Source organism: Cricetulus griseus (assembly GCF_003668045.3).
Source record: "Cricetulus griseus strain 17A/GY chromosome 1 unlocalized genomic scaffold, alternate assembly CriGri-PICRH-1.0 chr1_1, whole genome shotgun sequence".
NCBI classification, from domain to species: Eukaryota; Metazoa; Chordata; class Mammalia; order Rodentia; family Cricetidae; genus Cricetulus; species Cricetulus griseus.
The window spans coordinates 209566124-209706382 of record NW_023276807.1 but is presented as its reverse complement, the minus strand read 5'-3'; the positions used below and the strand labels follow the sequence as shown (position 1 = coordinate 209706382).

Below are 140259 nucleotides of genomic sequence, written 5' to 3'. Positions count from 1 at the left end.
CAGTTGGCTGAAGTTACTGCAGAGCCATTAGGCACTTTTGTTTTTAGAGCAATGGGTAGATGGATGAGGACTGGAAAGGAGCCAGTCAGCACTGGGCTTAGAAAGGGGAAAGCATGACCTTGGAAATCAGACACTTGTCAAATGTTTGCCAGTGTTCTAGAAAGGATATGTCCCGGGCGGTGCTTAAGCATTCGGAAGCCTGGTTGTTTAGAATAAAGGGTGCTGGAGTTTAGACTCCTCTTCAACCTTACACTGAAGAAGTCAGTTCTTGTTGACTACAGGGCCATTCTGCAGGCACACGAACTACGTGTTTCAGGTTCCTCCTCTATCCCCAGTCTCTGACTATGCTCAAATCTTTCATTTGCCTCAGATTGCCCATCTGTAAAAGGGAATTATGGAGTGCCTATTTCCTAAATGTGTCCCGAGAACGAAGTGAGATGCTAAGCACAAAGACTTTAGAACTTGATAGTCTGTTACTGTCATCATTCCCACGCCTCTGGATGCCGACTCAGTTGATGGCCCACTGAACCTCATTCTCACTCCAGAAAATACTCAAAATACAAGGGGAGGGGCTGGAGATATGGCTCAGAGGTTAAGAGCACTGACTGCACTTCCAGAGGTCCTGAGTTCAATTCCCAGCAACCACATGGTGGCTTACAACCATCCGTAATGAGATCTGGTGCCCTCTTCTGGTGTGCAGATATACACGGAAGCAGAATGCTGTATACATAATAAATAAAATCTTTTAAAAAATATATGGGGAGAAGGGTGAGTGGGAAATAATGCAATTAATGAGTTCCTAGTTAAAGTCTCAAGTCCTGTATGTGTCCAGCTAGCCTAATTAATGGGAAAACAATCACACCTACCTGACCATTCTATGCCTGAAGCTCTGTACAGGCAGATCACAACGAAGATGGCTTTGAAAACTCACGGTGAGCCCCACCTAGGTATCTATCTAGTGTCTGTGCTTTGGTTGGTCTTGAAGGTAGAAAGACTGTTACAGCCCTTTTCCAGTAGCCTGTGCACCTTCCACAAACATACAGCACCTGCTTGTGGGTTCCCAGAGTCTGGTTCTCACCTGGCAAATTTCTTTCTAATAGGTATGTGTTTGTTTGCTTGTTTTTTTTTTTTTTTTTTTTTGAGACAGGGTTACAGGGTTTCTCTGTGTAATAGTCTTGGCTGTCCTGGAACTGACTCTGTAGATCAGGTTGGTCTCCAACTCAAGAGATCCTCCTACTTCTGCCTCTCAAGTGCTGGGATTAAAGGCATGTACCACCACTGCCCAGCCTAGTAAGTATTTTAAGTCAGCACAGGTCAGGTCCCTGGGCAGTGGTGGCGCATGCCTTTTATCCCAATATTCAGGAGACAGAAGCAAGAGGATCTTTGTGAGTTGGAGGCCAACCTGGTCTACAGAGTGAGTTCTAGGACTGCCAGGGATACACAGAGAAATCCTGTCTAAAGACAAGCTCTGATTTACAACACGAAACAGAATTTAGCCTTTTCCCTAAAACTTCCCCAAGCCACCAACCCCAGGACTGCGTTTGCCTGTGCATCCCACAGGAGGGTGTGCTGGGAAGCTCATTTGTATCTCCAGAGTAGTACTATACTTTGTGTTTAAAGATCTTTGCTTTTTTACTTGGCTTCTTATTTTTATTTTTTTAATTCTCCCAGTGCTGGGGTGGATTACATCCCTAGTCGTGTGTGTGTGTGTGTGTGTGTGTGTGTGTGTGTGTGTGTGTGTGTGTGTGTCCATATGTGCATGCCAAAGGTCAACCTCAGTTGTTGCTTCTCAGGGGCCTCCCATCTTGACCTTTGAGCAGGGCTGTTCACTGGCCTGGAGCTCACCAATAAGGCTGGCAGGCCAGGAAATCCCACAGATCTACCTGCCTCTGCCTCATTCCTCCCCACTCCAGCCTCCCAGCTGTCCTTGTTTTTATTCCTCATGACTTCCCTTCCAATAGGTCCCTTACCATCTTCATTTCATAACAGTGATATAGATAAAGTTCAGAAACGTAAAGAGGGTGGCATCCTGAGGGCTAACTGAAAAGCCTGCAAGACTAAACTGAATTCATATTCAAAGCTTGAGTTTTACAAAGCCAGCCAGCTATGGCTGCTGGACATCTGTATTCAAGTGCATGAAGTCAGGCTGATGGTATAGGCCCATAATTCCAGGGAGTGAAGTATGAGTCAGAATGTTTGCTAAGTCAGAGTTTGCCTGGGCTACAAGGTGAGTGAAAGGCCAGCCTGGGCAACTGAGGTGGAGCCAGTCTAAATTTCTTTTTGGAAAATTAAAAATAAAAATTTAGAAATGAAGACAACACATACGGGGCAGCCAGGTGGCCCAGCAGGTAAGGTATTTGCTACCAAGCCTGATGAACTGAGTGCCATCCTAGGGAAACATGTGGTAGACAGAGAAAACAGATTCCCACAAGTTATCCTCTGGCCTCCACATGTGTGCCATGCATTTTTGTATGCATACATACACACAGCCACAGACATGTAAATAAATGTAATAAAAATAAACTTTAAGCTGGGCATTGGTGGCGCATGTCTTCAATCCCAGCATTCAGGAGGCAGAGGCAGGTGGATCTCTTTGAGTTTGAGGCCAGCCTGGTCTACAGAGAGAGTTCCAGGACAGGCTCCAAAGCTACACAGAGAAACCCTGTCTTGAAAAACCAAAAACAACAACAGCAACAAAACTTTATTATTTACAGTTTTTTTTCTTTGTAACAAAAAGGGAAGTCCAGATTTGTGGCAGAGTGCTTGCCTAGCATGTCTCAGACCCTGTGTTCAAAAGAAAAACAGTCAAATAGATGGGCAGGACCTTGGGCGTCTCCATCAGTGAGCCAGGACCACAGGATTGGGAAGGAGGCTGCCCCTGTCTGCTTCTTAGACTTCTGGACAGCCCAGCATCACCATCTACCCCGATTTTATTGCATTCTACACAGGGACGAAGTGAGCTCCTCCATGCACTCTCTTGTGTTGTGTTTTTCCTAGACAGGGTTTCTCTGCGTAGCCCTGACTGTCCTGGAACTTACTATATAGACCAGGTTGACCTCGAAATCACAGAGATCTGTCTGCCTCTGCTTTCTGTGTGCTGGCATTAAAGGTGTGAGCCACCATGCCTGGCACTCTTATATTTTACAATGAATGTTTTTCTTTCTTTTGCCAGTCGTGTGTGTGTGTGTGTGTGTGTGTGTGTGTGTGTGTGTGTGTGTGTGTGTGTCTGTCTGTCTGTCTGTCTGTCTGTCTGTCTGTGTGTCTGTGTATGTGTTTCTGTGTGTGAGTGTTTGAGACAGGGTCTCACTATGTAGCCCTAGTTGTCCTGGCACTCAGTATGTAGACCCAATCCTGCATATCCTTTTAGGTCCAGTTCCTAATTCTAGAATACCTAGAGCACAAAACATAGCTCACAGGAGTGTGTTGTAGCGGCTGCAGCTTTTGACCTCTTTTAGCACTGTCGGCATCTTGCCCAAGTTTCCAGCTGTAACTGAGAGCTCCTTGAGGCCCTGAGATTGTGTCTTGCATGTGTCTGCCTTCCTAGCGTAGTGCATGGTGTATTGCATGTGCTTACTACACGAGGGGAACAAAATGTCTTCAAACATTTGTGGCTGAAACATTAAATTCTCAGAAAAATATACTTTAGATTGGTGTGGACTGAAACTGCTAGATTAACAAAGAAGATGTGTGGGCTTCCTGGGATTCCCAGAGGACTTCTCCCCACAATGCTAGCACCCTTTCAGAAAGGAGAGCCCCTCTTCAGAGCCGCATGTCACAACTGTAGCAAAAGGCTGAAATGGAAAAGAATCGCCCTCTTTCTTTGGCCAGTCAAAGGGAAGCACACAAGGTCTGGACACTGAGGAAGCCTTGTGGACAGAGCTACACGGATGGTAGGAGATAGTGGGGGAACATGGACTTCAAGACCTAACTACCGTGGTTAAGAGCTCTGAGGGCATCTGACTCCGCCACAGGCAACTTGGGCCCCAAGACTAGTTGCTGACAGCATCTCTATCCAGGCCAACAGCTCTACTTTGTGTTGGGCAGAGGGAAAATGGCTGGGCTCTGAGAGAAGACCTTACCTCTCCCAAGGCTGGTGGAAGCTTGGCTTTAGCTTCTGTCTGTTCTGAGCTCTTTCTCGTAGGCGTCTGGAGGGAACACACAGATGGGTCTGGCTGATGGGACTGGCTGAGTTGGAGGGAGGTTTGTGTTATGTGGCTCTCCTCCTGGGGGAGGTCCTGCCATCACTTTCAATATGCAATATTCATGCTTGAAGATCTCATGATACTGGACCTTTGTTGTTCCTTATCCTTTTTTTTTTTTTTTTTTTTTTTTTTTTTTTTTCTGAGACAGGGTCTCTCTGTGTAGCCCCTGCTGTCCCGGAACTCGCTCTGTAGACCAGGCTGGCCTTGAAATCACAGAGATCCACCTACTTCTGCCTCCCAGGTGCTGGCATCAAAGGCATGTGCCACCACCGCCTGGCTTTATTTGTTTATTCTTGAGACAGGGTCTTACTATGTAGCCCTAACTGACCTGGAATTCACTCTGTAGACCAGGCTAGCCTCAAGCTTACAGAGATCCATCTGCCTCTGCCTCCTGAAGGCTGGGATTAAAGCCAGGGGTTTGGTGAGGCAGCTCAGCAATTAAGAGCACTGGCGGCTCTTGCAGAGGACCTTGGTGCTGTCCGTAGCACCCACACGGTGGCTGGTAACTGTCTAACTCCAGCTCCAGGGCATCCAGTGCCCTCTTGTGGACTCCACAGGCATTGCATGCACACAAAGTACTGACATACATTTGGGCAAAACACCCATTCACAGAAAATAAGAATAAAATATTTTTTTAAATTTTTATTTATCTATTATGTATACAGTGTTCTATCTGCATGTATGCCTGTACACCAGAAGAGAGCACCAGATGTCATTATAGATGGTTGTGAGCCATCATGTGGTTGCTGGAAATTGAACTGAGGACCTCTAGAAGAGCTGCTAGTGCTCTTAACCTCTGAGCCCTCTCTCCAGCCCCAAGAATAAAATATTTTTTTAAAAAATTCAAAACTAGATGTGGTAGTTTATACTTGTTGTTCCATGAGGCTGAGACAAGAGGATTTCTGGAAGTACAGGGAAGCCTGGGGTGCAGTGGGAGACCCTGTCTCAAAACAAGACTAGGATCTGCTGAGATAGCTCAGTGAATAAAGGCACATGCCACAGCCTGATAGGCTGTGTTCAATCCCCAGGACCCTTATGGTGGAAGGAGAAAACCAGCTCCTACAAGCTGTTCACCACATGCATGCCATGGTTTGCTTATACCCCAGTACACAAGTAAATGAAATAATACATTTTATTAGTTTATTATTTTGTGTGTATAAGTGTTTGGCCTGCATGTATGTATGTACCATACCACTTACATACCTGGTCCCCACAGAGATCAGGCGAGGGTGTCAAATTCCTTGGAACTGAAGTTACAGGCGGCTGTGAGCTGCTGCCATGTGGGTGTTGGGAACTGAACCTGGGTCCTTTGGGAGAGCAGCTGGTACTCTTAACTACTGAGCCATTTCTCCAGTTCCAATTTTTAAAAAGTAAAAAATAAACCAAGGCTGGGAATGTAGTTGAGAGAATGTTTTCCTAGTATGCATGAAGCCTTAGGTTCAATCCACAGTGCCCAATAAAGCCAGGCATGGTAGTTGACATCTGTCATTGAAATCCTTGGAGGTAGAGGAGGAAGGTTGGGATACTAGACAGTCTTTGGCTCTGTGTGGCTCGGGCTTGGTTTAAACTCATATGATCCTCTTATTACCCTCCTGCTCAGTCTCCTGAGAGCTGGACTAAGTCCCATAATGTGTGGCCTGCCACCCCATGCTTGTGCTTTGCTACTGCCAGCGCCTAGGGTGGCCCAGATTACCTCCATGGGCATCACTGTTTCTAGCCCTGAAGTCAGTTCCACAGTTCTCACCACTCACTGCCCTCCCAGTCCGTGCACAACTCTCCAAGGGCCATTGCTAATATGTTACACATGCAAAGACCTTCAGTGACTCACTTCCTGCAGTTAGGCACAAGCTCTTTGCTGACATTTAAGGTCCTTTGTGGTCGGGCTCCAAATCTTTCCTGTGCTCATCTCTTACCCTCCTCTTCATGTCCCTGAGGTTTCAACCCAAATGCACAACCATCTGGTCCCTTTTTGGCCCTGTGTGTTTTCCTGCAGTTTAAAATCTGAACTCCAGAGTTCTTATTGCACTACGGCTATAGCCAGGTGATACCCCCGATTTTCAGTACGGCCACTACGTGGCTCGGCCTCTCCCTGTCCTTCTATCCCATCTGTGTAGAACCAGAGCAGCTAAAGGGTGGAGCCCCCGCCTTGCTATTTACTGGACAAGCTGCTGGAATGGGTTCTTCCACTGTAAAACAGACAGCAACCCCTTATAAGGTCTCTAAAGAATTAACAAATAATCTCTTCCTAAGGATAATTCTGTCATTTGCATTCTCACCTCACCCTCTGCTGGGCTGCCCTGCTCCTTAGCTACAAGGATTTACTTAGGAAGCCCCTCATTCTCCCAGGTTCTAGCATGCTGCATATGGTGGGTTGGGGGCCTGGCTTGCCAGCATTCAGGTAGCTGAACTAAATGTCTAGAGGTGAGGAGAGCTGCTGCCTCTGCTCTCTTTGTTCAAACTCATGGCTCTGGCAGCAGCAGGCGTGGGTGTCCCCAGAGGAGGCAGTGACAGCTTCAGTTCTCACACGGGCTTTGCAGGTGACAGCTGGAGCTGTGGGGCCCTGCCAGGGAAGGCACAAGCCCACCCTAACCTGCTCCAGCTAATGGGCATCCCTGAGGGACATAATCTCCACCTTGAGCCAACCCAAGTCAAAGCTGGGTGACTCTGGAGCTAAAGGTGGCCGCCCCAGCTGCTCCCTGTAGGATAAAGTAGGACAAAAGTTGGGACCCAGAACTGAAGCCTAGGACTCTGGTATCACTGAGTGTTTCTCTCCAGACCTGCTGTCTCATTGTTGAGGGCTTGCCCCAGGGCCAAGTCAGTTGTGGGTCTTTCCTAATGATGTCTCAGCCCCCCCCCCGAGTTTTCCTGCCTGTAACAGGAGCTTTCCCTCACAACTCTTTCTCTGGAACTACCAGAACAGAAAGCCAAGATGAACATAGTGAATAGAAAAAAAATTTTATTGGAAGGGGAAAGGAGGGTCCCTTGCTGGTGCCTCCTAGGCCCTGGCCAAAGGGGTTGCCAGCACTCAGCTCTACTTTAGGACATCTAAAAGGCAGAGAGTCTGCCCACACCTTAACTTCAATAACCTTAAAGGGAGGGAGCGTGCCATAGTAGAATGGTAAGTCAGAGTCCAATCTCAAGAATAACTTCCAGGCCCTTTCCTTTAAGAACTTCTTAAGGGCCAAGTGGGCCTGGGCGGCGGATCAGAGAACATTTTCAGTTATCTCTGGAAGAGTCATCTCTGGGTTTTTACCTTTAAAACTTGCTTAAAGGTAAGGCATGTTCAGAATACCAAGGAGGTCAACTCCATCCAGGAGGCTACAAAGCACTTTTCCGGTTCCAGTGTTTTTGGAGTCTCTTGCCAGGAGAGGTGGTCTCTTGTGAGTTAATGATAATAAAAAATACCTTGCAGCACGGATTTCTTCCCTGACTCGCAGGTCTTGAGGCGCTGTAGGTGGTCAGCAGTTCAGACCCGGCGTGGAGGCGGTGGACAGACCAGCCACCCGGCCCCGCCTCCCGCTCACACCAGGGCATCCTGGGAATTTTTGGTTTCCTAGACGGACAGGAGTAGGGCGAGGGGGCGAGCGGAGGGCACGGTGACCATGGCGACGGCAGTGGCCATGGCGACCGCGGCTCAGAGCACGGAAAGGTCGTGGCACGACCTGGAGCGTTGCTTGAAGAACTTGGCGTTGCGCGGCACCAGGTTGGCGAGGAAGCGTTTGGCCTTCTTGGTGAGGCTCTCGCGGCGCGTGGGCGGCGCGGGGCCGTCGGGGCTGCCAGGCTCGGGTCTCTGGCCCCCGGCACGGGCCCGGCCCCGCCGCAGCCGGATCTGGCGCACGGCGCCCTCGAAGAGCTCACGAGTGTTGTGGTGCAGTGCGGCCGACGTCTCGATGTGCTTGCAGCTCAGCGTCCCGGCCAGGTGGCGACCCTCTGCAGGAAGGAAGCGGCTCAGGCGCCCGCCCGCCTGCCCGATGGGCAGCTTTGCCCGTGGCTAGGGTGGGCCTGCACAGGTGGGGCGGGAGATAGGGGTGGGACCACCGAATCCCAACTCCCTACGACAGAGGTGCGAAAAGGGAGGACACCTAGCAGGAGCAATGAGGGCTAGTGAAGGACCCCAGCGGCTGGGTAGTGGGGCTGTTCCCTAACCCAGGGACTAAATGCATGCGATCGTACACCAGGGAGGAGTAAAAGGCCTCCCGGGGAGGAAGGGCCTGGAAAGTCATCTCTTGAGATTTCAAGTACACAATGGGTTCAGGATACACACCCTCCAGTGATACCTCCCGGGAGCGGGCTAGGTCACTCTTGTTTCCAACAAGGATGACAGGTAGGTCGTGGTGGGGCCTTCCAGCCCGGAGCCGAAGAAGGGTTTCAGGAACTTTGGAGAAGCTTCGTCGATCCGTGACTGAGAAGACGATGAGAAAGGCATCCCCCGTCTGAAGGCAGTGGTCCTGCAGCCATCCTCCTGCATCCCCCTGCAGAGGAGCAGAGAGCCATAAGATGCTAGAGCATAAGATGCTAGGCATAGAGACTGGAACCTGCGTCTCAGCGAAGAGGGATCCGAATGTGAGACAGGCCACTTGCTTAGAACGCAGGGCTAGTTAATGGCAGAATTTTGATACCCAGGGGCCTTGTGGAGGATGGAGAAGTTAGTGATGTGAGTCCCACGTGGGAGAACTAGGGAAATAGGATCTCATAGTAGGCTAACGGTCTACTTTCTTAGGCTTAAGCTCTTGATTTAGAAAAGATTGTTATTAAGGAATATGTGGAGGCTTGCGATATGGCACAACTGGTAAAGTGCTTGCCTAGTGTGCACAAAGTCTCGAGTTCGGTTCCCAGCATGTTGTAAACCTGTTATCCCCCACACAGCAGGCTGAGGCAAGAAGAGAGTTGTTCGATCCAGTCTAGTGTGGGCTACACTGTGAGACCCTGTTCCCCCAAATAAAGAGCTAGAAAACTTAAAAGTAACAGAACTTAGCCTGTTCTTCCTACACAGTAACATGATCAAGTATTCAGAAGCCCCCACATTCTCCTTTACATCAGACTTCCAGGCTGAAGAATTTACAAATGGGTCAGTTTCTGTGTTTCTACCCTGACTCCATGCTGAAGAGTTTGTCAAATTCACATTCTAACTTTTGTCTGAGCTCAAAGGTCCCAAAAAACTGTGGCTATCACGGCCATGAGCCATGATAGGCATACCAAGGTGGGCCTTTGCTCCTGGAGATACGACAGTGCCAAGTCATGTTCCAGCTCATGCTGGAGCCAGGATGGGGGCAATGTCAGCAGCCCCAGCCAGACTGCCCTTCCCCTGCTCACCGAGGGCCACATCTTAGTCCTCACCTGTTCCCAAATGTCATAAACAATTAAAGTCACTTCTTCTTTGTCCACCATGATTCGTCTCTCATAAGTGTCCTCTGTTGGGAAAGAGAATAAAACCTATGAGGAGATTCCCCAACACTTGTGAGACCTGGTAACCAGGAACACCTTAGCTCCCAACAGCAGGGAACCCCTCCCTGGGGAGACTACCACAGAAATCACTGGGGAAATTTCTTTTAGGTCCTGTCTTCGAATGTCTATTCACACCAGAAACACTTCCAGCTCTACAGGGCACCCCCAAATACCTGAGTTCTCCATCTCATGAGCACTGTCTCCCTGGAGACCTCCAAAAGTGCCTGCTAGCGTGCTCTTGCCCACGCCACTCTCCCCCAGGAGCATGACCTTAAAGACGCCATCCTTTTGGGTGGAGCCTGCGTCCCCTGAGCCCAAGGACTCAGAGGAGCCAGAGGATGAGGCCTGAGGTGGCCAGTCAAGTTCATCGACAGCTTGGCCCCGCCGCAGCTGGTGTTTGTAGGGTACAGGCATGCTTCCTCTTCGTCTGGGGGCCCCAGGGACAGGAGGTGGCCCACTCCGGTCCAACTCTGCCAACAGTTTCTCTGGCTTCTGTTTCAGAAGCGTGGTATCTGCTTCTAGAGAGGGAGAGAAAAGGAAGCTATAGTGTGATAGCTAGGTATCTGCCAAGGGGTCAGTTTAGGTTGCTTCTTCAGAGCAGATAAAGACCATGATCCCAAAAGAACTGAGAGTCATTAGTCCAGCCTCTTGTACTAAAATTACCCAGAAACCCAAAATGATGAACCCTCAAGGAGCTAGCATGATGGTTTCCCCCTTGTAGGATCCTGGCCACGACCTGTTCAAAATATGTGCTGTGTAGGACAGGCACTTGTGCACAGGGTCACACACCATTCACAGCGTACACTGACACAGGCACACCCCTAGACTAGGCCCCTGAACCAGGTGGAACTGGGAAGCAATTCATCTGTCCGCTAACGGGCCCTCCCTCCTATTGCTTCCTGCACCTCGGTCCTCAAACAGAGCTGTTGGCAGGTGTTGGCAGAATCAGAAACTTTCCAGGGGCCTTGTTCCCAGGTCTGGGGGCTGGAGAAGGGGAGTGTGCTGTTTCCTGTGTCCCCGCAGGTAGTGAGCAACACCCGCGCATGTTTGTGTGTGAGAGAGACGACTCCTGGATTTTTGCCTGTCCCAGTGAGTGGGAGAGGATATTGTGTTTGTGGGGAGGTAGAGGTGGAGAGTGTGTGTGTGAGGAAGATGACAATTCCAGGGTTGGGGTAACTAGAGGAACAACAACAGACACAACAAAGGGGGATGGAGCCAGGCTATAAATAGCACAGGATCAATATTTGGCTGGCAGCCAAAGATGGAGCCAGAAGAAACCCTTACAACAGGTCCCCAGGGAAGCCCCCTCAGCTGGTGATTCCTAGGTTTGCGGGCTGCCCCTTTCTTTCCCCCTTCCCTCCTGGCCGGCTCTGCTTATCAGGGATGAGGTTAACCTAGGGGCCAAGTACCAGTTTCTCTAGCAAAGCCCTGGGCGTGTTGGGGGAGGGGCACCTGGGCAGCTTTCCCCCTCCCCCTTGGCTGTCCAGACCTCAAAAGTGCAGGGGTCTCCTTGGCTGCATTTTCCCCCCCTTCTCAATGAACCCTGGCACTGACCTTCCCACAAAGCTTTAGCTCCCCACCCATGGCTTCAGCCCGCATCCTACTCCGTTTAGCGCTCACCTGGTGTGGGTGTCCCCGGTGGGGAGGCCTGGCGGCTGCTGGAAGAACAAAGTGCTGTGGTTTCTGTGTCCGTGTCCATGTTGGTGTCAAGGTCCGTGTGCACCGGCGTGCATGTGCGAGTGCAGCCCAGCGGCTCACAGCACCGGTTCCTCACTCAGCAGCACTGTCAGCTTTTCCCTTTAAATACTGCCCCCCCCACCCTGTTCTCTGCCCCCCCTCAGACACCTGGGGAAATTGTCCCGCCTCCTGATGAGGTCACATATGCTAATGAGCAGTGATGTAAGCGGGATTCCCTCCTTCTGTCCCCCTCCTTTTTCTTTGTGTCACTTCCCTCTGGGAGCATACTCACTGCACAGGCACAGCCTGATTAAGGCTGAACGGAGCAGTCATGAGGCAGAAGAGAAGGTTTCAGAGGGCAGTGTGGAGAAAGGGGCCTGTGGATAAAGGAGCTGAGGGTGTCAGGAGGCAGGGACCCTGGAAGCCAGAGGACTTTTGTTTCCAACCCCATCTCACTGTCCAGTTCAGGGTGGATGCTTAGTGGCTAAAAAGGTGACAGACTTTAGACTAACTTGACAAAGAAATGGACCGAGAGATGGGGAAGCTGGGGAATGGCTTCCCTGGTGCTGTCTACCTCCTTCACTCTGCCCCTTTTGGAGTAAGAACTACAAAAGACCTGGGGCAGAGGAGAGCTCTGAGGAAGCTCTTCCTGCAGCTTCATTTTGCCTTCACCTTCTCTCTCTGCTAGGTCCATGCAGCCAGTGTTAGGCAGCAGCAGCAAGCGGAGACAAAGCTGACTGATGGGCAGCATCTATGGGAAGCTAGAACCACAACTCCCCGACTAATCCTTGTCTGCCCAGCTCCCTTCCATCCGGGTTCTGCAGACCCTTAAGCACCCAATCACCCACCTCTCTGCTTCGCCCTATTTTGCCAAGTACTCTTCTGTGTTACCTCTCTTCCTTTTCATGCAAAGGTTTAGAGTGGTTGGTGGGTGGCCTGTCCCCAAAGCACCATGCAAGTGCCACTAGGATTCCCATCCTTATCTTCCCAATGCCAAGAAGCCTCCCCCCATTTCTACACAAAGCTGCTTGCCTTCTCTGAAATATCTGCAACCTTTTTAAATACTTTATTTTTATTTCATTTATTCATATTTCATATTTCACTCATGTCTTGCCTGCATGTATGTCTTTGTGAAGGTGTTGGAGTCCCTGAAACTGGAGTTACATTTATGAGCTGCCATGTGGGTGCTGGGAATTGAACCTGGGTCCTCTGGAAGGACAGTCAGTGCTCTTAATCATCTGAGCCATCTCTCCAACCCAAAAGCCTGCATTGTTGTTTTCCTTTTAATTTGGTTTTTATTTTATGTGCATTGGTGTTTTGCCGGCATGTATGTCTGGTGAGAGCGTCAGGTTCTCTGGAACTGGAGTTGCAGATAGCTGTGAGCCACCATGTGGTTGCTGGGAATTGAACCTGGGTCCTCTGGAAGGGCAGTCAGTGCTCTTAGACACTAAGTCATCTCTCCAACACCCCTTGCAACCTTCTTTTATTGGTGATATATCTTGCCACTCAGTGGACTTTTCCATAGAAGAAATGATTAGTAATCCTGGGAACATGTGTAACACCACTGATCAGCCCCAGGGCAGGATCAGAAGGAGCTAACACAACCCATCCCCTTAATTCCGTAGGGACCTTCAGTCTCCAATCAGCTATTGTTCTAGTTTCAGTTTTGACAACTGAAACTAATGTGAGTGACACTTGATCTACACTTCTGATATACGAAGTATATTCTGTGATAGAAGCACACTTGGAGCAGTGACCTTGGTAGCCATGGGTTTCTATGGGTGATTCTTAGCCTTCTGGAAAGTCTTACATTTCAGATGTGTGTATGAATGTGTGTGCCACATGTATGTAGGTGCCTGCAGGGGCCAGAAGAGGGTGTCAAATCCCCTGGAGCTCTTGTGACTGGAGATCAAATTCAGGACCTCTGGAAGACCAGCAAGTACTTTTAACCTCTGACCCATCTCTCCAGCATCACCCTCTGCTCGACCCTTTTCCCGAGTGTGTGTGTGAGTGTGTGTGTGTGTGTGTGTGTGTGTGTGTGTGTGTGTGTGTGTGTGTGTGTGTGTGTGTGTTGTGTGTTCTTGGATCTTACCTTGGCAGTTCTGGAACTGTTCCTCAAGCTGTCCTTTTGCTTCAGCCTCCCGAATGCTGCAGTTAGACACGTGTGCCACCATGCCTGGATTTTTTTTTTTCATTTTTGCACTTATTTTTTGTGTATGTCTAGGACAGGCGTACGCAGTTGCATTCATGTAGAGAGGTTAGAGGCCAACTTGGGAGCTATTCTCTACTCCCACTATGGGTTCTGGGTATTGAACTCAGGTTGTCAGGCTTGGTAGCAAGTGCTTTTACTCACTGAGTCATCTCACCAGCCTGTTTTATCTTTTATAGTTTTGTTTTTTCAGTTCTGGGGATCAAATGTAGGACGTCATATATGTAAGATAAGCCTGATACCACTGAGTTACGTCTCCAGCTTTGGTTTTAAGTTTTAAATAAGTAGTTGGGTATGGTCTCACATCTATAATTTTTCTTAGAACAGTGGTTCTCAACTTTCCTAATGCTGTGACCTTTTAATACATTTCCTCATGTTGTGGTGACCCCAACCATAAAATTATTTTTATTACTACTTCATAACTGTAATTTTGGTACTGTTATGAATCCTAATGTAAGTATCTGTGTTTTCCAATGGTCTCAGGTGACCTCTGTGAAAGGGTCATTCTACCCAAAGGGGTTATGATCCACAGGTTGAGAAACACCACTCTAGAGGCTAAGGCAGGATTATGGAGTTGGCTGGCTCTCCAGCAAGACTCAATACTAAACTCAGAAGACATCCTAAAGACCCAAGCTTTACTTACCTGCAGAATGCACTTGGGTGCTTGAATTCATTTCTTCGATACTATGTAAAAGTGAGTCAAAACTATAAATCCTGGCAGGTTTCTTACTGGATTCTGCCTCTTCATACCAGCCATGAATCGTGTGTGTGTGTGTGTGTGTGTGTGTGTGTGTGTGTGTGTGTGTGTCCAGCTGTAGGGCATTTTCCTTTCCTTTTTTGGGGAAGGGGAGGAATTGATATGGAGTTTCTCTGGGTAGCCTTGGCTGTCCTGGAGCTCACTCTACTGTAGACCAGGCTGGCCTCAAACTCACAGAGATCTGCCTGTCTCTGCCTCTTTAGTGCTGGGATTAAAGGTGTGTGCCACCAACGCCCAGCACAGGGTATTTTCTTAGTGATTGATGGGGGGAGGGCCCAGCCCATTGTGGGTGGTACCATCCCTGGGCAGGTTGGGTCCTGGGTTCTATAATAAAGTAGGTTGACCAAGCCATGAGGCACAAGCCAGTAAGCAGTTCCCAGTAGCCTCCCCCCCCCCACACACACAATGGCCTCTGCATCAGCTTCCAGGTTCTGCCCTGTTAAGAGTTCCTGTCCTGACTACTACTACTTCCCCTCCTCCTCCTCCTTCTTCTGCTCCCGCTCCCCCTCAAGTCTTTTGAGACAGGGTTCCTCCGTGTAGCCCTGGCTGTCCTGGAACTCACTCTGTAGACCAGGCCTCAACCTCACAAAGATCTGCCTGCCACTGCCTCCTGAGTGCTGGGATTTGTTGTTGTTGTTTTGTTTTTGAGACAGGGTTTCTCTGTGGCTTTGGAGCCTGTCCTGGAACTAGCTCTTACAGACCAGGCTGGTCTCGAACTCACAGAGATCCCCCTACCTCTGCCTCCTGAGTGCTAGGATTAAAGGCGTGCACCATCACCACCTGTCATCCTGACATCTTTCAATGAACAGTGATGTGGAAGTGTAAGCTGAATAAACCCTTTCTTCAACTTGCTTTTGGTCATGGTCTTTCATTATAGCAATAGTAACCATAACTAGGACAGCCTCCGAGGGGGATGTGGCACCCTGGCCTCTTCCTTGCCCCTACAGTTCACATTAGTGAGTGATTTTACTATGCCATGAGTCTCTGCCATGTGTGGTGCGCCCCTCATCAAACAGCACCACAGAGCAAAATCTCCAAAGATTACTGCAAACCAAAATAACTTTGTGAGAAGTATCTTGCTTTGTAGCTTAGGCTGGCATTGAACTCATGACAATCCTGCCTCAGCCTCCTTTGCATGAGCTAAGACTATGTGTGTACATTCTTACCTTCTTTTTTTGTAAACTGGTTGTCTCTGTTGTTTGCTACAGTAACACAACTTTCCCCCCAACCCCTTGGGCCTTGGTCAAAGTAAATTTGAGCTGTTGGTAGAGTGCGTGTCTAATGTATTAGTCAGGGTTCCCAGGAGGAACTAGTCCACAGCCCAGATTAACCATCAATCAGACCTAGCAGTTATGAAGCCCTGGCTTCAAGCCCCAGTACTGCATAAACCTGCTGTGGTTACATGCCTATAATTTCAGCACTTGGTAGGTCTGAGATAGTCTTTTTGTTTGTTTGTTTGTTTTTCAAAGACAATTAAAAAAAAAAGGCACAGGGGGATGGTGGCGGTTGCTGGAGAAATGGCTCAGTGGTTAAGAGCACTGGCTGAGGTCCTGAGTTCAATTCTCGGCAACCACATGGTAGGATCTGATAGAGGGATCTGATGCCCTCTTCTGGTATAGTCAACAGAGCACTCATATACATAAATGAACAGGATAAACTTCCAGGTACAATGATCTACAGACCTCCCTACTGAACTCTTACTTTCCAGTGTTCCAGCCAATGTGCTGATGCACCCCAACCAGGAGCCCTCACCTTAATCTCCTGCCATTCCAGAAAGGGAAATTTGGAGGGGTCCAGGGATTAAGGTCTCAGTCAGCAGGGTCTGAGGTGACCATGGGGAGACGCACTGGAGCTGGAGTACACCTCCAGCTTGACTACTTCCTTTTTTGAGACAGCATTTCTCTGTGTAGCCCTGGCTGTCCTGGGGCTCACTCCACAATGAAAGCTGGACTAGTGTGCAAGGATTATCTTTGTGGGAAGGAGTGCCCAGAGGGAGAAGTATAAGATCCCTACCTGACAGCCATCTCTGCTGAGGGTGAGGTCAGACCTTAGGGTATCCCTCATCTGAGTTGTTGAGGGCCCTAAGAAGGGAGAGGCTGGAGAAGCCAGTTTCTTGGGGACTTTGAAACTCTGAGGCAGTGTGCTCAATAGAGGTAGGGTTTCAACACTCCCCCATCTCATCTCCTCCCATGGCATCCCCTCATCTCCCATCCATAGAGCTTCTGCTGTGACCTCTGCTTGGGCTCCACTGAGGCTGGATCTGGCCTCCATGTTTTTTTTCTGCTTGTCCTGCCTAGAATTCAGCTTACTGCTGATAGCATGGCTGAGAACTCAGCTTGGACCCTCCTCCAGGAAGACCCCCTTGATCTGGTCTGTCATGCCAGCACTTTCACAATCTCAAACTTACTTTTCTTCAGCTTCTCTACCTGCTGTGAAGGGCCTAGGCCGAGAGTGCACCTCTCTTGCCTGGCTGCGGTGGAGAGTGAAGAGTGTCTCCTGGGGTTTTATCAGGGAACAGACTGCAGCTGTGATCTGTGCTCTGAAAGGATTCCATAAATGGACCCTTTCTTGACTTCAGGGCTCAGCTGGCTCCAGCTTCTGGCCTGCAGTGAGTTCGGGCTTGCTGCTGAGCCTCATACCAGTCAGTGTAAGGCTGGGCCAGAGAATGAAGATGGAGATGGTTAGTCCTCAGGGTTCCTTGAATTGTTCTGCCTCCTAAGTAGCATAAAGAGGGAAGGTAGGCAGTTGAAAAGTAAACAGGAAGAGTGCTAATAAAGGAGAAGGCTGATCCAAAGCCTCTGGAGGAGGAGCGAAGCGAGAGGAAGAGACGGGCGGAGAGGCAGGATGAAGCTCACGGCTAATTTACCAAGGGCTGAAATTTATTTTTTATTTTTTCCTTTATTTCCTAGGCAATGATGCAGCTAGGGGACAAAAGCACTTGTGTTCTCTAAGTGGGCCAGGCACCATAGAACTGGAAGCTGGCAAAACCATCACCCTGGCCAAATCCCCCACTTAGGGGATAGAAGATTTCTAGGCAACTGCAGTCTGGTACTTAAGGCCACTTTTGGGTGGGGAAGGATGGAGTGTCCAAGCCTATGATCTTTTGGGAACCTTTCTTAACACAGTCACCTGGACAGCAGGATGGGCAGACGGTGGTGGTTGAGCCTCTAGTCATACACAGAAGGGGCTCTCCCTGCCTGGAGGACACCTAACTTTCTGCACCAGATAGCACAGTGGAGAAGCCTAGCCACTTCCAAAGGATCATAGCATTGTGTCTGGAGCCCCACGGCTCCCTCAGGCCAGCAGGGGCTCATCCTCTGCCTCCACCACCCAGACCTCTGGCTCAGCCAGCGGCATTAACAACACATCATCCTCATCCTCTGGGGCCAGGACTGTTGTGTGATGTCCAGCTGGGGTCCAAGTGGGTCCTGGGGGCCACAGGCTGGGTAGCAGACGGCCTCGGAGGACCTGTACAACTCCAGACAGCAGTGAGGGTTCTAGAGGCACTGAGGGGAGAGGTCCTGGGGGCTCAGAGACAGTAGCAAGGGCTGGAAGTGTGCTTGGGGTTGGGATGGGGGGCTTGACGGGTAGTGGAGGAGCCTGCTCCCCATCCTGTCCTCCTACTGCTCCGCCCTCACAGCTTTGGCCTGTGCTGTCATCCAGGGCCTCAGAGGGAGCAGCAGATGCTGTGACCTGGGATCTGGTCTCAGGGGTCCGAGCTGGGGTATTGGTTCGAGGAAGTAGGCCCCAACGACGGAGACGGCGAACCAGACGACGCACCGAGCGGCCCCGCTGGCGACGGCGGCCCCCTGAATGACCTCCTGGAGTCATATCTTGGCGCAAGATCTGGAGCAGAGAACGCAGGTTCCCTAGCACAGAGTTCTGCAAGGAGAGGAGGCAGACATCAGAGTCAGGGGGTCAAATGGCTGGATGATGCATGGTACGGGGATGGGGCCATAGTAGGGTACAAGGCTGGCATATGAGATCCAAGGTTGGAAGAATGACTTACATCGTTAGGGTTCTCTGTAGGGAAGTCTTCTACAGGTGGGATGGCACCCTGGGCAATAAGTTGCCCGTAAGAAGGAGGTGCCTGCTGCTGCACGATCTCAGCCTCCATCCGGGAGAGGGGGGCAAATATGCTAGAAGAAGGAGGGCCTCTCAGTCACTAGTCACTCCCAGTGAGGGTAATGTACCTAAGCCTAGAAGGCCTCTCCCCTCCATACCCAGGCCAGGGCAGATGGAGTTATGCCATGGTTTGTCCAAAGTCAACTCCCTTCCTTCCTTGAGACTACTCTCACAAACTCATCGCAGGCCCTCAAAGGTGGGCCTGCTCAGTCTCCAGGAACAGCACTGGCCCCATCTGACCCTCAGTCCCCATTCCGCCACAGCCAGCCCCACTCCAACTGACCTGTATTCCTGGGTGCGAATGGCATAGAGTTTGCAGGTGCAGCCCAGAGCGATGACCAGCAACAGGCCACACACTAGGCTGCCAATAACTGCCGCTGTGATGACCTTTCGGGGCAGGGCGTAGGAGCAGTCCCACTCGTCACTGCCGTCAGTACAGTCTGGCTGTCCATCACACACCCATGTCTCATACACACACTTCTCATCCCGGCAGCGGAAGTTGCCTGGCTGGCAATGCCGGCAGCGCCTTTCATCTGCTCCATCAGCACAGAATGTCTGGTAGTTGCAGCGGTCGGCAGGCAGGTAGCAGGCTGTGGCACCAGGGGTGCCAGCAGCTCCACAGGGGTAATGCCCGGGTGGGCAGCCAGGGCAACCCTCCTCATCTGTGCCGTCAGCGCAGTCCCATGAGCCATCACAGCGCTGCGCCTCACTGTAACAGCGCTCACCTAGATTTTCACCAGCCCCCAGGCCTGAGCCCAAGCCACAGGGCCTATCCCAAGGTAAACAGTATCCCCGAACATGGTAGGTAGCATTAAAGCCCCGACCACTGCTCCAAGCAACTGTGTGGTAGGACACAACAGCCTGACCAGACAGGGTCTCCACAGTGACAGCCTTGCCATTGCTGAAGTGGGTGAGACTACGTAGCAGTCTCGGGGTGTCAGGTGGCCCAGCACCATCATATACATGCACGGCATCTCCATAACCCAAGTCCAGGGCTGTGAAGCGTACTGCAAGCCTCCTGCCATCGTGGGGGTCCAGCAGCCACAGGCAGGACTGGGGGTGGGAGACTGAGGCCAGGTGTGAATATCCAGGGGAGGAGAAGACCCCATAAAAGTCCTCCAAGGTGAGATTGCAGGGTGGAGTTGGGACAGGGGCTGGGTTCAGGTTAGGGAATGGATCTGAGCTGCAACCTGCCTCATCAGAGCCATCACCACAGGCATCGATCCCATCACAGCGCTGAGCAGCTGGTATACAGCGGTGGTTCAAGCACTGGAACTCTTCCTGCAGGCACAGGAGCCAATCTGCAGAGACATCAAAGAGATGGTGAAGCACCAGAACTCAGGGATCCTTGCCTCTTCCCTGGGATGTCCACTTCTAATGGTCCCAGGGCACTCCCCATTTAGCCTACCTTGACTATAAGACAGCAAGAAGCCCTGGCCCATGGGTGCTCTGGCCCCAGCATAGCTGTATGTGATGGTGGCATTGCCCCCTGGAAGTTGCAAAGGGCTGGCAGGAGCCTCACACAGGGAGACTGGTGGCTGGAGAGGGGAGCGCAGGAGTAAATGCTCTGAACCACAGGCCAGGTGCAGCTTCTGGAACCTGTAAGGAACAGAAGAGCAGGACATGAGATGTTCAAGATTTTTGCTAGCTCCCTCCACACCCCCCCTTTTTTTTTTTTTTTTGGTTTTTTGAGACAGGGTTTCTCTGTGGCTTTGGAGGCTGTCCTGGAACTCACTCTGTAGACCAGGCTGGCCTCAAACTCCCAGAGATCCACCTGCCTCTGCCTCCCCAGTGCTAGAATTAAAGGTGTGTGCCACCAACACCCTGGCGTTTCCCTCCCCTCTTGATGACAGGTCCCTGGTAGACTAAGAAGCACAAACTCCTGCTTATCTACGATTCAAAGATCCAAATGAAAACTCAGCCAATCCTTTGGCAGTAAATATAATCAATGGGAAAAGTTCCAACAGAGGCCAGTGGCACCATCAAACCACAGGATCACCCCCCCCCCATCCCTCTGGGAAAACTGACTGTGTTCAGGGACTGACCAGGCTTGTTAAAAGTCCTAAGTAGTAAGATCAGGGTTATTATTCTCCAGATGTTGCAATATCACTGTCCAAGTACGGTGCCCAGCAGTTAGTTGACAAAATGTACAGTAGTTCAGTTAACCACAACACACAACAGCTCAGCTCTACAACCTGAGGAGAGGTAAAATCTGAGACCTCCGTGGCTGTCCCCTGGGTCGCAACAGCCTCTTTAGATGGTTCTCTTCTTCATGCACCTTTTTGGATATGTTCTTTTTGGTTTTTGTTTTGTTTTGTTTTTCCCAACACAGGGTTTTTTCTCTGTGTTGCCCTGACTGTCCTGGAACTCGCTCTATAGACCAGGCTAGCCTGGAACTCACAGTGATCTACCTGCCTCTGACTCCTGAGTGCTGGGATTAAAAGCACAGGCCACCACTGTCTGGCTCTGGGTAAATTCTTATCAAGTGAAGTGTGTGAGGCAAGCTGCCAGTTGGCACGGGCTCCAATGATGAGACTTAGAACATTAGTAGATTTGGGGTAAAGGGCTGGGATTGCTCCTTAGAGATAGAATACTCACCCAGGATGTGTGAAACCCTGAGTTGTATCCTAGTACCGAAAGCAAAAATAAATGAAACAAAAACAACCAGAAAGGAAAAAAATACTGGGCATGGTGACTCCACCGGAAACCCCCAAACTTGGAAGGATGAGATGAAAGAAGCGTAGGCTACTCTGGGCTACGTAGTGACATTCTGTCTCAAAAACAAGCAACAGCAAGAAAGGAGAGCCAGGGGGAGGAGAGAAGAGAAGGAAAAGTAGGAGGGGTGAGGGAAGAAGATGGGAGGAGAGGGAGAGTACCGTTGGAGCACGAGCAATGCAGAAAGGCAGACCTGGGAAGGTTTGTTTTGGTAGGGGCTGAATCCAGACTTCTGCACACCCTACACAAGTGATCCACCAATGAGGTATTAATACAGTCCCAGTCCCAGTCCCAGCCCCTGAGGAAGGTTCTAAGCCAATGAACAATGAGGCTATGCTATGGGTTAGAGGATGCATCACAAGTCTAGTTGAGCCCAGAATAGTCTCTAGAGTCCTTTGGAGATGGCCAGTGCCCGTGCTAAACATCTCCACCACAGCCCAGCTTCAATTTGCTATCACTGATCTAGGAGCTAAGCTTTAGGAGCAGACCCTGTCAAACCAAATTCTATTCTCCTGTGGACAAGGATGGAAACACCATAGAGAAGCAATCTATGACTTTTCAGAGGGAGAGGGAAGGGACAGTACAGAGAAATGGGGACTTGCCTTGTCTCTCACCTGACAGTCACTGTCTGTTCCTTGCTGCCCAGGATAACCCAGGTGCAGTTGGCAGGAGAGCTTCGGCTGTCCCTGCCCAGAGGCCTCTGTAAAGTGCCCTGTACTTCCAAGAGCACTGCTGGGGGGCTCTCACAAGCTGGAGGAAGAAGGTTGGGATACTGGTAGAGCCCTTTAACACTCTGCCCCTCCCCAGGCTTGCTATCTCTGGATGCCTCAAGGAGGTACAGAGACCCCTGCCCACAAGTTCCAACCCTGGTAATCTCTCTCTTCCTCTCCATTCTTTATTTAAAGATAACATCATATATAGCCTAGTCTAGTCTCAAAGTTACCATGTGGCTGGGGCTGGCCTTGTACTAATCCTCCTGCCTCTGTCTCCAAGTGTCTCCTTTTCATATTTTTCATACTTTGCCTTAAATATCAATGCCGTAAGTAACACTGTAAGTAACGCTAAGGTAGGCTCTGTGTCAGCCATAGGGCCAGTAGGCAGAAGAAATACTGCTTCTACTTTTAGGAAAACCTTACCCTAACTAGGGAGACAAAACACGGAAATTACATGTAAAAACTGAGTTCATAACAACTACCGGGTGCATGCCAACGATGGGCCTCAGTTTCCTCTCTTGTAAAATAATGGATGGCTCCCCATTCTTATTTCAGAATTCAGGGGACAGTCTTTTCTCTTGGGTGCACCTTCGTTCTGTACTCACCAGGATTTGGGAAAGTGACCCGGTCTGGACGAGCCAGAGCACCTCCTAGAGGGGGAATCGAGAAAGGGCAGCAGAGTGAGTCACAAGTTTTCTTCACCTGGGCAACTCCAGGAGCAGGCCCATCTGAGACTTCCGGGTAGTTTATAGGAAGAGGTAGAGGAGCCGGAAGGAGGTGCATGACCTCGCTGAAAGGTCGCCTTCCTTGGCTGTGGGTGGGACAGACGAAGTGGGAAAACCCGAGAGGGGCCAAGGCTGGACGCGGCGGCGTTCGCAGCAGCCGGGGTCGCCCTGGAGGGCGCGGGACGGCGGGCAATGACAGCGGGGCAGGGACTCTTACCGAGGAGGAGGAGGAGGAGGAGAAGGGGGAGGGCCGGCAGCATCCTGAGCCGAGCAGAGGTGGCGGCAGGGTCCCGGGGCGCCGCTCGTCTACCTGGCAGGGAGCTCCGCGGGGCCGCCTGGCGGGGGCTGCATAGCCCCGGCGCGACCCAGGCTCGAGATGCCAGGGCTGGACGCGCGGCGGAGCGGAGCACGGGCGTCACCTCTTGCCAACTTCAGAGTTGATCGCTCCTCGCCGGTGCCCGGCCGTGCTCGCCCGCAAGGCCGCGAGCGCCCCGGCCAGGCCCGGCCGCACCTGCGGGGCTCGAAGCTGCGCCCTCCGCGGACCAAACTTTGTGGGCTGTCCGTCCCCGAGCCGGCGCGCTGCTTGGTTCCCGCGGCCCCCAGGGGAGCGGGAAGGCGGCTTTGCTCAGCTCACCAAGCCTAGCCGACCCCGGCCGAAGCCCAGCAGCCGGCGACGAGGGGCGCGGCCAGCCTGGCCCCACCCCTGCCAGTCACCGCGCGGCCCCGCCCACCCGCGCTCAGCCCCTTTCCGGGTTCCTTTTGCAGTCCCGCTCTGGTTAGCCTTTTGCCTGCGGCCGGGGTTATTTTCCAGATCGCGTCTTGTAACACGATGTCAAAGGAGACCTGCTTTACCCGCACCTCTTAAGTGTCTTTGGACACTTGAGTTCTCAGTACTTTTTCTTGACCCAGCGCTTGAGATTCCGTGGCCCTTCTGGTAGCAAGCCTGTACTGTAGCAATTACCAGGCGCTATTATAATTATCTCTTACAGTGTTTGTTTATCACTCCCGCCCCCGCCCCAGCTTTGGAAACTGACACTTCCTGTAGGCTGGAGCCTTGACTGTGTGCTTTCTTCCCAACAGTGAAGCTTACTCCCCTGCTGAGACTCCGTACGCAACAAATGGTAAATATGGCTTCAGCACTTGCTGGTTCCGTGAACTTGAGAAAATTACTCCTCCATTCAGCAGTCCTATAAAATTGAGGATCATGATAGTGCAGCTCCCTCCTATGGTACTTGTGAACATTTAGGGAAATAATATGTAATTGAGCCCTAAGCACATTGGCAGACAGGAAATGAAGTGCTCCTGTCCGAGAGCAGCTATTCTTCTCAGTCACAGGAGGTATTGTTAAATTTTGTGGGCTTAACCAGCCAAACAAACAAACAAACAAACAAAACCCAAGCCGGGCAGTGATGGCTCACACCTTTAATTTCAGCACTAGGGAGGCAGAGGAAGGCAGATCTGAGTTCAGGGTCAGCCTGGTCTACAGAGTGGAGTTCCAGGACAGTCAGGGCAGTTGCACAGACAAACCCTGTCTCGAAAAAAAAAAAAATTAAAAAAAAAAAAATAAAATAAATTGTGGGCTTAAGGTGGTCCCTGGTTCCCTGTGGCACAGGTGGGTAATATTTACAAAGAGTAACAAGTTGAGGTTTTCCCACATTTCAGGCTTATTCCTAAGTAAACGTTTAGTATACACATAGTAAATATTTAACAGGGAGATGTCTGCTCCTCCAGTCAGCAGTCCTGTGAGATAGATTCGGTGGTGACTTCCATCTTACAGATGAAGTGTAGGCATGGAGACGTTAAGTATTTTCCCCAAGATGAACATCCTAATCTGAAAATTCAAATCTGAAACACTCCCACAATTTTAAATCACTTGAGCACCAACATAGCACCACAGGTAAGAAATTACACTCAGTGAAACCTGTTTCACCTGCAGAATTGCTAAAAATATTGTTTAAACTTATCTCCAGGCTACTTGCAAGGTATATAGGAAGCATGAAGGAATTCCGTCTACCTGTGTGCTGTGGCATACATGGAACCACATACACTTACACATACATAATAATAAATGCCAACAAATATTTTCGTGCTTCTAGGGATTACTCACATATGCCAGGCATTGTTCATAGCACTTTACATATATTATCTCACTGAAAGGTGGCCACACCTCTGGGAAGCCAGTGTTGTTTTTATCCTCATTTTATAATTGAGGAAACTGAGTCACAAATAGTTGAGATAACTTGTTCTAAATCAAACTCTTAGCATGTAAAAGAGCTAGACTCAGCCAACAAGACTCAGTCCAGGTGCCTGGACCAGACTCAAACATGGCATGGTTGATTTTAGAATCTTCAGCTATCAGGGGGAAGATGGGGGGATGGGGGGGTTGCCTCGCAGGGAGGAGGAAGGAGGGCCCTAAAGCCCTGTTTCAGCTTTGGGTGCAGCAGGAGCTATCTGCCCTGGTTCTAGCTCTGGTTGGGCAGTTTAGCCTCTAACCACCCTGGTTTTACCACCTCCTTCCTTTGTTCCTCAGCTTCTCTGACTATCTCATATCTCCTTTCAGTGTCTTAGCAATTTAATTTTGTCTGTCCATGTTTCTCCCATACACTACCCATTTCTTTTTTTTATACCCAAGATTTATTTTTATTTATGTATGTGAGTATGAGTGTGTGAGTGTCCGAAGAGGCCAGAAGCAGGCATCAGATTCTCTGTGGCTGGAGTGACATACAATTGTAAGTTGCCAGATGTGGGTGCTGGGTACTGCCCTCTGGAAGAGCAGCAATCACTCTTATGTGCTGAGCCGCCTCTCCAGCTCCTCTTCTTAATGTTTTAAAGCAGAGTCTCATATAGCTGAGGATGGCCTTGAACTACTCACCTTCTGCCTCCTCCACCCCAGTGCCAAGAGTTGGTCTTCATGCTCACCTTGTTACAGTAGGCTTGCTGGCTGTGAGCTATCTGGGATTCTGCTTCTCAGGGCGGGGGTGGGGGTGGGGTGGAGATCCAGTCTCAGAAGTGAGTTCTTTACCCTGTGCTATGGTTAGATATGACTTTAGCACAGCAGTCTGAAGAGCACCTTCCAGTACTATAGAAGCTACCCAGTGGGCAGGAAGCTTCCTGGTCAGTGCCAACTTGATTTCTCCTTGTCTTGTGACCAAAGTGTGTGAGCCCAATTTTCTCCTCCTCTGTAGGGAGCCGTCCCTGCATTCTCCATTACAAGATGGCGCCTGCATCCGGCAGGCACCGAATGTAAACAAGATTATTGCGCAGGCGCTGGGTAAATTTCCATTCCTTGATCTCTGCCTATTCCGTGGCGTCATATGGCCGGATGAGCTGCAGCCAATCATGGGGTGACATGTCCAAGGCGGCGGTTGCCCTCCTTTATTAGGGGACGGGCTTCTTGGTTCAGGGTCTCCGCTCTGGTAAGCTTATGCTCTCCTCTCAAGACGCATTAAAGCTTTCCTGCAGAAGGATCCGAGTGTCCTGCGTATGATTTCTTGCTGGCGAGAAATACAGAGCGAGCGCGCGGGACATATGGTGCCGAAACCCGGGAACATGTGAACATTTCCAGCACCTCGGAGACCCCTCTAACGAGGCGGATTCAGAACTGCAGGGTGGTAAATTCGGAGAGGTATGATTTTTCTGGACTTTGGCTTGGGAATGTTGCTATTGTGGGAGGTTAATATAGAGGCTTCTATGCTTTTACTAGGAGCTATTTTGACTTTTCTCACTGTTACAGCAATCTTAAAGAAGTCCAGAATTACATATCAGAAACCGAATGTAATGAGAGATGGGGCGCGCCTAACAATAAAATATAAGAAAAAAGGACCTCCCGGGATGTCTAGTGACATGGGAGTGTATGTAAGAAGAAAAACTACAACGTATAAGAAAAAAAGACCTCCTGGAATGTCTACTGACAAGGGAGTGTATAAAGCTTTAAATCTTGATAGCTCTGATAACTCTAAAAGCTCAAGAGATAAAGTTTTAAAAGAAACAGCTCAGCTAGATGAGGGAGAGACAAAAAAGGAGGGAGAAAGAATGGGGAATGGCCGGTCACACCCCGGTAAATTTAGAAGCTGCCCTACAACGAAACTGGAAGCCTTGGAGCTGAGCAGCTCAGACTCTGAGATTTTAGACTCTAACAAGGAAGCAGAGCTAGAGAAAGAAGCAGCACGATACCACCCCGATAGATATCGGCTGCCAAAAATGCCAGCGGGTGTGCTTCCATCAGCACCCCCACTATTTGGAACCGACTCCTTCTTACCATCAGAGGAGCAAAGAAAATTACAGATGGCTTTCCCAGTCTTTGATAGGGGAAAAGGCCATGCCTGCTATTCAACACTTCTTAAAGGCCTGGAATGCCTGGGGCTTTAAAGCCTCATTTACATTAACGCTGGGGGCCATACCGAGGCCAAGCGTCTCACCTCAAAAACTAAAAGGCCAAAAGGAAATGGTAAAATGGAAAGATATCTTAACTGATTTTTGGAAAGGCCCGGATCCTATTCTCATAAGATCCAGGGGAGCGATATTGTGTTTTCTCACAGGATGAAGAGAATCCCCTATGGATCCCAAAAAGATTCAACCTAAAGAGCCTCTACAGACCTTCAAAAGTCGAAACTCCACCCTCTACCCCCGGGAGTTGAGAGCCTCTATTGTTATCCAGATTAACTCCTGTCCTTGGCGGAGCGATTGTCTCTACTTAAGGGGTGGGGGTAATTGTTCGATGCAGCCGTTTACAGATTGCTGTTATTTTTGGCTGGTCTGTGAGAAAAGGGGTGGGTATAATTGTTCGATACAGCCGTTTTTTGGCTGGCCTGTGAGAAAAGGGGTGGGTGTAATTGTTCGATACAGCCGCTTATGGATTGCTGTTACTTTTGACTGGCATGTAAGCTCCAGGGCTCAAACCAAGAGATCACCCAAGCGCTTATATTTTTGGCTACTAAGCGATAGGCCGCCGGCCAGACAGCTCTTGCACACCCGGAGCCTAGGCTCACTGCACAGGGTAGAGTGTCTGGTTTGTGCAGCCCCAAAAAGAGGGATGCTGAGCATAGGCATCGCACAGAGTTGCCTATTATACAGGCTTCTCTGGGAGGTACGTTGACCTGCATAAGGGTTACCTGCCTTGAGAATCCCCTTTCCCAGAAAAACGGCAGAGGACAGGTCGAGAGTGCTTCGGGTCAAGCTAACAGCCTAGTTGCGACTCCCGTACACAGTCTTAATGTTTGATTTTGGGAAGGTTCAACCTCTGCCTCTATCCCTCAACATATGGGTGACCTATTTGCTTGTAAAAATATAAAGCCTTATCATTAATTAATAAAAAAAGGGGGATCTGTAGGGAGCCGTCCCTGCATTCTCCATTACAAGATGGCGCCTGCATCCGGCAGGCACCGAATGTAAACAAGATTATTGCGCAGGCGCTGGGTAAATTTCCATTCCTTGATCTCTGCCTATTCCGTGGCGTCATATGGCCGGATGAGCTGCAGCCAATCATGGGGTGACATGTCCAAGGCGGCGGTTGCCCTCCTTTATTAGGGGACGGGCTTCTTGGTTCAGGGTCTCCGCTCTGGTAAGCTTATGCTCTCCTCTCAAGACGCATTAAAGCTTTCCTGCAGAAGGATCCGAGTGTCCTGCGTATGATTTCTTGCTGGCGAGAAATACAGAGCGAGCGCGCGGGACACTCCTCGACTATTTTGAATGGCTGTTTCTGTGACCAGTAGTGATCACTAGTATGTGGCATAGTTCACCAAAACTAGACACCTCATTCTCTTTTGGGGAGTATTACTTGGGTAGTATCATATATTTAGACTATCTGATTAGAGGCAATAGGAAGGAAGTTCAGACTGAATGATAGCACAAGTGTCGGTTTCAGGCTAAAGAATGTATGCAAAGTAAACACATTAGAATTGATGCCAGTTAGGAGAGCCCGTCAACATATAAACATTAGGGGCTGGAGAGACAGCTCAGAGGTTAAGAGCACTGGTTGCTCCTCCAGAGGACTTGGGTTCAATTTGAAACCCTGTCTCAAAAAAAAAAAAAAAGATTCTTTTTGGTTATGTATATGGTTATATGTATATAGATGTATGCGTGGCACTGTGTGAGTGTGGAGGTCAGAGACAGTCTCCTCCTGGGTTGGTCTTCATGCTCACCTTGTTACAGTAGGCTTGCTGGCTTCGAGCTTTCTGGGATTCTGCTTCTCAGGGGGGTTTGGAGATCCAGTCTCAGTAGTGAGTTCTTTACCCTGTGCTATGGTTAGTACTGTTGATAACTCTCGTGGAGTCACCTAGGAGATAGGCCTCCAGATATACCTGTGAGGGATGGTTTAGATTGTTAGCCTCTACCTAGGGCTGTAAAGGGATTATTTTTGTTAGATTAGTTGAGACAGGAAGACCCACATTGCCTGCAATTGAACCCTGGACTGCATAAGAAGAAAGCTCCCTGAGTGCCAGAAATCCTAGGTACCCTGCTTTCTGACTGTCATTTTATGTGGCCAGCTGCCTCAAGCTACTGCCACCAGGATTTGCTTGCCATCGTGGCCTGTACCCTTGCACTGTGAGCCAAAAGAAACCCTTTTCCCCTTAAGTTGCCTTTGTCGGTTTACTTTATCACAGCAACAGAAGATTTAGGAATACTCCCACTGGGCCATCTCTCCAACCCCAGGAAGGTGCAGAACCTGACAGCCTCAAATGACAGACCAAAGTGTTTACAATGCCAGAGAGACAAAAAGGCAAACTCCTGCACTTTGGTTAAAAAAATACCAGTTTACAGGCTGGGAAGATGGCCAAGTGGTTCAGAGCACCAGCTGCTCTTCCAGAGGATCTGGGTTCAATTCCCAGCACCCACATGGCAGCTCACTACTGTCTATAACTCCAGTTCCTGGAGACTGGACACCCTCACACAGACATACATGCAGGCAAAAACACCAGTGCACATCAAATAAAAATAATAAAAGTTATTAAAAAATACCAGTTTGTGAAAGGGCAGCTAAGGAGCTAGAGAGAAGAATTAGTGGTTAAGAGCAGCAACTCTTCTTCCTGAGGACCTGAATTTGGTTTCCAGCACCATATCAGGTGCTTTACAACCACCTGTCAATCTAGCTGCAGGGGATCTGACACCACATTCTGGGCTCATTTGGGATCTGCCATCATGTGTCCATTTATAAACACTCTCTGTCTGTCTCTCTTCCTCTCCCTCTCTAAAAAAATAGATAAAAGTTAAAAAAAATTAAGGTCAGATGGCTTTTTGTTTTTCAAGACAGGGTTTCTCTGTAGCTTTGGAGCCTGTCCTGGAACTCACTCTATAGACCAGGCTGGCCTCGAACTCACAGAGATCCACCTGCCTCTGCCAATCAAGCACTGGAAATAAAGGTGTTCGACACCAATGCCTGGCCAAGATCAGATGACTTAAGTGTTGTTTGTAGAAAGACAAGTTAGAAGCCGAGCAAAGTACTTGGGAGGCAGAGGCAAGTGTATCTCTGAGTTTGAGACTGGCAGTAGAGGAAGACGCACAAACTTCCAATCTGGCCACATGCACCACACACACAGGCATAGAAACATTGCATTGTCTTGGATGATAATGGCTCCCATAGGTTCCTATGTTTGAATATTTGGTCCCAAGTTGGTGGAACTGTTTGAGAAGGTGTGGCCTTGTTGGAGGGGGTGTGTGTCAATGGGCATAGGCTTTGAGGCTGTGTACACCTTTATTTCCAGCACTTCAGAGGCAAAAACTGGTGGATCTCAGATCTGTATGAATTCAAAGCTATCCTAGTGTACATAGTGAGCTCCAGGCTACCCAGGACTACATAGGAAGACCTTGTCTCAAAAAAAAGGAAAACTAACTAAATACCATACGTTGTCATTTCCACAGCATTCTTTAGTTACACAAGGGAGCCCTGTGCACTGTAGGAGACTACGTAAGAGTGGAGATGTTAAAAGATGCAGATCATTGGGTCCACCCTGAAGGATGCCTACCACAGTCTACTCTCTGTTCCCCACAGATCATGTCCCACATACGCAGATGAGCAGAACACTCCTGGGGCACTCAAAAGGTTCAAGCTATCATCATATCAATTTAAAGTCCATTGATTTGTTATTTAAAATAAGCCTAGGCACAGTGGGGGATCTTCTTAATTAGTGCCTTATGGACAGCTCCTTGGTTACAGACTGTGGTGATCTGAAGACCTATGAACACAGTAGAATCTTAATACTTCCTGTTCCCACCCATTACCAACACCTAATGGCAGGGTGTGAAACAAGACAAGCAGAGGAAAACTTCCATAGGTATTCCTATTCACAAAAGGGAATGAGGCATACAAAGTACTCACTAGTCCACAGATATCCCGAGGCCAGAAGGGGATGGCTTGGCCATTGGTATTAAAACTCAAGACCTGAGCATAATTTTTTAGAGTGCTTGGCTCCAATAGTGGGCTCTTCATTTTCTGTCTTCTGGGAGGTTTTTCAACCTCCCTTTTTGTTTTAGAATGTGGCAGTTCAAAGACTGCTTCTCATTTTGTATCATTTTTGCTTCTTTCAAGCTAAGCCAGCAGGGATTCTGCCAATATAATTCTTTTAAAGCTTTATGGATCTTTTATTGGTGAGATGGCCGAGCCTGACAACCTAAGTTCAATCCCTGAGACCTGCATGGTGGATGGAGAGAACTGAGTCTCTCCCACACACTGTGGCATGTGCACACACCCCACATATGAAAGAAATGAAATGATTTAAGTTTTTTCAAAGAAAACTTTGGTGGATTCCTGTGAATCATCCTGGGGCATTGTTAATAAAAGTTATGGGGCTGTGGGGACTGGAGAGATGGCTCAAAGGTTAAGAGCACTGACTGCTCTTTCAGAGGTCTTGAGTTCAATTCCCAGTAACCACATGGTGGCTCACAACCATCTATAATGAGATTTAATGCTGCCTTTTGGCATGCAGGAATACATGGAGGCAGAATGTTGTACACATAATAAATAAATCTTAAAAAAAAAGTTATGGGGCTGGAGAGATGGATCAGCAGGTAAGAGCACTGGATGCTCTTCCAGAAGACCCAGGTTCAAGTTCCAGCACCTACATGGCAGTCCACAGCTGTCTGTAACTTCTGTTTCAGGGGATCTGATGCCTTAATATAGACATACCTGCAGGCAAAACACCAATGCACATAAAGTAAAAATAAATTATTTTTAAAAATGAAAATTGTACCTGCAAATGTCCTTGGGATAATTTTCTTCTCTGAGACTGATAAAGAACAGCGGTGTTCAGATTTTTTTTTTTTTTTTATGGTTCTAAAAGTGGTGCTTGGGATGAAACTCAGGGCATCGTGCATGCGATGCCCACAATCTGCTTCTGAGCTACATCCGAAACCCTGTTCAGTTTCTTCTTTTTTAAAAGATTTATTTAAATTGTGTGTGTGTGTGTGTGTGTGTGTGTGTGTGTGTGTGCGCGCGCGCGTGCGTGCACACACTCATAGGTGCCTAAGGCTCCAATCTACCTAAAGCTGGAGTTATAGGTGGTTGTGAATCACCCAAAATGAGTGCTGGGAACAGAACTTGGGGCTAGCTAGAGGAGCAGAAAGTGCTCCTAACCACTGAGCTATCTCTCCAACACCTATTGTTTTGATTTTTTGGGGGGAGGTGGTGGTTCAAGACAGGGTTTCTCTGTGTAGCTTTGGAGCCTGTCCTGGAACTCGCTCTGTAGGCCAGGCCTGCTTCTGCCTCCCAAGTGCTGGGATCTAAGGCATATGCCATCACTGCCCAGCTTTTTTCTTGAATACAGGTTGGACTTAGTCACTCATTTCTACTAGAACCTAGCATGTAGCTCCAAGAGTAATGCAGAACAAATGACATTGGCCTTCCACTGTGCTGTCTTTGAGATTGTTCAGCTGAGGAAAGCTAGCTGCCCTGTTTTGGGACACTCAAGAAGCCCCACAGGCCTTCAGTTCAGGAACAGAAGCTCCCACTGCTTCCAGAGCAAATTTGCCATGCACAGAAGGAATGAGTCTTCTCGAGGCAAGCCTTCAGATGACTGTGCACCCAGCTAAGACCCAGACAACAGCCGAATGTGAGTCCCAGGCCCAGGACCACAGATGTCAGGCACAGATACCTTCAACACTCTACTTGAATTTTCCTCACTTTCATCAGCTATGTCCCCTACTTTGAACACAATTTCAGGCTAACCACCCTCATTAAACTCCAGTATAACAAGCATAGCCTTTCTCCCAGTTCAAAACATTCTCCCTTTCCTAGAAATCTTCACTCCTGCCTTTAAAATCACAAAAGATTTACCCATTTTTATTTTATGTGTGTACTTGAGTGCATGTATGTGCATCACATTCATGTAAGTGTCCTTGGAGGCCAGAAGAGGGTGCTGGATCCTTGGAGTTTATAGGCAGTTGTGAGCCACTTGATGAGAGTGCTGGAAATGAAACCCAGATTCTCTGCAAGAGCAGCAAGTGCTCTTAACCTTTGAGCTCTACCTCCCTAAAAGTCTTCATAAAAGGCCGTCATGTATCTAAAGCTACTCTGAGGCACTTAGGTTTTCATTAACACTGATCTCAGTCTTTCTAGCTTCTGAAGATGGGAATGTCAAAGAATTAAGTGTCTTGGCTTATAGAAAGCTTTATGTGGCAGTGGCAGTTGTTCTGACCAGACTGCGTTGAATTATTGAAATAATACTCTTTGCAATGTGCTGAAATGGCCTCTCTTTCCCTTCCTCTACTTCAAAGGCTTCTTTTTAGTCAGAATAAGCCTAAGTTTTTGTCATACATCGTAGAACTTGCCTGATTCCAACACTCAGGAGTCTGAGGCAGGAGAAATGGTTCAAAGTTAAACATTAACAAAGTGAGTTCAAGTCCAGCCTTGGCTACCTGAGACCCTATATCAACAAAACCAAATACCAACAACCAACCAAACAAACTAAAGCCAGATCTTTATAGTGACGTACAAGGCACTATGGTCTCTTGCACTGGTACCTGTCTGACTCCACCCTTCCAGTTCTCTTCCTTGCTCGTCCTGTCCAGCCGCACTGCCTAGTTCCCCATGGATTTCATGAGAGGCATGCTGTCATCTCAGGCTTTCGGCATCTGCTATTCCCTTTACTTGGAAGGTTCTTCCTGAGAACTAACTACATGGCTTGTTTGCTAATAGCCCAAGATCCCAGTGGGGCCTTCTCTAAAATCACATCGAAACAGTATCTCCCTCACCCATCTACAATTTCCCCTCAGTACGAGTTGCTATCCAATATACTATATATTATCCTAATTTATCACATTTGCTGTTCATTCTACTGACAAGAATAGATGTCCCAGGAGAACAGAGATCATTTGCTTTCTGTTATGTCTTTGGTACTACAAATGATGCATGTGTTGGTGTTCAGGGAATACTTGCTGACTGAATAAATGAAGGAATGAATTAATCAACAACTCAGTGACTTCTGGTCACAGTCATCTCTTAGATGACGACGCCTTTTCAGCTATTCGATCACCCCTTGTATTATTAGTTGCTCATTAAAGATGAGGTAGACAATCTGAGGGCCTATGTCGGTTAGGACGCCTGTCAGGGTCTTCGGTGCTCCTTCACCACTCTATGACTCACGGGTGGCAGGATAGCTAACTTCACAGGAGACAAGGGCAACGAGGAAGGACGTTTATGAAGCAATTTGTGCTAGATGCCAGAGAGGGTTCAGGAATACAGTCTGAGGTGGACTACTGACCCCAGGGTCCCGGGCACAGACGTCGAAGAATGATCAGAATCTAAGGAGCCCACAGGGGGGCAGTGTGACAGCTCGAAACTCTGAGGAGGGTGCAGAAGAGCCTCCTCCTGCGGACCGAAGCCCTCACCGCCTGCACTCTGTCTGTTCCGGAGTTAGTGAGGGCTGACCATCAACCCCCGCACCGGGACCCAGGACAGGACAATGACGGAAACTCTTTTTGCCCCCGTGGCTGCGAGGCTAAGAACAGCTGTGGGCCCCGTCTGGCCCTTAGTTCCACCCCTTTAAGTACAGGTGTCTAGAGAGGAAACGGAGAAAGTGGGAGGGAGGGTGGTGGTTTCCTTGACTCAGAACAGCTTTATCCTGGCTAGGTTCTAGGCTCCCCAGGGTCGACTTCCAGTCCTAACATCGAACACAAGGGGGCGATACCACCCTGCAAACCCTGCCCAGTTGGTTTCTGCTGTAGAGGTGGGCGGAGCCCCACAGAGTAGGATGGATGCTCTCTAGCTCCTGTCCCAGCTTCCCTTCTGGTAGAATTTACATGAAGTCTTGCCCAAGGTGGGTATGGGTTGGGTTGGCCTCTTTGGCACAGGACAGTATAGTGTAATGACACAGTTGGAGATGTCTGCTATACGGATTAGAAGGATGTGGGAAGGGAAACCCTGCTGGCCTCCAGGACTGGGTGAAGGCTGGGCTGGCCATGGCACTTGAATGCTTGAACTCTCAAGAACTGGGCCAACGGGGCCTAACTCAGATTAAGGACAGGCCAGGAGTGGATGGGGATATATCCTGGAGTGACAAAGTAGGGTATAAGAGTCTACCTGGATGTATTTCTTTCAGTAACCTTTTCTTTTTCCATACTAGGAACCCAACCCAAGAAGGCTCTTCCTTATGCTGGGCAAGGGCTCTACTACTGAGCTACACCCTCAGCTGCTCCATTATGTATGTGTGTGTATGTATGTATGTATGTATGTATGTATGTATATGCAGGAGCTCAGGTCATGAGAGCCATTCCTGGAGCTCCAGGTCAGATTCTATCTCAAGGGAACAGCAAATGGGTAGAATCAGAAGTTCATAGCCTGGCATTGGTGGCGCACGCCTTTAATCCCATCACTAGGGAGGCAGAGGCAGGCGGATCTCTGTGAGTTCAAGGCCAGCCTGGTCTCCAGAGTGAGTGCCAGGATAGGCTACAAAGCTACACAGAGAAACCCTGTCTCGAAAAACAAAACAAAACAAAACAAAATAAAACAGAACAACAACAACAAAAAAGAATCAGAAGTTCATGGCTATCCTTGGCTACTCAAGGAGTCAGAGCCAGCCTGGGCTACTTGAGATCCTGTCTAGATATGTAGGTAGTGGGTACATAGGTGATAGATAGATAAGAATCTGCTGCCATGTTTGAATATACTCACAGAGGCTTATTGTATCCAAGACATATCTTCATGCTGCTAGCACAAGACCAGGTACTGAGCAGATGCAGAAACCATTTTGGGGACTGAACTTGTCCTCTGGCCCACTGCTACATGTTACTGGGTGCTGAGTGAAGGGGAACTCTGATTGCAAAGGATCAAAGTGGCTGGAGCCTGGGGCGTGTAGACAAATCTTCTAAGTCTTCTGAGTGACCAGTCTTGTTTTTTGCTTTTTTTAACACTGAGAAAAGGATTTGCATTATATATATATATATATATATATATATATATATATGTATATATATATATATATATATATATATATATATGACAGATGAGATGGCTCAGCAGATAAAAGCATTTGCTATGTAAGCCTAGCTTCTGGAGTTCAATCCCCTGAACCCATGTAAAAGTGGAAGGAGAGAGCCATTTCCACTTGTGTGCTGTGCTTGCATGCCTACTCCCATTATGCTCTCGCATGTGCGCGCGCGTGCGCGCGCGCGCGCGCACACACACACACACTATTGTGTCCTCATGTAGCCAAAGATAGCCATGAACTTCTGATCCTCTTGCCTTTACCCCTCTTCTGTTCCTTTGAGACAGAAACTGACCTAGAGATCATTATATGAGATCTTACATTTAAATGAATGCACACATTATCGTGTGTGTGTGTGTGTGTGTGTGTGTGTGTGTGTGTGTGTGTTACACTCGAATGTGCAACAGTACATGCCTGTAATCCCAGCATTTAGAAGGTTGAGACAAGAGGATCAGGAGTTCTTGGACAGCTTAGGTTCATAGTGAGAACCTATCTCAACAAAACCAAACAAAAGCATGAATGAGCAAAAAAGATGCTCCACCTCATTAGGATCTATAGAAATACAAACTAAAATGACAGTGTGCTATCACTCCACTCCATTAAGATGACCAAGCCTGGTGAATCCACATACCAGTGAAATGTGAATCTATAAAACTGTGAGATATTTACACAAGGGGATCTGATACAGCAATTAAAGTGAAGCTTAAAGACAACAGGGAATGAGCAAGACGGCAGGGGAGCCCATTCAGAGAAACAGGAATGCCTCAGAGCTGGGGGGACGGTGCAGTGGTTAATGTTACTGGCTGCTCTCACAGAGGACCTGAGTTCAGCTTCCAGAGCACACATGGAGGCTCACAATTGTCTGTAACTCCAGTTCCAGGAAATTCCTTGTCCTCTTCTGGCTTCTGTGGGACCCAGGCCCACATGTGATGCACTTAAATCCAGGCAAAATACTCAGACACATAAAATAAAAATAAATCTTAAAAAGAAAGAAAAGCAAGGAAACACTACAGCATTTAAGTACTTGATACCTCTACTGGAGGGAATTTGGGGAACACACGGACCCTCTAAAAATATTGGCCCAATTTTTTTGTTTTGTTTTGTTTTTCAAGATGGGGTTTTTCTGTAGCTTTGGAGCCTGTCCTGGAACTCTCTCACCAGGTTGGCCTTGAACTCACAGAGATCCACCTGTCTCTGCCTCCCAAGTGTGGGATTAAAGGCACACGCCACCATTGCCTGGATTTTCTTTTTCTTTTTTTCTTTTTTGAGGGGGAGGGGGAGGTCTATTTTCTTAAGTGATGTCATAGAGACATTTCCATTAATTCTTCTTCTCTAACTTGCAAGGAACCAGTTTTTATTCCTCTTTTGTGGGCAGCCTGATGTTGCCCCACTGAAACCTATCCTTCCCGGAGTTAGGGAAGTGCCTGAGATGGGAAATCCAATGAGTGAACAGGATATGACCCATGCTGAGGCCCGTCTGGTCCCTGAGTCAGTGAGCTACTTGGGGCAGTCAGAGGATGCCCTTCCGACATCTACTACAGGACCACCTCTTCTGCTTGCTGTACTGTCATTTTCTACCCAGGAGTAGGTCTCTGCTTTTAGACAGTGTCTCATGTAATCCAGGATGGAACTTCTGATATTCCTACTTCTATCTCCAGAGTGCTAGGGTTACGGATGTGTGCCTTGTTTTGTGTGGTGTTGGGATCCAAAACTCAGGCTAGGTAAGTCCTCTACCCATTGAGGTACATCCCCAGCCAGAAATGGGTCTTTGTGAGCTGGAAGTATTGGATCTCTTTTAAGCCATGAAGGCCTCAATGACAGAGGATAAGCAGTTTGTAGGGGGACCCAGCCTCATCACGGAAGCAGAGCAAGCTGCCCACCGAGGGATGGGATGGCAACCCTGGTCTGAAGTATCTAATGGTCCTGTGTGGAGTTCCAGGACTAGTGGCAAGGGAGGACAGAATGGGGGTTGAGCCTGGCTGGGGAAGGCAGGCTTGGAAGGAACTAAGTTATTGGCGCTGGGCCAGTATGGAAAGTATGTGTGTGTGAGCTCATTGGGAAGCTGGTTTCTGTCCAATCAGGCTTGCTGCCTTCCAGGCCCTAGCTGTTTAGCCCCAATGCAGGCTGTCACTGGGTCTCCCCAACTCCCTAAGACTGAGGGGGGAAAAAAAAGCAGGAAGTCCTAGGGGCAGGGCTAGGTGTAGAAAATTAGTCTCCTAAAGGAGATGAACTTAAATTGGGGATGGGTACAAAGTGGGTACCGGGACTGTGGGACAACAGCCTGAGCTAAGGCTGGAGTTTTCTAGGGGTTTCTGGGAACGGCAGTCATTCCTCTGAAGGCTTTGGTGTTCCCTTGTTCTTTGCACAACTGTTCGTCAACACCTCCCACTGCTGTTGTATGCAAGTACTTTGTCCCCTCTAGTCTCTGAGTTTTTGTGGCACCTTCCTTCAGAACACCGGCAAAGTGGTAGGCTGCAAATTGGCTTCCTTTTCTGAGGAGCTTCCCCCATGCCCTCTTTTCCCCACTCTGGCTGCCTCCACAGATCTGTTGCCTGGCACATGGAGCAAACACAGATATCCTGACAGCTCCCCAGAGCACACTCCTGTGAAGTTACTAGCTGCATGAGTCCACACTGCAAGGGGTGCTCAAGAGGCCTTGTCAGAGTGTGCTTGAATAGGAAAACAACCCAGGGAGGCTTCGCTTTTTGTTTTGTTTTGCAGTGCTGAGAATCAAACTCAGTGCTGCTCATGTCAGGCAAATGTTCTACCACTGAGCCACAGCCCTAGTCCCTGATAGGGGGCTTAAATTTGGACTAAAGAACTGTGACTTGGGGGCTGGAGAGATTGCCCAGTGGTTAGAGCATTGGCTGCTTTTCCAGAAGACCGTGGTTCAATTCCCAGCACCCACAAGTTCAGCTCGCAACCATCTGTAACTCCAGTTCCAGGGGAACTGATACCCCACACAGACATACATGCAAACAAAATGAAATAAATAGTTAAAAAAACAACATCACAAAAAACAAGAACTGTGACTTGCACGGCTTAGTTCCTTTGTCTGTGAAAGGAGCCTGTGTTAGGGCCTCTGTTGATCTGTAGAGTGAAGGCTTCAGCAAGGGCAAGGAGGATGCAAGGGAGAAGGATGGCTGGGAAGTCTGTTAGATTGTGGGGGAAAGGTCCTGGGAGGGGGCAGGGAAGGACCAGCAGGGCTAACCAGATTGTAGTGAGCAGAGACATCCCTCTGCTCATACTCTCTTTCAGAGGGTGTGGCTCCTCTAAGGCCTTCCCTTCCCTAGCTTTGAACCAGCTGGGGGCAGGATCCCTGGAAAAGGAGAGTGATGAAAAGAGAGGACCCCCCCACTTCAGGTTGTGGGGTGTGTTGATGGGTAAAGAGCTGCTCCTTCTTGTCCTTTGTTCCCACTCCAGTATCTTCTTAGACCAGTGTCCCCAGGGCTGCCCGAACCTCCTCACATATTCCACTTGGCTCCTTCTGGCTGCCCCAACTCACAAGTGCTGCTTTCGAATAAAGGAACTTGGAACCATAGAAACTGGGTCAGGCCCAGCAGACAAATCAGCCAGGCCAGTGAAAACAGTTTGCAGGTCCTTGGGAGCCAGAGGGCCCTCTGCCTCCTGTCATCCTATCCTGACATGGTGGCTCACTCAAGTGGGGCCTTATGACCACTAAGGCATCTTCTGAGGTCACCGGGCAACCTCATGGAGTTCAGTGGGTGGGTCCAAGTACATCATCAGCACCAGGCCCTCCGCTTTTGCCCCACGGTCCTGTCTGTGCAGCATCAATCTTCTAGCTCATCCCCCCTTTGTCTCCAATTCTGCATTTCCATCTCTCCCCCTTGGCTTCAGAGAGCATCTTGTGATTCCAGAATCCTAGCCAAACAATTTCCTCGTGATGGGGAAACCGCACTCCAGCCCTAGGCTCCCCCTCCTCTTCCCTCTGGCAGTCTCCCCTCTTGGGCTCTTCCACTGGCTCCAGCTGTGTTTTGCAGAATTCCCTCTGGATAACATCTGTAATTGCCTCCATATGTGGACCGCAAAAACACAAAAGGGCCATGAGCTCATCTTCTGAGTTTTTTGTCACATGCATAGACTACCCCTAGATGCCCCTGACTTCCCCCAGGGCCACCTTCTCAGTCTAATCCCTTCTGGTGAGGGTGGTGGTGGGGGTTGTGCCTAACTTCACCGAGAGACACACAGGCTCTGCCAAACAGCTGTTGGCAGGAGAGGCACAGGTGACCATGCTTGGGGTCAGGGTTGCTGGCTGGCAGGAAGGTGGGGTACCCCATCTGCCAAAGCAATCATGCCAGCCACTCTGCAGAGCAGCTAGATAGAAGAGTGGCATAGGTGGGGCCAGGCTCTGAAAGCAGGCTGTGGAGGACCTGGGCATGAGCCCAGGGAAGATTGGGCTGAGGCAGGAAGGAAAGGCGGGAGAAGGGGACTGCTCTCCTCCAGCAGAGCTGACTCAGCAACTGAGCTGACCCCTCCCTTCAGGCTGGTTTTGGAGGAAGGGAGGGTCAACAGCCTGGGAACCCTGTCTAGAGCAGCAGTTTCTATGGACAATGGAAACAAAACCTTGTTATTCTACCCTTCTAACCCGAGGGTCCCAGGTCTTCTGGGCAACTGAGAAACACTGTTCTGCCAGGGGGTAAGACATGCCTAGTGGATGAGACCATAGGGCCACCTCCTTTTTTTTTTTTGGCCCCTTCCTGATCTCCTGATCCAACATCAGAGTCCCAGGCCTGTAAGAACCACCCCCTTTTCCTCCTTTTTTCTTTTTTAGGCAGGGTCTCACTGTGTAGCCCCAGCTGGCCTAGAACGGACTTCTGTAGACCAGGCTGGCCTTAAACTCCCAGAACTATGACTGCCTCTGTCTCCAGAGGGTTGAGGGTAAAGGTGTGCCCCGCCATGCTCAGATTTAGAAGCAGCTTCCCCAGGCCTGTCACTAAGCCTCCGTCCAATATGATCATGGGAATATCCGTGCTGCAGAGATAGATGTATGAGGAAACTCGAGTGTCTGTGGCCAGATCACACGGCAGAATAATGCAATTTAGGAAGATTTTCCAGATGGCCTCAGCGTGACCACTTCCTCCTATCTCTGGGAGCCTGGACTCTCAAAGGAAGCCTTTTAAGGATTCTGGGGAAGGAAGGTGGGTTCTGCCAATCACTCCTCTAACCTCTAGTGGGATATGCCTTGCTCCCCAACTCCAGCTCTTAAATCCCATCCATACACTGAGAATAAATATTTATGACAAATACCAAGCCCTCACATCATGGGAAACACTGTTCTCAATGTCTGCTCTTCCTCATCCTGCTTGGTCACACCGAATTCACCCCTACACCAAGCTATAGTCACACAAAGGATGTGAAACACAGTTTATTCTTCGTGGAAAGGTTGAACAAGGTCAAAAATGTCCTTAGAGGGCACTGGCCCAGCCCCGCCCTGCAGGTTTCTGGGGTCAGTTGCCTCTGCCCCCCTCCCCCACCCCTCCCTTTGCCCCTTGTTAACAAAAAGGAACGATTTGAATGGCATTCATATATAATAATTATAATAAAAATATACATTAAACAAAACAAAAAACCCAAACAAGACAGAAATTTAGCTGGGCTTCCAGCACCGTTCACCCCGTTTTCCCTAGCCCCAAACCCCACCCAGACACTCCTCTCCTCTCATGCCCTCCACAGGGTCTCACTCTCCCAAGCCCCCAGTACCATGACCACCTTCAGTGGCTGAAGGAGACTTCAAATGGGTCAGCTGGTTGGGGAAGAGGAAGGGCAGGACACAGGTAAAATGGGCTGAGGAGTGCCTGCATCAGAAAAGGGAGGGCCACCCTACCCAGGAGCACCCAGACACCTGCCTCACTAGGGCAGTGAGGCAGACTGAGCAAGGCTAGGCCACTGACAGCCTCCTCTGGTCTCTCTCGAGTCCCCAGTCCCTGTAACATATGCTCTTTTTACTCCTGTATTCACTCCTATCCTTCCCTTCCAGTCAGTGAGCAAGGAGTCAAAAAGAGGCCAGTGTGGCTTCCTTAAGACCCTCTCTGAGAGATCCAATAAAATGTGCCCACTCCTGGGTACCACAGTGTCCTGTGTGTGCCCTGCAGTCTGCCCAGGCTCCCAGGCACACACTGCCACCACGCCTCATTGCCTGCCCCCTTTGACTGCTGTCTTTGGGTCCTAGCCCCAGCTACTTGCATTTGGATAGGTCTTTTGAGCCACCAGGCTCATCCCCCATGCTCCATATCCTGCTGTCTCCCTGTGACCTCTCTGCACCTGGGGCGATTCCCCCTGCTTTCAGCTCTTGTGACCTTGAACTTGACATCCAAGGCTAACATTCAGGAGGGGCGAGCTTTGCCAACGGTTTCCTCAGACCCATTCAGTCCTAATGGCTCAGACTCCTTGGAGGTTCTCCAGGCTGGGATGGATAGAGGCAGATCTTTGTGGAGAGGAACTTGGTTGTCCAAGCCACCAAGACCCTCACTGAATGATTTTTTTTTTTTTTAAATTGAAGTCTTTAGAGTAGCTGAGCAATCTTTCCACCTCCAAACACACACTCTCAGATTCCTTCTAGTTAGAGTGGTGGGAGGGCTGCCAACTGGGTACACTTGGTACTTATAGGGCTCACATACCCAGAGCCTCCTGAGGTCAGAGTTCAGAGATTTAAGGTACATAGTCAGGGGATGGAAAAGAAGCAGATGACCCCACCTGGCCTTTGCCTGTGAGGTCAGGGGGTCTTGCCTTCAAGTGCAGAGCCCTGAAAACATTCAAACAGGGCTGGACACACACCAAGCTGTGAGGTTCCCTCGAGGGCCAGAGGCCAGAAGGGACCGCCTTCCTGCTCCGCCCTCAGGGGTCCCACCTATGGATGAAGCAATGCTGGGGTGAAGGTAGGAGAGGCCATTCAGGGACTGAGAAGTGAGGCTGGAGGGAGAGGGCTCAGGGTGGGTGTGAGTAGCCCACCTGCCACCACCTGCTGCCACTGGCCTTCAGGGGCAAAGTCCTTGTGGTAGAAGCGGGTGGGCCAGCGGTGGGGGTCAGACCTTGTCCAGCAGTGAACGCTGGCAGTAAAGCAGTCTCTTGGGGGTCCCGTGGCGTCTGAAGAAGAAAACTGCAAGGCCTACCACCAGCACCAGCACCAGCAGCAGCACGGGCAGTAGGACAGCGGCGGCATTCACAGCTCCGCCGCCCTCCTCGTCCACCTCGATAATGATCACCTCTGTTTCCTCCTCAGTCCCCTCATCAGGTCGGCCCCCTGAAGGGCAGCCCATCCAGTCCCGCAGAGCCGACTTGGGGTACCCGGGCTCTACTTTCAGCTTCTGGTTGTTGAATTTCCAGTATTTGTTCCCCTTGTAGAAGTATGTGAAGACTGAAGGGCACCGAGAGGATGGTGTAAGATGAGAAGAACCAAGACCCGGACAGAGTCCATAAAGGCCCCAAAGAGAGAAAAGAAGAAAGCAAGTTATTGTGATGGCCAGCTAAGCTTACTTCTCAATCTTCCTCAACATTTGCTTCCTCAAGTGGAAAAGGGAGTCCATCACAGCACCAGGCTGGAAGAGTGGGAAGATGGGGGGTACTACATATGAAAGCACTTGGCTAGTTCCTGGCAATCGACCATTGCTGGCTCCTGGCAATTGCTACCATCATCAATGGTAGTTCTGTCTTTCTGCTCTTCCTCATTCCCCATGCCCATCCTTCTCTGTACACGGTTTCACACTCACCTTCGTCACTACCCATGAACGACCCTCTGGGAGACTCAGGGATTCCTTCCCAGACTTTGATGTTTTTAGGGTACTCGCTGTCCACGGCCCTGAACTCCTCATTGAAACGGTAGTACCTGGGGGATGGGAGAGAAAGGGAAGTGGTTGGATACTGGGCTTGTCCTCAGAGGTCAGCAGACCCATGACAGAGTGCACCAGGAAACAAAGGCTAGCTATGGTCATGGTTAGGGACAGGGGTTTTGAGTAATGAGGACCTGCAGCTGAAAGAGGCGGAAGGAGGAGGTGGAGGGGAGGGTCTAGGCTGTAAGGAGCCACCAGCCACCCTTAATGACAGAGCCTGGTGGCTGGGGTGGAGACACAGTGCTGGGGGCAGGAGGCATGAAATGACCAGGTCTGAAATGATGACCGGGTCACATCCCACTCAGGCAGCACTAAGAAAAACTGCCTATTGCTAGGCAATGTAAAGACTTAGCTGGTTCCAGGGCAACACTTTGGGGAGAAAGTGGGCCTTTCTTCAGAATTTAGCGATGAGGATATTTGGAGTGGCAGTGGTAATAATAGTTTCTGAGTGGAGAGGCTTGGGGTTAAGGGTGCGAGGTCTTACTTATTTCCCCTGAAGAAATAGGTCTTTCCATTGGGCATCCAGAAGAGAGCTGCATCAATCTTGTCAGTAGGTAGTCCTCGGCCTAGCTCCTTAATGTGCTTGGGGTACCCAGGTTCCAGGGAAGCCTCGTCAAACACCCAGTGCTTGTCTCCTGGGATAAGAGAGAAGGGAAGAATCTGGGTTCAGCTTGACTCTGAAGTCTTTGGGACTGAAGTGGAATCAGCTCATCCAAGGAGACCCTCCCAATTTCCCCAGTCTAGGAAATGCCTGGTTACCTTTGAAGAATACAAATTTGCCATCCTTTCTCTCATAGGCAGTATTGATGGATGCTGGCAGGCCCCTCCAGAACTGGCCAATAGGCATCGGGTATCCATCCATCACTTGGTTATTTCTCACCCGCCAGAACCATCGCTCCTAGAAACCAGTAAAGATGGGGAGAGCACGTCATGTCTTGTACCTTGGTTGTCGTCTTCAGTCCCCAAGCTCCCCCACTGCCCTCAGTCCTATGGTTTTAGTTTTCAGTCCTTCTATTACTGCTTCCACCAGCTTCCTTGCTGAGACTCCTTCTGGCCCCTTCTTCTCTTTCTCTTCTTCTTCCTTTCCATTTATTCTCTTCCTCTCACCTTGAAGACAAACATCTCTCCTCGGAGCATGGCCACGGTGTCAAAGTTCCCATCACAGATGTTAGGCCCATAGGTGGGGTTTCTGGGCTTATCTGGGACAGAGGGCCAAGAGGTAGTTCTGGGCTGAGGGGGCATCTTGGTGGGTGACCCTGACTTACTCCCTGAGGAAGAGAACAACAGGGGTACTTCAGACTTTGGGGTAGAGAGGATGGAACGATAGATACATTAACAGACAGAGAGCATGAAGAGGGCTGAGGTGCTATAGAGATGGCTCAGCGGTTAAAGCACATGCTGTTCTTGCAGAGTATGTGAGTTTGGTTCCTAGCACTGACATCAGGTGGCTCACAATAGCCTTTAACCTCAATTCTAGGAAATCGGATGCCTCTGGCCTCTGTAGACACACACACACACCCACACACACACCCCCCCCCACACACCCCTCTAATAAAAACAAATGTATTTTTTAAAAAGTGTAAACAGGTTTTTGGAGAAGGTTCAAGTAGTTAGCTTGGGTATGTTCCTATGCTCAAAAGTGGGAGTTGGGAGGTGATAGGCTGACTCATTAGGAGCTGTTGCAGTTCCTGCAGAGGACCCAAGTTTGGTACCAGCACTCACATGCCAGTTTCAGGAGATCTAATGTTCTCTTCTGGCCTCCATGGGCACCAGGTATATACATGGTGTATATAACACATACACATGCAAACACACACACACACACACACACACACACACACACACACACACACACACACACCTCTAATAAAAACAAATGTATTTTTTAAAAAGTGTAAACAGGTTTTTGGAGAAGGTTCAAGTAGTTAGCTTGGGCATGTTCCTATGCTCAAAAGTGGGAGTTGGGAGGTGATAGGCTGACTCACTAGGAGCTGTTGCAATTCCTGCAGAGGACCCAAGTTTGGTACCAGCACTCACATGCCAGTTTCAGGAGTTCTAATGTTCTCTTCTGGCCTCCATGGGCACCAGGTATATACATGGTGTATGTACACACACACACACACACACACACACACACACACACACACAGAGAGAGAGAGAGAGAGAGAGAGAGAGAGAGAGAGAGAGAGGGAATAACACTTATACATATAAAAACAACTTTAAAAAAAATCGGAGCTAATAGAGGCAGTAAAATGTGGTGTGTAGACTTCACAGCACTTGGGAGGGAAAAATGCAGACCAGAGACAAAAAAGGGACAAGAGCAGTGACAGAGGAGCAGGTATGGGGATGGATAACTTGCCATAAAGTTGCTGGATGCCTCGGCGATCGTCGTCAGGTAGCACAAAGTTTTCTGTGTCCATCCATTGGTAAAAGGGCGCCATGATGGCAGAGGGATCGTTGGAATGCTCCAGGCCTAGAGCATGGCCCAACTCATGCACAGCTACCAGGAAGACATCATTTCCTGGAGGGATGGAGATGGTGAGAGCTTGGGTCCCTTCTTAGGCTCCCTGCTGCCCCACCAGAGACTTCAGTTTCACAGATAAGTCTGCTGGTCACGCTTTCCATCTAAAGTGATCAAATCTTGAGAGTCAGTTTCCTGTTTGGTTCAGAAAGCCTGAAGCCAGTGAATACCCTCCTCTGGGTGAAATGGGGTGATCTGGGGCAGGATTCCAATCTCAAGAAAACCTACACTGTGGGGCTCAGTTGCTCCCAGAAGGTAGGCATCATGTTTGCCTGCAAAAGTGGATGAGAAGGAAGCTTTTATGTCTGTGATTGGCAAGGCATTCGGATAGTGACAGCAGACCAAATATACAGATATAAATAGCTTAAAATATAATTCCTGCTTCCACTCTAGGTTTGTGTGGTTAGTACTTAGCTGTTTTATTTGTTTATTTTGAGACCGTCTTGGTATATAGTCTAGGTAGGCCTCAAACTCACAATCCTTCTGCCTCAGAACTTAGATTTGTTTTTTTCAATTTTATTGATTTATGAGACAGGGTCTCACTATTGTAGCCCTGGCTGGCTGGAACTTACTATGTAGATCAGGCTGGCTACTATTCCCTGCTAGCTTAGATTCTGGAAGGAGACCCCTCTATATACAAGTGACTGCACACTCTACCCAGGGTTCCCTTACTCACCATTTAGGTCCTCATTTTGGACAGTCCAGGGCTCAGCAGAATCGAAGTGGGTGTCCCCTCCAATATTGGGGCCTGGGAAATAGGCATGAGCCAGGAAGCCCCCTTCACCATCAAAGGGTGTACTGTCGCCGTGGAAACCCTCAGCAAACAAGATCATGATGTCAGCCTGCTTCTCGTGACCCTCTCGGATGTAGGCATAGGGCACTTCACGGAAGCGCAGTGGCGTTGCACTCTCCCATACTCGGAAGGCCTTTCTAATGGCCTCGAATGTGGCATACTCGCCTACCTTGGGGGTGTAATTCTGGATGCTGACATCCAGACACAAGGATAGAGAAGGGAAGTGTTAGGATAAAAGAGGAAAAGTTCCCTGCACTCTCCCAGAACTGACTGAACTACCCAGCCACCTTGCCAGACCTTCTTTCCCTGCTATTACATATTTGATTTCTCAGCTCCAAGAACCAAAGACTTGGGGGTGTTGGCACTAGGGTACATCCCCCAAATGGCTGTGCTTCTCTGCAAGATTAGAGCTATTTTCCTTCCTACTCCCTAAGAATGGAGGAGGCTTGTGCAGGCCATTTCTTTCTCTACATAATACAATAATAGGGAAGGGTAGCGGATGGGAGAAAAATCTCTAGGTTGTTGGACTCACCAGAAAGTGATCTCATTATGCTGCCATTTGAGGCCCTGGATGGCATAGCGCTTCCTCCGAACATTGGCCTTGATCTCAGTACCAAACTTGTCTGGAACACCACAACGAGGGCGCTTCATGGCCCTAGGGTGGAAACATTGGGGTCAGTATAATATATAAAATAAAAAGCCTTGAAGGGGAGAGAGTGGATGCTATAGTTGACCCAGGGTCCTGGCCTCTGGCCCCAGATCAGTGTTGGGCAAGGCTCTGTGTGTGTCAGTGAAGGGAAAGGCCAGGCAACGGTGTGCATGGAGGAGGGTTGGGATACAGGCACAGGGACAGGTTCAAGTGGCAGCATTTCTAGTACTCAGTGTGGTCAGTGGATGCCAGGCACTTACTTCATGGTGTCCAAATCAGCCTTGCCTGTCACTTGCAAACCATAGAACCTTTGCATGGCGGCAATGGCAGCTGAGAGTGACTGGGGTGATCGTTGTGTATGGGTACGCAGGTCTCCTGGAGGTAGGTAGCCATATTGCTGCAGCCAGGCCTGTAGGGAGAAGGGTGTGGGTTAGAGAATTTTCTACTTGGCCTAGGAAGCCTACCTTGCTTCTTCACAGTGTCTGGCAGATGTCCTTGGCTTAGTGAGAAATATGATAGACTCCAAGTCTGGTTCTGGCAGGAACTCTCAAGCTAACCGTTGACTTGAACTCTATAGCCCAGATCCCAGTATGACCTGTCCCCAGGGGTGATGGGGAACAGACAGGCGTAAGGGTGGAGAGCCATGGTCCTGGCTGGTTTTAGTACTCTTGTAAATGAGAGCACTGGTGGACTGAGAGAGTTTTAGGATGTTTTTGGTTTGTGCTTACATATATGTGGAAGCCAAAGGTTAATCTCTGGAGTGTTCCTTGGGAGCTGTCCCCCTTGTTTTTTAGGGATCTGTGGCTCATCTATTAGACCAGGCTATATGGCCAGCATGCCTCAGGGAACTGCCTGCCTCTGTCTCCCCGGCGCTGAGATTACAAGTGTGTGCCACCTCATCTGTTTTTTTACGTGGGTGTTAGGGTTTTATTTCAGGTCCTCAAGCTTGCAAAGCAAGCATTTTTCTAAGCCATCTCCACACTCTAGAATGTCTTTTTAGAGCTGGCATTTTCTCCAGCACTTCTCTCCTCTGTCAGTTCTTGCAAAGATGGCATGTCCCATTTGAAAAAGGGGCATGTCCATGATAGGTAGTATGGAAGAGTTGGGGTGAAGGAGTCTGAACAGGGCAAGCGAGCTCCCGGAACAGAGGTACCACACTTCTAGGACCCTCACAGCAGAGATCTTTTACAGAAGGAGTCTAGAAAAGGAGTTAGGGTTGAGGCTGGGTGCTGCTGGGGAAGCTGGGCTCTTTGGAGGTGGTAGCTAATCAGCCACAACCCTACATAAGTACTCTATGACCTAGCAATCTAGGCTTGGAAAGCCAAACAAGCCATGTTATGCATGGACTATGAAGATGCTTGGATTCTTCTATAGGGAGACATGACCCAGGTAGCTCTGGTCCTACACCACCTATTTAAGGAGTTCAGAGGGGGCTTCAAGTTGCCTTCGGTGGGCATTCGGAGGGGAAAGGGCAAAAGCTGCCTTGGGTGCTGCATCTCCTACCCATGGTCATTGGATGGCTTTATCTCCACATGATGCTTCCCCTTCAGGCCTAGGCATGGGTGGTGGAGAATTCTCTTGTGTGGGGTCTGGGGGTGATTCAGGAGCAGCTGACTTAGGACCTGAGCCCAACAGGGGCAGGAATTGCGACATAGTTCCAGGAAGTGATTCCCCTCAAGGCTGACATGAGTTAGGGCCTGAGCTGTAAACAACCCAGCCTTTCCCCCAGCCAATAAGCCTGGCCAAACAACCCTAGCATCACCTGTTTCTCAAAACCCTCCTCAAGGGCACATGAGTTTAACCTCTTGATTGTCAGAGGGGCCTAGCAGGGTGTATAAATCTAGAGCTGTTCCCTTGGATCTGAAGGCTTGCCCTGACCTGTGTTGGCTGATGCCACAGCCAGTGCCCTCCTGAGGCCTGCTGTGGCCTGTGCCAAGCATGTAGGAAACTCCCTTTGCTCCTAGCCTCACCTGTAAGCTCTGACTCCTGCCGGGGTAACAGCTGCAACAGGGCTTAAGGAAGGGTGGGAGTGGCCTGCCCCCTCCCCGCCACAGCTGGAAGACAGGAGGAGTGAGTTCCTCTTAGCCAAATTGAAGGCATGCTCCTAAGAGGAGGATGGAAAGGGGAGGCTGGCGGGGGAAGCATCACACACAGCCAGGAGCTCTGGGTAAATCCCTTCCCTGCCAGTCTTTCAAGAGATAGATAGGCAGGCCTAAATAAGCACACTCATAAACCCTGCCCTGTACCCTGTGGAGAAAAATGGATGCTTTGTCAGGAAAAGGACTCCCCGGAAGAGTGTCACAAAGCCAGGAAAGAAAACGTCCCCATCATTTTCTTCCTTTCCCGGACTGGGCAAGTTTCTTTCTCTGTCTCACAGAGCCAGGCTCTGAGCAAAGCAAGAACCACAGACTATGAGACTGGAACCACAGGAGAGGACTCTGGTGTCTGCGGCTGAGTGGGGGAAGGGTGAAACACCAGACACACACACTGTCCTGGAGCTAGTGTGGAGCCGAGAGGCCTGGGGAAAGGGACCTAGCTGTCTGAGGCTTAGGCTGCCTCTCCTCTCCTCTGCCTTCAGCTTGGCCTGGAGAAGGAGTAACTGTGTTGGGTAGTAGGTCCCAGGTGGCTGGCATTGTCTTGATCAGTAAGTGCAAGGTATTCCCTATGAGAAAGTCAAGGAACACCTCCCACTGTAGAAGGCCCAGAGAGCAGAGGGTGGGGGCTCTCCAGCTCTCCAGCAAGCCTTGGATCCTGGCCTCTCCTGGGTCCACCCCGCCCTCCCTCAACTTCCCACCCTACTGTGTTCCAGAAGCAAATGGTGGTTCTGGCTCTGGGACGACCATGACCCACTTAGAGCAGAGCCAGTGCTGCTGCCCCTCCCCTAGGGGACCTAGTGGAGGCTGGGGAGGGGAAGAAGTTGGCAGTGGGCAGTCTTCCAGAGGCTCCTTTTGTTAGGCGCTCTCTTTGGGGCTAAGATGGGAGCTTCAGGCCTGAGAAAGTCACCTCCTCTCTGTTTCTAGTTTCCATGCACAAGGGTGGTCCCAGTCCTAGGTCCACACTTGTCCCTTCAGCCCCAGGTCTCTTCAGGGGCACAGGCAGCTGTGCCTCGAGATGTTACCTCGAAGGGTGTGATCCAGCCGGGGCCTGGGACTAGAGCAGGGGGAGTCAAATGCAGACCATATTCTGCACTTTGGGCCCTTCCCAGCCCTTCCCTACCACACCCAGGTCCTCACCAGGATGAGTGGGTTGGATGGCCCAAAATAAGAAGCTGATTAAATCCATCTCCCACCTTCACCCCAAAATAAGTGAGGGAGGGAAAACTTCCTCAGACTACTCCCACGCTGCTTCCTTCGGGACTGCTTCCTTCGGCCCCGGGTGGGCTATGGTCATGGGAGGGATGGGGGTGGGAGCGCCCAAGTCAGTCTGGACGCTTGAGGGTGATCCAGGCCCGCCCTCAACTCACTCGCCCAGCAACTCTTCCCCAGTCTCTCCGCAATTAACGCAGAGAAACAATTAGCAACAAAAAGTCCCCCCCCCCCGCCCCACCAGGCGCCAGATTGGGGGTGAGGACGCGGGGAGGCGGTGGTCAGGCTGAGCCCCGCGGCTCACAAGAAGAGCTTTGTGAGCGCGGAAGTTCGGCCCGCCGCGATCCTCGACGCCCGGGCCCAGGGCCCGCACCGAGGGCGGTCCGGGGGAGGCGGGTAGCGCTCGGCCGCCCCCGACGCCCCACTTGGTACCGACGCGCTCGTGCAGGGCCGCGGGCACCTGAGCGCTGCCAAACTGAAGGAACAACTCGCATATGACACCGGCCCAGACGGCACGGGGTTGAAGCGGAGCCTAGTGTTTATGAGGTTCTTGCCTGGTGCCAGAGTGCGCGCAGAGCCCGGGAGAGCGAGGCCCGGGCCCCGCTGCAAAGTTCTTCCAGGGAAGGGAGGAATGGGAAAGAGTCGGCGGCGGCGGCGGAGGGGGTTGGTTGGAGGCAGGCAAAAGTTGGATCGACTTGCAAGTTTGCACATAAGGAGGGGAAAGAAAGGCCGGAGCAGCAGAGCCCCCCAGAGCCCTGCTTTCAGCGGGGGCTCTCCCCCTGGAGACCCCCGGGCTCGCCTACACGGCGGGCACAACTCCGGGAAGGGCCGGAGGAGCTCACTTACTTCGGGGCTGAAGTTGCTGCCTTGGGCCCAGGCGAGGGAGGCGAGCGCGGTGCCGAGCGTGAGCAGGGGGAGCAGGAAGCTGCGGGAGGGTCGAGGGGCGGGAGACATGGTCCGCGGCGTCGGGGCGCCGGGCGGTGCGGGCTCCGCGGTGGGGCCCACGCCCTGGGGTCGCGCCGCCGCTCTCTTTGGGCGCCTTTGTCTTCGGGAGGCACGGAATTTGGATTCCTAGAGCGCAGTCGGCTTGGAGGTGAGGGGATTGCTCCTGAAAGTGCCTGTTTGCTCTTCTCTTTTCCGTTTTTTGATCTTTCTTCTGCTTAGTCGGCGAACTGGGTTGGAAGCCCTCTGCTCTCTCCTTTGGTCCCTCCCTTCTCCCACAGCCTCTCCTCCGCCCCCGCCCCAATGCCCTCCTTTCCTGGTGGGGACGTGGTTGTTTCAGCCTGAAACCAATTACAGCCAAGAGCAGGAGAGAAGGAGAAAAAAAAAAAAAAGTTGTCTTTCTGCGGTGCAGGCTGCCATCTGCAGGGGTTGAGGCCACAGCCGACAACTGACTAGAAGCCTGGGTGTCCCGGGGGACGGGATGCGGAAGACTTTCTCTTCCTAAGCATTTTTTGGGTGGCCTGATTCCCGTAGTATTCAGCATGTCTCACTTCAGAGTGTTAAGTATTGGGAGGCCTGATGGCTAGTGATGGCGGTGACATGAAGCTTTCAGTGTCCCTGTGAGGAAGGGGTATTTACTAACAAGGAGGGTTGTGTGCTGAGACCTGTGGACAAGCCTCCTCTTGCCCCAAACTTACACTGTAACAGAAGCCACTGCCTAACAACAATCACAATTACTTTGAATTTGGGGGCCCGCACTTTTATTAATGGCTTTTGCAATCTAGCAGTTCCATTAAGTGTGAACTGCCAAGGTAGGGAAAGGGTTCAAGGTCACAGAACTGGGAAAGCCAAATAAAGGTCTGATTAAAATTGTTGGAAGAGGGAGGATTTGGAGTTAGGATTTGGGGTTTTGCTCAGTCCTTATACTGGAGACAGTTCTTAAGAGTACAGCTTCCGCAATGGCTGGGCTGTGAGAACAAAAGGAGAACAAAAGGTGTGCAGGGAAGGAGGTGGACAGGCTGAAGCTGGCAGTGAGAAAGGGAGAGAGATAAGAGGTTGAGAACTGGATCTGGAAAAACACCAAGCAGTGGGACAGAGGCAGGAAAAGTGTGGGAGACAGAAAACTCGACCATCAGCGAAATGTAAGATCCAAGAATTGCATTTGGTCAGCCAGAGGAAGGAGGTAGTGGGGAGAGGAAGGGAGGGAGAGCTAGTGAAGGGAAACAGTAGCGCAGAGGGGTTTCTACAAGGTCAGGTGGGACGCTCCCGACATCCAGAACTACCAACCAGGTTTGTGGTGGAAAGAAGCAACCCTGACATTCAGCACTGGAATGGGAGCAAAGGTCCTTGCCTTCAGAATCCAAGAGAGGGCTCATGATCAATAAAATGAATGGTTGCCAGGTTACTGGAAGTTCCCAGGAGGTGGACAGTGGGTTTTAGTGCCACATTGTGTAGGGTTCAGGAAGTACAGAACCCTCTTCAACCAACCTCTATAATTCAGTCAGAACATAACTCCTTCGGTGGAAGACTAAATACACAAGTTCAATTCTTCCTATGTCAGCTTTCCGGAGTGTGTGTCTCCTGGGCCATGTATCTGGACACTAGTTGCTTGTTAAGACAGAGGTGTCTGCCAGGTGTGGTGGCACATGGCTTTAAACCCAGAGGCAGGCTGATCTTTGTGAGTTCAAGATAGCTTGGTGTACATAGCCAGTTTTAGGCCAGCTAGAGCTACAGTGAAACCCTATCTCAAAAAGAAAAAGACCTCAGATGAAAAGCCCTGTTTTCTTTTTAAATTTACAGATTTCCTTTATTTTATGTGCGTTGGTGTTTTGCCATGAGTATCAAGTTTCCTGAAACTGAAATTAGTTGTGAACTACCATATGGGTGCTGGGAATTGAACCTGGGTCCCCTGGAAAAGCAGTCAGTGCTCTTAATTGATAAGCCATGTCTCTAGGCCCTGGGGAGCCCTTTTCATCAAAAACATTTATCAAATGCCAACTGAATACAACTGAGCTGTGTACAGGCTATGAGTGACTCAGGTATGTTGGTAAAAGCAGGGACAACGGTCCCGCCCCTTTTCTTCCTCCACAGAGCACCTGCTGCTTGGGTTGACCCTATGGCCAACATGGGGGAGGATTAAAATCCCAGAACAGGGCTACATGGTAGGTTGGTGGCGTGTTTAGCTTCTGCACAGCTCTTGGTTTGTTCTCTAGCATCAGGGGTAAAATAATAGCCCCAGAGCAAGATCTGGCTGAACTGGAATACAGTGAGGACTAAGGGCACTGGGCCAAGCCTCCCAGGCAGTGATTTTAAGTTCCTCTTGGTGACTGAGATCTTTTGCTGTCAATACAAATGGCAGTAAAAAAAAAGCTTCATTCTGCATGGGATAAATCATTCATTCAGGTGACAGAAAAGAAAGCCAGAGAGTCTGGGAAGGTGGGAACGGAGCTGCTTTTTATTGATGTGGAAGTGGGCTCAGTGAAATCCCTTTGGGTTTAAGAACATTTTCCTGCTTCCTTTCTTCTTCCAACTTCTGCTGCCTGAGCTTCCACGCCTGTAATCCAGCATCCATTTCTTGTGTCAGCAGTACAACTCGTCTCTGAAACAGACAGGAAAAGAATAAATAACATCTGGGGCTCAAGTGTACCATTAAGCAGATATCCTTTCTTCCCGGAAGTCGAAGGTTTTCCGCTGGATACTGATGCTGCTGACTGCCTTGGACCAGTCTTTGCATGACAGAAGGGAAGTAACAATGCGAAGGGGTAATGTCCAGTCTTCCCTTCCCACAGTGCCATTAAAACACTTGGCTTGGGTAGGTAGGGTGGTGTATCCTTTGACCCTAGCACTATGGAGGCAAAGGCAGGCCCATCTCTTGTGAGTTTGAGGTCAGCCTAGTCTATATAGTTTGCTTAAATAAATAATTAGCTGGAGATACAGCTGCTGGTGGTGTACTTGTCTAGCAGGCAGGAAGCCCTGAATTTGATCCCAAGCACTGCCAAACAGTAGCACAGGTGCAACACAAATTATAATTTATGGGGCTGGAGAAATGGGTCAGTGGTTAGGAGTACTTTCTGCTCTTGCATGGGACCCAGGTTCAACTACCAACACCCACATGACAGCTCACAACCATCTGTAATTCCAGTTTCAGGGAATCTAACACTCTCCACTGAACTCTACAGACACCAGGCACACATGTGGTGAACACACATTCATAGAGGCAAAACACATACATATAAACGTTAATCTTAAGAGAAAACAAGATAAATGATGATTTAAGTTTTCCTCCTTGGAAACATATTATAAACATAGCCTTGCTGGAGTTCCAACCACTCACTGCAAGCTTCTCCCGCTGAGCTTGTCTTCGAAGTTGGCCCTTCATTGGGGGAGCAGGACGGCCATCTACAGATAGAGGCAAGAAAAAGGCAAGTGTTAAATGTGGGCTGGTCATCTTGTCCAAACATTGGGATGTGATAGGAATTTGATAAGAGTCGGTCTCCAGCTCCCTTCTTCCAGTTCATACCCATCAGGGCTGGGCTGGGGGCTAGCATGTGTGAGGCCCAGGTTACATACAGTCCCAGCACTGCCCATCAAAAATAATACTGAAGAAACCAGTTCACAACTTAATTTTTCTAACATTCATGTAGCATCTTCAGTGGTGAGGTACAACAGAAGCACAAAAATGAGTTCCAAAGTATGTTCCTATTATTTCATTTAGCTGTGTCACTAGCATGGAATTAGCATCTGCAATGCTGATTTCACTGTTTTATCTTCAGAAACCCTTCAGTCAATGTGAGTCTTTGCTGAACCTCATCTCACTGTATAATGAAATGTAGGTTTGGGCTTTTTTTTTCTTTCAAGTCGGGGTTTCTCTGTGTATCCCTGGCTGTCCTGGAACTTGATGTGTAGGCCATGCTGGCCTTGAGCTCAGATCATATCATCCTGTTTCTGCCTTGGGAGTGCTGAGACTAAAGGTGTCCAACACCACCACCCAGCTCACTTTTGTTTTTCAAGACAGGGTTTCTCTGTGTAGCTTTGGAGCCTGTCCTGTTCCAGCTCTTGTAGACCAGGCTGGTCTCGAACTTACAGAGATCCGCCTGCCTATGCCACCAGAGTGTTGGCACGGTGTTCGTGCGCCACCACCTCTGGGCTCACTTTTGAATTTTGAGGCAAGGTCTCACTAGGTAGCCAAGGCTGTTGTTCCCTAGCTCTCAATCCTCCTGCCTCCTGGTTACATGTGTCATTACTCTTTTTTAATTTTATGTTCTTAAAGAATTTTTATTTTTATGTGAATGGGTGCCAGGCACAGGTGGAAGTGAGAAGATGGCATTGGATCCCCTGGAACTGGAGTTACAATTATGAGCCACCATGTGGGTATTGAGAATAGAAACCAAATTCCTTTTGAAGAAGTTCATGAACCAGAGGCATCTCTCCAGCCCCATAATCTTTTTTATTTTTTTAAGAGAAAAAAGACTTCTCTGAACTGAGTCTGTCATCTTCAGTCTTGCAGGGATCTTCGGTGTTCCTTTCCAAAGAATTCCTTGTGTATGTGGAGTCAAATTCTAATAATACACTCAGCCGGGTGTTGGTGGCACACGCCTTTAATCCCAGCACTTGGGAGGCAGAGGCAGGCAGATCTCTGTGAGTTCGAGGCCAGCCTGGTCTCCAGAGCGAGTGCCAGGATAGGCTCCAAAGCTACACAAAGAAACCCTGTCTCGAAAAATAAAAAAAATAAAAATAAAAATACACTCACCACACATACCCCCTTCTGAAAAGATAAAAGTCACGCACCCTTCCAGCCCCAGGACAGCCCAAGTTAGAATTATATCTACAAGCCATGATCCACTCACTACAGCTCACCTTCCTTAGCCAATTTACTATCTGTCTATTTATACACAGGGTCTCATTCAGGATAATCTGGGACTCCCTACGTAGTAGCACATACTTGCACTGACTTCACAGCGATCCCTCAGCTCCTCAAAGCGAAGATCTCAGGTGTGAGGGACCACACCCAGCTCTGGAGTCGGACAAAATTAGAGCTCCTTTCCGCAAACTCTTTTCCTAAGTAAAAGGTTCAATATTTTCCCAGACACGCCCCCAATCCCTACCGGGGCGGTCGGTCTCTCAGAGGAAAAAGGAGAAACCTGACATCAAGGCTCACCGGCGAAAGTCCAGTCAGGAAGCTCCGTGAGGGGCCCATAGCCAGAAGGGCTGGCAGCCAGTCCCTGCCTGGGTGGGGAAACACAGGGGTGAGGGCGCGGGCGGGCGGGCGGGCGGGCTTCCAGGTCCGCCGCGCCCCCGCCCGCCCGGGCCCCCGCCGCTGGCCGGCACTCACTGTAGTCGCCACTGGCTGCCGGCCCGAGCCGCGGCACTGCAGTGCAACCTCCGGACACCTACTGGAAGAGCAGGGAGTTAGAGGACAGGCCACCCCGCGGCCCCCGGGTCCCCAGCCCCACAGTCCGTCACTCACTGCACAGCCGAGTCCCCAGCGCCGCCATGCCGCAGCAAAGGGGCCGGAAGTGGGCGTGGCCCCGCCGGCCCCGCGCGACGCTGCCTGGAAAACCGGAAGCCGACATCTTGATTGTGGTTTCGACCGCGGGCCCCGCCATCTTGGGTCAGCGTACGGAAGCGCGGGCCGGCTGCGGGCTGGGGGAATTGTCCCGCGCAAGCGTCCCGCGTCGCCCGAGGCGGTCGGGAGGCCGGTGGCTGGCTCGTTCGCTGCGTTCCCAACACCTTTCGTAGGCAGTCTCCAGGCTTTGGAAATTTGGGATAACTCAGAAGAGTAGCATCCTGCGAACCTCGTCGTGCAGCAGTCTGCATGGTTTTAACGTCTGTTTTCTGACCAAGACATGATCACGCGTAGAACGAATCAGAAAAGTTTGGTTCTCATCCAGCAGAACCGAAGACGAGCGAGTGGGTTTGGGAAATTTTAAGGGTAGCTAAAACAGTTTATCAGATAGAGCGTGGGGTCTAGAGAAGACAAATGATCACAGACATGACTACACACAGCCCAGTGCTGGGAAGGGGAAGTGTATGTTATTTGTGAGAACATTTATGGAATACGATGCAGAGGACACTGTTAAACGCTTTTTTGAGGAAGTTGTACTGGTGCTAAAATTATTTTGTTATTTGAGACAGTCTCACTAGGTAACTATGGCTGTCTTGGAACTCAGTGTGTAGACTCAGAGAGATCCCCCTGCCTCTGCCTCCTGAATGCTGGGAAACATGACGGCAGCTCTGATTACTGCCCCCCCCCGCCCCCCAGACGGGGTTTCTCTGTGTGTAGAGGCAGAGATCCACCTGCCACCGCCTCCTGAGTGCTGGTTTTAAAGGTGTGCGCCACCACCTCCTGGCTCTGAGTCCCCTATTTATTTATTTAGGTTTTTTTGAGACAGGGTTTCTCTGTGGCTTTGGAGGCTGTCCTGGAACTAGCTCTGTAGACCAGGCTGGTCTCGAACTCACAGAGCTCCGCCTGCCTCTGTCTTCCAAGTTCTGGGATTAAAGATGTGCTCCACCACCACCCGGCTTGATTCCTCTTTTTAGAGTGTCCAGGACACATTTTCACCAGCTAAATACACTCTGAGTGGTCCAAACCTGAAAACTGAACTCTGAAGTGCTCCAAATATCAAACTTGTTAAATCCAAATAGGAAGCTGCAATGGAAAATTTAACACCTGGAGTCATGAAAGAACTTTAGTCAAAAACCAGCGAGGAAGAGGCAGGTGGATCTCTGTGAGTTTGAGTCCAGCTTGGTGTCTACAGTGTGAGTTCAAGGACAGACAGTCAGGGCTTGGTCTCGAAAAACCAAAAGAACTAAAAACATGTTTAACTTCCAGGCTTCTTTTCCTAGCCTGAGACAAAAGCCTGGCAGCTTACACCAAGGGCCTTATGGGCTCTTTCTCTTGTTAGTAGGCCTCCTGGTGATGGACTGGCTCCATGAATTCAAGGCTGGATAAGGACATGTTACAAAATAGTTGTGGGTCAATCATCCATCCTGTCTTCAAACTAACCAACCCCAAATTAGGGGAGGGAAACTCTTCAGAGACTTTGAAAAACAAACAAACAAAAAATAGTCCCGGAGAAAAGACTTGGGAGTTTGGCTTTTTGGATCCCCGACTCTACTTTCCAAAGGGTCTTTCCCCTGTGTCTCGAATGCAGATATATGTGTTTCCTCACCCCAATAAAAGCCCACCTTCAGTTGCTGATTCTGTCTGCTCCTGTTTGCTATGTTTGCGATTTCTCTGCTGCTACCTATTGCATCTGAAATTTTCCTGAGTTTTAATTCTTTAACTGGCAGTTGAAATAAAACTGATTAAGATCCCCAGATGTCTAGCCATGTGTGGTAGTGGCACACACCTTTAATCCCAGCACTCAGGAGGCGAATCTCTGTGAGTTCAAGGCCAGCCTGGTCTACAGAGTGAGTTCCAGGACAGGCTCCAAAGCTACAGAGAAACCCTGTCTCAAGGGAAAAGAAAGAAAAAATGGATCTTCTCACTTCAGATTAAAAACAAAAAAACGGGTCATTGAGATGGTCCAGGGGTTAAGAGCATGGGTTGCTCTCTCCCTGGTCCTGAGTTCAATTCCCAGCAACCACATGGTGGCTCACAACCATCTATAATGGGATCTGATGCCCTCTTCTGGCATGCAGGTATACATGCAGGCAAAACACTTATTTAAAAAAGAAAGGACAAAAAAGACTATTAGAGGCTAACAATACCAAGCATTTCAAATAAAGGAAACTCAACCTTTAAAGCTAGCTCTGCCTTACCTGCCCACCCCCCACCCCTTTGAGATAGGGTCTTGCTGTGGATGACACAGTACCTGCTAGGTAACCCTGGCTGCCCTCAGTGCTCCTCAGAGTACTGGGATTACAGGTTTGTACCACCATGATATTTCTGCCTTTGAAGGGGTCATTTCTCCTTCTTTTCCCTCTTTCTTTCTCTTTCCTCCCTCCTTCCTTCCTAACCTCTCCCACTCCCCTTTTGAGACAGAGTCTTGATATGTAACCCAGGCTGATCTAGAACTCTTGAGCTCTTGGTCCTCCTGACATTTTGAGGGTGATGATGTAAGTCAAAGTCCTTTATGGCGAAGCAACAAACGTGCCCGTTACTGGGTTGCAGATACAAATACATGCTGACAAGAACAAGAGAATACAAGAGAGTGGAGGAATGGTCTGTTTCCAGCAATCATCTCCTTCTGTAGAACTGGGAGGTCTTTACACTGGAGATGTTTCTCAGTTGTACTTTGAACTGAACTAAAAAGAGGGAATGGGAAGAAAAGAAAGTTATCTAGACACCTCAGATGGCCACTCTGCCCCCAAGCAAAACAAAATAAGACAAGGGAGAGCTGGGTGAGGTGACATTGCACTTGGCCGGTGCCAGTAGGACAAGGAGTTCAAGGCCAACAATGGTTCCTGAAACCATGTCTGAAGAATCAACACAAAACTCTATCACAAAATTAGAATAAAATAAGCCACAGACATAGAGGACTGCGGCTGCTACTTCATAAATCTTGTTTTGTTTTTTGAGACGGAGTCTCTGAAGCCTAGGCTGGCTTAGAGTTCGTTGTGTAGTCCAGGTTGGCTTCAACTGGGCAATGATATTCTAGCTCGAACCTCCTCCTGAGTCACTGCACTTGACTCCAGACTATTTTATTTTTAAGTTTGAGACAGAGTCTCACTTAATTTGCTCCAACTGGCCTTGAACTCTGAATCTCAAGAAAGCCTGCCTCAGTTTCCCAAATAACCAGGATTAGAGGCTTGGCTTCAGTGTACATTCATATAAGTTTTTTCTTTTGTAGTTTAGGGTCTTGACCATGCTAGGTGTGATCTCTACTCATTGATTAACTCCATACATCTATTTTTCTTTTCTTTTTTAAAAGATTTATTTTATGTATTTGGGTATTTTGCCTATATGTATGTCTGTGTACCATGTGCATGCCTAGTGCCCATGGAAGCCAGAAGAAGGCATGGGATCACTTGGAACTCTAGTGACAGATCATTGACAATCATCCTGTGGGTGTGAGGTGGTTTGAATGAAAATGGCCCCTAAAGGCTCAGAGAGTGGCACTATTAGGAGGTGTGGCCTTGTTGGAGTAGGTGTGGATCCAGATGTGGAACTCAGCTACCTGTCTAGCATCATATCTGCCTGCATGCCGCCATGTTGCCTGCTGTGATAATAATGGACTAAACATTGGAACTGTAAACCAGCCCCAATTAAAATGTTTTCCTTTAGAAGAGTTGCTGTGGTCATGGTGTCCTTCACAGCAATAGAAACCCTAACAAAGACAGGATGCTAGGAACTGAACCAATGTCTATATAGAAGAGCAGCCAGTGCTCTTGACCATTGAATCATTTCTCCAGCCCACTCCCTACCCTTACTTTTCAAAACCGTGTCTACCACCCTTGCAAAGGACCTGAGTACCTGAGTTTGAATCTCAGAACCCATATCAGGCACCTCAGAATCACTTGCAACTCTTGTTCTAGGGGATCTGACCCATGTGGCCTCTGAGGACACCTGCACTCAAGTGTACACACCCACACAGAGACACACACAGACACATAGTTAAAAATAAATCTTTCAAACAACTTCTACATAAATAACTTCATATGTTTTTCTCACTGATCCACAAAGGAGGATAGACAGTGCTGGAGCAACTTTTGTAGCTTTTCTTGATGTTGTCAAAAGACTTGGGAGATTCATGAAGATGGCTGTTAGAATTGTAGCCATTGGTAGACTGTGTGAAGCCCTGGTTTGATCTCTAGCAACACTTGAGCACACACACCTACAAAATGACCATGGGTTTACTTTTTTTATAAGTAGTGTCAGAATAGAGACTGAAAGACAATGTTCTTGAATTTGTGTTACTAAGCCTTTGATCCAGAGACATCACTGGAATCCCATAGTTTTCAGTTGAGGAAGCAAGTAGAAGCCAGAAGCTTGCAGAATAGGGTAAGCGCCCATGTTCTGCAGTAATAAGCAAGAAATGATAACTTCATACTATCACCTTTGGTAATAAGGGAACTGGACCAGCAGCTCTCCCATCTCTTAGTAGCTCACACAGAAGGAAGATACCATCAGTTGACAAAATCATTCAAAGTGTTAGAAATGCCTTTGCAGGGGGGGGGGGAACTGGAGAGATGGTTCAGAGGTTAAGAGCACTGACTGCTCTTCCAGAGGTCCTGAGTTCAATTCCCAGCAACCACATGGGGGCTCACAACCATCAGTTATGAGATCTGGTGCCCTCTTCTGGTGTGCAGATATACATGGAAGCAGAATGTTGTATACTTAATAAATAAATAAAACTTTAAAAAAAAGAAATGCCTTTTGGGGATAAAACATGGAAAAATGGGCATATGTGCCAGGTGTGACACACTTGCTTTGGATCCCAGCACTCGGGAGGCAGAGGCAGGCAGATCTCTGTGAGTTCAAGGCCAGCCTGGCCTACAGAGTGAGTTCCAGACCAGTCAAGACTGCATAGTGAGATCTTGTTAAACAAAACAACAAAAGCCATGTGTAGTCATTCAATAGAGTAAAAGCTAGAGGATTTAGAGGGCAGATAAGAAGTTTGACCAGAACTCCAAAATATGAAAGAGAAACTCTAGGAAAGAAATGAAAGTCCAGCTTTTGACATGGTTAGTTTGATATAACAAAGGTTATACATAGACTGCAGCCAGGAGGTGGTTACACAAGAAACCTGTCTTGAAAAACCAATAAATAAATAAACTGTTAACATTGCCACCATTTTTTTTTTTTTGAGACAGTTTCTCTGTGTAACAGCCCTGGTTGTCCTCCCAAGTCCTCCTGCTTCTGCCTCCCAAGTCCTGGAAATAAAGGTGTGTGCCACCTTTATTTATTTATTTAAATGCTGCCACCATTTAAAAAAATGTTTATTTATTTTTATGAATGTGTGTGTACCCGAGTGCATGTATGTATACCATGCGTGTTCAGGAGCCCTTGGAGGTCAGAAGAGGGCATCAGGTTCCCTATAACTGGAGTTCCAGGTGGTTGTGAGCTGCCTTGTGGGTGTTAGGAATTGAACCTGGGTCCTCTGTAAGAGCAGTGAGCACTCTTAACTGCTGAGCCGTCTCTCCAGTCCACTGGCGTTTGAACATTATGGGACAGTTGAGTCTGGCTCTGCAGTGTCCTCTCTAATGACTTATCCAGCCATGTCTACCACAGGAAAGTGGCTCTGTCTTGTCACACTGACTCTGCACTTCATCTGAGAACAGTAGAATCAAGCTCTATAGAAAATTGCATTTGAGATTCCTGTGTTTCCTCTCCTAGACTCCTTTGCCTTTCAAGTCAAGGACATCAAGTTCTAAATTTAGCTTTTGCATTTTGTTATGCACTCAACCCCCTAACCCCCACCCAATGTTATCCAAACATCTCTCTGTTCTGTGGGTCTGGACACTGTTACTTTCGCTCAAGTACATTGCTCTGGGAAATTAGATGCCCTTTTGCTACTTATTTTTTATTCATAATCAGAAATTTAACTTTGCCATCCGGTTAGACTCGGAGGAGGATATGAAACCCAAAGAATTGCAGTGAGGGCACAGGGCTCATAGGCTATTGTGAGCAGATGCTCTGGAGGGTGATCTCCAGAGCAATGGCCTGCTGGTTCAGACGCACACAGGCCAAAGGGTCAGAGCTGTTCACAGTGGACAATGGAGAGCTTCTTGCTGACCTTGCTGTTCCTGGTCTGAAAATCACCCCACGGCTTCTGCAATGCTCACACTGGTGGTCTTTCACCTTCCCAAACATTGTGTCCTTGCCATACAACCACTCAGGTACTCAGGAAGTGCAGATGAAAAACTGGGAAACATTTGTGTTTGGTTCAGCATTTTTGATGGACTAGATGCCAGGACCTGTATGTTGACATCATGGCACATGAACTCACAACGTTGGCTGGTGAATCCTGCACTGATTATTCTGTGAGAGTAGGCTGTGGAACTGAATCCTTTCCCTTCAATGCTCTCTAGCACCCACCTGAAAACCAGGACTGGCACAACAAGCCTATTATCTTAGTGTGGGGGAACAGAAATAGGCAGGTCCTGGGAGCTTGCTGGCCAGCTAGCAAAAATAGTGAACTTCAGGTCCAAGGAGAGACCCTGTCTCTCTATGGTACTCCTTTGGTCTCTGCATGTCTGAACACCCCCACCCAATCCTACACACAGGTATATATACATATGTCATTCAGCCGAGACTTTTTTCTCTCTCTTCTCTGACTGGGTTTCACTGTGTAGCCCTGGCTATCCTGGAACTTACCAGTTCTTGAACTCAGAGATCCACTCTGCCTCCGGAGTTCTAGGATTAAAGGTGTGCAGCAGCACCACCTGGCAACAGACACACATTTTATCAAGCCCTCTGCGAGTTGTTTTTTTTAGGAACGCATGTATACTAGGCAAGCACTCTCAATGAGCTGTATCTTTGGTTCTCCAACATCCTTTTTCTTTTTCTTTTCCTTTTTCTTTTTGAGACTGGTGGGCCCTAAACTTGCTATGTAGCGGAGGATGGCTTCGAACTTCTGATCCTCGTGGCTCCATCTCCTGAGTGTCGGAATTACAAGCGTTTGCCACCTAACCAGGTTCAGACTCCCCATCTGTCTCTGCCTGGGTCTGATGAAAGGTGCGGTGCACTAGGAAGTTCAGCCTTCGCGGCACCCCTGTCGCCTCTATTGTTGGTTAAGTGCTGCCTCCTGGCGACTACTCAGGTCACTTTCGGGGCAACCTGGTCACTTTAATTTGGAACCTTGAAGCTGATGCAACAGTTCCCCCGGGGGCGGAGAGTCTGAACACGAAGGCAGAGATAAAGTCCGGGAGACCCCTCCCATGGCTGCAAGCAGGCACCGCCCCTGTCCCTTGTTGCCCACGGGATTTCACGTCCAGGGTTCCTTTCGAGTTTCAGCCAGCTCCTTGGTTGAAGGCAGTCTGGGGTTGGGGTTTTTGCTCAGACCGCCGTCTGGTTGCCAGTTTCGGCTAGATTGGGAGGGGGGAAAGAGGAAGCTGAGTGTGCCTGGGGCAGAGGACACGTCTCAAAGGGTATCCGCGGTCATTTTCGCTCCCCGGGGACTCATCCTGCCGGCGCGGGGGCCAGGCTGGGGCGGGGGGGGGGTCGGCTTGCCGGGCCTTTGGGTTCTCAGACCTTTGCTTCCTTCCTCCTCATTCATCACAATTCCCTTTTCCGGAGATTCTTAGATACAAGGGACGCCTGCCCGTTCGAGGGCATCAGGGCATTGTGGCTAGGTCAGGTATTGAGCGGCCCAGATTTTAGCGCAGCAGAGGAAGAGCCAACTAAAGGGAGGTGCCCGCGGGGCCCCAGTGAAATCAGAGTGGCTGGGGAGGGAGCGGGGGGGGGGGGGAGAAAGAGGCAAAGGTGAGCCGGAGGCCGCATCTAGATGGGGGCCCAGGAAAGAACGTTAGGTATGGGCCTTTTAGTTTTTCCATTAGCTAAACAAAAGCCAGTTTCATTTCTGGTGTGCATGTTTGGTGAGTGTGGTGTATGAGTGCTTGTGCCAGTTTCAAAGGATGCAGGCTGTGCACACTCGATCACTCTACCGATTCCCTGAGACAAGGTCTCTCACCCTATCTGGAGCTAGGCTGGCAGCCAGCAAGACTCAGCAATCCTCCTGTCTCCACCCATAGTTATTATTATTATTTTTTAACCAGGTCATTGGGATTAGAACTCAGGCCCTGACCGTTTGGGCAAGCCATTCACTTAGCTACTTAGCCAACTAACCTACTGAACCATCTCTCCAGTCCTTCCTTCCTCTTCCCTCCTTTTTCTCTTTCCTTTGACCTCTCTCTCTCTCTCTCTCTCTCTCTCTCTCTCTCTCTCTTTCTCATCTTGCGGTCTAGGCTAGCCTATGAAGCTGGTCTTGAACTCCAGATCCTCCTGCCTCCACATCCCAAATGCTGGGTTTGAGCTACCACAAGTAGCCTTAAAATTCTCATACCCCCACCCCCACCGGCTGCTAGAGATGGCACGCAGGATCTTGTGCTTGCTAGGTAAGTGCTCTGCCACCAAGCCCTAAAAGTCAACTCCAAACTGTTTTAGGCCTATCAGTAGAAATGAAAACTACACTCCTTCCCTTAAAGCCATTAAGATGGAAAAGATTACGTATCTATGAACTCTCCTTACACTAAGTAACCTAAGTGTAGTCACACTAGGTGGCCTGGAGGGCAGAGTCAAGGACCCACCCAGGAGCTCAGCCAGCTGGGAAATCAGAGAAGAGTATTGTTCATCTTTTGACTTATTTACCCAGTAAACATCTATTGGTGGTTTGTGTTAGCCTCCTTCTTCCACAGGGTACAATGGTGAACAGAGCTCTTCTGATGCTTATCTGCTATTGACTGAGATGATGACCAACAAATAATAAATACTAGTAATGAGAAATGTCACAGAAAAGAATGTTCCTAGCAGGGAGAATGGTCAGACATTGCAAAAGCTCTGTGGTGGGAGTGAGGTTGTTGTGTGGTCCTAGGAGCGAGGCCAGACTTCTGTGATAAAAAGCAGGAGCAACTCTGTCTCTCTTCCTATGACCTCCCCTGCCTGCCCTGCCCCCCCCAACTTGATAACCTGGACCTGTCCCCAGAGTAAGATTAAAGGGCAGGTCAGCCAGGGAGCAGTCTGGATCTAAAATGTCATCACATTTTCCTTGGAATAATTCTGATCTGGTGCCAGTAAATTCTGGTTCCTGCCTTTTGGTAACATGTAACTTGGCAACTTGGCTCCTATCTAGTGATGCAGCCAGAATTAGTTTTAAATTTTATTTTATTACTTTTATGTGTATGTATGTGCTGTGCTTTGTACTGCACATGACTGCAAGTGCCTGCAGAGGGTGTCAAATGTCCTGGAGATACAGGCAATTGGGAGCTGCCTGATTGTGTGAGGTGATTCTGGAATAGCAGTACGTGCTCTCAACAGCATCATCTCTGTAGTCCCCAGTCAGAATTCTTGAGCCCTTACCTGGACCATATCGGGAGTAATTTGCAGAACACAGGTGCAAGCTGCAGGGTGTGGACTGGAGACCAGCAAACTGACGGCTGCACAAAGGCTGCAGTCACACCAGGCATTGTGCAAATGCTTCTTGTGCTGTCACGTGGCACTCCCCCTGACGGTGATTTATACTGTCTACACCAAGAGGTGTCTTCTGAAAATGACATCTCTAATATAAAGAGGCTCCTATGGTTTTTAAACATTTTTATTTTTTTTACTAGTGTATGTACCTGTGTGTGAATGTATGTGTGTATGGGTGCCACAATGCAAGTGTGCCAGAGACAGTTTTCTTTTTTGTTTTTGACAATGTATATATAGTCCAGCTGTCCTAGAACTCACTATATAGGCCAGTCTGGGTTCGAACTCACAGAGGTCTGCCTGCCTCTGTTTTCCAAGTGCTGGTATTAAAGGATTAAAGACCTGTACCGTAGCTGGGCATTGGCAGTGCACGCCTTTAGTCCCAGCACTCGGGAGGCAGAGGCAGGCTGATCTCTGTGAGTTTGAGGCCAGCCTGGTCTCCAGAGCAAGTGCCAGGATAGGCTCCAAAGCTACACAGAGAAACCCTGTCTCAAAAAAAAAAAAAAAAAAAAAAAAAAGACCTGTACCACCATGCCTGGCCAGAGGACAGCTTTTGGGAGTTGCTTTTTTCCTTCCGTCTGTGGGTCCCAGGGCTTGGATCAGCTTGTCAGGCTTTGAAGGCAAGCACTTTTACCTGCAGAAACATCTCTCAGTCCTCTCCTACTTTTTATTCCAAGATCACATTTCCCCCATTTCTGCAAAGCAAACATTCGACAGATATTTAAATAACCGTGGTTTGAAAGGCTGCCAAGTGAGGAATGTGCCCAGGGTGGCACAGGCCTGGTTGTTTTTTCACCTAGCAACTCGGACTCATTGTTAACAACTCCTCAGCCAATGAGGGATCTGAGCTGTGAGTGGGCTTGTTGATATCTGGGTACACACTTGGCTGTACCCACAGGTGGCCTTCATTGGTATGCATTGGCTTCCTTGGTTTGTTTTAGAGGCTGACATGGCACCAACTCTTGAGATAGGACTGCAGAATTTACTGGCCGGACAGTGGGAGCTTGAGGTGAAGAGCAGTAAGTACAGCCTGTAGGGTAGGAGAGTTAGGAAACAGAATGAAGGCGAGGAAGAGAGGGCGCTCAGGAGGGCACTTTACATTGTAGGGTACACTCAAGTGCTCAGAAAGCAAGGGCCACTCGGAGGACCAGGGGCTGATTCGAGGAGGAGGAGGAGCCCAGCGGAGGGGAAGATGCCTGGGTGCCAGCAGGCTCTGAGGTCCTCTCGGTCTGACCAGGCAGGCAGCCTCAGCTCCAGCCAGGCCTCTGGCCCCTCCCCACGGCCGGCCAGAGTCACACATGTGTTTTCCTGTTTTCCATTTCAGTCCCGTCACCCTCTGCCTTTTCTGCTTCTCAGAGTCAACAGCTGCTGAAGTCACACCCCTGGTTCTCTTAGCTACCACCCCTCACCCCAGTGGGCTCACAGCCCCCTCCTCCCTGCACTTGCCCAAAGGTCTCCAGACAGGTAAGAGGTGGGAGAGCACAGGAGGCTGGAGTACCTGGAGATTGGTCAAGGGGAGACGGAAGAACCTTATTTCTTGGCCCCTAGCCTTGGCCCTGTCTAGGTAGAGCCTTGTGTCCCGAGACTTCAGCTTTGGGTTAATGGGAAGTCCTGGGCAGAACAGTAAACAGTTTCTTTTTCTAATTCACTTTTTCTTTTTAAAGGGACGGTCTTAGTTATAGTGGAATAAAGAGAAACCAATAGAGAGCTGGAGAGGGAGGGGCTGAGCAGCTATTGTGGAGTGATGAAGAATCTATCTGCACTAGCACGTATCTGTTTTGTTTCTCTCGTTAAGGGGGGCACATGAACCTGCTGGATAGCGGAAAGTAAGCCCTAGGGTCTGTGGGGGGAGACAGTGTGTTCTCACAGTAGCTCATGGAGCTTGGCTAGGGAGTCAAGACTCTGAATTGTGTGCAGGTTCCTGGAGGAAGGGTGTTTCAGTGTTGCTGTTGGAGCATGGAGCATGGTAGCTCAACACTGGCTGGCTGCTCTGTGAGACACTCCATGCCTGGTGTCCTGTTGTCTGCTCCCTGGAAGCCCTGGATTGAAAACTTCTCTAGGTTGTAGAGTGAGTGTATGTTCTTCTGGAATGGCCATGATGTCCTCAGAGATGAGCACACTAAAGGAAAGGGGAAATGACAAGGGGCGTGAAGGCTTGCTTCTGGGAAACCTGCTTTGGCTGAGTTCCTTTAGGAGAGCTCCGGGGATGCTGCTTTACCAGGCCACCTGAACCCTGCAAGCGTCACTGTGAGAGCCAGGATCTCAGGGAGGAAAGTGAGCTGCCAGTGCTGGCGTCTTCTTGGCTTTGGTGCTAGACAGTGGTTGAGAAAAGAGGGACATTTCCATGAATGGCAGCCTCCTGTGCCTGACTGGCAGGGCTGGGAAGATAAATCCATTTGGAGTACTTCCTGGTGAGGCCACTAGGGCATGCTGTTTGCTGGGGTGTGGGTTCTGTCCTGGGTTGATCAGACTCAGTTCCTTGAGGATTTCACTTTTATGCCAGCCATGAATTCAACCTCGTGCACAACCCCTACTTCCCTTTTTCCTTTCTTCTTTTCTGGGTTTCACGTTTGAATTTGTACTCCATTGGTGCTGGTGTATTTTGATCCTAAAAGGGCAGGTGTCCTGATGTGTGTTTCTGTGTCTTTAGGAGTGGGCACACTAGATGTCACGGCTAATCCTCACCCAAAATGAGGAGCAGCCTGAAGGCAGTGACAGTGTCCCCTCCCGTCCCGTGTCTCCCCTTCCCTCCTTCCCCTCCCCCTCTGCCCCCGCCCATTGCCGCCTATAGACTGCAAGGGCTTTCCTTTTAATCAGATATCAAATCCCAGGCTCCTTCTAGGTAACTCATTAGGGAGCCACCTGGAGTGGTTTCCTGTCTGAAGGGAAGGCCAAGCGACCAGCAAGCTCTGGAGAGCCGGAAGTTGAGAAGATAGCATAGCTCTGTGATCTTTGTTGCCTGCCTGCCTCCCCTCTACGTTGGCACCCAGCAGAGTGTATGGTACCTGCCTCATGGGGCTCACAGTTCAGAGAGATAACGGACTGAAATGCGTAGCAGTATGTCTGGCCTGGACAAGAATTCAAGCAACACTAGCACTGCTTTTATGGAAGCCTTTTGGGGGATGCTGGGAGAAAAGGACAGCATCTTTCAGATGTATGTGGTACTGTCTTGTGAGAAACATGAGCTTCAATTTTTTTTTATTTTATTTTTATGTGTATGGGTGTTTTGCCTGCATGTGTCTGGGTGCCATTTATGTACAGTGCCCATGGACTCCAGAAGAAGGCCTCAGAACTGAAGTTGTGAGCCGACATGTGGTGTGCTGGGATTTGAACCTACGTCTTCTCAAGAACGGCCAGTGCTCTTAACTACTCTCTCCATCCTCAGGCAGGGTCTGTGCAAGGCCTAAGCCCACCATTCTATCTAGATTTAGTTAGAAATTTTAAGGGGCCAGAATGGGAAGGTGAGCTGTAGAGATTAACCTCCAGGGTACTTTAGAATAACCAGAAAGGGGTAGGAAGGATAGAAGAAAGGACAGAAAGTTCTGTTTCAGAACAGGTAGGTTGCCAAAAACGACTTGGAATACCAGATTTGAAGCAGACTATAAAGACAGAATAAACTATGATTTCCAAAATATGGAACCTTTTCTGTTTATTCCGGGCCTGCCTAGCATAGCTCAATGAAACCTTATTTCCACACTTATTTGTGTGTATAGGGTAGGTTAGCACTCTACCACTGAGTGACACTCCAGCCTTCCATATATATGTATATACTTTTTATTAACTTACTGCTTATTATTACCATTATTGAGACAGGGTTTCTCAGTGTAGCCTTGGCTGCCCTGAAACTCACTCTGTAGACCAGGATGCCCTTGAACTCAGAGATTTGCCTGCCTCTGCCTTCCACGTGCTGGGATTAAAGGCATGAGCCACCACCTCCCCTCATAGGAATTTTTGGATGCTACAGAGGTATATTTCCTTAAGGATGAAAGAGCACACTGGTGGGATGGAGTTGTTTGTACCCAGAAGTTTGATCTCATTTCTGGACCATATTTCTTTTGAAATAGCTTGAGGCTCAGCCTTCGGGGTGATGGCCTGAGTTTAGAGGCTGTCAGCTTCTCTCTGCATGGGGAAGTGTACAGAGCTCTTACTTAGGGCGCCCACACAGGGTGTCTGAACCTCTCTCACACTTCCTGTAATCTCAGCATGTGAACAATGTGTCACATTCTATAGCCTTCCTGCCTTTCTTGTTTGGGGTGAGAGAGGAATGAGGTTTGGGTGGGACATCAAGGACACTGGCGCAGGGGTCTGGGCCACCGCTCTGTCCTAGCTAACTTGCTAGACACTCCAGGGTTGCAGAGGACACACCCAGTTGCCCATCCCTTCCCCCTGGGCCTCCTGTCCTGGGGCAGAGCTGACAAAGGAGACTCCTGAGTGAGCTCCTTCTTATCACTGAAAATGCTGAGCCAAGAGCTCCTAGCTGCCCCTTTCGCAGATGTGAAAGGCCCGTGAACCTTGGACCCAGATGGTTGCTTAACACTCCTCTGCCTTTCCCTCACCCCTTCCTTTTCTAGCTCCCTCACCACCTCCTCCCTTCTTGACCTGTCTTAAATCGGGTAGGCATTTGTCTAGGCTTCCCTTTGACTGTTGGAGGAAGGAGGAGCAGGCCAGACCACTGTTCTTGCAGGGTGCCGTCTTTGTCTCTGTGACTGCTGCTGGCCATTGCTGTGGGAACCCTACTTACATCCAGAGCCAGGGAGTGAGTGTGCCCCACCCTGTCCCCTCGATAACCCCTCTCTGCTGTTCTGCATGTCCAGTCACTTCCTCAGCTCCCGAGCCTCTTGCTCTAATGTTTCCCCATTTGTCTGACTAAGCTTTCCTCGTTCGTGCAGCTGTCAATAGCTCTGTATTTCCAGGCATCTGCTGCCTGGCTTTAGCTCTTTCCTTTCCTTGGTTTGGTCTGGTATGTCTCCAGCAGTTCTGTGGTGGGTGGGCATCCACCACCACTGCCTCCAGTCACCTCTGGGTTCTGCTGTGTATTTCGGCCACCCTTCTGAAAGATCATCCCTACTTTTTGGCTGGTGTGAATGCGAGTGATTTGGTGGCAGGAGTCCTGGGATGATAGAGGCTGGGACAGGTATCTGGAAAAGGAAAAGCGATGTAAAGAGAATTGCCTGTCTCTTTATTCGAGATGGGTGGGGCTGCCTGGGCTTTGCCAGCATCGGAGATGCCAGATGACCGTTTGTTAATGGATGTTCCGGAGCAGGGAGGTGGCTGTATGTCCCTAGCAGGAACATTTTAAAAGCTTCGGGCTTGCATGCAGTGTCCTTAGGGGAGAGAGCAACATATCAGCAAAAAGAGGATCTAGCAAATTAGTTGCTTGCAGGGCTGGTTCCTCATGTAGACATCTCAGTATATCGACATTTGAAACTGAAATTGGAGGGAAGACAGGCTTTTTGGGGGCTATAGGGGGTGGAGAGGCAGGGGAAAAAAGGCTCAAGCCACTATGGTTATATGGAGAGCTACTAAACTGCCTTATGCCTGCCCTGTGTCACAGTAAGTCAGGATTTAGTTGGCAGGTAAATAAGGTATGTTACATCTGAAGGACGAAAGACTGGGGTGCTTTGCTTTTCTTCTTGGGGAAAAGCCAAGTTGGAGTCATTTGACAAGGCTTAGGAGAGGAGGTTTTTGGGAAGTCAGAAGTGAGAAAAGGTCTCTGAATTGTGGGTGCTGACTGTCTGGGTCCCTGTGGAGGGGGAGGGAGAGATGCCATGCGGTTACCAACCCATTCCTTCTTCCTTAGAGGGCAATGCAAGCAAGCTGGTGAAGACCTTTCTTCTCCCCACCATGGTCGACAGCACCAAGTATGAAGTGGCTGCCCAGCATGAGGAAAATGCCTCTGCTCTGGGAGACAGGGCCAGCCCGGTGGCCGAGCAGGTAAAACTGAAGAAGGAGATCTCACTACTAAATGGCGTGTGCCTCATAGTAGGGAACATGATTGGCTCCGGCATCTTTGTCTCCCCCAAGGGAGTACTCATGTACAGTGCCTCTTTTGGCCTCTCACTGGTCATCTGGGCTGTTGGGGGCATTTTCTCCGTCTTTGGGGCCCTTTGTTATGCCGAACTGGGTACGACCATTAAGAAATCTGGGGCCAGCTATGCTTATATCCTGGAGGCCTTCGGGGGATTTCTTGCCTTCATCCGCCTCTGGACTTCTCTGCTCATCATTGAACCCACGAGCCAGGCCGTCATTGCCATCACCTTTGCCAACTACATGGTGCAGCCTCTCTTCCCGAGCTGTGGTGCCCCCTATGCTGCTGGCCGCCTGCTGGCTGCTGCCTGCATCTGTAAGTAGAGATGGGGCAGGAATGGTGATGTAGAGGACTGGGCAGAAGGGGGGTGTCAGTCCAGTCAAGGAGGAGTTGGGGATGAATGCCTATGTCATTTTTTTAATTATAAAAATCAATGTATACTGTGGGAGCTTAACAAGCCCTCAAGTGGAGGCTCTGAGTTTAACCACCAGTACTACCCCTAAAAAGTTTTGTGTGAAAATTCAGTTCATCTTAGTTTAAGGGTTGGCAAGGTAAGCCCAGTTAAGAGAGAGTTTGCTCAGCATGCTTGAGACTGTGGGTGTGATCCCCAGCACCGAATAAACTGTGCATGGTGCTGCCTGTAACCCCACCATATGGGAGGTGGAGTCCTCTTAAGGGTCAGGAGTTCAAGGTCATTTATTCGTTTGGTGCTAGCCGTGCATACAAGAAACTCTGTCTCAAAAAGCAAACAAATAGGTTGAATGTGATGGATCGATCACACCTTTAATTCCAGAAGGCAGTTAGATAGGTTTCTGAGGCCAGCCTGGTCTACATAGTGAAACCCAGTCTCAAACAAACAAAGAATTCAATACAGTGTTAAAAAATAAAGAAAGAGCTGGGCAGTGGTGGCACATACCTTTAATCCCAGCATTTGGGAGGCAGAGGCAGGCAGATCTCTTTGAATTTGAGCCAACCTGGTCTGCGGAGCTAGTTCCAGGACTGTCAGTCAGGGCTACACAAAGAAATTCTGTCTCAAAAAACAAAACAAAACAAAAAAACAAAAAAGGAAGAAAGCAGCCCGTCCACCTCACCTTTCCCTAATTCTGGCTGCTTGTAGCAATTAGTATATTCTCATGTTCTTCCTAATTGTTCTCCTTTAAGAATAGTTTTGTTGTTGGTTTTTTTTTTCTTTAATGAAGTAAGACAAAACCATTGCTTGTAATTCTTAGCATTTATCAGATTATCTAGCTGCCGGTTCTGTTCATGGCTTTGAACAGTAGCTCCAGTTTCTCAGATTTGCAGGTGATTATGGGTAATGGTACAGTGCATTAGTTATCCATTTAATTTATGCACTTTTAGTTTTTTCCCTTCTTTCCTTTCCTCCTCCTCTTTTTTTTTTTTTTTTTTTTTTTTTTTTTCCTTCTGAGACAGAGCCTTGCTGTATAGCACATACTGACCTGGAACTTGGCATCTTCATGGCTCAGCCTCTGAAGTACTAGGACTGTAGGCGTGTGCCACTGTGCCTGGTTCATGAATGGTTTTTAACTATATATATATACTGACACACCGTCGCTGTATGTATTATGGGATACAGTGTGGTCTTTTAATCCATGTGCACAGCATGGATCATCAGCCATGTGGCTGGCTTTGCTGTCATTTCATAGGTGTGTCATCATTTCTTTGTGTTGGGAATGTTCAAAATCCTCTCAGCTATTCTGAAACGTTCAATACATTGTTGTCAACCACTCTCTGACCATGCTGTAGAATCTTAGTTGTTATTTGTCGTTTCCAGTTGTACCCTGTGCTGCCAATCATCCTATCCCCACCCCTTGGCTTCCTTTTCCCTTCCCAGGTTCTGGTAGCCCTTCTCCTCCCCCTCCTCCTTACCTGTTCTATTATCACTTTTTAAATTTTTTTATTATTTTTAAATTTTTATTATCTTATTATTTTTAAAAATTAAGACAGGCTCTCATTGTGTAACCTTCTCTGGCCTAGAACTTGCAGCATAGACTAGGCAGGCTTCAAACCTGGTTCTGTCTGTCAAGTTTCATTCATGTTCAGGATTGCTCTAGCTCTTAAGCACCCCAACCAAAAAACAAACAAACAAACAAACAAAAACAAAAACAAAAACAAAAGCAAAACTGGTGCACAAGCAGAAACCAGAGGAAGATGTCAGGAGTTCTGATCTCCCACTGTCTACCTCAGTCCACCGAGGTGCACTGAGACAGGGTGACTTTCTGAACCTGGACTGAAGCTGGTGGCCGGCAAGCCTGGTGATGCCTTTGTGTCTGCCACCGACAGTGTGACCCTGTCTAGACTTGGGTGTGGGTTCTGAGGATTTGAACTCGGATCCTTATGCTTAGCTGTGGAGCCATCTCCCTATTCGGTTGTGATTGTTTTTTCCTCTCTGTGAAGAATGTCATTGTGTATTCTGCACTGACACTGTAAGCTGCTTTGTGTAATATAGACATACATTTTAGCACTGTTCTTCAATCTGTGAACATTTTTCCTTTCTTTCTTTCTTTCTTTCTTTGTTTCCTTCCTTCCTTCCTTCCTTTGCTTCCTCCTCCTCCTCTTCTTTTTTTGTTTTGTAAGACAAGATCCCTCTATGTAGCCCTGTCTGCCTCAACTCACAGAAATCTATTTGCTAGGATCAAAGATCCTTCTCTCTCTCTCTCTCTCCCCTCTCTCTATGTGTGTTCTCTTTAGTTTTCATGTGTGTATATGTGTATCCTCTTTAGCTTTAAGTGTTATTTTGTGATTTTAATTGTAGAAATCAACAATTTCCTGTTTACATTTATTTCAGGGGCCTTGTTTCTGGAAGCTATTGTGAGAATGGGTCTTGATTTGTCTTCCAGAAGTTTCAGTATTAGTGTAGAAAAGAGCTAATTGCTAGCTTTATATTTTGCAACCTCACTGAATTTGTCATTTCTAACAGTTTTGGACTGGAGTCTTGAGTTTTTCCGTGTATAACGTAGTGTCATGTGCAGACAGGGATAGTCTGACTTCCTCTGCCCTGTTTCAGTCCTCCTCATTTCTTCACTCACTCTGCTTCTGTGGCAACACTTCTCATTCTGTACTCTGTAAGAGTCAAGCAGGCATGGTGGAGCATGCCTGGAATCAGTTCAAAGTCATTCATTTTTTTTTAAGATGAGGTCTGACTATGTAGTTGAGCCTGGCCTCAATTTGCTTTGTGACCGAGGCTGCAAGCACTGGAATATTTGCATTTATTTATCTTTGTGTGTGTGTGTACACCTTCACATGTGATGTGGGTATGTCAGTGCCACAGTTTGTGAGTGGAGTCAGAAGACAAATTAGGTGTTGGTTCTTGTCATCTGCTTGAGAAAATGTGTCGTTAAAATTGTTATTTTTTTAAAATAATTTCATACATTTATACAATGTATTTGGGTCATTTTCAATCCTTGTTACCCCCTCCCCTCCCCTTGTCTCCTCTCCTCTCCTCCTCTTATGAACCCACGTCTTTTTCTCAACAAGTCCCCCTCCCATTTCTTTTTTGTTGGTTTATTTGCTGAGTTTAATAAGGCTTGCTTGCCTGAACATTTGTGGGGAGTTATTTACTGGTGCATGGGCTAGACCATTGAAGAAAAGAAATAATTCCTCATCCTCCAGCAACCTTTAACACCGGAGGGTCCCCTGGGGACAGGAGCCCTCCCCAGTCCCTGATGCAGTGTTGACTGGCTCCACCTTGAGCAGCTTTGCTCCAAGAGTTCATGAGTGCAGTGACACGTGACGTCTAGAGGAGTTTCACAGCCCCTCGAGTTTCACAGCCCTTCCCCCATCCTCCAGCTCTTACTTTTTTTTTTTTTTTTTTTTTTCTCGAGACAGGGTTTCTCTGTGTAGCTTTGGAGCCTATCCTGGCACTGGCTCTGGAGACCAGGCTGGCCTCGAACTCACAGAGATCCAACTGCCTCTGCCTCCCGAGTACAGGATTAAGGGCATGCTCCACCAACACCCGGCTCTCTTACATTTTTTTTTTCTTTTTTTGCACCCTCTTTCCTGAGATGTCCCTTCAGCCTTGGAGCAGGTGACATAGGTGTCCTGTTTAGGGCTGAGCACTCACTTGTTCTCAACACGTTGACCAGCTAGGAGTCTCTGCAAAAGGAGCTTCTCCGACCAAGGCTGAGAGCAACACTAATCTGTGCTTATAAATATTGAGATTTAGAAGGCAGTTGGATACTATGTCCATTTAGCAACACAACACTAATAGGTTTTCCCCTATGGCCTATGACCTCCTGTACCATAGGCTTCAGACAAGGTTTACAGTACCAGGCGTGGATTCCCTCCTGTAGAGCTGGCCTCAAATCCAATCACAAAGTGTTTGGTTAACCACATAACAGTCACATCCTCTGTTGTGCCAAAGGGGACATCTTGCCTGGTAGGTGGGCATTGTAGCACACACAGTTCACAGCTGGGTAAGATCATGGATGACTTTTTCTTTCCTAGCCACAAACATTGCACCTTCTGGCACTGAGAAAGCTACCCAGCAGGGAGGAAGCTTCCAGATCAATTCTAGCCCGGTTTCTCTCACTATGCAGCCCTGGCTGTCCTAAATTGTGTGTGTGTGTGTGTGTGTGTGTGTGTGTGTGTGTGTGGTTTTTGGGTTTCATTCTTCAGGAGCTGTTTGCCTTTTTTTTTTTTTTTTTTTCTTTTTGAGACAGGGTTTCTCTGTGTAGCTTTGGAGCCTATCCTTGAACTCACTCTGTAGACCAGGTTGGTCTCGAACTCACAGAGATCCACCTGCCTCTGCCTCCCGAGTGCTGGGATTAAAGACATGCACCACCACTGCCTGGCTGTGCTGGAATGTGTTATGTTTGCTACTGGAGGAGAAAAATAATGGTCGGTATGAACTATGAACCTTGAGAACTACAGTAATAATCTGTCTAGCAAGATATGCCCACAGTTACAATAGTGGCATGAATGTGATAGGGATAACCAGCTACTTTCTGATGGGATTTAAGCCTGATCTACAGGACTTGAGAGATAGCTCATCAATACAGTGTATGTGCTGATTTTGTAGTGGACTCAGGCTTGATTCCCAGAACTCACTTGGGAGCTCAACAAACAACAGTCTGTAACTCTATTTCCAGGGGATCTGAGGCCTTCTTCTGACCTACATTGGCAGCAGGTATGCATATTGTACACAGACAAACATGTAGGCAAAACACTCATACACATAAAAAACAAACAAACAAAACTCAAAAAGCCTATTCCATGAGATGGAACCCATTCCTGGCATTATCATCAGGTCCATGACGTGTGGCTAGATAGGTCAGTGACCCTGGGGAGGCCCTACTATATTATTCTGCTAAATAAATATAGCAGTAAACTGACTCCTAATGACTTACTATAGATCAACAAGTTATATCAGCTGCTTTTCTGTTGTGTTGACAAAACACTGTGACCAAGGCAACATATAAATGCAAACATTTAATTGGACTTACGGTTTCAGAGGGTTAGAGTCCATGATGGCAGAGCAAAGGTGTGGGACCGCTGAGAGCTCACATTTTGATCTGAAAGCAAGAGGGAGAAAGTGCTAATTGGAAATTGCATCAGTCTTTTGAAACCCCAGAGCCCGCCCCTAGTGACATATTTCCTCCAATAAGGCCACACCTCCTAATCCTTCCTAAACAGTTCCAACTGGAGACCAAGCATTCAAACATATGAGTCCGTGAGGACATTCTCCTTCAGCCCAACAGACAAGTCTTTCAACCCTCATCCAAGAAGCTGCTTCTGGATCTTGTGGGAGATGACAGTTAACACAGAAACCCACAACTGGTCAAAGTGCAGAGAGCAAGATACTGAGGAGTTTTCAGCCCTGCCAGATGGGACATCTTATCAGACCCAACTTCCTTAAGGCGCAGGGACTTTTGTAGAACAAGGGGTGGAATGATCGTAAAAGCCAGGTAGTGTTTTGCCTATGTCTGTCATGTGCATGCAGTGCCCGAGGAAGCCACAAGAGGGCGTTGTATTCCCCCAAGAACTAGAGTTCCAGGTAGTTGTGAGCCACCATGTTACTGCTGGAAACAGAACCCAGGTCTTCTGCAAGAGCAGCCAGTGTCTTATCTGCTGGGTCATCTCTATAACCTCTATTATTTCTTCTTGTTGGATTGATCTTTTATCATTGTGACTTTAACTTTCTTTGACCCTGTGTGGTTTTTATCCTTAGAGTTTTTTTTGTTTTTGTTTTTGTTTTTTTGTTTTGAGACAGGGTTTCACTGTGGCTTTGGAGGCTGTCCTGGCACTCACTCTGTAGACCAGGCTGGCCTCGAACTCACAGAGATCCGCCTGCCTCTGCTGGGATTAGAGGTGTGCACCACCAACGTCCGGCAGAGTTTTTTTTTTTTTTTTAATTATTATGGTATTCTATAGTTCTTGAATTCTTGGGTTCATGTGATCCTCTTGCTTCAACTGGGAATACAAGTGTACCTCACTGCCCCATCTTTTTTGTAGGATTTTGTTTGTTTTTTGAGATAGGGTCTCAGTACTATTTTGTAGGCTAGCCTGGAACTCTCTCTGTATATTAGGCTGGCCTCCACCTCCTGAATGCTGGGATTAACACTGCACCACTACGACCATATACTTTATAGTTTTTTTTAACTGGAGTGTATTCTGTTTGATAAAAAGACAGCTACTTTGGTTCTCATTTCATGATACACCGTTTCCTTTCTTCATCTTAGTCTGTGTGAGTTTTATTGGTGAAGCAAGTTGCTTGGAGGCAGTTTGCATGACTATTTCCATGGGCTAGAGTTATAGCCTTTCCATTTTGATCCATCTTGACTTTTTCTTCTCTTAAAATCTGTACGAATAGAGCCACATTGGAAGTGGCTACTCTGTAGTCCAGTGGTTCTCAATCCATGGATCTCAACCACAGCTCACATATCAGATATCCTGCATATCAGATATTTACGTTACGATTCATAGCAGTAGCAAAATTACCGTTATGAAGTAGCAATGAAATAACTTTATGGTTGGGGTCACCACAACATGAGGAACTGCTTTAAAGGGCCTCGGCCTTAAGGAGGTTGAGAAACACTGCTTTAGACCCTTCTTTCCAGCTCCTGTTCTAGCCTGGATGATCGCAGGACCTTGGAAATTATCTGATCCCCCAGCTATGAAGTGTAGACATTCTTTCAGTTTATGGAGGAGGAGGAGGAGGAGGAGGAGGGGGAGGAGGAGGAGCAGCAGCAGCAGCAGCAGCAGCAGCAGCAGCAGCAGCAGCAGCAGCAGCAGCAGGGTGTGCAGGAATTTTACATCAGTTCCGTTTTCCACTGGACTCACTCCACTCCCCTATTTCCTATGCTCTTCTGCCTTCTTCATTGCTTTCTTTTCTCAGCTTCGTCCAGCCCCCTGCTTTACGGTTATGGAAACAGCCGACTGTTTCTTGTGATTTACTTACCCATGTTTGTGGCTGACACTGATCTCTGTGTGGGGGATGTTTGTCAGGCAAGGCAATGGTTAGGAAGGCCAGAAGGCACTCTTTGGGGACTACCGAAGCCTTTTCCCTGCGGTCTCAGATGTGATCTGTGATTTCTCTTGTGTCACTTTTGTGTGATCTGGTAGGTCACTCACTGGTGAAACCCCTTCTAGTATCTGTTAGTCTTGGACTCCTCCGATGTGGTATGAAGTAACGTGGCTTGTGTAGAGAAGGATTGCTCTCCTAAGTGATATTTTTAAGGCAACTGCATCCCTGTGAGCGCCAGGCCGCTATTATTTTAACCACTTTTGCTGACATCTCTTTAAAACCAGTGGTGCATTTCCTTGCCTTTTAATTTGACATTTCTTTTGATGACTCAGGGTTATTATTGCACAGCTCCTTTTTTTTTTCTTCCCTCCCTTCCTTTCAAGACAGGGTCTTGCTAAATAATGAAGGCTGGCCTTAAACATGTCTCGATTTTTTTTCTGTAACTGTGAGGTCTCCTCAGGCCCCTTAGTAAGGAAGAACAGTCGTTTCCTTCGCGGCTACCGACTGCTGGCTTGACTTTGGTTCCCTGGGTTTTACTCTTTCCTGATGTCTGTTTGTGCCACCTGTGACAGCTGCCTATCATTCCTTGATTCTGGCATTAATGCCCACCTACATCTGTCACTCCCCTCCAATTTGCTGTTTCTAATTTGGGAATAGAAATGTACGAAAACTCTTGAACACCCGAATACCTACACATGCACAAGGAAACATGCAAAGTAGCCACAGAATCTTAGGACTTCCCCAGTGAGTGAAAGGCACAGGGTTTTCATGTGGGTGCAGGACATACTTTTAAGACAGCCCTGGGAGAGTGAAGTGTGGGCTCCACATGTGTTTGAGGCTGAGCTCAACAGTTGTGCGCCTCTAGGTGTGAGGGGCAATGACCTTACCTCCAGTGTGAGGAGAGAATGAACTGACAGTCAGGGGATCTAGCTGCTGTGATGTAACTACTCCAGACGCAGACACAGGGTGGTTACTTGAACCCATGAGTTCTGCATATTTCAGAGATTTGGTGAAAAACAGCTGGGCGTGTGACACTTGTTTCCAATTCCAGCATTCAGAAGGTGAAAGTGTATGTATCATGAGTGCAAGGACAGCCTGGCCTATGTAGCAAGACCCTGTCTTATAAAAACAAAAACAAGTGGTGCACGCTTTCAGCCCCAGCACTTAAGAGACAGAGGCAAGTGAACTCTGTGAGTTCAAGGCTAGCCTGGTCTAAATCAGCCAAGGGTACATAGTGAGTGATATACTGTCTCAAAACAAACAAACAAACAGAACCCATATGCTAGAAAGATTTGGTGAAAACTATGCATGGAACTCAAGTGTAAGGTATTGATTATTATTTGATTGAAGTTACTGTCTTGTTGGGTATTTGTAGGCGTTTACTCTTCCCGCAGTTTGAGAGTGGTCACGTGTGTGAGATACAAATGGGAATACATACTATACATCTGGACTTTGTTCAGAGAGAGAGAGAGAGAGATTGGCAAGATGGTTCAGAAGGGCAGCCAAGATGCTAAGAATTTACTGACATGATTCATGGTTTCAGTTCTTCAGTCACTGTTTCGTAAGCTCGCCGTACAAGTCAGCTGCTGAGGCCTGGAAGGGCATTCTGATTAGCCTAATCGAGGACCCAGGCTAAATCTTCATGTGTAACAGGAGAACAGCTTTATTAACAGCTCTCACCCATTCTCTTCTTCAGGAAGCGTGATGTAGTCATACTATGTGTTGCAGTTTAAAAAGCGGTGCGTGAGAGAAAGACACCATGCCACAGAGCTCATGTGTTATGTGGAGGGGTTTTTTATTAGGGGAAAGGGAATGGAAAGGAGTGGGGAGAGACCAGCCTCTGGGGACAGGAGCAGTAGAAGAGAAAAGAGGTGTGTGTGTGTGTGTGTGTGTGTGTGTGTGTGTGACAGAGAGACAGGCAGAGAGAGAGAGAAAGAGAGAGAGGGAGGGAGAGAGAGAGACAGAGAGAGACACACAGAGAGAGACAGAGAGAGAGGGGTGGGGGAACAGACAGACAGAGAGAAAGAGAGATAGATGGGAGGTGGGCAGGGCCCTTTTTAAAGGTAGTGAATATGCATAGGAGGTGTTCTTAGTGGCTGCAGCTGAGGGTGTATCCTGTCAGAACCCCAAGGGCAGGCTGGTACAGATGCCTGAATACTAACATTAGGGTGCTAGATGTTTTCTTTCGTGCTGTTAAAGAATACTAATGTCCGTCCCTTTCCATTCAAGAACTCGTATGGCAAGAGGGAGACAGACATGCTATCACACAGTGCGCCGTGTCATGGAAGTGTGGCAGCAGGTGTGAGAGAAGCCACTAAGCAACTCTAGTTTTGCTTTTGGCTTGGAAATGGTTTCACTATGTAGTCCAGGCTGGCCTCCTGCCTCAGTCTCCTGATTGCTGGTTATTACAAGTGTTTCCCATCCTGGCAGAGTGTTTGTGAGAGGAGGACTTAGGAAGGCTCTACAGAGAGCCATCATACTCAGTTCAGGCGTGAGTCAGAGCTGAAGAGAGATACACAGCGATTTCTAGAACGCTTCTCAGAGAAAACCATATTTGCAGACTCAGCTGTGTGTGGAGTGTTCAAAGAGGTCTAGGTAGTTGTATGACTGGAATGTTGACTGGGCAAACAGATGGCCCATGGTGAAGATGGTTTTACACGGTGCCTGATATGGGCTCAATCTTGCAGATGAGGGAGCTGTTGGTTTCTCAGAGCAGGTGAAGTTGAAGGAGGTACTGAAATGAACAGTTGGTTCCAAGGAGAACTCTGGTGGCCACGTGGAGAGTGCTTTTGGAGAGAATGCGACACAGAAGATGGGGAGAAAGGGTTAGGAGCCCTGAGTCCTTGTGGGTCTTGAGAGTCTTAAAGGAGTGACCTTAGGGACAGAAGTGAGCAGTCGGGTAAAGAATTGCTAGGTGGGGCTGGAAATGGCTCAGCAGTTAAGAACACTGCCTGCTCTTCCAGAGGTCCTAAGTTCTATTCCCAGCAGCCACATGGTGACTCACAACCATCTGTAATGAGACCTGGTGCCTTCTTTTGGCCTACAGGGATACATGCAGGCAGACACTGTACTCATAATAAATACATCTTTTAAATAAATTGCTGGGACTTCTGTAACAGGAAGTGTGTGGAAGCTCTCAGAAGTGAACAGGTTAGCATGGTGGGACCACCGTTCCAAGTAAGGGAGATGGACTGAGTGATGAGGTAGAGGCTTCTGGGTTTGTTCTGGGCTCTTGCAGTCCTTCTGTCGACAACAGCAGGAATGAGAGACCCGGATCTACACTGCAGCTGGAGCAGCCTGAGGAATTCTTTTTGAAATTTTTAAAACTTATTTTAATTTTATTTGCATTGGTTTTTTCGCCTGCATGTATGTGTGAGGGTGACAGATCTTGGAGATACTGACAGTTGTGAATTGTCATGAAGGAGGGTGCTGGGAATTGAACCTGGGTCCTCTGGAAGAGCAGTCAATGCTCTTAACTACTGAGCCATCTCTCCAGCTCTGCCTGAGGAATTCTTTGTAGAGTTCCACTCAGATGAAGCCAGGAATCTCAGCCTCATTGTGGAAAGTAATTCCACTATGGGTCAATGTGAAACAAAGTTGGAGTTTCTCATATATATATATATGTAGAGAGACAGAGACAGAGACAGAGACAGAGAGACATGCAGACACAGACAGATTCACTATTTAGGACTGGCTGATCTGGCAGGTAGGCCAGCTTGGTGTCTGTCTCACAGAGATCTACCTGCCTCTGCATCCTGAGTGTTGAGATTAAGGATGTGGTGCCATGCTCAGGAGATAGAATTTTAAAAAATGTAGACCAGGCTCAAACAAACTCACAAAGATCCCCTGCCTCAGCCTCCTGAGTTCTGGGATTAAAGGTGTGAGCCACCACATTTGGCTCTTCTCTATATAATATGTTTTTAAAGATTTATTTTATTTTTAATTATGTGCATGTGGATGGATATACCTATGTGGATGGGTGCATGTGCGTGCAGGTACCCGGAGAGGCCAGAGGCAATGGATCCTTGTGGACCTGGAGTTATAGGTGGTGGTGAGTCACCTAAAGTAGATGCTGAGAGTAACACTTAGGTCTCTGCAAGACCAGTACACACTCTAGTTCCTGAGTCCTCTCCCCAGCTTGAAAGCTGGAGTTTCTTTTCCTTTTAAAGATTTATTTTATTTTATTTATGTGTGTGTGTGTGTGTGTGTGTGTGTGTGTGTGTGTGTGTGAATCTATGTACACAGATGTGTGTGCTGGTACCTATAGAAGCCAGAAGAAGGTGTCAGATACCTTGACGTTGGAGTTACAGTGTTTGTGAGCTAACTAATGTTGGTGCTGGGATATGAACTCTGGTCCTTATAATTGAACAGCAAGTGCTCTTAGCCACTGAGCTGTCTCTCCAGTCTAAATTTTTTTATTTTTTTATTTTATGTATATGAGTGTTTTGTCTGCATGTATGTAAAGTGCACCACTTGCTTACTTGGTCAAGAAGAGGCCATCAGATGACTTGAAAATATTTGAAGGTGGTTGTAGGCCACCATGTGGGTGCTGGGAATTGAACCTGGGTCCGCTGGAAGATCAGCCAGTGCTCTTAACAACTAAGCCATCTCTCCAGCTTCTCAAGTTTCTAAGCAAAAGGTTTTAAACTGGGTGGTGGTGGCGCATGCCTTTGATCCCAGCACTCTGGAGGCAGATCTCTATGAGTTTGAGGCCAACCTGGTCTACAAAGCTACACAGAGAAACCCTGTCTCAAAAAAAAAAAAAAAAAAAAAAAAAAGCATTTTAACATGGGTTTGATCATGACCATTGTGGGCAGGGAGAGGTGCTCAGGAAAAGAGACTATTTATCCAAACGTGGGGTGGACTGCTCCAGAAAAATTTGTTCTTGAGCTCAGGACAACATCCATTTATATAATTTGCATGGTTTCTGGAGTTCTGTGGCTCAAAGAGTAGCCAAGAACTCCCCACCTCTTCTTTTTGGTAAATGAGATCATAGGGTGGTTCATGATTTATAAGGGAGTTAAGAAATGTGTTTTGATTATAAATGAAGTCAATAGTCTTATTGGTGAGATCCTCAAAAAAATGGTAGGCTTGTATCTGGGGAAAGACTAAGGTTAAATGAAAAGGTCATGTAAGCACGGTCGATTTTCATTTTTTACTTTATTTGAATTGTTTCTATATGGGAGAAGGAATATTGTTCCTTTAGGTAATTTTTGTGGTCAATTTTCTCAGTTGTGTCAGAATTCTCAGCCTTTAGCCGGTGAGGGGTTTCAACTGGACTCTGTGGTCAGGGCTGCTTCAGTATCATTTCCCCTCCATTTTTCTGGACCTTTTATCCTGTTTTACTTCTATGAGCAATGCCTTCCGTGGGTCACTATGACCTAGAGTTGGGTCATTTTCTGGGGAGCTGAGTCATGTTTACTTTAAAAAGGAATTGACGTGCAAAGTGTTTGTGTGCAGTGGTGAGTGTGTGTATGTTAGTTAGGGTTCTATTGCTCTGAAGAGACACCAGGACTACAGCCTACAGCAACTCTTTTTTTTTTTTTTTTTTTTTTTTTTTTTTGGTTTTTCGAGACAAGTTTCTCTGTATTGTTTTGGAGGCTGTCCTGGAACTAGCTCTGTAGACCAGGCTGGCCTGGAACTCACAGAGATCCGCTTGCCTCTGCCTCCCGAGTGCTGGGATTAAAGGCGTGCGCCACCCATGCCCGGCTTACAGCAACTCTTATAAAGGAAAACATTTAATTGGGGCTGGCTTGTAGTTTCAGAGGTTTTAGTCCATTGTCAGCATGGCAGGAAGCATGGTGGCATGCAGGCAGACATGGTGCTGGAGAGGGAGCTGAGAGTTCTATATCTGGATCTACCGGCAGCAGGCAGAGACCTGGCTTGAGCTTCTGAGACCTCAGAGCCCACCCCCTAGTGACACACTGCCTCCAACAGGGTCACACCTAGTCACACAAGGCGACAGCTTCTAATAGTGCCACTCCCTATGGACCAAGTATTCACATACATAAGCCTATGGGGGCCATACCTGTTCAACCCACCCACAATGTTTCTGTTACTGCTAGTGATCAAATGTGTATGCTTACTATGAAGACATTCCCTTTCCTTAGCAGCGTTTATAGGGTGAGTTCCAGGACAGGCTCCAAAGGTACAGAGAAACCATGTCTCAAGGTGGGGAGCGGGGAGAAAGAAAGATGAAGGGGTCAGAGTTCTGCTGAAGCACTCAAATTCCTACCATGGCCTAAATGCTCTGCATTGACTGGATTCTCTGACTTTTCTTTGCCCTCTTGGCTTCATCCACATTTGCTTCTTGAGTTTCCTGAGTGCTGCCTAGTGTTTTTCTGCTTTGGGTTTGGTTCATTCCTTCTTCCAGGAAGCCTGTTTCCCCAGATGTTCACAGACCTACTCCGTGCACTTCTTTGTACAAATACCGCCTCACCAGAGACCTGTCAAAATGGTCTTTCTTGTGGGATCGGGGTAGCTCAGTGGTAGAGCATGTGTCTAGCATGTGTAATGCCCCAGGTTTGACCCTCAACACCAGAAACCAACCAGCCAACCACAACAAGAGTAACCTCTCCTCAACTTCTCTTCCTGTTTTTTTCCCTCTCTTTAAAACATTTTACAAAATATTTTTATTTTTGAGTGTGTGTGTGTGTGTGTGTGTGTGTGTGTGTGTGTGTATGAATGCCGAGTGTGTGCAGGTACACTCAGAGGGTACACCAAGGGGTATCAGACCTCTTGGGACTTGAATTACTGTTGTTGCTGGTTTTTCATTCTTTACTCTTTTGGGGGCCCACCACCCATCTCCCAAATAATGACACGGAGACTTATTCTTACTAAGAGTGTCCGGCCTTAACTGGGTTTATTTATAGCCAGCTTTTCTTAACTTAAATTATCCTGCCTACCTTTTGCCTCTGGGCTTTTTTCTTTCTCTATTTCTGTATATCGTTTCTTTACTTCTTACTCTGTGTCTGGCTGGCTGACTGGCCCCCTAGCATCCTCCTCTCCTTGTTCTCTTGCTCTTCTTTTTCCTCCAAGATTTCTCCTTCTATGTATTCTCTCTTCCTGCCAGCCTTGCCTATCCTTTCTTCTGCATAGCTATTTGCTGTTCAGCTCTTTATTAGACCATCAGGTGTTTTAGACAGGCAAAGAATCACAGCTTCACAGAGAGTTAAACAAATGCAGCATAAAAGAATGCAACACACTTTGCATCGTTAAAACAAATGTTCCACAGCATAAACAAATATAACACACTTAAAATAATATTCCACAATAAGTTACAGACTGCTATGAGCTGCGATGTGGGTGGGTCAGACTGAATGCCAGTCTGCAAGAGCACCAAGAGTGCTTAGCCACTGAACTCTCTCTCTAGGCCCTCCCTACACAAATTAAAGAATGCATTTATGATGTTGTGTGTGTGCACATACATGCTGTAGCGTTTATGTGTGGAGGTCAGAGAACAATGTGCAGGAATAAATTCTCTCTCTCCTTCCATCATGTGAATTCTGGGGATCAAACTCAGATCATTAGGCTTGGAGAGAGATGCCTTCAGCCACGGAGCCACCTCACTGGGTCCCTCTTTTCTTTCTCTGTTTCCTCCTCATCTTTTTGTTGTTTTGTTTTGCAGTGCTGGGATCCATGCCAGGCAAGCACTCTCCTACTGAGACACACCCCAGCTCTCTGTTTCATTTTTCTCCGTGGCACTCATTATCGCAGACATCAAAGATTTATTTGTTTATTGTCTGCCTTTTCCTCTAGAATGCAACCATTATGGGAATAAGAACTTTATATTGGTTATTGTTGACTCTCCAGTACCTACATCAGTGCCTTTCTTCTTCTAGGTACTCATTAAATCTTTTGAAGAAGGGGGGTGTGACTTTCTAGACACAGGGAAAGGCAATAGAAAGGCACACAGGTGAGAAAAAGTACAGGGTATGTGTGTTTACAGGAGACTGTGGAATATAGAGGAGAAAATGAAGCACAGGGCTAGAATTTGAATTGTACCTTCCTGAAGGCTCAGAGTTAACCTAAAAGCATGGCGATGGGCAAAGATTTTAAACAGGGGACCAATATAGCTGGATTGGAATAGGGCAAGGCCAATGGCAGACACACCATTAAGAAACTCTTTCAGGGGGCTGGAGAGATGGCTCAGTGCTTACCACTCTTGCAGAGGACTTGGGTTTGATTCTTAGCAAACCCAAAATATGGTGGCTCACAACTGCCTAACCTATTACTAGGGTATCTGAAGCCTTTTTTGACTTCCACAGGCACCAGGCATGCATGTGGTACACATATATACAAGCAGAAAAAAAAAAAACCACCCATACACATTTTTTAAAAAAAGAAGACATTTTTACAGTTGTCAATATGGGAAGCAAATGACAAAACCTGAACTAGGGAAATGGCACTTGGATGCACAGAAAATGATGGATCTGAGCACAGTTTAGAAGTTACAATTAGTGCAATCAATGACAGTTGCAATATATTTTATTAATTATTCTACAGTTTCATACATGCAAACAACTTATGCTTGTCTGCTTTTATTTTGGAGACAGGGTTTCACTGTGTAGCCCTGGCTGGCCTGGAACTCTCTAAGATCTGCCTGTCTCTGCATTTGGAGGGCTGAATTACCACAACCAGCTTGTTATTTTATTTTATTTTTTAGGGGTTAGCACTAACTACTGTGTACCTGGTGCCCAAGGAGGCCAGAAGAGAACATCATATCCTCTGGGAACTGGTGTTACAAATGGTTGTGAGCTGGCATGAGGGTACTAGGAATTGAACTTGGGTTTTCTGCACAAGCAACAAATGCTCTTAACCACTGAGCTATTTCTCACACAACCTTTGTTAGTGTTTTAAAATGGAATGTCTTTTATTAATTCCTTGACAGTTTCATGGGTGTAAACAATGTATCTTGATCCTATGTAACTCCAGCCCCCTCTCCCTCAGAAGCACCTGTCTTTGTCCTCACTTAATGTCCTCCCCTTCTTTTTCTTCTCTCTCTCTCTTTTGTAATCCAGGGAGTCCAGTTAGTGTTGTCTGGTGGGATGTTGATTGATCTTGTCCAGGTCATATCCAGAAGATAGACTTTCACGGTATTCTCTTCCGTTTTCCAACTCTTCTATTCTTTCTGCCCCCCTCTTCCTTGATGTTCTTCTGACCTTGGGGAGAGGGGCTGATGAAGCTAACTCATTTTTAAAAAAATGAATACTCACTAGTCACCTATCTTTCATCACTTTGACCATTTAGTAAGACAACAGTAGTAGGTTCCTCTTGGGGGCCTGTGACCACCTGAACCATTGGCTCTTGACTAGTTTCACAGTACCAGACAAGAAATTCTTACCATGGAGCAGGCCTCAGATCCAATCATAAAGCAGTTGGTTACCTTTATAACCTGATGCCACTGTTGTACCGGCGGCTCATCTTGCCTAGCAGGTGCTTTTATAGTATTCAGAGTTCGCCACTGAGCAATACCACTGAAGGCTTTTTTCTCCCAGTGCCCTGCATAACACATTCTAGCACTATCAAAGTTAACGGGAAGGGAGGATGTTTTGAGGTCAGTTCCAGTGTGTCTCCACTAGTATGGTCTCATCCATTGGGTGACCAAGAGCAATCGCAATAGCCTGTGTTGCTTTGGGGCTTCCTTAACTAGTAACTTATTAGGATTTACCCCATGCTTGGAACTGAGATGTTTTATTTAATAACTTGTATCTTCTAGGGAAAGTATTGTTCACATATGCAGGGTTATTGTATTCAATTTCCTTTTTTTTTTCCAAAAAAAGTATTAAAACCTTTTTATTTGTTTCTTTTTATGATTTTCTTTTCCCGAGACAGGGTTTCTCTGTAGCTTTGGAGCCTGTTCTGGAACTTGATCTGTAGACCAGGCTGGCCTCGAAATCACAGAGATCTGTCTGCCTCTGCCTCCTGAGTGCTGGGATTAAAGGTTTGTGCCTCCACCACCCGGTGAATTTGTTTGAGTGTTTGAGTTTGGGGAGAGGGCGTGGAGGATAGGGAGGGGCTAGGCATGTAGTTGAACAATAGAGCTCTTTCATGACTAAGGACCAGAGCTGGATTGCCAGCATAGGATAAAGAAAGGAAAGGCTTCGAGATGGCTCTGCAGGTACAGTGCTTGCTGGGCATGCATGAGGACCTGAGTTTGGGCCCCAATACCCTTGTAAAAGCTGAGTGCTGAGCTGCAAGTCTGTAATGATGGTGCTGGATATGGAGACAGAAGGGTCCCTGGACATAGGGTGGACATCACCAGAGGTGACACCTGATGTCAGCCTCTAGCTTCCACACCTGAATTGGCTCTGAAAGCAAGGAGGGCTGTTAATGGGAAGAGTCAAGAAGTCCTCTGGTGCCCTTAGTAATGACTCTTCCTGGAATGGTCTAGGGATACCCTCCTCCTTTGAAGGAAAGAGTCAGGCAGGACTTAATCTTAAGTCAACTGTATTGGTTTCAGGTTTTCATTTCTGTAGGATAAGGCCCTTATCTCCTAGAGACATGATCTGTATTTCAACCGTATTTTCATCTTTTTCCTATTCAAACAGCAATAATTTCAAAACAGCAAACTGAATTTCTGCTCCTTATTTGCCCTTGGCAGGCACAGGCCCCCAATGGAGCTGTTGAGGCACAGGCAGATATGGCTGATAGAGCTCAAAGTTGCTCGCTCCTTATTGCTTAGGCGGTTTTTGTATGAGTGGATGACTTTACTCACTGCTGATTTCATTTTGAGAGCAGTGGTATGCTGCTGTCTCTGGGAGATATATTGACGCCTGCCGTGGTGGCTTCTATACAGTGATCCTGGCGCCCATCTGCAACCCCAGAAGCCCCAGACAGGATACTTGTTCGCAGGGACTTTCCTGGCACTAAGTTCTTGGAATTGTCTGTGTTCTGTTTTTCTCTGAAGACCAGGCTTGCAATGTCTGAAGCACAGGGTACTTGATATGGATGCTTGTTGAGTCAATGAATTCTGAGTTCTGAGTTCGATCCAGGCTACTAAAAATGGTTGTTTTCCCAACCAGCACTGTCTGAGGGTGGCTGTTCTGGTTTCTCAGAGCAGTGTGGATTGCTCTGGTTCTCCAAAGGTGCAATCTGCATTATCATATAGGAGAATTCCTCCTCCAGGCCTACATGCTTGTATAAAAGGAAAAGTGTGGTGTGGTGAAAGGGACATAGATTTAGGGCTGACTACTGACTGAAAGGTGGATTTTCTCAGCACTAAGACAATGACAATACATCTGGATCTCAAGACAGCTCAGTGCCAAGTAAAGAGCTTGCCTTGGATCCTGGTGACTTAAGTTTGATGGGGACCCATATGTTGGAAGGAGAGAGCCAACTCCTGCAGGTTGTCCTCGACCCAAACATGTATGTTATGGTGCATGCATCTCTAGCAAGTAAATGTAATAAAAATAAGTAAAAACAAAACCTATTTGTCAGGCTACATTAGAGAATATCTGTACATATACACATGACCCAGAACATACTTGGCAGTAAAACATGCTATTTTTATTAGTGTCTAAAACTTATTTTCTGCATTCTGTCTTTGGATGACCTAAAGGTAGTTTTAGTGTTGTAATGAACCCAGGGAGCAGAAAAGAAAGAAGAGGGGGCTGGAGACATGGATCAGTGGTTAACAGCACTGGCTGCCCTTCCAGAAGACCCAGGTTCATTTCCCAGCACCCTCATGGTGTCTCATGACTGTCTGTAACTCCAGTTCTAGGGTGTCTGATGCCCTCTTCTTGTTGCTTAGAGCACCAGGCTTGCACATGGTGCACATGCAGGTGAAACACCTACACAAGCAAAATAAAAAAAAAAATTTAAAAAGGAAAAGAAGCTGGACAGTGGTGGCACACGCCTTTATTCCCAGCTCTTGGGAAGCAGAGGCAGGTGGATCTCTGTAAGTTCGAGGCCAGCCTGATCTATAAAGTGAGTTCCAGGATACCCAGGGCTATACAAAGAAACCTTGTCTTGAAAAACCAAGAAAAAGGAGGCAGAGTTGGGGCTGAGTATCCAGAAGTCCGTGCCTATCCAACTGGCCCTTTCTCAGAGGTAGGATGCTCCAGCCACTGTTAGCATGGTTAGATACTGCTGTTCTTGCCTATTCTTGCTCACTGCAAACTAACTAGTTTAGATTTAGATTTTTTTCCTTTTGTAAACAGGATGTGTCTTCAGTCAGCTTACTGCTCCAGCGAACCAGCAGCATTTACTGAGGGCTGTGGACAGGGCACCTACCGTTCTTCAGGGAGCCTCCCATTTGGCCCTACTGAACTCTATGAACTAATAGGAGCTTCAGGAGATGTTGGCTTGCTGACTGTACAGAAGCACGAACTCAAGATTCAGCACCTTTGAAACTGGGCATTTCATGCTGTGGACTCTCAAGAGTCTGGTTGAGGCCTGATGGGTGCTGTGGAAACTGGGCAGAGGGGAAGACAGGCGGTTCACCAAGAGCTAACCAGACAGACAGTGGGCTGTGAAGGACTTTGGATCTCTGTGTGTGTCTGTCTGAGGTCTTTGACTGTGTGTCCTTGTGCGGTTTTTCCTGACTAGAATGGCTGATCTCCTGTGCTGTGACTAGTGAGGTGGAACAGTGGGGCTTCTGACTGACTTTTGCCCCTTGCATTCCTACTTGGAAGCTAGTTTCCTATTTTGGAAAGGTTTTCCCAAGAGCCGTCTTAAGTTAGAGGTGAGCTCATGTCCCACAGTCACCTTAACAAATAGGGTGGCATCTTGGGCTATTCCTAGTATAGGATCAATTTGAATTTGGGAGCAGAAGTGAGTTCCTAGGGCTTCATTCTTGGTCTCTTTTCTGTGATACCAAGTGAATGGTCTAGAGTGGGGTAGAAGAAGAGCTTGGAAGAGTGAGTCTGAATCCTGGTTGTACACGGGAATAATCCAGAGAATTAAAAAAAAGTTTATTTTGTGTGTATGGGTGTTTTACCTGCATGCATGCCTGTGTACTATGCTCATGACTGGTGCCTAAGGAGGCCAGAAGAGGGTGTTGGACCCTCTGGAGCTGAAACTACAGATAGTGACCACCATGTGGGTGCTGGGAATCAAACCTGCTTTCTTTGGAAGAGAATCCAGTGTTCAAAGAGGCCAAGCCACCTCTTAGCCTCCTTTTCTGTTTTTTTTTTTTTTTTTTTTTTGAGACAGGGTCTTACTATGTAGTCTGTAGTCTGGAACTTGCTATGTAGACTAGGCTAGCCTCAAACTCATAGACAGCTGCATTATTAAAGGCGTGGGCTATCACTCTTATCTCATCCAGAGAATTTAAAACCCCAAACCCCAAAACATTCGTCACCTATTCCTTGCCTGAGTGTATCTGAGCCACCCAGAGAAGATGGTGGGAGAGTCTGTGGGGAGATGAGATTTGAGGAGAACTTGGGGTGGGGGGTTCTCCTGTTGCAGGAGATGGAAGAGCAGTTCTCAGTGTTGCCATGGATACCTGGGGCTGCCACAGAGGTTCTGACTTCATTGCTACGGTGGCACCTGAGGTTGTCCAGCAATGACAATGAGCTGCTGGAATGTAGGAGCGCCAAGTTAAGTGAAAGGTCAGGTGTGTTCTGCTCAAAGTTCATCTGTATGTGATTATCTCACTAGGCAATTACCTCAGTTCTGGGAAACCCTGTCTTGACTCCCCAGGAGCCTTACTTTGCCCTACTCAGGCCTGGTTTCTGAGGACTTGAACTGAACTAAGAACTCAGCAAACATAAGGATCTGGCTCCTTTTTTTATTTTTTTAATTTTATTTTTGAGACAGGATTTCTTTGGGTAACAGCTCTGGCTGTGCTGGAACTCTCTCTGTAGACCAGGCTCTCTTCAAACTCACGGAATCCTCCTGCCTCTGTCTCCTGAGTGCTGGAATCAAAGGCGTGTGCCACCATTGCCTGTCTGGATAGAGCTTCTTTCAAAAAATTACATTTTATTTATTTATTGTGTGTATGTGTGTGTGCACATGTGCCTGGTTGCACCTGTGAAGGTTGGGGGACAACTTGTGTGGGTTGTCAGGCTTGGCTGCAGCACCTTTACCCTCTGAGTCATCTTGCTGGCCCTCTAGTTCTTTGACAAGGGATGGTACAAATTCTGTGCTTGCTTCCTGAGAGATGTCAGCCACAGGAATTAAAGTGCTGACTGAGTTTTAGGAAGGACCCAGGGAGAGGTATGATTCAGTGACCCATAGTCACCTGTGAGGCCTGAGTCAGTGAAACGCTTCTGTAACCTGGAATAGCACCTGGGAGGAAATCATGGGAGAGAGTCAGGAGGAAAAAATGTGATCTTAAGCCAGGCATGGTGGTACAAACTGTCGTCTCAGTCCTGGGGAGCTGGAAGCAAGAGCTTCAGGAAGTCGAGGCCAGTCTCAGACAGTGAATTTGGGGCCAGCCTGAATCCAAAGTAGCATTAGTGAAAAAAACAAAACAAACAAACACAAAAACAGGCATCTAACAGGAAGGAGAAAGGAAGAAGAAACAGTGAGGAGGCTTTTCCAGATAGCTTAAATTAGGCCTTCTGGGAAAACAATGGAGAATGTTCAGGAGACCTGAGCATACCAGACACTGGGCTTGCATGCTTCCCCGAGTCTGCTAGGCCCTCTAGTTGCTTTGAAAAGGGATGGTACAAATTCTGTGCTTGCTTCCTGAGAGATGTCAGAGCCATAGGAATTAAAGTGCTGATTGAGTTTTAGGAAGGACACAGGGAGAGGTATGCTCACCTGTGAGGCCTGAGTCAGTGAAACGCTAGCTGGCCTAGCAGAGAGATGTGTAGTTTCTGCACAGTGAAATAGAAAACATGCATGCTCATGACAGACAGCTAAGCCTGTGGACTGCAGTCCTTCTGCAGATTGCTATGGGGTAAATGGTACCCCCTATTAGAAAATGCCAAAAAAATATGTCACTGGTTGCACTAATAAGATAGCAAGCTGAATTTCTGCGGGGTGTTCATCCTCTGTCAGTTGAAGGGCACATTTGTGAAAGAACACAGAGTGCAGAACAGGAGGCTGAAGGGATGGCTCAGTGGTTAACAGTGCCTGCAGCTCTTGGAGAGAACCAGGGTTTGGGTCCCAGCACTCTCGTCCAACTGCTCAAGCAGCCTGTCACTCTAGCCTCGGGGGATCTGATGCCTTCTTCTGAAAAAAGACTACCGAACACACAGTGCTTGACTATAAACCCTCAGGCCAGACAGAGTTGGTGCAGGGAATAGAGCAGGTTCATATGCTTGAGATGCTTACATTTGATTTTACCTAAGAAGCCGAGATGCAATAGGAGAGATGGGTTTAAGAAGCTTTGAACTGAAGTTTGGAGGCAAGGAGAAACAGAGTGAAGATAACGGGAAACATGAGCATGTTCTGCGTGCATGCGTGACCTGCCCACGGCAGATGTTCTGTGTGACTTCCCACCTGCTTCTTCTGAAACACGCTCTCATTGAATGAACTTGGACCTCGTGACCAGTGAGCCCCAGGGACCCTCCTAGCTGTGCCCCACATAGCATGGTTGCAGTACACTGTGCCTGACTGCTTAGGTGGGTGCTGGAGACCCAAACTCAGGTCCTTATGCTGGAGTGGCAAGCAACCTGCTCATTGAGCCATCTCCTAGCTCCAGATAATGAGTATTTCAAAGCTATCTGGCGCTGCACAGCAAGAAGGCAAGGGAGGAGGAGGAGATGCTCAGTAAAGTGTTTATAGATCAGAAAGAAGCTGATGATGTGTATCTACAAATACCATAAGCAAGACTGAGAAGCATCTTTGACTTTTTACTCCAAGGAGACACTACATTCATTATGATACTCGGCTAGAGTCAGACAGTGAAAGATGGCAATTTGATGCATTTTCTAGCACTAGGGTGTGTGATACAAAAGAGAGAGATTTGTATGAGGCTCTACCATAATAAGGTGTGCCTGCCCTCTCTGCCAAGGTCACATTTGTATTCTTTGATTGATTGCATCGAGAGGAACATTTTAGTACAGCAAGATACTGAGGCCTGCCCAAAGATTCCTTCTCTTTACTTTCTGACTAATGTAATGAACGGTTCCACTAAGCACCACCATGCTCATGCAGGTAGGTATCTTCGTGTGCTTAAAGGAGAGGTCTTCCTCTGTCACTTAAGAGATGCGGTCCATATCTTAGAAGGGACACAAAGATGCCAGTCTCATAATTGTATCTTCCTACCTTAGAGAGAAGGGTTACTAAAACTCTTGGCCTCTCATGTTCCATTTACAACACTTTTTCTAAAGTGCACTCTCTCTCTCTCTCTCTTTCTCTCTCTCTCTCTCTCTCTCTCTCTCTCTCTCCTTTGAGACAGGGTCTCACTATGTAGCCTTGGCTGGTCTAGAACCCACTATGTAGACCAGACTGGCCTCGAAATCAGAGAGAGTTTCACCAGCCTCTGCCTCTCAAGTGGTGGGGTTAAGGATCTGTACCATCATGCGCAACCAGGTCTGTATTGTGACTGTGCATGAAAATCAGGGCTGGGCAGATAGCTCAGCTGTTAGGAGTGCTTTCTGCTCTTGCAGAGGACCTGGGTTTGAGTCCCAGCAGACACAATGAGTGGCTAATATCTGCCTATAACTCAGGCCTCTGGCCTTCTCAGCCACCTGCACTGGTGTGATGCACATGCAGACAAGCAGGCATTCATATATACATGTGTAATGGAGTAAACATTTCAAAGTAAGTAAATACCTATGCTGAAGGACAAGTCGTGTGGAGGAAGACAGGCTAGGACAGACGCAGGACCAGAGAGTAGTTCTGGAATTGTGGCATGTGGTGCACATTATCAGATAGAAAAAGAAAACAGTTTGCTTTCTCAATAAATTTGTACATTATTAAGTATGTACAAAATGGAAAAGGAAACATCAGTTCCTTGAGCATCCTTTGCTAGTATTGATTTTATTCTACTAGATATTGACCCTCTATGAATTAAGATGGGCATGTTGCTGAGAGATGCAAGCATGGATTAATGCCAAAGTAGAGTGGAATGATGGGACGAGCGTAAGGGATTCCAGCATAGTGTAAATTGTCACTGTTTCGTCCCCATGAGATTATTGAAGCTTATCTAAGACAACATTTAATTTATAAAAACTTCAGGATTAATCTCCACAGGATAAGGACTTACAGTTTGTTTGTGGGACTTTAGACTATTTGAAGCAAACCCGGGCATTGATTAGAGCAGGCTAAAGGCATTGCTCCTTTTTGATTAGAATTTTTTTTTATGTATATGTAGCTGAGTGTATGTATGTGTCACATGCATGCAGGAACCTGCAGAGGTTAGAAGTGTGTATGGTCCCCTAGAACTGGAGTTATGGGTAGTTGTAAGGCGCTGTGTGAGTGCTGAGAACCAGACATGGGTCTTTGGCAAGAACAGCAAGTGCTCTTACCTGCTCAGCTCCTCAGTGTTCCTTTTCAGAATAACCTGAGCTGGGGATTTCCATTTTGTTCTAGTGCTGATTCTAGACCTTAGTGGTAGAGCCTGCCTCCTCCTGGGGACCTCGTATCTGCTGGGATGATCTGTTCTAGAGTACCTCTTTCGGTTACAGGAGTGACATCTTTGCAGCAGCTGCTTTTTCCCCTGAAGTTAAACCAGGAATGGAGAAACAGCTGGGTCAAGGTTAAAGGTTATTTTAGGCAATCCTCCCATGGACTTGGCTCAGTGTTGGGTGCAGACTGAATTACCCACAGAGGTAGAAGGGTAGAGTATCTGTCTAGAGGTTAACTTGCAGTTGTGTCTGTTATTCTAACCCTACTTTTCCTCTCTTGTCTCTGACTCTGAAGCAAGAGGTTGGGCTTTGTTTCAAGAGTCATGCATTTGGCTGAGCTTTGGGGACTCTAGTCAGCTGTATCTGTTAGGGGTGGGGACAAAGAGCCTACTCAGCACAGAGGCTTGCCTTGTCCATTTCCTGTTCCCAGGGCCAGAAGCTCTGGAGGAAGCTGAAAGCCCTGGAAGGGTAGAGCCAGCAGGTCCCTCAGTGCTTTCTTTGTTTTGTGCAGCATTCACACTGAACCCCCCCAACCCCCCCACCCTCCCCAACCCCCACCCCCCACCCCCCGGCTCCATGCTCAGTATGGAGAGTATCAGGGCATGATGGTGGATCTGTGACTGAAAAAGAAGTACCGTAGCCGAGAACATGGGAGGTCACAGGAGGGATGAAGTGAATGGGCAGAGAAGCAGTAGGGATCAAAATACAAACAACCTGTACAGCAGTGGTTTCCAACTGTGGGTCACACACACCTGGGGAGGTGTAGAATGACCCTTTCACAGTGGTCACATATCTGATATCCTGCATATCAGATATTTACATTACAACCATAGCAGTAGCAAAAATTACAGTTATGTTGGGAGTCACCACAACATAAGGGACTGTATTAAAGGGTCTCAGCATTAGGAAGGTTGAGAACTCTGCATTCCCATGGCAGGGGTTTCTGTAAGAAAGGGGAGCGAGTTGGCTGTCTCTACTTTTCTGTGCTTATGTCCACAAACAGAACAGAGACAAGAGCCCTGTGGCATAGAGCTGCAGACTCTGTGAACTACAACTATTCCCTTATGTCTATTCCAGTTCCATGTTGTGACCCATGGTTACTGTGCAGCCTAACCAGGAACTTGTTATGTTATCAGACTTGCTAGGGGAAGACCCTGGGCCCTGGTGGCCTTATAGAGCTAGGCTGGGCTACCTGGTCCATACATAGTAGGCCACTCAGAGAGATAAAGTAAGAGTCGAAAGTAAGGGGGGCGGGGAGATTGACTGAGTGTGGCTACACAGGGAAGAGAATCCGGTGAAGAGGTCCAGTAGATACTAATATGAGGTTTAGGTTTAAATAGAGGGTAGAAGATGTACATGGCTAAGTGGTCCCAGTAACAGAGTGGTGTTGGCCACCCTGGCCCCTCATTGTTTTAGCTCTAGTTTCTCTTGCAAAGTAGCCTGAGAAGTTGTCAGAACTGTGTGAAATCTGTTTGAGTGACAAGGTTTTGCTCCAGTTGGCACCAGGCTTCAGCCTTTTTCTTCTCCCAGCATGAGACTCCCAGGGAAATTCCAACTTCCCGGGGACCATTGCTTCAATAGTCTGCTAGCCACAAGTCACTTCAGAGTGTCTTCATTTCTGCTGGTGGTTCCAGTCCTAAGGGATCCCACTCTCCTGGTCAGGCATAAGGCAGCTTGGTGTTTCTAAAGGAAACCTGGTTTGTATTATGTTTATAAGCCAGAGAAGAGCCTAACGGTGAGGACTAGAGATTACAGGAGGAGGAGACGGGCTTGAGGCAGTCGAAGAGCTGAGGGTAGAAGTCCAGTGGAGAGTAAGGGATGGATGACTGCTGAGGAAGATCAGCATTTGACAGGCTTGTGGAGGGCAAGATAAAGGCCATTTATTCTGTAGGATTACTGAAGAGTCAGTACACTTGTGTCTTTAATTATTAACTTAGCAGTAGGGCGACCTGGAACGATGGGTTCATGTTTGCTCAGCCTTGTGATAAGGTTTGGTTGTTTATTGTCATGTCTATTAGGCACGAAGACATGTATTTGAATAGAGCTGGAATACCCCTCAGTAAAATTAGAAAACAATGTAGGCAATGAATAGAAAGAGGCAGGAGCGGTGCAGGGGAGATGGCTCACCGGGCAAAGCACCTGCTGCTCAAGCAAGGAGACCTGAGTTCAGGGCCTCAGCACCTGCTGAAAATGCCATGTTGCTGAGTGACTGGGGACACATCGATGAGCTCCAGGTGCAGTGAGATTATCTTCAAAAAGTAGGGTGGAGAGTTGACAAGATGGCTCAGTCAGTAAAGGCTCTTGCCACCAAGCCCAAGTTTGACCCCGAGGGCCCACACGGTGGAAGGAGATAACTGTCTCCCTCAAGTTGTCCTCTGACCTGCAGGTGTGTGTGTGTGTGCTGTGACATGGGAATAACTATAATAAAAGGTAAGGGGGAGAAGTGATTGTGGAAGATACCTGACATTGGCTTTGGCTTCTGCATGTGCCTGCATGAGTCTGCATGAGTGAGCGCGCGCGCGCGCGCACACACACACACACACACACACACACACACACACACACACTTGCACTCATGCACACATCCCCCCCCCCCCAAAGAGATTGGAATAGAAGATGGCTAATTTCCCTTGCTTCTTAGTGCAGTGGCCTCTGGGTTAGAATAAGAATGAGGCCAGGACCTAACAACCACAGGAGATCTGTGGACCCTGAAGGCGGTCCCAGGATTCAGAGGACTTAAGGTTGCTTCCTTTCTTTTCTGAGGCTGGGTCTCTGTAGCCCAGACTGGCTTGAGATTCACTATATAATCCAGGCTGGCCTCAAGTTAAAATTTGTAGGTGTATGAACTGACAACATGACTGCTCCATGGTATGGTTAAGGGGAAGGTTTTAATTGTATGAGAGAGAGAGAGAGAGAGAGAGAGAGAGAGAGAGAGAGAGAGGGAATAGTGAAAATAGCAGGGTTATAAAAAGTACAAATAGCTGGGATAGCTGGAGGGAGAGGGGAGAAAGTGAGAAGGGCAGGATGCTAGCACGGACTTTGACATGTATGACGGGTACCTGTTACACTGAGGGAGCCTGGAGGCCAGCGTGCACTTTGATACGCTGATAGACACCACAGGTAGTCATATGTCCCTTCTGCCAGTGATAAGGGAAATGACTCCTTTTGGTAGATGGGAACCAGTTTCACAAGTTCCTGAGGAATGCTGGCTTTTATCTAACCTCCAGAAACCCTCCTATAGTCCAGGTTGAGTTCATTTCTGGATATTTGGACTGTATTTGGAGTTTGGGGAATTGGAGTCTCCTTTGGATATAACATTAGGCAATCCTCCTCAGTCTTCTGAGTGCTTGAAAGCCTTAGGCTGGGAGTGGCTTTTTTGTTTTAAAATTGTGTTGGTGGCTTGAACCCTACATTGGGTTCCCCTTTCTTCACCGGCAAGGCTGGTTTTGCTCTGTGGGGAGACGCGACAGTCAAGTGCTCTGTGGGGTGTTCCAGTTGCTGAGCTAGGAGAAGCTGTCTCAGAATTGTTTTCTCTGACTTTCTCGCCTCCGGATCCAGAATCCCTGGGCTTCTAGCCAGCCTCACAGCGTGTGTGGGCTTCCCTTCTTGAATTTCTCCCAAAGTAATGGATTGTAACTTTTGGGCTAATGAATTTTTCTGAGATTATTATTGTTTGGGGTAAAAAGATTTGAACCTAGGGCTTCATTCATTTGAACACATTATCTACCACTGAGCTGTACCCCCTGCCACTACGCTGAGATTTTGATGAAAGATATGGACTCTTTAGGGAAATGTGTATGTCCATTCGCCATAACAGTCTTCAAGAGACTGTTGAGCCCTGTACGAACACTTTCTCTGAGCATGGTCTGTGAACTTGTCGCTGCCTTCATCTAGGTAGAGGGGCTGCCTCTAGCCCAAGGTAGAAGGACTTGAGGAATGTTTATGGCTCATACTGTTCAGGTAGGAAACATGCTCTGCCCTCTTCCTACAAGAACTTGTTTTAGCTGCAAGAATTTTACCAAACACAAAACAAATAGCTGGGTTGGCAGGCAGGGGCAGGAAGTTTGGTCTTCTTCTTAATCCTTGGACACACACACTAACCTGATGACCTAGACATTGAATAAGTTACAGCAGGACTTGTCAAGGTTAATAGCAATAGCATAGAGTCAGGATGTTGGGTTCTAGACCTGTGTGTGCGTGTGTGTACGTGCTCATAGGAAGGAGAAACTGGTTCTAAGGAGCCAAGGACCAGAATAAAGTGCGAGTCTGCACAGTTCCCAGGTGCTTCCCACTTCTCTGAACAGGAATTTTGCCACCTTGCTCTGTGTTTAAGGTACTGGGGTTTGGGAGTGTGGTGATGGAAACATGTGTTCAGCGAATGCCTGGCAGTAATGACGTTGAGGATAATGGGTTGGGGGGTGGGGTGGGGGAACAGGACAGGCACAGCCCAGATACATAGCTGACTCTTTGATGGGTTCATATTGATGTCTAGTGCCGGAAAAGTTGCTTTGGAGTCTAAGGCCTCCAGGTGGGATGGGTAGGTCTTGATCAGTATTCCTTTTCTTTCAGGTCTCTTAACCTTTGTTAACTGTGCCTATGTCAAGTGGGGAACCCTGGTCCAAGATATTTTCACCTATGCTAAAGTGTTGGCACTGATCGCAGTCATCATTGCAGGCATTGTTACACTTGGCCAGGGTAAGAAAAACAAAACAAAACTAGTGACTAGTCTTTATTAAACATTTTCTTTTTCTTTGGCGTGTTGGGGATCAAACCCAGAGTTTTGGGCCATGCTAGGCAAGCCATATATCTCAGATCTACAACTTCAACCTTACTTTGATATTAGAAACTGATATCTAAATCTCCAAATACCATATTTGGTAGACACTATTATTCCTTTTATATAGGTGAGGAAACAGGCCCCAGAATTACCTATCTTAAGCCAGGCAGAGTGGTACTTACCTATAGTTCCAGTACTTGTGAGGTAGTGCAGCCAGAGGAACAGGAGTTAAATGTCATCCTCAGCTACATAGACAATTTGAGGCCAATCAGGGACACAGAAGACCCTATCTCAAAATAAAAACAAAATCTGGGTGTGGTGGTTTATACTTTATTCTGGCACTCTGAGTTTGAGACCAGGCTTGTCTACATAGAAGTTCCAGACCAGCCAGGGATACACAGTGAGACCCCATTTTAAAACAACAGAGTCCAAGACAGATCACCCAGACTCTCTTGCTCAAGTTAGAAGAGTTGAAACTTGTGCCCCAGAGACTGATGCCAAAGCCCATCCTTCATCATCATCTGCTATGCTGTTCCCACAGGGAACTGTCCTGGGCAAGGGGGCTGACAGCCACACCCCAGGGATTGGCTTTTACAGCTTGCTGGGCCTAGTGCTATTGCTCTGCCATTTCTGCCCTTGGAAGTGAGCAGTCAGAAATGCACTCCTTGTCCTCACTCCTACCTGGTGTCCGGTATGAAGCCTTTCCTGTAACTGCTCTGTTGACCTGGGCATCCTGAACCCTGTCTCCCCTTTTTGAGTGTTATCCCTGTCTAGTGTTAGAAAGTGGCTAGGACTCAGGCAGCCTGCGGTGTGGAGCAGACCACCACCCAATGACTAGCTCTATTTGGCTTTGGTGTGGTTTCTTATACTAGACCACTTGAGTTCTTCCTGACAAGACCACATTCATGATTCTCTGTACTGCAGCCCTCTGTAGATGCCTCTCTGTCCCCGCCCCTCAGTGGTACCCTTGTAGAACTTTCCCTGCTGATGTTACCAGATGCTTTCTCTCCTTTACAGTATCAGCTGAAGTAGGAGTGGGCCATTAAATCTTGTCTTCCATTGTTTTCACCTTCCAGGAGCCACAACTAATTTTGAGAATTCCTTTGAGGGTTCATCATTTGCAATGGGTGACATTGCCCTGGCACTATACTCAGCTTTGTTCTCCTACTCAGGCTGGGATACCCTTAATTATGTCACTGAAGAGATCAGGAATCCTGAGAGGTAGGTACTTTACCACTGACTTTCCGTACCAGTGCTAGCCATCATTGACTGAGCTTCTCCGTGCCCGGCATCACATCTTCTCAACTCTGGGATTCATTTCTTCAGCCTGATTTTAACAGAGTTGAGACCTAGAGATTTAATTGTCCATGATTGTGGTCACTATGCTAAGATGTGCACTTTCTTGCATGTGCTTTGCAAATCCTTTTAGAAAGTTTGTACATTCATTCATTTCTCCATTAAATAAAGCAGGTTATCTATGCTTTGTGCTTTATCTGTTTTTAAACACCCAAGGTCCTTGCCAGCTACTCGGGAGACTGAAGCAAGAGGATGGCTTTTGCCCTCAGATTTGTAAACTAATTTGAGCAGCGTTGTGAGATAGTGTCATAAAGCTCTTTCTGTCTTAAGACCTCCACTCACCCTTACCCTACATAGATAGCTTTAGGTCATAGACTTCCTTCTTCCAGTTCCCTTCCGAACCCGTTCTCTTTGCCCTAATTCATACTGACAGCGTGCAACTGTTCCAGCCATTCACTGGGTCACCCCACCAGTGCTGCTCTGAATTGCCTCACAGTCGTGCAGAATAAAGAGCACTGCACTGGGAGCCATGGGTCTTGAGATCGGTCTTTCCTTGATTTGTTAGAGGACCAACAGCTGCTCTTTCTTTTTGCAGCCGTGCACTTTCGGTTCTATGTTTTTCCTTTGTTTTGTTTTGAAACAAGACTCTCACAGTGTAGCCCTGGCTGGCCTGGAACTCACTATGTAGATCACACTGGCCTCAAACTCATTGTGATCCAGCTGCTTCTGCCTCAGCAAGTGCTGGGATTAAAGGCGTGTGCCACCATGCCTGGCCCTTCCTTTCTTCTTTACTAAGACTCTTTCTTTCTTTCTTTCTTTCTTTCTTTCTTTCTTTCTTTCTTTCTTTCTTTCTGTGACAGCATCTTACTATGCATGTAGTCAGGTTGGCCTCAGATTTGTAACCTTCCTGCCAATGCCCAGTTTGCCTGGTGCTCTTTTTGTGTATGTGTCTGCTGTGTGCACACATGTTTGTGGAAACGCTTGGGTGTTGTTCCTCAGGTACTGTCCACTTTAAAAAAATATACTTTTATATGTATGTGTGCGCACCTGAGTGCATGGGTGTGCACCAGAGGTCAGAAGAGGGGTAGGAGCTCCTGGCCCAGGTTATGGACAGTTGTGAACAACCATGTGCATTCACAGAACCTGGGTCCTCTGAAAGAATATGTGTTCTTAACTGTTTCCAGGTCCCATCTTTTTTTTTGTTTATTTTGGAGACCAGTTCTTTCACCTGCCTGCAGCTTGCTAATATGGCTAGGCTGGCTGGTCTTGGAACCCCAGTGGTCCTCCTGTCCCCACCTCCCTAATTCTGGGGTCACAAGTACACACCATCCTCCACACCCCACCCAGCATTTGCATGTGGGCTCCAAGTGCAAACCCAGACCCTCCTTGCAGGGCAAGCAAGCACCTTTGTCAACTGAGCCATTTCCCTAGCCTTTGCTGTTTAATACAAAGTTAAGTGGATTTCCATGGCCTTTCCTGACTCTAAAATATTATGATCCTAAAAACTAAGATATTCCAGGAGATAATTTCCCTAAATTGTAACAGTTCCCATACAAACCAACTTTTGGCTTTTAAAAACAAAAAGGCTTCCTAGTACACATCTGCCCGCACTGCAATGGAGGAGCAGGGCTACGAGGTGCAAGTGGAGGCTGGGGAGTGGTGCTTCCACCTACTGGCCAGAAGCTGAATGACTGGACTATTTGCAAGCCTGCCTCATGGTGAAGGCTACTCTGGAGTTGAGCATGATAAGTTCAAAGCCCAGGTACAGAGTGAGTTCGAGGCCTTTCTGAGCAACTTGCTGAGATCCTGTCAACAACAAAAGAGGGCTTGGGGTATAGCTCATGTAGAGCCTTTGCTCAGGGCTCTAGATAGATGTGTCCTTGATCCTTGATTCAATTCTCACTACCAGAAAAACAGACGCTACATGTATTTGTCCCCTCTCCTCTTGGCAGTCTCATTGTCAAGGGCATTTATATAGCTGGTGATCTTTTGGCTCTTGAGAGATCTTGATGGGTCTTTGTGTCTTTTTCTTGGCTGTCAGTCAGGATGGTACCTGGAGTTCTCTGAAGTGACATCCCTGTTTGATGCACACACTGTTCTTTCTACTGAAGATATGAGATTCCACAGTCTTGCCTCTCCGGTTTCTTCTCTTTCTGTTTGAAGACACACTTCCCAGTGCTCAGAGATGGGCTCCTGACCTCGACCACCTTCCTGTTGTTATGCCGGAACACAACACAGCTCTTGGTCAATTTCCCTTTTGTTGTCTTTTTGGTGGTACTGGAGATTGAGCCCAGGATCTTAGGCATGCTAGACAAATGCTTTACCACTAAGCTCTGCCCTCAAGCTCTCTGATTTGAAAAATATTTTAAAAATTTCTGTGTGGGTGTCTTTCCACATACATGGGTGTACCATGTGTGCCCACTGCCCTCAGAGGCCAGAAGAGGGTTTCAGCTCTTCTGGAGTTGGAGTTACAGGTGATTGTGGGCTGCTAGGAATTGAACCCAGGTCTTCTGCAAGAGCAACAAATGCTCTTAACCATGGGGCCATCTCAAGCCTGTTTTTATTTTGAAATAGTCTTACTAAATTGTCCACACAGGTCTTTGACTTGGGATCCTCCTACCTCAGCCTCCAGAGTAGCTGGGATTATAAGTAACACTACATGCAACGTCACATTTTCTGCATTACTTTTCTAAGGGAGTATTTCTTCCCCCTACTGCTTTTCAGTTTTTAAGAGTTCAGAGCTTATGCCAATACTTCAGGCAACCTCAGAGGCAAAGGACCTGGGAAACACAGATGTCTGCATCCTTGGAGAGAATGGTATGGCAGAGTCTGAGGACTGAGAGGTAGGGATTAAATGGTAGGACTAACATATCCCTTTTTTCTTTTTGCTGTTTGACTGTAGGAACTTGCCCCTCTCCATTGCCATTTCCATGCCCATTGTCACCATCATCTACCTCTTGACCAACGTGGCCTATTACAGTGTGCTAGACATAAAGGACATCTTGGCGAGTGAAGCTGTTGCTGTGGTAAAGCGTTTTCACTAGCATGAGGGTGTGTTGTGGACTTCTGGGATATCCCAGTATCAGTCCCGGATAGGGAGGAGATGGCGTGGTAAGAGTATATTTAGGATACTGGGCTTGCAAGAAGGTCCTGTTACCTTCACTGTGGAAAGGACTGGACTACTGATACAGGAATTTGGGCATGTGCCTGTGCATGCTTTTCATCCCTTAAGGATCTTCTAACGATTTCTATTCCTTTGTCTTAGACCTTTGCAGACCGGATTTTTGGAATATTCAATTGGACAATTCCAGTGGCAGTTGCGTTATCCTGCTTTGGTGGCCTCAATGCTTCCATTGTGGCTGCTTCCAGGTAGGGCTGTCGTTTTTTGCTGACAGGGTGGGTATCATGCAAAGCTTTGGTGGAGACAAGTCAAATGTTAGGACTGGAATTTCAGGGTTCCCCAGTCCCAGTCCCTCACTTCTTGTTCCTTTTAGCAACCCCCATTTCTAAGCTCCATGCTGATTTTTTTTTTGTTATCCAGACCTTTTGAAGGGATAGCAGAGAGGGAGGATAATGTGACAAGTGACACAGGTTGCCTTATGTGTCCCACCGTTTTGTCAGTCTCTCTTATTTTACCTCAACAGGCTTCTATTTGTGGGCTCAAGAGAAGGCCACCTCCCTGATGCCATCTGTATGATTCATGTTGAGCGGTTCACGCCAGTGCCTTCTCTACTCTTCAATGTGAGTTACCTCAGGGGTGACACTGAAGGCCAGATTGCGGAGGGTGGGAGGGGGCGGGAGGGGAGGAGGCGAGACTTGGTAGTACTAGATGTAGCCAGAAAGGGGGCTGTGACCTAAAAAGTATTGATGCACTGTGCCAACTGCTGATGAAAGTTCCTACAACTCAAACTTCTGTGGTCCAAGTAAGGAGGAGGGAGCGCAGATCACACTGTAATGATTAATTGCCATATTGGTGTGTGATGCACCCTTGAAGAGAAGAAATGACCACTTCCATGGGGGCAGAAGTTGGCTGAGAAAATATCTGTGGAGAAGGACATTTTAAGGTGGATCATGATGGTTAGGGAGACAGCGTCACAAAGTCCTTTGATAAAGCTTTGTGGAGTTTGTCACAGGAGAACTAGACATGTTAGTTGGAGAGACTACAGGGAGGGTTTTGCCCAAGACTTCTGTGGGCTTTGAACTGTTAGAGTTAACTTGGTGAAGGTTTGAAGAATGCATTAAAAATCGAGATGAGAGGCAAATATCTCCCCCTGCTCCCCAACAGGATTTCTCTGTGTGCTACTACACCTGTCTGCTTTTTTTCCCCCACTCCGAGACAGGGTTTCTCTGTGTAGCCCTGCTGTCCTGGAACTCCTGTAGCCTAGGCTGGCCTTGAACTCACAGAGACCTGCCTGCCTCTACCTCCCTAGCGCTATGACTAAAGACGTGTGCCACCACCACCTGACTAAAGGCAAGTTTCTTTTAATAGAGGAGGAATGAAGAACCAGCCAAGAATGCTGCATGGTGGGAGCAGGAGGCAGACACGGAGACTGGGAAGATGTGGCCTGGGATGGGCTTGTGAGGGTTAGGAGTGGCGGAAAGCACCTAGAATAACCAGGGCCTGAGAGGAGCTGACTGGGTCTTGCATCAACAGGGTATCTTGGCACTGGTCTACTTATGTGTGGAGGACATCTTCCAGCTCATTAACTACTACAGCTTCAGCTACTGGTTCTTTGTGGGGCTTTCTATTGTGGGTCAGCTTTATCTACGATGGAAGGAACCTGACCGGCCTCGCCCTCTCAAGGTAATCCATTTCCCTTACCCCATCTTTGTTCCATTTAGTACAGCTAGTGCTGCTGCTGCAGGTTCTTATAGGGGTTTATCCTTTCCCTAGGTCAGGCATAGTGGCATATAGCTACAGTTAGGAAACCAAGGGTTGGGTTGGAGAGATGGCTCAGTGGTTAAGAGTACTTGATGCTTTTGCAAAGTACCTGGGTGTGGTTCCCAGCACCCACATGGCAGCTCACAATTGTCTGTAACTTTAGTTCTAAGGGATCCAATAACCTCTTTTGGCCTTTGTGGGTACTAGACACACATATGTGCAGGCAAAACACTCCTACACATAAAATAAAAATAAATATCTTAAAAAAACAACAACAACAACAAAACATCTCAGGGTTGGAGATGGCTTAGTGGTTAAGAGCACTGGCTCTTGAAGAGGACCTAGGTTTGATTCCCAGCACCCATATGGTGGCTCACAAATGTAATTTCAGTTCCAAGGAATCCAGTACCTTCTGGCTTCCTCTGGTACCAGGCATGTATGTGGTACACAGACATACATTCATCAAAATACCCATATGCATTAAAGAAACAAAACACTCTGAAACAAAACCCACAAGGGCTGGGAAGCCAGGCATGGTAGTGTGTGCCCGTCCCCAACCCTTGGAAAGTGAAGGCAGGAAGATCAGGAGTTCAAGGCCAGGCTAGGCTTTATGAGATCCTGTTTTGCTTTTTAACATAAAAACAAAACAATAACCTCCCAAGCAAACACAGCTCAGTGGTGGACCACCTGTCTAGCATACACAAGGAATTGGGTTGGATCTTCAGCACTCTTACCCCACTGCCCTAATAAGCAATTGACCCCTGAAAAAAACCCTCAACAAGACTCAACCAAACCCCACAAACAATGCCAGGACTTGGTGGCTGCTGCATGCAGATGACAGAAAGAAGGCTGAGTACTTATGTCCAGTGAGTGCTATACTACTGGGTTCCCTTCTCTAGCCCTTCGGTGTTTTTGTCTTTATGGGATTGTGATTATTTTGGTTGTTAGAAATTTTGAGCTGGGTGTAGCAACCTACACCTACAATCCTAGCATTCAGGCTGAGGCAGGGTTATGGGTTTAAGGCTAGCTCGGGCTACAAAGTGAGACCATCTCAAAACAACAAACAGCAACACGCTAACTAACCCCCAGTTGTTTCCTCTGTACCCTTAGCTCAGCCTTTTCTTCCCCATTGTCTTCTGCCTCTGTACCATCTTCCTGGTGGCCGTGCCCCTCTACAGTGACACCATCAACTCCCTCATCGGCATTGCCATTGCACTCTCAGGCTTACCCTTCTACTTCCTCATCATCAGAGTGCCGGAACATAAACGACCTCTTTGCCTTCGAAGGATTGTAGGTAAGCTTTGGGTCTTCAAGTTGGTCAGCTACCTGAATAGATGGCTTTCTTTTCTTTTTTTCTTTCTTCCTTCCTTCCTTCCTTCCTTCCTTCCTTCCTTCCTTCCTTTCTTTTTTTTTTTCTTTCTTTCTTTTCTTCCTTGCCATTTTCTGTAAACCTAAGCTCCCAAGTCCCCCTTACCACAACTGGTCCCTGTTATTAACCATATGGCTTAACTGAACCCCTTCTTTCAGGCCCAGTCACCTCTGGTGCCACTGAACCTGTTCCCAGTCTTACCTCAGACTTCTCTCTTTAGCCTCCACTACACGGTACCTCCAGATCCTCTGTATGTCAGTTGCTGCAGAACTGGATTTGGAAGATGAAGAGATGCCCAAACAACAAGGTCGCAAGTCTAAATAGAGCTTGGGATTCTGAGACATGGACAAACAGGTGCTTATGTCCCATTGACCAGAACCTCTCTGGAGGCACCTGTCCAGGAGCCCAGCCTTGGCAGCTTCAACTCTGAACTTGCTTTGAGGGATGAAAAGTAATTTATTTGTTTAGCTATATGTTGTTTCAGACTTCATAAGGGGTTAATGTAGACTGTGGCAGGAATCAGGCCACTTCTGGAGCTTGGTTCTAGAAGTTCCTGGGTGTGCCTACCCACTCCTTTTTTTCCTTTACAAGGGCCAACAATGCTCCAAACTGGTCTCCTTTAGAGGGACAAAAAACTGTCATAGATGCGAAACAATAAAAGTTATGTTCCTAAAGTCTGAGTGGCTTTACTGTATTTACTGACTCCAAGGTATTTATGCAGATCAAAAACAGACATGGAGACTACATGAATCAGCTGCCAAAAGGTTATAAAACCAATGTCTACCAATACATGTAAGCTGTTGCACTAAAATGTTATAAATGTAAAATCTAGTACATAAAAACCTCCCCGTTTTTTATGTGTGTGCGTGTGCAGAGGTCAGAGGACACTAGGTGTTCTGCTCCATCACTCCCCACCTTATTCCCTTGAGACAGGGTCTCTCGATCAACCTGGAGCTAGGCTGATAGCCAGCAAGCCCAAGTGACCCTCCTGTCTCTACACTGTACAGAACTGGGGCTGCAGGCATAATAACAGGGAAATGCCCAGCTTTTCTCATGGGTGCTGGGGATTTGAACTCTTAGCCGCTGAGCTATTCCCCACCCCCGCCTCCATTCTTCTAAATTATCACTCAGAATTTTAGCAATCTACTTCTTAAAGAAATTGTAAAGGTAATCTTGCGGGGAGGGGGGTCAGGAAACATGGCTCAGGGCAGGAGATGTAGGATCAACAGAGTCCCACAAGAGATTGCCGTACAGTCTTGCCCGTCACACCTCTACAGTGCAAACACAAATGTAGATGGATGGTGTGTGAGGTAGGTCTCAGCCTTGAAGCCTGGGTTAAAACCCAAAGCTCCTTCCCAAGAGCAAGGGTGAGTGTGGGCAACTGTTCCCCACCCCATGGAAGTTCTGAGGCACAACTCCCTTCCGTACTTAACAGACATCAAAGGCTGGAGAGATGGCTCAGAGGTTAAAAGCACTGACTGTTCTTCCAGAGGTCCTGAGTCCAATTCCCAGCAACCACATGGTGGCTCACAACCAACTTGAATGAGATCTGGTGCCCTCTGCTGGCACGAAGGCAGAAGACTGTATACATAATAAATAATTAAATCTTAAAAAAAAAAAAAAAACCAAAACCAAACCAAACCAAAACAAAAAAACCAGACATCAAGAAACCCAGACAAGACAGACGTTTACTAACTCTGTGGATGACAGGGTCACTTGGCTCTCTAGTGCTCTTTTATACACATGAATAAGAGTCTGTAGTGGAAACAATTTTTAAAAACGGACACTTCCAAACCCTGGAGTTCCCAGGCCTGGGGCAAGGACACAGCATCGTCTGTTTGGTGGAGGAATCTGTGAAGATGCAGAGTTCTTGTCAGAATGAGCACAGAGCAGAAATCAGCCAAGTGTGTCGTGCCAAGGCTTTGACTTGGGCTTGCTGCTGGTGCTGCTGCTGTTGGGGGTGTTGGGAGGGTGATTTGGATTGTGCTGTAGCAGAGGGTTGTGGGTAAAAGTCTGTCGTAAGGGACCTGGGAGAAGAGAGAACAAATCTCAGTGAACAGAGGAAAGAAGAAATGGAAGACAGGATTTAGCCCGCAAGGCTTCCTTACCTCTGGCAGCTAGGTCCAAGTGTTTCTGCATCCTCTGTTCACGCTCCTGGAGCTGATGTGCAATTTCAGCCTTCTTCCAGCCTGTGTGAAGAGAAAATAAATTCCTAAGTCTCAAGATCCATAGCCCATAGGTCACTATGGCGCCTCGGGTGGCTAGGTAGTGCAATCCTGCTTCGGCTTCCTGCTTGCTGGGAGGGTTCTCCTCACCACACCGCCCAATAAATACCCCTTACCTGTTTTGAAGCTCTTCAAGAAGCCTTCCCGAGGAGGCAATGTGTCAGGGTCATGTATGACACGCTGGGGGATTTTAAGCACTGTGCGCACAGCTGGAATCCGGAGGCAGGCCACTTGGCACAGGGAGAACAAATTGGAGGAGAGCCAGTACATGAACACTGCCTGTGTGAGCAAAGAGAAGATGCTCATAGCTGGGTGTTCAGTTGACTTGTTCAGAGGCAATAGGGGGAAGGACTTGGAGGCAGCCATAAAGCCATTACCTACCGAGGGGAAGTGGATGGTCACGGGCAAGACCATTAGGGGCATCACTCTGATGATATTCCTCATGAACTGGAGGTCAGAGCTCTGCACGCCTGTCTCAGCACCTAGCTGCCAAAAAGGGGATGAGGAAAAGAATGGTAAATTTTAAGCCCTGACCCATCATCTTTACTCTTCCAGGGAATGGAAGGCACACTCGGCACACTACTCCCTGTTTGCTGGCAGGTCTCATGCTTCGCCAGCCCCCAGCTTACCTCAAGGACACCCCACATTGTGGCAGTGACTACCAGTGGCAAGACGTAGATGGGATCGGATATTGTGAGATCTTGGAACCACCAGAGCCCACCTGTTTGTAGGCTGGGCACAGGCAGATTGGCCATCTCTCTCAAGGCAATAAAGAAGGAGATGAAGACGGGGGCCTGTTACACAGGATAAACAGTCAGCACATCTGACGGCGTACATTTTCATAACCCCGTTACTAAAAGCCATGCATGCCCCCATCCCTTGCTTTCCTGAGGATCTTGGGAGGTGGGAAGCAGAAGACACCTTGACAGGTTCAGGATGAACAATCAGGAGAACATTTTTGCTCACCTGAGTGAGAGGTAGAATGAGTGGCCGCAAAAGTTTGATATCGTGCTTTTTCTGATAGCGTGTCATCTCTATGGAGGCCCTGTAAACTGTGAGGGAAGGAAAATGGGTCACTGGGTTAAGAGTGACATCAGTGAGGGTGAACAACCTCATCTTGGGTCCATGAACTTTCCAAGGAATGAATAGACCTTTAGATTTATCAGAAATGCCCAACTGTCGCACCTGTCCCTCTCCCGCAGCAGAATTTCTCAAGTGCAAACATGCTTCCCTCCCACACCTCCCCGTAGCCAACTCACACTCAGCCTGATCCCCTGCCAATTTGGCCTCTCTGATTTGAGTGGAAAACTTCTGTATCACTGGCATGTGGTTGTGGATCTTGACTGCTTCTCGCTGGCCCTTCACAATCAGAGGGAAAACCAGGCAGCGGGCAAGGACCGTACCTGGAAAATATAATATGGGCTTGGAATGAAACGACAAGCTGCCTGAAGCTAGAATGCTGAAGGTTTTAGAGCCTCATTCCAAGTCACACTCTAGTCTTTTCCATACTGTGGCTCTCACTCAAGGGGCCCACAAGTAAGGACAGGGTACACCCAGCTCTTCAAGGCTCAGACCACTGTGGTAGAATAAAAAAAAGTTCAGCATAACTTCTCTAAGCAGATGGGGAGGGACCTTGTTTCTCAAAAAAAAAAACAAAACCACCACCAATACCATCAGACAAAAGTTTCTTACTTCGATAACCTCCAAACTTTTCTATTATCAATGGAAACTTTTTCCTCAACTGTTAAGTATACATGAAAATATATAAACTAAGTCACCCTTGATAAAGGAAAAACATTTACCAAGAAACTTCACCCTGTTTAGCACCTCTACAGAACTCAGGGTCTTAGAATGAAGTCTGATTTTGTTTTCTGAGATAGGGTCTTAGTGTGTACAAGCTGGCCTTGAACTCATGCTCTTCCTCCCTATTGCTATAAACACAGGTATGTACCCGGCTTAGAACAAAGATAGCCAGTAACTTTTACAAGTCCCTAAAGTTGTAATCCACCACATTCTGGTAGCTTAACCTTTTCTCTTTCCTTATACTCCTGTCTACTGGCCATTTCAACAAATACTCAAGTTTATGCTATCTATAGCCATGTAAGTGGGTCTGGGCTAAGATGAATGACCAAAATATTTCCACTGTGGAATATTTTGGTCCCCCACACTAAGATGAAAGCAAGGACACAACCCAGAATACCATCACTGAAGAAAGGTATTAGGCAACAAACATGGGCAAGCGTGGTTAGAAAAACCAGGAAATAGGGGAGAGGATAGGAAAGATTTTCACAAAAGCCAAAGGATAACCTCAAGATATGATGAAAAAAGTGGCTTCAGGAACGCCATCACCAGCAGTTACAGTAAGGTTCGTGGGCTCCCTCAAGGAACACACAGGCACGCTAGAGCTGTTTGTATACTAAGAGTAAACGGGAAGGTACTGAAACCAAGGATGGTGGGGCACGCTTCAAATGTCAGCACCAGAGAGGCCAAGAGTATCAAGAGTTTGAGGGCTTAGTGTCCCACACGGTATTCCTTACTTCAAAAAAAAAAAAAAAAAAAAAAAAAAAAATCGAGGGGTGGGCTGGAGAGAATGCTCAGTGGTTAAGACTGATTGCTGTTTTTGCAGAGGACCTGAGTTTGGTTCCCAGTACCCATGTGAGGTAGTTCACAGCTGCCTGTAACCACAACTCCAAGGGATCCAATACCCTTTTCGCTTCTACAGGCAAGTGTACATACTCACATGCACACACATTCATGTGTTTTTTTAAGATTAAATTTAGTGCATGCATGCTAAAATTAATCTTTTTGTTATTAAAACAAACAAACAACTAAAAAGCCAAGGGGCTTGGGAATTTGGCTTCGTGGTAGGACACTTGCCTTGAAGTTGCAAGATCACTGCATTCAGGCATTGCACACGTGCTGCACTGACAAACATTCGTACATATAAAATAAATGTTAAAAAAAAGATTCATTTTTATTTAATGTGTATGGGTGTTTTGCCTGTCTGTATACATGCCCATGAAGGCCCCCAAAGCATCAGATCCCTGGAACTGGAGTTAGACAGCTGTGAGCCAGCCACTGTGTAGGCGTGGGAATAGAACCCGGCTTCTTTGGAAAAGCAGCTGTGCTCTTAACCACCAAGTTAACTCCAGACCTCATGTTTCCCTACCAGACAGGGCTTTTGTTACCTTTGCTGGCCTGGAACTTGTTAGGTAGACCAGGCTGGCCTCAAACTCACAGATCCTCCAGTCTCTGTACACCCCCTCCCCCACACGCCAACTAGGATTAATGGTGTATACCAACCACACCTAGTTCAATCAAAGTTTTGGAAACTTTTTTCTTTCCTCTCAAGAAAGGGTTTCTCTGTATAACAGCCCTGCCTGTCCTGGAACTTGCTATGTAGACCAGGCTGACCTCGAACTCACCAAGATCCACCTGCCTCTGCCTCTGCTGGGATTAAAAGCATGCACCACTGTCACCTGACTTCTGAAAACTTTTTAAAGGCAAGTTTTATGTAGCTCAGGCATGGTGATTTGAATAAGACTGGAAGGCTCACATATTTGAATGCTTAGTTATCAGACTTACTGGATGTGGCACCATTTGAGTGAGATTAGGAGAGGTGGCCTTGTTGGAGGAAATGTGTCACTGGAGGTGGGCTTTGAGGTTTCAAAAAGCCCACACTCTAGGTCCAGTGACCTCTCTCTCTTCTGCCTATAGATCTGGATGTAGCTCTCAGCTACTTCTCCAGCACCATGTCTGCTTTCCGGCCACAATGCTCCCCACCATGATGACAATGAATTAAGCTCCCGAAACTGTAAACAAGTCCCCAACTAGATGCTTTCCTTTTTAAGAGTTGCTGTGATCATGGTGTCTTTTCACAGCAACAGAGCAGTGACTATTTAACTAAGGGTGTCTGACCTGCTGATCCTCCTACCTCTACCTTCCAAGCACTGGGGTCAGATGAATGCTAAAAAGTCTAGATGACTTTGTTTCTTGATAGGGTCTTACTAGCCCAGGCTGGTTTTGTGCATGATAGGCAAGCACTCTACCACTGAGCTACATTTCTATACTTAACTGAGATTTTAATTATAAAAAATCCTACTGGTCTCTGGGGCTGGAGACAGCACTGACTGCTCTTCCAGAGGTCCTGAGTTCAATTCCTAGCAACCACATGGTGGCTCACAACCATCTGTTATGAGATCTGGTGCCCTCTTCTGGTGTGCAGATATACATGGAAGCAGAATGTTGTATACATAATAAATAAATAAAATCTTAAAAAAAAAAAAATCCTACTGGTCTCCTAAGGAAGAAACAGGACTAAAACACAGTTTCAGCTTTTGTAAGAGCAATGAGAACAGCTTTTGAATTTGGGAGTACAAATACCTGACCCAACCTTCTATTCTGCTAAGTCAAGGCAGCTTCATTATTTTTACTATGGTTCCCTACTCCAACTCTCAGGTCACACTCAAAATCTGTGTGTTTTGAGTGACAGGATAAATGGTTTGCTAATGCTCTTTAGGAAATAAAGGTTAAGCGTATCACCCCTCTTTGAATCATCTGCTTTTCTGACCTTTAGATCTCTGCACCCGTTTCCTTAATCCACTGACAGAACTGCCATGGCTGAAGTTCTGTCCCCATTCCCTCTACCCCTGCTCAGGATGTACTCTTACAGGTGGCAATGGCCCCCCACCAAGGCAGGCCCAGGTCAACATGCATAAATTCCAAGAGGTTCTGGATGAGTCCCACTGGGGTGTAAGACCCAAGTCCCAGTTCACTGAAGCTCTGTTCTGCAGCACATTGAATTGCATCTGCAGTTCCTCCGGAAGCCACTTCAGGTACTACAGGAGGGGTGGGGGTAGCAGGAACAACAGGAGGTGCCTGGACCTGTGAGAAAGGAGACCAAGTATCATATAAGCGGGACGCACAAAAGGTGAGATTCCCTTATACTAACAAGTTCCAGGCTACATTTTCTTGCTTTTACTTCTTGCTCTTCCAGATGCCAATGGTGTCTACACATTCCTGCTTTCAGAGGGCATTATTTTTGTCACTAGCATAAGAAGAATTACTTAGAGTGTCTCATGGCTTCCCCCAGGGGAGGCAGGGAAATTGCTTCCTACATCACTCTTCCCAGACTTTGGTTTTCTGAGCATCACGGTCACCATCCTTTCTATATTCTGAAACTACAGTTCTTGGAATTCTTTTAATTGTTTTGTGCTGGGGATTGAACCCAGGACCTCACACACATCTGACAAGTACATGAACCACTGAGTTAGCCCCCAGTTTCTCTTTAAGTCAACTCAGTTTTTATTTTATGTTTTTGAGTGGGGGAGGCGTTAGAACGTTTTGGAGGCAGGATCTCGATTGCTCTGCAGCTCAGGCTGCCCTTGTGCATGCTAACCAAGAGCTCTGTTACTGAGTATATCCCCAAGGGATGGCTTAGGGCTTACGAACTCTTGTGGAGGACCCAGTTTCAGTACCCAGCACCCTTGTAGGGCAGCACACAATCACCTGTAATTTCAACTTCGGGGTCCCTACTGCCCTCTTCTTGTGTCCATGGGCACCCATGATCACATGTACACAGTCACACACATACAATAAAATAAATCTTCAAAAAGAAACAGAACCTACTTAGCCTTCTAAGGAGCAGTATTCACAGAATCACATATATTCAGTAATAAAATACACAAACTCATAATCACACTTCACATTACTGGCTTGCCACCACTCTGGCCATCAGTGTCTTGAATATAATACAAAACTTAAATTAATTTAGTTGTTATTGTGCCTGCATGATGTGTGTAGGTATGCATGCCATGGCACGTGGAAGTCAGAGAACAACTTTGTAGAACTAGTTTCTGCCTTTCTCCTTAACTTTTTTTTTTCAGACAGGGTCTCATTATGCAGCTCTGACTTGCTATGTTGACCAGGCTGGCTTTGTACTTAGAGATCTGTCCTACTTTGTCTCTCAAGTGCTGGGATTCCAGGGGCTGTGTGCCACAGCCCGCTCCACCTTTACTTGGGTTCCAGGATTGGCACTCATGGTACCAGGGTTGCACGGCAAGTGCATTTGCACTGCTGGGCCATCTCACCCGCCCCACAAATTTCTCAAGTATTTTCAAACGTTTCCACACTGAGTTACAGAGAACCTATTTCTATTCTGAACAGAGAGGCTAATTAATATGAGGAACTGCGTGGAGTGTGGAAAAGAACTCCGCTACATATTCTCTCACTGTAAAACAAAACAAAACAACAACAAAAACAGAACAAAAGAAACTGGCCAAGAAGCTGCGCTCCTGACATCCGTGGGGACCTCTTACCTGGGCTTCTGCAGAGGAGGAGGCAGAAGTACTGATGCAGCGAGGGCTTGAGGCAGCAAGAAGAGCGTAGTGTGGCCGCCCACCACCCAGGCGAGCTGCGACGAGGAGCTCGGTGGCCAGCGGTTTCAGGGACCCTGCGACGCTGTGGAACTGACGCGTGAAAGGAGAAGTGAACCCCTTGAGTCCCAGGCGACCCCGCTCTCCCGCAGACAGCCTGCTGCAGCAGCCGGGCCACGGCTCTTCTGCTCCCGCAGACGGCAGGCCCCGAAGGCGTGCCCTGGAGCGTGCAGGGTGCAGCTCGGGCCCTGGTCTCCCGCATCCCGTTACTGAAGCCCGGCGACGGGGCCCAGAGGTCAGGGCTCAGGGTCGAAGGCAGTTCCCAGACAGCCACAGAGAAACCGGGCCACCAACCCCTGGACGTAACCCTGCTGTGTCCTCACGCGACCCGAGGTCATGACACGCAGGTCCCAGTGACCAGGTCAGCGTCTGCACCTGACCTCAGCTCAGGTGGCAGGGACAAGGCAGCACCCCGGTGGTACGGACGCAATCTTACCGAACGCTGGGGTCGCAGGAGGCGCAGAAGCTGCCGCTGGCCGCACACTAAACTCATCGCCATTTTGCCGGGAAGACAACTTACTTTCGCGCGTGCGCACTCAGAACTTTGACGCAGCGGGAGAGGCCATTTTGGAAATGGGCAGGAAGTCAGACCTGTCGTCACAGTAGTGAGGGAGAATGAAGCTAAGGCGGTCATATTTGAAGTGGTTAAGAAGCCTCAACAGGTGACGTTGGGTCGGCAACAAGATCTCGCAGAGACTGAAGCTAAGAGACACATTGGTGACCACTGTTTAGTGGCAGTGTAAATATGGCATATTCCCCCTTCCATGGTCTAAACTGTAACTGTCCCCTGGTTTCTTGGGTTAAAAATAGCCTTCACTCTTGGAATGGTGCCTTACGTCTGTAATTCCAGCACTGGGGAGGCAGAGGCAGGAGGATGGCCAGGAGTTCGAGGTGAATCTGGGTAAGCCAGCCTGGACAAGAGAGAGACCCTGTCACAAAAAGAAAGCAAAGAAACAAAAACCCAAACCAGAAATAATCCCATAAACGGGCAAACCAGAAAAGTCAAAACAAAACAATAGCTTTCATATCTGTGCTTGGCATGGCTTTTTTTTTTCTTGCCCAATGATACTAGATTCTTACTGAAAGATAATACTGTAATTACAGACCCAATGAAATTCCAAAGAATCTAATAGAATGTAGGGAAGGCAGCTCCTAGGAAATAACTGTGGCCATGAGGAAACAATACAAAAGATGAAAATTGAACTTCATGTCATTGATCTGCTGTTTCAAGCTTGTTACCGACTATTTGTAGTCTTTGTTGTGTATTTCCTGGAACTGGAAGCCTCCCTAAAGTGTAAGGCAAGGCAAGCTTGGTGTGGTGTCGTATGCCTGTGATTCCAGCACTGAGGAGAAGCTGATGCAGGGAGATGGTGAGTTCAAGGCCAGCCTGGATTACAAATAGAGAGTTTGTCTAAAAAAAATAAATAAAAGATGTGTAATGTGAAAAACAAATTACTGCTCAGAAAGGTGGGGGTTGATTGTATCTAGTTCTCCATATGCTACCAGATAGAAACTATTGATTCTCTGGGGGAAATAAAGAATTTTTTTTTTTGTACTTAAGAAAAAAAAAAAAACCAAAAAACTTAGTTTACTTAAAAAACAACAACAACAACAACACAAAACTTCTCACACACAGGGTTGTGCATTCTCTGAGGCCAGAAGTGGGTGTTGAATCTCTCCGAGCTGTAGTTAGAGTTCTTTCTTACATGAGTTCTGGAATCTGAACTCTAGTACTCACCATGGTGCAGCAAGCACTCTTAGCCACTGAGCCATATCCAGCCTCTAAATTTATTTTGTGATTTTCATTTTGGAGTGTGTGTGCTTCGTGCATGTGTGCATTTGTGTGAAAGTCCTAAGTAGGCACTGGGTGTTTGCCTCAACCATTCTCTCTTGAGGCAGGTGTCTCTTGCTGAACCTGGAGCTAATCAATTCCAGCTAATCTGGCTAGCCAGCTTGCCCTGGGGTCAGCTCTCTCTGCCTCCTTAGGTGCTGGGATTCTGGGCAGTTGCTATGCTTGCTCCATTTTTGTTTTTTCAAGACAGAGTTTCTCTGTGTAGCCCTGGCTATCCTGGAACTGACTTTGTAGACCAGGCTGACCTCAAACTTACAGAGATCTACCTGCCTCTGCCTCCTGAGTGCTGGGATTAAAGGTGTGTGACACCATTTCTGGGCTGCCTGCTCAGTTTTAAATGCATTCGAGGAATCTGAATGTCCTCATACTTGCAAGGCAAGTGCTTTACCCACTGAGTCACCTCCCCAGGCCTGTACTTAAGACATAATTCATATAGTATTCAACTCACCGATGTAAAGAGTACCATTTGGCTGGGCGTTGGTGGCGAACGCCTTTAATCCCAGCACTCGGGAGGCAGAGGTAGGCAGATCTCTGTGAGTTCGAGGCCAGCCTGGTCTCCAGAGCGAGTGCCAGGATAGGCTCCAAAGCTACACAGAGAAACCCTGTCTCGAAAAAACAAACAACAACAATAACAACAAAAAACAAAACAAAAAAAGAGTGAGTAATAATACCAGGGAACCAAATTCAGTTTCCAGCACCCAAAAATTTATTTGGGCTGGAGACATGGCTCAGAAGTTAAGAGCACTGACTGCTATTCCAGAGGTCCTGAGTTCAATTCCCAGCACCCACATGGTGTCTCACAACCATCCATTATGAGATCTGGTGCCCTCTTCTGGCCTGGAGGCACACATGCAGACAGAATACTGTATACATAATAAATAAATCTTAAAAAAAAAAAGAGTACCATTAGATGTTTTTTAAAGATAGTTATAAAATTGTGTAACAACCACAATTGATGTTTATTATCTGTTAGATTTTTCCAATTTTATTAGAATAATCTTTGTAGGCAGACTTTTCTGTCCCTCTAGCCAGTTCCAAAGTAACCACACAGAGAATAATTATTATAAATGCTCGGCCTATAGTTTAGGCTTGCCGATAACTGGTTCTTACAGCTTAAATTAATTCATCTATGTGCTGCCTTGAGGCTCGTTTACCTCACCTATGAACTTTTCATGTTACTTCTGCATCTGATTTGTGACTCCTCTGAGTCTGCACTCCTTCCCAGTGTTCTCTCTGACACGAAAATCCTGCCAATCAGCTTTTTATTTACAATGAGAGCATCACATCTTCACAGCATACAGAAGGATTGTTCCATAGAAATTCTTTAGAATAAATAATATTTTTTTTTTGCTTTTGTGATAGGGTTTCTCTGTGTAGTCCTGGCTGTCCTGGAATCCTTCAAACTCAGAGATCCATCTACCTCTGCCTCCTGACTGCTGGGATTAAAGACATGAATCACTACTACCCAGTAAGAATAAATAATTTTGAAGTCACTAGTGCTTGATATTTTAAAATCATGGACTACGTAAATACAAATAAGTTTATCAGTGGGATGGCTCAGTGGTTAAAAGCACTCTTGCAGAGGACTTGGGTTTGGTTCCCAGCACCCACATGGCAGCTCACAACCATTTGTAACTCCAGTTCCAGGGCATCTGAATCCTCTTCTGGCCTCTGTGGATAATGCAAGCACAACACACATACACATAAGAAAAACAAAAAAACAAAAACCAAAAACTTTTTAAAAAGCTAGATGTGGTGGCACATGCCTTTAATTCCAGCACTCAGAGGCAGAGGCAGGTGGATCTCTGTGAGTTTGAGACCAGACTGGTCTACATAGAGAGTTCTAGGACAGCCAGAGCTACATAGTGAAACTCTGGCTCAACAAATAAGCAAAACAGAACAAATCTTCATAAAAGAGATCTTCACAAAAATGTCTAAACTAAATAGAACATTACTTTAAGGAAGAAGGTACAATGTAGACACTCAACAATGTTATGTTCACATTATTATTTAATATCTGATAAAATTAATAGACATGCAATGGACTGAAAAATCAGGGCTAGAGAGATGGTTCAGTAGTTAAGTACCTGAGGGTGGTTCCCAGCACCCACACAGTGAGTCATTATGTCTCTAATTCTAGATCCAGGGGATCTGACACCCTCTTCTGGTCTTATCAGGCACCAGGCACCCATGTGGTATACATACATACATGCAGGCAAACACTCATACACATAAAATAAATTTAAATGATTAAAAAATCTGGAATATCAGTAGGAACAGAGAAAATGAAAACAAACAAATCCAGAAACAACAGAGATGATGAGCTAGGAGAAAATGATGTTGAAACAGCTGGGTTTCACAGTTTTTAGGGTGACAAAGCCATACTTAGCATGCATGAGGCTCGTGACTTATGCTCTAGAAGCAAAATGAAAATAAATACAATAAAGCATAAACCAAGACAAAAACAAAATAATTTAAAAGAAATTAATATGGTGACAACCAAAGGGAAAAATCAGAGAACTTAAATAAAAAGCAAGTGGAAAAATGTAGAAATTGAAGACAATGTGTGATAGCTGGGGATGCAGTCCAGATGGTAGAGTGTTTGCCTAGCATGCACAAGGCCCTGGGTTTGATCCCAGCACTAATATCCTGGGCATGTTAGCACATACTTTTCACCTCATCACTTGGAGGTAGAGGTAGGTAGATCAAAAGTTCAAGGTCATCTTTGGCTGAATAGTAAGTTTGAGGTCAGTCTGAGCTATATGATGAGACCCTGTCTTAGAAAAAAAGAAAGAAAATAAATAAAAGATTTGAAAATGAATGAGTCACTCACCAGATCAACTAGCAGCATATTAGACTGTAAAAGTGAATTTGAAGACAACAATAGATGCCATTTAAACTAAGGTGGTGGGGGAGAGGCGGGAGGATAAAATTTATACATAGACTCAGTGCCTGTGAGATAATATCTAATGGTTAATATACATGTAATTATAGTTGAGGTAGTTTGAATGTGGTTGGCCCCCATAAACTCATAGGGAGTGGCATTTATTAGAAACAATTTATTAGAACAATCTTTGTACACTGTAAACATGTATAACTCTCATTGACTAATTAAGAGCTGATTGGCCAATGACTAGGCAAGATAAGGTTAGGCACGAGAATCAGACTAAGAGAATGCTGGGAAGAAGGGAGGAATTGGAGGAGACACCACGAGATGCAGAGTAAGCATTATGGGAAGTACATACATGAGGTAAACAAGCCTTGGGGCAGCATATAGATGAATAGAAATGGGTTAATTTAAGTTATAAGTGTTAGCTAAACCAGGTGGAGGTGGCACACACCTTTAATCCCAGCACTCGGGAGGCAGATACAGGTGGATCTCTGTGAGTTCAAGGCCAACCTGGTCTACAGAATGAGTGCCAGGACAGCCAGGACTACACACAAAGAAATCCTGCCTCAAAAAAAAACCAAAACAAACAAACAAATGAATGAATAATAGAGCTAGCTAAATACAAGCCCAAGCTATCAGCCAAGGATTTATTGCTGTGGATTATGCTCTTTGTTAATAAAAAAAAAAAAAACTGATTGGCCAGTATCAGGGCAAGAAGAGCTTGAGTGAGACAGCCTGACACAGAGAGAATGATGAGAATAGGAAGGGCAGAGTCAGGATAGTCACAGGGGATGCCAGCTGGACATGGAGGAAACGAGGTAACAAGCTATGAGCCATGTGGCAAATCATAAATATAAATATGGGTAAATTTAAATGTAAGAGCTAATAATAAGGCTGAGCTATTGGCTGGGCACTTATAGTTAATATGAGTCTCTGTGTGGTAATTTTGGAAGTATCTCCCAGGGCCAGAAAACTCTGCCTACACGTTAAGTCTCTGTGTGGTTATTTGGGACTGGCAGGACAGAAAAGTCTACCTATAGAAATGTGGCTTTGTTTGAGTAGGTATGTATGGAATCATTGGAGGAAGTGTGTTACTGTGGAGGTGGCCTTTGAGGTCCCATATACACTCAAGCCACACCCAGTGGTTCATTTCAATTCCTATTGCCTGCTGATCAAGATGTAGGACTCTTAGTTCCAGTACCATGTCTACCTGCATGCCACTATGTTCCACCATGATGATAATGGACTGAAATCTCTGAAATTTCAGATGAAATCTCTGAAGCTATAAACCATCCCATTAGATGTTTTCCTTTATAAGAGCTGCCATGGAGCATGGCAGTGGTGGTGCATGCCATTAATCCCAGCACTTGAGAAGCAGAGATAGGCAGATTTCCATGAGTTAAAAGCCAGCCTGGTCTACAGAGAGAGTTCCAGGACAGCCAGAGCTACACAGAAAGACCCTATCTCAAAAAACAAAACAAAACAAACAAATGACAACAAAGAGTTGCCATGGTCATGGTGTCTCTTCACAGCAATAGAAACCCTAAGACAAAAGTTGATATCAGGAACTGGAGTATGGCTGATTGGCCTGACCGTTCTTTTATTTGGAACAATTTGGACTTTGGTACTTTGTGTTAGGAAAACAGTAGAATCCTTTAAGTGCTGCTTAATGGGCCATACTAGTAGGAGCATGGAAAACCAAAAAATGGTACTGCGAATGATTTGAACTGTGGAGGGCTGGCTCAAGAGTTTTCAGAGGAAATCTCAAAACAGGCTAGTATATACTGTGTTATGTGGCTACTAGTGTTTATGATTATAAAGATTTATATGAAAAGTAGCAAGTGGAGAAACAAAAAATATAAGACATATAATTGAAGGAGAAAAAGAGCACCAGAAAGCAGTATGGAACTAAAGGAGATAAACACATTGAGAAATGGAATAAAGGGAGTGATAATAAAATAGTTGAGGTAATCAACTTAAAAGGAGAAAAGGCTTATTTTGGCTCATTATTTGAGGGCTTTTAGTTTATGATTGTTTGGCTTTATTGCTTTGGCCATGGTGACTGACACATTACTTTGTGCAAGGGCACATGGCAGAAGAGTCTTGTTCATCTGAGGGTGGATGGCAAGCAAAGGGATGGGATCCCAGAGTCCAAATATTCTTCTCAAAGGCTCACTCTCAACAATTTCACTTCTGCTACTGGCTCTAAATAGTTCCAGCCTCCAGCATCAAGCCTTTGGGGAGACAATCAGGGTCTAAACTATAGCAATTATCAAACATAAAACTATTCATAAATGTATGTGGCCTCTGTTGATCTTGAATTTAGGGTCCTCTGCTGTGGAGTAATCTTTTTGTATACTGTAAATGTGTATTACTCTCACTATTTAATAAAGAGCTGACTGGCCAATAGCTAGGCAGGAAAAAGTTAGGCGGGACTTGCAGACAAAGAGAGTGCAGAGTAGAAGAAGGTGGAGTCTACAGGAGATGCAAAGAAAGCAGGAGATGAACATTTTGTACTGAGAACAGGTATTGAGCCATGTGTAAGAGTTAGTTAGTAACAAGCCTAAGCTATTGGTCGAGCATTTATAATTAATAATAAGTCTCTGTGTGGTTATTTTGGAGTGGCTGTAGGGACAGCTGACTGGTGTCCCAATAAAAACTCTGCCTGCAGCCCTTCTGTCTCAACTTCCTGAGTGCTGGGCTTAGAGGTACATGTCATTACATCCAGCAAGTTTCCTCTTATAACACTGCAAGTCATATTGGATTAAGCTTTTCTTAAGACAACCAAACACATAACCCTCTCCCAAGCCAACTCTCCCAAAGGAAGAACAACCTCATTTTAATTTAATCAGCTCTTTAAAGACCTTATTTTTGGTGCTGGAAAGATGGTTTTGTGGTTAAGAGCATGTACTGCTCTTATAGAGGGCCTGAGTTCAGTTCCCAGCACCCATACAGGTGATGTACAACCTCCTGCAACTCCAGCTCCATGGTGGGAACTGAACTCGTGTACACATGTACCCCACCATATATGTAAATAAAAATGAAAAAAAAACCTTTAAAAATTTTATTTCTAGAGCCGGGTGGTGGTGGTGCACACCTTTAATCCCAGCACTCGGGAGGCAGAGGCAGAGGCAGGTGGATCTCTGTGAGTTCGAGACCAGCCTGGTCTACAAGAGCTAGTTCCAGGACGGCCTCCAAAGCCACAGAGAAACCCTGTCTTGAAAAACCAAAAAAAAAATTATTTCTAAATGTAATTATATTTGGAGGTACCAGGTTAAGACTTTAACATAAGTTTTGGAGGTGATACAATTTAATCTATGTACTATTTAAAAAAGTAATTGGCATATTGTTAATAACACCCAAGTGAAAAACAGGGAAGTCTGACTACAGTAGAAAGATAGCAGTAAGGGAGAAGGTAAAATAGGGGTGCTGGCCTTCTATTCCCTTTCCTCTGCTTCCTGTTTGGCTTCATAGACTGAGACACTCCCATAGGCATACCTTCCTGGCATGATGGACTGTATGCATCCGAACTGTGGGTAAATAAACCTCCCCCCAAGTTTATTTTGTCAGATAGCCACAGCCACTTGAAAAGTAACCAACAGAAAACTGGTACCAGAAGTGGGGCCACTGATGTGATAAATCTAACCATCTGGTTCTTAGTCTTTCACAACTGGATTTTTGGAGGAACGTGGAAGAATTTGGAACTGTGAGCTACAGAAGCATTAGAATGTTATCAGCAGAGCTTAATGGGCTATTTTTGTGGAGTCTTGGAAGACCAGCTTAGTGATTATCAAGGCTTGCTTATGAAGCTGTAGAGCAGACCAAGGACTGTGTTAGAAGCTGGGCCAGAATCCATTCTTAGGATGCGTTTACAAAACATTTGGCTTCATTCTGTTGTGTCTTTTAAGGCAGCCTAGCATTCAGTCTGTAGCATGGTCATTTTCACTGAATATACTAAGATTCTGGGATGAACACACATACACACACACACACACACACACACACACACACACACACACACACACACCACACACACACACACACACACAGAGAGAGAGAGAGAGAGAGAGAGAGAGAGAGAGAGACAGAGAGACAGAGAGACAGAGAGACATAGAGACAGAGACAGAGACAGAGAGAGGTGTGCAGTTTGGCAAGGAGGTTTGGATATGATGAATGTAGACAAAGTGGTTGTAACTCTTAGAGAGATTGGTGAGTGAAGCGAGAGCCCACAGAAATATAATAACAAATTTATTAAGGGGTGCAATGAAAAGACAAACTCACAGATACAGAGCAGAGCAGATGCCACTGCTGATCCCCGCCACCTCTCTGCCACTTGGTCTCTGACCATGCCAAGTGCAAGCCAGAGCAAGAGAGTGAGTGTATTTCCCTCCAGTTTAGCAATTGTCACATAGCAGCCAAGACCAGGACCTAGAGCCTGCTGCCCCAAAGCTATTGGTGGAATGAGTTCCCACAACAGGTGAGCTAAGAAGAAAGCTTATGCTTTGCACAGGGAGAAGGGGCTTGAGGGCAAGATGCTAGTCATTGAAGCTCCAGGGTGAAAACTGAAAACCTGATGCATGTGGTGGCTCTTGACCACAATCCCAGGAGGGGAAACTGAGGAAAGAGGTTCACTGCAGTGTGAGGCCAGCCTGGAGTACAGAGTCAGGCCCTGTCTCAATAATAAGAGAAAGAAGAACTACTCTAAAATAACCCACTCCAACCCTAAAAATCCATGGGAAAAAACACTCACTTGAAAAGGTAGCACCCAAGGTTGGGAGGTCGTGGTGCACGCCTTTAATCCCAGCACTTGGGAGGCAGAGGTAGGGAGATCTCAGAGAATTCAAGGCCAGCCTGGTCTACAAAGTGAGTTTCAGGACAGCCAGGAGTATTACACAGAGAAACCCTGCCTTGAAAAACCATTAAAAAAAAAAGAAAGAAAAGAGTGCCTGAAAACAACAACAACAATTGTTTCAAGCTTTCTTGTTAGACTTTGTAGTTGGACTTTCCTTTGGGCCACCAGCTCTCAGAATGACATGGGGACATAAATTATGAAAGCTTGGCCTTAGCTTAGGCTTTTACCCAACTAGCTCTTATAACTTAAAATAGTCTGATTTTATTAGTCTGTGGTCTGCCACGTGGCTCAGTTACCTCTCCTCTGTACTGTGTGTTCAACTTCTTCAGTGTCTTGCTGCGTCTCTGTCTCCCTTCTTCCCAGAGTCCTCTCTTTCCGTGGAAGTCCCACCTATTCTCTCCTGCCTAGCTATTGGTCATTCAACTCTATTAAACCAGTCACAGTGACACATCTTCACACAGTGTGAACAAATATTCCACAACAAACAACAACAACGACCGAATAAAAAGAATATCAAAGAAAATTTTGTAGGCATTTAAAAGAAAAACTTCAGGGCAGGCCAGCTGCCCAGAGAAGATAAAGAAGAGGAGAGAAAGTCATGGTATTTAAGTGGCCTGGAGGTCAGCCACCACTGCTTGGCCTCACATGACAACTTTTAAAATACATCATTATTCCTTCAGCATTATGAGTTAAATTCTTCTCTAAAGAAGATTTTATTTTCTTTTTAACTTAAAATTTTTTGAGTCGGGGTCTCATGTAGCTCATGTTGGCCTTGAACTTTTGATATCCCTGAGGATGATCCTGGAGGATCCTGGGTGCTGGGATTATAGGCATGTGCTACTAGGTCTTCCCCTTCAAAACCAGTTTTTAAATTTTCATTCTTTGTTCATGGGTGAGTGCCTGCATGCATGTATGTGCAGTGTGCATGCCTAGTGCCCACCGAGGCCAGAAGAGGGCATCACATAACTTGGGCTGGAGTTAGAGGGAGCTGTGAGCTGCAAGTACTCTTAACTGTTGAGCCTTTCTCCAGCTGTGCCCACTCCACCTTTAAAATAAACTAGTGGGAACTATTAGGCAAGCACCTACGGAGCTGCATTCTCTGTCCCATTATTTTTCTTACTTAATGATTTCATTAATTTATTTGTATTAATATGAATACCTCAAATTCTGTGTTAGTTGACGGTTTAGGATTTGCTACTCTTCGTTATTAGTATGAAGCTCAAACTGTGTCAGTTTTGGTCAGTGAGAATCCTGTTAATATGAGTCCCAGGCCCCTCAAACATTTCCCCCTTCTTCTTTGTTAATTGCCTTTCTTGTTCAGGAAAATGAGATGTTCCAAGCTCATCTTAAACCCCAGGTCTAGAATTGGTCATTTCTCTGAGATTTTTTTTTGGGGAAGGATGATATTTATAAACCAAAATCTTTAGTGCTTAGAAAGTTCATTATAACTAGGGCATCACATGCACACACTAATTGTATTTACTTATCTATCAATTTTTCATCATCTCATCTGTCAAGCATAAACTAACATCAATACCTCCAATTCCTATTTAGTGCTTCAGTTTTTTTTCCCGGTCTTCTTCAAGTCCACTCATGTAAAGTCCTGTGTTGATTATCTGAATCTCATGTTTGATATGTTGTCTTATATTCTCAACCTCCTGTAGGTAACCAATGTTTCAGTCACATGGTTTGCATCCTTCGCCAACTTTCTTCTTGACCTGCTGACTCTCAGGTCCAGTTCTAAGTGCTACTGCCCCACCCAATATCTGCTTTGCTTCTTGGTCTTACTGTGACTGCCTCTTTTGTGCTATGCTGCCTCCTTCTCAGGACAGGCGAAGAAGTGAAGGAAACAGGAAGAGCCATCCTGATACTCATCCATCTCCTTAGTGAGAATCTCACACTCTTCAAGATTTTCAAAGTAAGAATTTGGTACCTGAAGACATTCCACTGTCCTGGGATATTTTATAACTTAAAGTGATTAATGCTTGAAAGTTAATTATGTTTAGAGTAGCAATTCTCAACTTGTGGGAACAACCCTTTCACAGGGGTCACCTAAGACCATGGGAAAAATACAGATATTTACATTATGATTGATAACAGTAGCAAAATTACAGTTACAAAGTAGCCATGAAAATAATTTTGTAGTTGGGTGTCATCGCAGCAGGAGGAACTGTATTACAGGGTTATAGCATTAGGAAGGTTGAGAACACTGGTTTAGTGAGAATCGGGGAGGAGAATCAATAAAAACAGGTGGGGAAAATAACGTGAGGGGTGAACAGCCACCACTCCAGGTATGCATGGACAGGATTACTCCAGGTGTGCATGGACAGGATCACTCCAGGTGTGCATGGACAGGATCACTCCAGGTGTGCATGGACAGGATCACTCCAGGTGTGCGTGGACAGGATCACTCTAGGTGTGCATGGACAGGATCACTCCAGGTGTGCATGGACAGGATCACTCTAGGTGTGCATGGACAGGATCACTCCAAGTGTGCATGGACAGGGCCACTCCAGGTGTGCATGGACAGGATCATTCCAGGTGTGCATGGACAGGATTACTCCAGGTGTGCATGGACAGGGCCACTCCAGGTGTGCATGGACAGGATCACTCCAGGTGTGCATGGACAGGGCCACTCCAGGTGTGCATGGACAGGGCTACTCCAGGTGTGCATGGACAGGATCACTCCAGGTGTGCATGGACAGGATCATTCCAGGTGTGCATGGACAGGGCCACTCCAGGTGTGCATGGACAGGGCCACTCCAGGTGTGCATGGACAGGATCACTCCAGGTGTGCATGGACAGGATCACTCCAGGTGTGCATGGACAGGATTATTCCAAGTGTGCATGGACAGGGCCACTCCAAGTGTGCATGGACAGGATCACTCCAAGTGTGCATGGACAGGATTATTCCAGGTGTGCATGGACAGGTTTCCTACGTTTCTGTTCTCATCAGTGCTTCCTCATAATGCCATAGTGATGCTGGGTGGGCTGGAGGGGGATGGGAAGAGGCTTTTTGGGTCAGTCTCGGAGTGCAGCACACATTTTAGAAGGGCTTGGGAATCAGTTGGCTTCCTAAGATGTTCCGTGGTCAGGATAGACATGGGTAGGCATCTTCAACTCTAACCACCCCTGACCCTGGCTAGAAGTCCTATGGCCTCTGGAGGGCAGAAAAGCACCATATGATTTGCTGTCTACTGTAATCTTATGACTGGTTGAGCGCAATGTTCATTTGTTAAACTTCTGGACCTCCTGAAAGACCAACTAACCTCCACAGTGTTTACTAAAGTGGACAGAGAAGGAGCAGAGTGTTTTGGAATCAACGGAAGAAGAGTTAAGTGGCATTAACCGATTCTAAATCATTTAAATGATCCCCAAGTTTTGGGTTTCCAATGAGTGAGTTTACCAAGTATACAGCAAGCAGGAGTGAAAGAATAACAGAACAAGCATTGGAACAGTCACTTCCACCATTCAACAGAACTTCGGGGGAAGCCCCAGGAACCAAGAGTGTCGGCCAGGGCTTTGATCCATAAAGAGCATTCCAGGCAGACATGTTCTCCTGGCCGAGAATTCCAATTAGTGGTTCTCACAGCAGATGTTTTGTATCATGGGATAAACAACAGCTAAGACTTTTGCTTTGGGAAGGTGCCTAGGAATGAGTTACCTCCCGTGTTCAAGGACTCAGTGATTTTACTCAAATGGTTTATTCTTCTCCCTTTCTCAAGGACACGTTTTCCATTTTTGCTCTCCTTTCCTTTTCTCACACAGCCCAGACAAGGGATCTTGAAGGGCACTCTAAAATGAACATTCTCGAGTCTGAAGTGGTGGCCAAACCTGCCTTCAGAGACAGTTTCCTAGTGAGCCTAAACAGCATATGACCATGTGTGTTACAGGCTCATAAGTATAAATGAGTTACTTATTGAATACACTGATCAGAGTAGCAGCAACAACAGTGATTTTGGTTTGGGGAGTGGTTGTCACCAGCGACCTGCAAAGCATAGTCACTTGAATTTCTAACTGTGGAACAATTGGCCAAATATTGCTTTTATATTTGGCTGGATAAAACAGCAGCTGTCAAGAGGGGGTGCCTCAGATGGAAGGTTTGTAACCGATGATACAAAGCTTCGTATCTTCAGGGACCTCAGTAGCTTTCTAAGGAGAGGTTTCCTCACCTGTAAAGGTGTCACATAAGACTGTCGTGAGATTTAAGTGAGATAACACAAAACTTGATTTTGCAACCTATACTTACATTATTACTAAGACTATTAGCATTATTTTCTGAAATTAATGTATGTCAAAATGAATAATTATTTCAACTTTTTTTGGGGGGGTGCAAAATTTTTCACCCCAAGCAATTGGGGTCACAGCAATACAAACATCAAACAGTAAACCTGCCCTAACTTTTGTTTCCATTGTCTGTATTATTATGCTGACACATATTTTTTTTTCTAATACGCTTTATCTTTCAGAGCAGTTTAGACTCTTAGTAAAACTGAGTTGGAGCCAATGTTCCCTGCCCGCATGCATACCAGTCTTCTCCATTGTCAATATCCTGGAAAAGAGTGGGGTTTATCACAACTGTTAAGGTTCTGTAGACAGATTATTGTCACCTAGATCAATGGTTTCATTTAGGGTAGGGACAGCTTTGTAATGATAGACACCATTGTAATATTAAACAGTGTAGCTTCATTCCCCTCACTGCAGACACATTCTTATTTATTTTATTTTATTTGTGTATGTGTGTGCATTACGTGTGTAGAAGCCTGCAGAGGGTATCGGATCCCCTGGAATTAGAGTTACAGATGGCTGTGAATTGCTTTGTGGGTGCGGGGAACTGAACCTGGGTCTTCTGCCAGATCAGATTTATTGAGCTGTCTCTCCAGCTTCCCAACATGTGCTTGGAATACCTTAAAAAAATCAATTTATGGTTGTGGTTATTATTATCATTTTGAGTTTCAGATTCATCCTTAGAAAAACAGTTGTAAAGCTGTGTGTTAACGTACGCCTGCAATCCCAACAGTTAGGAGGCTGAGGCTCAAGAACTGCAAGTTCAAAGCTAGCCTGGATGCCCAAGTTCCAGGCTGGCTTGGACTACAGAATGAAGACTTGTCTCAAAAAACAAAAACAAACAAACCAGCAAACTAAAAACCCTTCACAAAACAAAACAAAAGAAACCCCTGACCCCCTTGCTGCTGCCTGTGAGATGACGGCTATCTCCCATAGCTACCTCAGACCTCTCGAGTAGCTCAAGATCCTCAAAAAGAGGACCAAAAGGTTCATCAGACACCACTCAGACCAATATATCACCAAACTAGTACCGGCCACAGGGTTTGGAGAAGATTCAAGGTCCTGAGTGGGAGCAATAGTAAAAGCCCCTGCTGACCAGTGGCCTCTGAAGTTCCTGGTCTACAATGACAAGGAGCTGGAAGGTTGGTGAATAAAAGCCAATAGAAGGCGTTACAAATACATTTTATGTGTGCTGAAATAAAACGGCTAAACCAGATGAAGAAAAACCACCACAAGAAGCCAAATCATCTGTCTTGTCTTAGCTTATTATCTTATTATTTTTTATGAATAAAAACGTGGAGGCTGATGACATGGCTCAGCCTGATGATCTGAGTCCAGTGCCCAGGGCTCACATGGTAGAAGCAAAGAACCAAGTCCTTTGAGTGTTCTCTAATCTCTACATGTACACGGTGGCTCAGGTGTTTGTGTACAATTAAATATAGTACAATGTGCTGCAGAATAAAGATGTGTCACTGTGATTGACTTTATAAAGAGCTGAATGACCCATAGCTAGGCAGGAAGAGGTTAGGTGGGACTTCTGGGGACAGAGAGGTCTCAGGGAAGCAAGACATACAGGAGGAGAGGTAAAAGCCAACACTAGATGAATATAAATGGGTTAATTTGAGTTATTAGAGCTAGTGGGACAAGCATTAGCTATAGGCCAAGCTTTCATAATTAATAATAAAGGTCCATGTCATTTTTTTGTGAGCTGGTGTCCAAAGAAAACCTGGCTCACACCTTTAGTCCCAGCACTTGGGAGGCAGAGGCAGGCAGATCTCTATGAGTTTGAAGTCAGTCTGGTCTACAGATGGAGTTGCAGGACAGTTGGAACTGTAACACAGAGAAACCCTGTTTCTATCGTGGCTATTGTGAAGAGGGCTGTTTCCCTGATTTTGTTTCCAGTGTATTCTCATTGGTATACAGGAAAAATGCTGATTTTTGAGGGTTAATTTTGTGTTCTGCCGTTTTGCTGAAAGTGTTATCAGTGCTAAGATATTTCTGGGTAGTCTTTAGGGTCTCTTCTGCATAGAATTATGTCACCACAAACAGGGGTACTTTGACTTTTTGGTGGTTTGTATTTCTTTTATTTCCTTCTCTCTCTCTTTATTTTTCTAGTTAATACTTCACATACTAAATTGAATAGAAGCAGAGAGAGAGAGGACACCTTTATCTTGTTCCTGATATTAGTGGGGATATTTGAGTTTTTCCCCTTTAGTAGAACGTGAGCTATAGGTTTGCTGTATACAGCTTTATTATATCGAGGTATGCTTCCTCCATCCCTTAGCCTCTCAATGACTTTTTATCATGAAGTGATGTTGGATTTTGTCAAAGGCCTTTTTCTGGGTTTATTGAGACAATCATGTGATTTCTGTCTTTATGCCCATTTATATGGTAAGCTACATTTATTGATTTATGTATGCTGAACCATCCCTTCACTGCTAGAATAAAGCTTAGTTGTTTATAATGAATGTTCATTTATTTATTTATTTATTTATTTATTATTATTATTATTATTTTGAGACAGGGTTTCTCTGTGGCTTTGGAGCCTATCCTGGCACTCGCTCTCGAGACCAGGCTGGCTTTGAACTCACAGAGATCTGCCTGCCTCTGCCTCCTGAGTGCTGGGATTAAAGGCGTGCGCCACCAACGCCCGGCTATTATTTATTTTTATGTGTATGAGTGTTTTGCTTGTATGCAGATATGTGTACTGTATGCATGCAGTACTGAAGCAGGCCAGAAGAAGGCATCATGTCTATTGAAACTAGATTTACAGATGGTTGCGAGCCACTGTGTGGGTGCTGAGAACAGAACCTGGGTCTTTTGCAAGAGCAGCAGGCATGCTTAACCACAGAACCATTCTCCCTAGCCCCCTGGATGATCTTTTTGATGAGATCTTTAATTCAGTTTGCCAATATTTTATTGAGAATTTTTTTTAATCTATGTCTTTTAAAAAGATTTATTTATTTATTTATTATGTATACAATGTTCTGACTGCCTACATGCCAGAAGAGGGCACCAGATCTCATTATAGATGGTTCTAAGCCATCATGTGGTTTCTGGGAATTGAACTCAGGACCCCTGGAAGAGCAACCAGTGCTCTTAATCTCTGAACTATCTCTCCAGCCATTAAATCTACATTTAACAGGGATTGGTCTGTTATTTCCTTTTTATCTTTTACTTTTATGGTATCTTTTTCTGGTTTTGGTATCATGGCAATACTGCCTTCTATTTATAAAAAGAACTTGAAAGTCTTCCTTCCTTTTCTGTTTTATGGAATAATTTGAGTAGTATTGACTTAGTTTTTCTTCAAAGCTCTGACAGAATTCTGTGGTGAACCTGGTCCTGAACTTTAAAAAACAAAACAAAACAAAAAACTTTTATTTATTTACTTGATAGCATAATTCTTTATCAATTCTTTGGGATTTTTTTGTTTTGTTTTTGTTTTTTTGTTTGTTCGAGACAGGGTTTCCCTGTGGCTTTGGAGGCTGTTCCTGGAACTAGCTCTTGTACACCAGGCTGGTCTCGAACTCACAGAGATCCTCCTGCCTCTGCCTCCTGAGTGCTGGGATTAAAGGCGTGCACCACCAACGCCCGGCATCTTTGGGAATTTTTAATCATGAACTCCAACCTGCCCATCTCCCATTCCTCCACACTGCCCCTCACTCCTGCGGCATCCTTCCCAAAGAACCCCCCAAACTAATTAAAACAAAACAAATGAAATAAAAAGCCCACCTCACTCCTCTGTCTTTCCAGCCTCTCCAACACCTCTCCATTTATCTAGTGCATTGGGAGCTGCAGTGTGTCACACAGTAGACCCTTTTGTTCAGCCAGTCCCACCTGCAAATGTTCAGTGCAGTAAGTCATTGTTGTGGTTCAAAGCTTCTGGATTCTGGAACATCGTCAATACTGGACCCTCACTGAAACTCCTCTCAGATATCCTGCTGTTGCGCTGTATCATGGGGATCCTTCTGCAGGGCCAGTCCCTTCATGTGCTCCAGAAGGTCAAAGATGGGTAGATGTTTGGGTGGGCGAACTCAAGGCCCAGGATGTGGGTCTGGGTGGTAGCTGAGCTGGTCACTTTGGGCTGCCGGAACTGCCCCCACCTCAGGAAAGGGGCAGGGATAGCTCTCCCACGCCCATGGTGAGGGCTGGAGCCATCTTTCCCAAGTATGGGGGGGCAGTTCTCCCATGAGTGGTGGGGCAAGCTCTCCCACTGCCGTGTCCAGAGAGGGGCAGCGCCAGCTATTCCAGGCTCAGCATGGTTCCTATGACCCCCTGTGATAACATGTGCCATGGATATCAACACAGACCCTAGGTGCAGCAGGACCATGGACCCTTGGTGGAAGCTCAGACCAGGATGTCACCATGGTCCCCTGTGGCAGTGCAGGCTACCCAGATCAATCTGTTCCTCACCGCCCTCGCTTACCCAGTTCTGCCTCTTTCTACAGCACACGAACCCTTCTCCTTTCTTTCCCATTTCCCCACCATACATTTGCTCATCATATTGACATCTACCTGCCTGGTGCTGCAGGGCATGGACAGGTGGTGGTAGCGGTGGTGGTGGTGGCGGCGGTGGTGGTTTTGGTGTGTGTATGGGACAGAGGGTGGGCTGTGAATGCCTCAGCCAGCCTGGACTGTGAGGACCCCGGCTGGCCTGTGGGTGTCTTTCACCCACTTGGACTGAGTCCTGGACTTTTTTTTTAGTTGAGAGATGTTTTACTATGACTTCAATGTTATTGCTGGTGATAGATGTAGTTAAATTATTTATTTCTTCTTGGTTTAACTTTGGTAGGTTATTTTATACAAAAATGAATTCATTTCACGTTTTCTAATTTGTTGGAGTATAGGTTTTTAAAGTATGTCCTCATGATTTTGCATTTCATTGGTATCTATTGTAATGTTTCTCTTTTCATATCTAGTTTTATTTTATGTATATGAGTGTTTTGCCTGCAGGTATGCCTATGTTCTACCTGCCTGCCTGGAGCTTCTAGAGGTCAGAAGAGGTATTCAGTCCCCTGGGACTTGAGTTGTAGTAGGTTGTGAGCTGCGATTGTGGGTGCTGGGAATTGAACATGGGTCCTTTTCAAGAGTACCAGTGCTCTTAACCACAGAGCCATCTTTTTAGTCCTCATCTTTAATTTTTTGTTAGTTTGACTTTTTCTTTCTCCTTCTTTTGGTTAATTTGACTAAGAGTTTATCAATCTTGTTTATCTTTCAAAGAACCAAACTCTTTATCTCATTCTTTGCATTGCTTTTTTCTTTCATTCTTTTTAAAAGATTTATTTTTAATTAGGTGTGTAGGTGCATGTCTGTGTGGATATGTGCTCTCGAATGAAAGTATTCATGGAAGCCACAGAGGCTGTTGAATTCCCTTAGAGCTGGAGTTACATCCTAGAGCTTCAGTTACACCCTAGAGCTCGAGTTACAGGCCATTGCCCAATGTGAGTGAGTCCTTTGTAAGAGCAATACATGCTCATAACCATTGAACCATCTTTCCAGCCCCCGTTTTATTCCTTTCTAATTCATTAATTTCTATCCTGACTTTTTATTTATTTATTTATTTTATGTGTACATGTACTCTATCTACTTGTATGCTATCATGCCAGAAGAGGGCACTAGATCTCAGCATAGATGGCTGCGAGCCACGGTGTGGTTACTGGGAATTGCCCTGACTTTTTAAATGAAAATAATGTCAGCTTTATTGGTTTCCACCAGCTATTGAAATGACTTATGCAATTACTCATCCTTCCTGGGGGAAAAGGTCCCACGCCTAGAAGACATATCCTAAGTCTTTCCAGGTCTTTGCTGGTAGAAATAATTATCTCACAACGAGGCAGAAACTCTTGACAATACATAAAGCTGGAAGCAAGTGGCTGGGCAAACAACAGAAAACCATTTCTTTTTCCTATGGCCTTGGCCACTTTAGCACCGTGAGAGCAATAGCCTTTATCTTCCTCCTGGGTCTGGCACTCACAACCATATTTACGGAGTGTCTTTCTCATCGCATAGCTGCTGCCGTAATGCCGATCCCTCATATGATTTGTGCCCCGAGTCTAACTTCGGCTGTCCCTGCCTGCTGCATCCTAGTAGATAGTCTTTTAATGCGACTTACTTGTGCTTTTAGTAGTTACCAGGCTTTAACCATAGAGGATGGAAGTAAAACACCAGCAGTTCTCACTTCAGCCTACATTTCAGTTTCTGCCTTGATTTTAATTATTTCTTCCTGTCTGCTGTTTCTGCATTTGTTTTGTTTTTGGAAAGTATCTATCTATCTATTTATCTATTGATCTTTCAAGACACAGTTCCTCTGTGTAGCCCTGGCCTTCCTCTGTAGACCAGGCTGGCCTTGAACTCAGAGATCTACCTGCCTCTGCTTCTCAAGTTTTGGGATGAAAGGCATGTGTCACCACTGCCAGGCAGTGAGTTTTATTGGAGTTATTTACAGGAGCAGAAACAACTTAAAGACTGCTGCATCACCAAAGCCCACCAGATGGGTCATAAAAGCCAAGGGAACAACATGGGTCCTGTTTTCTAAGCTAATGTGCTAGCCTGTCTTTATCAGCAAATTGAGACTTCTTTTGTTATTGTTGTTGTTGTTTTTTTTTGAGACAGGGTTTCTCTGTGTAGCTTTGGAGCCTGTCCTGGCACTCGCTCTGGAGACCAGGCTGGCCTCGAACTCACAGAGATCTGCAAGCCTCTGCCTCCCGAGTGCTGGGATTAAAGGTGTGAGCCACCAACAGCCGGCACGAATTGAGACTTCTAATACTCAAGAGTTATTATGGAGAGGTGTGTGTTTATTTCTTTTATTTTGCTGGTCTTGTGGTGCTTTTTTCGACCACTTTTGGTGAACCTCTCGTGGGTGATTTATCCTCTTCAGTGTAAGGTATTTCTCCCAGTGTCCTTTGCAGAGCTGGTGAAGAACTCATAAATTCCCTAGTCTATTTTCATTATGGAAAATTTGAGTTTCTCCTTCTTTTACTAGAAACCTTGGTAAACGGATGACATGAACTCACAAGCTGTTTCCGGCTGTAGGGAGGGCGCAGGGAATGAATCCTGCAGTGCAACCGGCTCCTGCCACCAGCCTGTGGTCTTGCTCCCACACCCTGTTTCCTTCCAACCCAAGCTCCTCTGGCGCCTTCTGAACCACTTTTCTGTTGGTTTCCCTGAAGGTGGAGGAGTCAGTGAGGATGCTCAGGTGAGTGGTGTTGCCACTGCCTGGTTTAATGGACAGTGGCAGTCCGTTGGCCATTCACACCAACTCCAGCTTCAGCGACAGCTTTCACTGACATATGCAGATACTCCTTTTATA

The 140259-nt window shown here is 47.1% G+C and overlaps 6 protein-coding genes across 19 annotated transcripts; 1 reads left to right on the top strand and 5 right to left on the bottom strand.

Annotated features, from left to right (window-relative positions):
- Positions 1–7141: 7141 nt before the first annotated feature.
- On the bottom strand, positions 7142–11438 carry Rem2 (RRAD and GEM like GTPase 2). Its single transcript, XM_027390645.2, has 5 exons — positions 11268–11438; positions 9821–10165; positions 9540–9613; positions 8467–8674; positions 7142–8132 (listed from the first exon to the last, which is right to left on the bottom strand). The coding sequence occupies exons 1-5, from the start codon at positions 11344–11346 to the stop codon at positions 7837–7839; spliced, it is 1002 nt and encodes a 333-aa protein (XP_027246446.1). The 5' UTR covers positions 11347–11438; the 3' UTR covers positions 7142–7836.
- Positions 11439–17148: 5710 nt separating this feature from the next.
- Positions 17149–23221, bottom strand: Lrp10 (LDL receptor related protein 10). Its single transcript, XM_027390647.2, has 7 exons — positions 22786–23221; positions 22449–22493; positions 21745–21880; positions 19824–20014; positions 18699–19716; positions 18300–18429; positions 17149–18172 (listed from the first exon to the last, which is right to left on the bottom strand). The coding sequence occupies exons 1-7, from the start codon at positions 22826–22828 to the stop codon at positions 17585–17587; spliced, it is 2151 nt and encodes a 716-aa protein (XP_027246448.1). The 5' UTR covers positions 22829–23221; the 3' UTR covers positions 17149–17584.
- A 19805-nt stretch (positions 23222–43026) lies between these two features.
- Mmp14 (matrix metallopeptidase 14) lies at positions 43027–52237 on the bottom strand. Its single transcript, NM_001246769.1, is given in 10 exon segments — positions 43027–43358; positions 43711–43826; positions 44315–44465; positions 44590–44728; positions 44938–45098; positions 46190–46351; positions 47028–47335; positions 47677–47799; positions 48054–48202; positions 51945–52237. Coding segments are annotated over 10 exon segments (1749 nt in total). The 5' UTR covers positions 52053–52237.
- Positions 52238–54469: 2232 nt separating this feature from the next.
- Mrpl52 (mitochondrial ribosomal protein L52) lies at positions 54470–57662 on the bottom strand. 8 transcript variants are annotated; one of them, XM_027390648.2, is made up of 5 exons: positions 57508–57601; positions 57373–57433; positions 57199–57266; positions 55375–55439; positions 54470–54639 (listed from the first exon to the last, which is right to left on the bottom strand). In XM_027390648.2, the coding sequence occupies exons 1-5, from the start codon at positions 57533–57535 to the stop codon at positions 54496–54498; spliced, it is 366 nt and encodes a 121-aa protein (XP_027246449.1). In that variant the 5' UTR covers positions 57536–57601; the 3' UTR covers positions 54470–54495. The 8 variants fall into 8 exon arrangements, with proteins under 8 accessions (XP_027246449.1, XP_027246450.2, XP_027246451.1 ...); XM_027390649.2 differs by having other exon boundaries at positions 57373–57430; positions 57508–57587; XM_027390650.2 differs by lacking the exon at positions 57508–57601 and adding an exon at positions 56983–57098.
- A 7204-nt stretch (positions 57663–64866) lies between these two features.
- On the top strand, positions 64867–111087 carry Slc7a7 (solute carrier family 7 member 7). Of its 7 annotated transcripts, none has more exons than XM_035452798.1 (11): positions 64867–65075; positions 68467–68574; positions 72911–73453; positions 102656–102781; positions 103940–104084; positions 107062–107185; positions 107425–107528; positions 107804–107900; positions 108814–108963; positions 110152–110335; positions 110631–111087. In XM_035452798.1, the coding sequence occupies exons 3-11, from the start codon at positions 72955–72957 to the stop codon at positions 110732–110734; spliced, it is 1533 nt and encodes a 510-aa protein (XP_035308689.1). In that variant the 5' UTR covers positions 64867–65075; positions 68467–68574; positions 72911–72954; the 3' UTR covers positions 110735–111087. The 7 variants fall into 7 exon arrangements, with proteins under 7 accessions (XP_035308689.1, XP_027246461.1, XP_035308687.1 ...); XM_035452796.1 differs by lacking the exon at positions 64867–65075 and adding an exon at positions 65399–66041; XM_035452797.1 differs by lacking the exon at positions 64867–65075 and adding an exon at positions 65399–66041 and having other exon boundaries at positions 68435–68574.
- A 990-nt stretch (positions 111088–112077) lies between these two features.
- Oxa1l (OXA1L mitochondrial inner membrane protein) lies at positions 112078–119650 on the bottom strand. Its single transcript, XM_027390665.2, has 10 exons — positions 119506–119650; positions 118953–119102; positions 117306–117519; positions 113895–114038; positions 113602–113687; positions 113265–113429; positions 113017–113121; positions 112752–112914; positions 112519–112599; positions 112078–112437 (listed from the first exon to the last, which is right to left on the bottom strand). The coding sequence occupies exons 1-10, from the start codon at positions 119566–119568 to the stop codon at positions 112307–112309; spliced, it is 1302 nt and encodes a 433-aa protein (XP_027246466.1). The 5' UTR covers positions 119569–119650; the 3' UTR covers positions 112078–112306.
- Between the last annotated feature and the right edge of the window lie 20609 nt (positions 119651–140259).

Excerpts from the sequence above, each read along its gene's own strand:
- Rem2 (XM_027390645.2), bottom strand. The coding sequence starts at position 11,346 with ATGGACACGGACACAGAAACCACAGCACTTTGTTCTTCCAGCAGCCGC. Across the intron at positions 8,675-9,539 it reads TTTATGACATTTGGGAACAG|GGGGATGCAGGAGGATGGCT; the intron begins GTGAGGACTAAG and ends GCTCCTCTGCAG. Across the intron at positions 8,133-8,466 it reads CCGGGAGGTATCACTGGAGG|AGGGTCGCCACCTGGCCGGG; the intron begins GTGTGTATCCTG and ends TCCTTCCTGCAG.
- Oxa1l (XM_027390665.2), bottom strand. The coding sequence starts at position 119,568 with ATGGCGATGAGTTTAGTGTGCGGCCAGCGGCAGCTTCTGCGCCTCCTG. Across the intron at positions 113,430-113,601 it reads TCATTCTACCTCTCACTCAG|GCCCCCGTCTTCATCTCCTT; the intron begins GTGAGCAAAAAT and ends CCTGTGTAACAG. Across the intron at positions 112,438-112,518 it reads CTTGGACCTAGCTGCCAGAG|GTCCCTTACGACAGACTTTT; the intron begins GTAAGGAAGCCT and ends CTCTTCTCCCAG.
- Lrp10 (XM_027390647.2), bottom strand. The coding sequence starts at position 22,828 with ATGCTGCCGGCCCTCCCCCTTCTCCTCCTCCTCCTCCTCCTCG. Across the intron at positions 22,494-22,785 it reads CCTCCTCCTCCTCCTCCTCG|GAGGTGCTCTGGCTCGTCCA; the intron begins GTAAGAGTCCCT and ends TTCCCCCTCTAG. Across the intron at positions 21,881-22,448 it reads GGTCACTTTCCCAAATCCTG|CTTGTGAGAGCCCCCCAGCA; the intron begins GTGAGTACAGAA and ends TTCTTCCTCCAG.
- Mrpl52 (XM_027390653.2), bottom strand. The coding sequence starts at position 57,646 with ATGGCGGGGCCCGCGGTCGAAACCACAATCAAGATGTCGGCTTCCGGT. Across the intron at positions 57,434-57,507 it reads GCTGGGGACTCGGCTGTGCA|TAGGTGTCCGGAGGTTGCAC; the intron begins GTGAGTGACGGA and ends CTGCTCTTCCAG. Across the intron at positions 54,640-57,198 it reads TCCTGACTGGACTTTCGCCG|AGACGAGTTGTACTGCTGAC; the intron begins GTGAGCCTTGAT and ends TGTCTGTTTCAG.
- Slc7a7 (XM_035452796.1), top strand. The coding sequence starts at position 65,900 with ATGAAGCTGGTCTTGAACTCCAGATCCTCCTGCCTCCACATCCCAAAT. Across the intron at positions 107,186-107,424 it reads CGAGTGAAGCTGTTGCTGTG|ACCTTTGCAGACCGGATTTT; the intron begins GTAAAGCGTTTT and ends CCTTTGTCTTAG. Across the intron at positions 108,964-110,151 it reads ACCGGCCTCGCCCTCTCAAG|CTCAGCCTTTTCTTCCCCAT; the intron begins GTAATCCATTTC and ends CTGTACCCTTAG.